This window comes from Chiloscyllium plagiosum, unplaced genomic scaffold, assembly GCF_037043375.1.
Source record: "Chiloscyllium plagiosum isolate Xiang-an unplaced genomic scaffold, Cpla_swu_hap1 HiC_scaffold_18, whole genome shotgun sequence".
Lineage (NCBI taxonomy): Eukaryota > Metazoa > Chordata > Chondrichthyes > Orectolobiformes > Hemiscylliidae > Chiloscyllium > Chiloscyllium plagiosum.
In genome coordinates, this window is record NW_028270156.1 from 25,191,752 (window position 1) to 25,313,194 (window position 121,443).

At 40.0% G+C, this 121,443-nt stretch overlaps 1 protein-coding gene and 2 long non-coding RNA genes across 4 annotated transcripts; 1 reads left to right on the forward strand and 2 right to left on the reverse strand.

Annotated features, from left to right (window-relative positions):
• Positions 1 to 3,559: 3,559 nt before the first annotated feature.
• On the reverse strand, positions 3,560 to 45,106 carry prrg4 (proline rich Gla (G-carboxyglutamic acid) 4 (transmembrane)). 2 transcript variants are annotated; one of them, XM_087996351.1, is made up of 7 exons: positions 44,832 to 45,106; positions 42,471 to 42,595; positions 27,427 to 27,590; positions 24,543 to 24,591; positions 14,156 to 14,184; positions 7,444 to 7,569; positions 3,560 to 5,906 (listed from the first exon to the last, which is right to left on the reverse strand). In XM_087996351.1, exons 2-7 carry the CDS (start codon positions 42,537 to 42,539, stop codon positions 5,870 to 5,872), a joined length of 474 nt encoding a protein of 157 aa, XP_087852477.1. In that variant the 5' UTR covers positions 42,540 to 42,595; positions 44,832 to 45,106; the 3' UTR covers positions 3,560 to 5,869. The 2 variants fall into 2 exon arrangements, with proteins under 2 accessions (XP_087852477.1, XP_087852476.1); XM_087996350.1 differs by having other exon boundaries at positions 14,156 to 14,282; positions 44,832 to 45,088.
• LOC148146865 (uncharacterized) lies at positions 36,223 to 67,861 on the forward strand. Its single transcript, XR_015760124.1, has 3 exons — positions 36,223 to 36,271; positions 61,218 to 61,338; positions 67,431 to 67,861. It is a non-coding gene; the product is annotated as an uncharacterized LOC148146865 (long non-coding RNA).
• Positions 67,862 to 82,848: 14,987 nt separating this feature from the next.
• LOC122557693 (uncharacterized) lies at positions 82,849 to 92,238 on the reverse strand. The gene is made up of 3 exons (XR_015760125.1): positions 92,185 to 92,238; positions 88,429 to 88,524; positions 82,849 to 84,568 (listed from the first exon to the last, which is right to left on the reverse strand). It is a non-coding gene; the product is annotated as an uncharacterized LOC122557693 (long non-coding RNA).
• Between the last annotated feature and the right edge of the window lie 29,205 nt (positions 92,239 to 121,443).

Here is a 121,443-nt window from a genome sequence, read left to right on the forward strand (position 1 = left end):
AGAGGAGAGTTGTTTTCTTGGAGTTTTGTGTGACTTCAGAATTGTCTCAGAGGCAGTGGAAGCATGGTCATTGACTATTTCTAAGGCTGAAATAGATTGGAATTTGTTAAGCATGGGAATCAAAGATTATTGGGAGTAGATGGAATGTGAAATTTGAAACACAAACAACCATGATTGCAGTAAATAGCACAGCAGGATCAAGGGGATGATTGGTCTACTTCTGCTCCTAATTCATATGTTTACACATTTTTCAATTTGATCATGGAATACAGTCACCATTTGGCATCACATTTATTGCCCATCATTAACTGCCCTGAAAAAGGAGATGGCAAGTTGCCTTTTTGAAACATCCCAGTCCTTTGGATCTAGACATACTCTTAATGCTGTTAGGATAATTTCCAGAATATTGACCCAGTTACAGTGAGGGAATAGCAATATGATTCCATGTCAGCATGGTGTATGGTTTGGGAAGAAACTTACAATCACACCATCCCTATAGTGCAGAAACAGGCCACACCGATTCTCTAAGGAGCATCCCACCCAGACTGACCTCCCTACTCTATCCTGGCAGCCCTGCATTTCCCATGACTAATCCACCTAACCTATACATACCTGGACACTATGGGCAATTTAGCATGAGTGTTCCACCTAACCTGCACATCTTTGGATTATGGTTAGAAATCAGAGCATGCAGAGGAACCCCACACAGACACTGGGAGAATATGCAAACTCCCCACAGTCACCTGAGGCTGGAATCAAACTTGGGTCCCAGGTGCTGTGAGGCAGCAGTGCTAACCACTGAGCCACCATACAAATGGTGGGATTTCCATGTATTTGCTGCTCTTGTTCTTCTAGATGATAAAGGTCACAGTTTGGGAAGTGCTATGGAAGGAGTCTTGGTGAGTTACGTGATGCATCTGGTGGATGGTACAAACTTCTGTCACTGGAAATTGTGATAGTGATGGTTAGGGTACCAATTGCTTATGAATGCTTTGCCCTGGATAGTTCTAAGCTTGTGTTATTGAAGCTGTATTCATCTAAGCAAGTGGTGAACATTCTACCATACTCCTCACTTGTTGCTGGCGGATGGTGGACATGCATTACAGGAACAAGTGATGGGTTGGGGTGATGCTTAGATTCTCTTGTTGAAGATAACCTTTGCCTCACATTTAAGTTACCAGTAATAGACCACATATCACCCCAAATGTGGGTGATTATCCATATCTTGCTGAAAATGGGCACAGACTGCTTCAAAATCTGATTCATTGCAAATGTGGTGCAATCATCAGTGAACATTCCCACCTCTGACTTATGACAGAGGGAAGGTCCAATGATGATGTAGCTGAAGACGTGTGCCTAGGACACTACCCTGAGGAGCTCGGTATCTTGTGGCACAACTGTGGTGTCTCTATCCCTCAGCCAAAAGGCCTGAGTCCAAGTTTCACCTGATCCAAAAGTGTGTAATAACACATCTGAACATATCAATGAGAAAATATTTATCTGCAGTGATGTCCTGGGGCTGACATATCTGAGCTCCAACGACCACAACTTTGAGATAGGTATGACTCCAACTAGCAGGATTTTATCCGAGATTCCCACTGACTCCAATTTTACCAGGACTCCTTGGTGTTAAATACTGCTACAATGTCAAGGACAGCCACATTCACAAGCTGACAAGTTCAGCTTGTGTCCATATTTGAAACAAGACTCCTTTGATGTCCAGCAGATGATTTGCCCTGGCAGAACAACAAACTGTGCCAATAAGCAAGTTATTCCTTTGCAATATAGTTTCTTAGCACTATTTTATGATCTCTTCCATCATTTTGTTGGTCAAAAATAGATCAATACATCAGTAATAGGCTGGATTAGATTTGTCCTATATTTTGTGTAAAGATGTACTCAGGTAATTTTCCACATTGTTGAGTAAATGCCAGTGTTGTAGATATACTGGAACAGCTTATGCTTCAAACTAGTCCTACACTTAGCCAAGTTTGTAGTACTATTGCCAGAATGTTGTCAGGGCTCATAGACTTTGAAGTATCTGATGTCCTTAGCCATTTCTCGATATCATGTCAAATTAATTTGAATGGTTGAAGACTGATATCTGATGCTGGGAACCTCAGGAGATTGGGAAGATGGATCATTCAATCAATTTCTTGCTGAAGATGGATACACATATTTCAACCTGATCTTTCCAAGCACTGCACTCCCTTATCACTAATGATGAGGATATTTGTGTAGCTTCCACCTCTGCCAATGAATCATTTAACTGTTGTCCATCATTCATGACTTGCTGTTGGAGGACTTGAGGTTAGATCTTATCTGTTGGTTGTAGGATTGCTTAGCCATATTAATTACCAACTACTTCTGCTGTTTGGTATGCAAGTAATTCTGTGTTATGGCTTCAACAAGTTAGCCTCTTGTTTTGGGTATGTATGGTGCTGTTTCTCACATACTCTCTAACACTCTTCATTGAATCCTTATCACCAAGTCAGGAGATTCAATGGGAGATATGCCAGGCCATGAGGTTACAAGTTTCAGTTAAATACAATTTTGCTGCTAGGCCACAATTCTGGGCATCCATGAGGCACTGAGTTACTACATCTGTTCAAAATATGATTCATTTAGCACGGTGGTTATGGCACATGATGGAGGATATTCTCATTGCGAAAACAGGACTTTATATCTACACGGATTGCTGAGTTGTTACTGCTACTGTTATGGACAGAAGCATTTGCAGCACATAGATTGGCAAAGACTAGATCAAGTAGAATTTTGCCTATTGCTCTTATCTTATTGCTTTAGTTTGCTTCAACTGTGTTTCAGTCAGTTGTATTGTTGCATCCAAGTTAGATGTAGGTGAATTAAGTCATAATGCATGAACCAGAGCACAAACCCTTGGCTGATATTTCACTCGTGGGACTGATGGAGTGCTGCATTGTTGAAGGTACCATCTTTCAGCTATCATTTTGTCATTTGCAGGACTTTGCTGTATGCTAAGCTGACGGTCATATTTTCTGCAGCACAACAAATCTTACACTTCAAAGCACTTTGAGATGTATGAACAACTCAAAAAATCCATTAGGGTGACCAAGTTAAAGAGAAATTACAGTCAGTTTAAACGATGTGATTTACAGCAAAGACAATTTGGCGAAAACTACCTTTTGCAGTCTGACACACAGCACCATCAGTGGACAACTCTGAAGTTCAATATTTTATCATAGAATCCCTACGGTGCGGAAACAGGTCATTTGGCCCAACAAATCTACACCAACCCTCCGAATAGTATACTACCCAGACCCATTCCCCTACCCTATTACTCTATATTTACTCCAACTAATGCACCTAATCTGCACATCTTTGGGCTGTGGCAGGAAACTGGAGCGCCCGGAGGAAACCCTCTCAGACATGGGGAAAATGTACAAATTCCACACAGGCAGTTGCCAGAGGCTAGAATCAAACCCAGGTCCCTGGCACTGAGAGGCAGCAGTGCTAACCACTGATGGAAACATTTATCATAGAAACTGAAATGTTCTACAAAATAGCCTATGATTAATAAGGCTGATTTTTTAAAATGAAAGTTTTATTCAGATTTTAAATGTTTAACAGGTTATTGATCTATTACAAAGATACATAATAGATGATTATAAAATGCAATAAATCTACAGGCAGAAATTATTTAACAAGAATATAGAATCTAAAATGTTGATCAATAACAACTGAAAAAAAAGAGAAATGTCAAAGAAAAGGACAAAAAGATGAAACAGCAGCTAAACCTTCTCAGGAAAAATATCCCCATAGAAATATGCATTTTTGGTGGTGGTGGCATGCCTAAGAATTGGCTGTTAAGCACAGAGATGCCAGTTTTCATAAGGAGATCAAAGTGTATCAACATTTCAAATCACTAGTGTCAATCAAACCATGACCAGACATTTCTGAATAAGCTTGGAAAATTCAGCACACAAAAAGAAGTTGCCACAGTCAACCAAAAACAGAGATTACTGGAGAAATTAGAGATCTGGCAGCATCTGTGAAAAGAAAACAGTTAATATTTTGAGGATAGTGACACTTCTTTTGAACTGTTTTGAAGAAGGGTGTCTGGACTCGAAACGTCAACTCCCTTTTCTGTCCACAAATGCTGCCAGGCTTCCTGAGTTTCTACAGCAATTTAAATTTTTGTTTGTTTCAGATCTCCATCATCTGCAGTTCTTGGTTTCATTTTTGCCTTAGTCATAGTTAGTTTGATAGCTGACAACTTATGCCACTCACATTTCACACTAATTTGAGTCTTAAAAACACAAAAGGAACAAATTTTGCTTAGTCAGTAAAGTGTGGACTTCACCATAACCTATTACCTTAAAACAAAGTAGTTCGCCACAGGTAACGAAGAACAACAGGCATCTCTCTCCATACAGGGAGAGAAGGACAAACAGACAGACAATTGGTTTAAGATAGCTTGAGGCACACCACTGTTCGAGGATTGGGCATGATGATGAAATGGAGTCGCATGAACTATCACAGCTGGTACAGGGAGGAAGTCAATATTACTGACATCATTCTGCAACACTCTCTAGCCATATTGTCAGCTGAATTAACCAACCCCCAAATCTTGTTATAATTTCACAGGAAGTGAGAACCACATCAAAAAATGACTCTAGATCAAGGTGTGCCAGTAAATCAGCCTTAAACAATTGTATGCAAGTCTAAGGAGGCCTAAGGGTTTGAATTGAAATAGTTTCCCCGATTCCTCTTTCGCTCAGGTTGAACTGCACATTTTTTGCAAAACCTTGCCTATTTCCAGGTTCCATTCTCCAGGCAACAGAACAGCCTTTTAATTTATTTTCAGTTTTTTTTAAGACATATCACCTTCAATCAGGAGGGGTAAAAGCAACTGGTGCATGCATTAAATAACTGGCATAAAATGTGCTATGACCAAACTACCCAATATTACAACTTGAACTTTTCCTAAAAGCAATATAATCCAGGACAGCAGATAGCCAAAATTGCCAGCTTCGCAAACCAACTGTGAATTGTATAGGCACTGAGTTGGCGATTGAAAAGCATCTTGGGCATAAGCAGAATTCTTCAACTTGCAATCAGAGATTGAGTAAAAGGTAATGAAAAATTTGCTCCAAAGCCAGTTCCTAAGGTTTTTATGGTTGACAACCTTCATAATGGCAACTGAAAGCATTTAGTGGCCAGTGAGGACACAAGCTGCAGTTATTTGAAATGTGTATTTGAATTTAATGATTGAGCTGAGCTAGTTGAAAGCAACATTTGATACAGATAATCTAAACGACCAGCCTTTTCACTGACTACAACTTTGAGATGTCATGTAGTGGTTGTTTGTATAAAAACAGTTTTTAAAACTATACCTCTGTCTGATTTAGATTTGATTTATTAAACTCCTAGACTTCAACAGTCTTTGAAATTGAGTTTTACATATAATTGATATCAAGCACATGTCTGATAATGCAGTGATACTTAAGCTAGGCTCAATTCTACAAATGCCTAATCTAACTGGAGTTTGAGAATTCTGCGATTTACAGCTAACCTCAGATTTGTACTCCCAAACAAGTGTGAAGGTCAATAGTTCACAACATTTATATTTGTATTATTTAAATTGTTCAAGCGTTTTGTTAGATTAAGAAAGTGTCAGATAAAGGTTAAACAATGAAAAAGACAAACATTTTGCATAATTTATGATCATTTTACATCACAAAGCTATATACAAGTATCACTTTCCAATACAAAGAATACTTAATTAAATATTATTTTATAGTGCAAATTTCATTTTTAAAAAACACCAAATTTAAATGTTTACTGTTAGTGCGAATATTTGTTAATTCATCATCGAATAAATTCATTATCAAGAGTGATGTGATTTCCAGGAACCAGAAGATGACCTGTACAAACGATACAATTGTGAGAAAATGTTTTATAAAATTGACTACAAAATGTTAAATCTCAAAATGTTTGAACAGTTTCAGAAAATTATATAGTCACAATTTTAAAAAGAAAAAAATCTCCAATTCTAACCAGCTTTTTAAAAAAATATTCTACATAAAACTTAAGTTAGGCAACTTTTAAATCAAAGAGTGATGATTTAGACCACCTGCCTACATATGCCATGACTCAGTTGCAAATATTCTCACCTTGGAGTCAGAGGATTGCAGATTCAAGTCCAACTCCACAGGCTTAAGCATAAACTTCATTCTGAAAAGCTAATACAGTTACTAAAGAGCTACTGCACTACAAAAAGGTATCATCTTTCAGATCAGGTGTTAAACAAAGGCTCCATATATGTTCTCAAGTAGATTTAAAGGATCTCATGGCACTATTACAAAGATGAGTTTGCCTTGCATCTGGACAACCCTCAATCAGTATCATTAAAACAGATCATATGGTTATTATCACATTGCTACTTGTAGTGCTTTGCAGTGTGCAAATTGGACCATTTCCTACATTATAACATTGCATAAAGTACTTAATTGATTGTACATAAAGCCCTTTTGAACATCCAAGAGTTGTGTAACACGTTACAACTAGTCAAACTTTTTCAATGTTAGTCCATGTTAACTTGATAGACAATATACTTATTACAGCCATCATTTTCAATATACATTTCACATAATTTTTAATATTCAATCGACAAAGTCAACAACTCTTTGTTAAATACTAAAGAACTGAAGATTTTAATTCAAAAACAATAATGGAAAAATAGTCGTATCAATCACTAAGTTTATTTTAACATTTAAGCTCAATATGGCAGTTATTTACAATTTCTTGGATGTTGATAACAAACAACAGATTTCTCGACAATCTCAAATGACAAAACTCACTTTTGAGTCCCGACTATTGCATGTTATAGTTTTATTTTAAGATTAGATTCTCTGTAGTGTGGAAACAGGCCCTTCGGCCCAACCAGTCCACGCTGACCCTCCAAAGAGTAACCCACCCAGACCCATTTCCCTCTGACTAATGCACCTAGCACCATGGGCAATTTAGCATGGCCAATTCACCTGACCTGTACATCTTTGGACTGTGGGAGGAAACCGGAGCACCCGGAGGAAACCCACGCAGACACAGGGAGAATGTGCAAACTCCACACTGACAGTCACCCGAGGCTGGAATCGAACCTGGGTCTCTGGTGCTATGAGGCAGCAGTGTTAACCACTGAGCCACCCACAAAACAATTTTGGGAAACAATTTTCCAAGCCCAACTTCTACCCAGAATACTGGCTTACACATCTTAGATTGAAAGATCTTTGGAAAGCAGAAGATATCATCTTTAGTCCATCTCATACATGTCTCCAAAAGAGAATGAACTTGGAATTTTTATGATACCTTTCACACTATGTCACCTATTAAGAGGAGGTTCTTGTATACAGATTACCAGGAGATGATCTAATGCAAGAGCTCATAAAATAGAGTATTACTTACCCTGGATAAGGGGGTGGAGGTGCATCATATTGTCCAGTTGCCACAAGAGCCTGTTCATAGGAAGGTAGAGCTGACTCTGGATCGGTTGTAAACGGCACAGGATTCATGCAGGTTTCCTCAATCCGCCTGATAAAACAAGGCAATTAATAAGCCCGCATAAGCAAACATAGTGGACTATTTTCTATAGGAATGGCGCAGTCACTGGATATAGAAATGTTCAATTTCAAACAAAAGCTCAGGTTGTAAAATACAGTAAAGACAAGTAGTACAGAAATGAAAATTGATTAACAGAAGGTGAAAAATAATTAAAATCTGTCCACAGTGCTTGGCTAACCAGGCACACTTAAGGAGATGTGACTCATGAAAGTCCACATTTATATTATTTCTAGCCAAGTTGCCACAGCAAGTCAGAATTTCTCTTATATACAAGAAAAAATAAACAGTAAAAAAGTGCTAAAGGTGCAATATATGTACAAGTTTCAACATTCATGAAAATAGTAAGCATTAGTGGGCTATATATACTACACCAAAGTGATACCAAATAGGTTGGTTTGACTAAGTGTTTTCATCAAAGTTTTCTATTAGCAAAGTATTGGTATTTGCTGCTGACTGTACAAGGCAAACCTAACTGGCACATACAACATTTATACAGCAGAGCCTTATGTCAGAGCAAACAGCAAGATGTCCATTGCGATGTCATTATCGATTGTAGCTTTGTCAGCAATCAGAATAATCCCCGAGGTCAGTCTTATGCTGATATTCAAACTTATACAGTTTTAGAAAAGATTTGAAATAGTTCTTTTCTTGTACATAAATAAATCCATACAAGTTGTGGCTTCTCCTCCAAAACGTTTAGATTTTAGCTCAAGTCAAATTGTTGGAACTTTGTTGTTGCTATTGTGCTGATCAATAGAAGCAAACATGTCAGCATCCACCACTATGGAGGATGGAAGTACAAGCCATTATTGCAAAATACACTGTGCATAATATACTGCACAAAATTATAGAAATTGCTCAGAGTAAATCTGATTTGATGAAAGTCACAATTGTTGAGCTGAGTTTAAGAGATATTTTTAAGAAGTGTGAAAATCAGATGTTGTTTTCAAACTGAGCAATTTGTAACATAACTTCAGGTCAACTGAGAGATGGAGCTGATAATTAGGTTCAAAGCCACTTTGATACACATAACAAGAACAAGATATCATCCCCACAAAATTTATTACCTACACAAGTTACTTAGGGGAGATTATACTCAGCCATGTTGGAAATAATCATTTATCAAGCAGGGTCAAAATATTTTACTTGCTGCTCACCATGACTAAATCAAAACTCTGCAGGCCTATAATCTGGATCTGCAATAGGAATCCCTGCAACAAGATAATTGCACCCTTTCATGATCTCTGTTTCCTGTGGTTTTCTTGTCACAGAATTCAACAATGGCAAACAATCTCACTTTAGGTTGTTTGTCAAGCTGTCTGTAACCACTTGAGGTTAAAAGTTAACATGCTCCCGATAGGTAAAAGCTAATTTCCTTAGGTTACAACTTTCAATTTCAGTGATAACTTACATCGAGCCTTATTTTCCCAGCCCCTTCTTCTATCATATGACTAAATAGCTTACTTGAAGGTTTTGATAAGGGTTGAAGGATGAACCCTATCTGAAAACTGGAAGTATAACAGACTTGAAGACCTAAGAGATTAAGGCATAGGAGCTGAAGTAGGCCATTTAGAACATTGAATGGCAGAGCAGACTCAATGAGATCCTGATTGACCTAGTGATCCTCAACTTCACTTTCCTGCCTTTTACCCATAAACCTGACAATACTGGTTAAAAGGTCGGTCTATCTCAACCTTAATTATAGTCATTTCTTCTTTAGCACGTTATTTGCATTCCTGTGCGTCCCTGCACTATACAAGAATTGCACAATACAAATAACAAAGCGTTGACGATGCAATTGCGCTAAAGCCAACATGCGTTTTAAAATTTCACACTTTAGAAACAGCATCCCTATTCGTCAATTGTGTTACAACAAATTCGCATTGATGAAACACGCATTATAGCAGAACGACCTGTACTTTATAACCTAGCCTCTACAAATCTCTGTGGTAAAGATTTGAATTTATACAGGTATTTTCACAATCAATTGATGTCACAAAGTACTTCACAGCCAATGAGGTACAAACGTAATCACTAATTTAAAAAAAAATCATCCAGAGAATGTAGACATGGGCAGGGCCAACAATTATTGTTCATCCTTACTTCTGAGGGGGATGGCTCATAGCCTTAATATTACAGCTTACAACAGTGCTGCAATGTGTAAAACAGCCTCCCTTTGTGCTGTAGCCATTCTATTAGAAAGTGCTTTTTCACACAAATAATAATGTAAATCAACCCCAGTAGGTTGCACATGCTAGTAGACAACTGTTCTTTGCCTCATTGGGATATGTTTGTCATGAGTCATGAGCTACTTTCTCAAACACCTGGCATTGTTCATAAACTGTCTTCTTTGCTGAATTCCTTTCCCAGCCAATTCTGCCTTCACCCCTTTATAATTACTCTTATAAAAGTTTAGCACAGTTGTTTCAGATTCAAGTTCCTCACACTCAAACTGAATGTTTTGGTAACTATTTCCTCGGGGATATTTTAATCTGAAACAATTTATTAAACCTGTTTCATTACACATTCCCAGATCCAAATAGTCTGATCCCTGGATCAATATACACATACTGTTCTCAGAAACTATCCCAAATACACTATGAATTCTTAATTTCCATTCCTATCAATTTATATTTCCAGTCTACAAAAATTAAAAGTTACCTATAATTAATACGTTGTCTTTCTTTTTTACCTGCCTTCTGTTCCCCGATTCTATATCTGCCCTACAATATAGCTTCTGTCAGAATCATAAAATCACAAATCCCTATAGCATGGAAACAGGCACTTCGGTCCAACAAGTCCACATCGTCCCTCTCAAGAGTAACCCACTCAGACCCATTCCCCTACCTTCTATTTACCCCTAACTAATGCACCTAATCTACACATCCCTGAACACGATGGGCAATTTAGCATGGGCAATTCACCTAACCTGCACATCTTTGGATTGTGGGAAGAAGCCAGAGAACCTGGGGGGAAGCCCACACAGACACAGGGAGAATGTCAGTGTGGGGTTTGCACAGTCGCCAGAGGTTAGAATCGAACCTGAATCCCTGGCGCTGTGAGGCAACAGTGCTAACCACTGAGCCACCTGGTCCTGTCAACTACTCCCATCAGTGTCTCTTTCCCTTTATTACTTTCATCCACATAGATTCTACATCTTCTGATCGATGATCATTTTTCTATTGCATTAATTCCATTCTATATTAAAATGCCACCCTGCCACATTTTCCTTCTCTCCGTCTTCTCGAAAAGGCACATACCGTTGTATGTTTACATCCAAGCTTTGATGTCCTTGTAATGGCTGTAAGATCATAGCCACTCACCTTTATTCATGCCATAAATTCTGTAAGTATATTAAGGGAAAAAGAGTAACTGGGGAGAGAATAGGGCTTAAAGATCAATGTGGCTGTCTATGTATTGAACCACAGGAAATGGATAGGATACTAAATGACTTTCATATCAGTATTTACTGTGGAGAAGTACAAGGAAATGAGGGAACTTGGGGAAATAAAGTGATTTCTTGAAAATAGTTCATATTACAGAAGAGGAGGTGCCAGGATCAGATCAGGTTTTCCCAGAACTTTATGGGAAGCTGGCAAGAGAATGCTGGGCCCTTTGCTGAGATATCAATGACAGCTGGGGGGAGGTGCGATAAGACTGGAGGTTGACAAGACTGGAGGTTGACTACTGTGGTGCCATTATTTAAGAAACACGACAAAGAAAGCCAGGGAACTACAGACCAGTGAGTAAGCTGTTGAATGGGATTCTGAGGGACAGGATCTATATGCATTTGGAGAGACAAGGACTGACTAGAGATAGTTAACATGGCTTTGTGCATGGGAAATCATGTCTCACTAACTTGATTGAGGTTTTTGAAGAGGTAACAAAGAAGACTGATGATGGCAATGCGGTAAGACATTGTCTATATCGACTTCAGCAAAGCATTCAACAAGGCTGCGTATGGCGGACGGGTTAGTAAGGTTATATCACAGAAGGAACTAGCCAATTAGACAAGGTAGGAGACAGAGAGTTGTTTATCAGACTGAAGGTATGTCACCAGCAGTGTGCCACAAGGATTGGTCCACTGCTTTTCATCATTTATATAATAAATGATTTGGATGTGAATATAGGAAGCATGATTAGTAAGTTTGCAGATGACAGCAAATCGGTGGTGTAGTGGACAGTGAAGATTATCATCACAGAGTACACTGGGACCTTGATCTGATGGACCAATGGACTGTGGAGCGGCAGATGGAGTTTATTTTAGATAAATGTGTGGTGTTGCATTTTGTTGTAAACCAGGGCAGGACTTACACACTTAATGGTGGGTCCCTGGGGAATGTTGTAAAACTAAGAGACATGGGGGTGGAGGTGCATAGTTCCTTGAAAGTGGAGTCCCAGATAGCTAGGGTGGTGAATAAGACATTTGGCATGCTTGCCTTCATTGGTCAGAACATTGAGTATAGCAGGAGAAAGTGAGGACTGCAGATGCTGGAGATCAGAGCTGAAAAGGTGTTGCTGGAAAAGCGCAGCAGGTCAGGCAGCATCCAGGGAACAGGAGAATCGACGTTTCGGGCATAAGCCCTTCTTCAGGAAAGAAGGGCTTATGCCCGAAATGTCGATTCTCCTGTTCCCTGGATGCTGCCTGACTTGCTGCGCTTTTCCAGCAACACATCTTCAGCATTGAGTATAGCAGTCAGGACATAATGTTGTAGTGTACAGGACATTGGTTGGGCCACTTTTAGAACACTGCTTCTAATTCTGGTCACTCTTCTTATAGGGAGGATGTTGTTAAACTTGAGAGGATGCAGAAAAGATTTATAAAGGATGTTGCTGGGACTGTAGGGTTTGAGTTATAGGGAAAGGCCAAAAAGGCTAGTTTTTGTTTTCTCCTCCTTGCATTAGAAGCTCAAGGACATGGATAGGATGAGTAGCCAAGGTCTTTTTATTAGGTTTGGGGGGTGTGAGGTGGGGGGGGAAGAGAACAGAGTCCAAATCTAGAGGGCATAGGTTTAAGGAGAGATCCTCAGATGATGCCTGACCTGCTGTGTTTTTCCAGTGACTCTCCAGCATTTGCAGTCCTCACTTTCTCCTAGTTATAGGGATATGGGCCAAATGCTGGAAAAATGGGACTAGGTCAGAATGGGATGTCTGGTCAGTGTGGACGGGTTGGACCTAAGGGTCTGTTTCATTGCTGTACTACTATATTAATTCATTTAGTTTGTTCAGAATTCTATGTACATTTAAGAAAGCTGTTAATTTTTGACCTCTTTTTAAAAAAACATTTGTACATGTTCTATCTTTTCCTGTCCTACTCTATTATCACCTAAACAGCTGCCCTGCAATGCCACCATATCCTTTTGCTTTGTAAACCTACACATTCTCTAATTAGTTTAATGCCCTTGCGAGAGTGCTAATTATTCAATTTACCAACACATTGGTCCCAGTATAGTTCAAGTGAAGCCTAATCCACCAAAACTACTCCCTTCTACCCCTGTCGTAGTACTAGTGCCCCAAAAACTGAAACCCATTCCATTCACCAACCACACGATGTATACAATCTATCCAATGCCAGTTTGCAGTTTGTTAGTGATTCATGTCCTGTTGATGTCTCACCCCCTCCCACCCCCCCCAGCAACTTCCCAAACATCCAATGTCTGTTATGATGATCTGGAACATGCTACTTCAAGGGACAGTGGAAACAAACTGAAAAGTAACTTCCTATGGCTAATCCACCTAACCTGCCCATCTTTGGGCTGTGAGAGGAAACCAGAGCACACAACTGATACCCACACAAACATGGGGAGAACATGCAAACTCCACACAGTGACCTCAGGCTGGAATTGATCCCAGTGCTTGATGCTGAGGCAGTTGTGCTAACAACTTAGCCATCATGCCACCCATACTGCATTCAGTCCTGCCTGTTAGCAAGCAAACTCCAAAACTTAAAAGTTATGAACTATGATTTTATTGCTTGAAAGGTAGATGGAGATGATGCACCACCTAATGGTCAAACGGTGGTATAGTCATGATCCTTAGTGGGTAAAGCGCAAAAAAATTTCTCCTTCCCTTTTCAGGTGCAATCCTCATAAGAACTTATAAGTTAATCTACCTTTTCTTCTTTACTGATGTGGACCATCCTGCTATGGTATTTCTAGAAATTTCTATTTAAAGCTTCAAAAGAACTTTTGAAGTTCTCTACCCGAGATAAATGCAAAGACTCATGACTTTCAGACAGAAGATCCTTCCTCTTTCTTAAATGGGTGACCTCTTATTTCTGAAATCAAACCCCCAGAACTGTGGATTAAAGACAGACTTAGCCACAATTCCTTGATCGAAGCATTAACATTTCAGATTTCACACAAATGTACGGATGGCCTCACTGACTGAAACATTTTAGTTTATTAATGCTCTTACAGTTCTCAGAAACGTACACATATCACAATAGGACAAAGCCAATATGGAATCAAAAACATTTTCATGCTAATTTTTCAAATAGACATTGCACATGTGTATACATAAAGGATAAAGTATATGTAAATGTGTCAAAACCTACCTTGCACTACTTCGATCTTTGTGTCTCCGCTGCTTGCAGTAATACCAGATAAAGAACACCAATAGAATTAAAAATAACACAGTGCCAAAGAACGCAGTCAGAATTGTAGTTATATCAGTTGTAATGCCTGAAAAAGGAGGGGTAAATAAGTAATATTAGCAATATTGAGTTTTATTTCATTTTACGTCCTCTTTTTCACAACAACTACACAAGATTGCCATTATGAGCTATAAGACCTCTCCTCTTGGTATGCTCCAGTGATTAATACAAGTTATGATCCTTTTATTCTTAGACAGAGGTGAAAATGTCAATACTTGGTCCATTAGACCAATGCAGTACTATTTGTTTGCAGATAGCTTGAGGCACTTAAATACAAAACATGAAATATGGGCATTACTGGTAAAGCTGCCAATTATGCTCCAGGTGTCATTGAGCTGTCTTCCTGAATTACTCCTGTCTGTGTGAAGACCATTCTCTTATGATGGTGTTGAATAGGCAGTTCCAAGATTTTGACCAAGAAAGGATTATTGGAGAACTGGGTAGGATAGTGTCCAAAAGCTGATGGTGTATCACATGGACTAATAGCCCTTCCATGCACCTGATGCCCTTGTCTTTCCAAATGTTGCAGGCAGTGTATTTCAGTAGGACTGCCTTATTTGGTTTATTTTTCAGAGTTCAAAAATGTTCTTGCATGTTGTTCAATTCAAATAAAACTAAAAAACGTGTGCCCTCAATCAGGAAGTAGCAAGATAATAGAATTCAAACCGATAGAATCTTACAGCATGGAAACAACTCAACCGTGCTGATCAAACATCCCAATCTGACCTGGTCTCATTTGCCAGCACTTGGCACCATGTCCCTCTAAACCATTCCTATTCATACACCCATCTGGATGCCTTTTAAATGCTGGAATTGCACCCAGCCTCCCTCACTTCCTCTGGCTGCTCATTCCAGATACACACCACCCTCTTGTGAAAAAGTTACCCTTCAGATCCTTTTTAAATTTTTCTTCTCTCACCTTAAACCTATATCCCTAGGAATAAAGACTATTCACCCTATCCATGCACCTCATGATTTAATAAACCTCTATAAGGTCAGCCCCCAGACTCAAAATGTTCCAGAAAAAATGCCCCAGCTCATTCACCCTCTCCCAATAGCTCAAACCCTCCAGTCCCAGCAACATCCTTGTACATCTTTTCTGCATCCTCTCAAGGTTAACATGGGTGACCAAAATTGTACACAGTATTCCAATAGTAGCCTCACCAATGTCCTGGACAGCTACAACATGACGTCCCAGTTATTACACACAATGTTCTAACCAATGAAAGCAAGCGTGCCAAACGCTTCTTCGTATTCAGTCTACCTGTGACTCCAATTTTAAGGAACTATGCACCTGCACCCCTTTAAGTCTCTTTGTTTGGCAACACTCCCCAGGGGCTACCATTTATTCAAGGGAAACTAAATATGGGCAACAATTGATGGCTCTATCAGCGATGCATACATCTATGAATGTTAATTTTTTTTGTTCAAATTCAAACTGTCAGAATACAGATTCAGGTTCTCCTGATGGCTCAAGATATTTAGCCATCATGTAGCAATACACCAAAGAGGCATCAGCTGTGGAACACATTGTGTTAAGTGATGTCAGTCAAGAAGATGATCAATGCCGTACAGTTAGCTTAGCCACTATCCAGTGGATCTTGCGAGAAACAAGAACATCAGGGAAGACTATGGTCAAGCTCATTGATTTTGGCTTATAACACTCACTGCTAAGTTTACCTGAAAAGCCATCAATGAGTCAATTTTTTAAAGACAGGAGGAGAAGAAAAGGATTTGGTAAGAAAGAGCAAAATCATTGCAATGTGTATCTGGCTAATCCTTGTGGTCAATTATACACCATTTTGCCTATCTATACAGTAGGACAAAGTTGAACTTACTTAGCAGAAATGCTTTATGAACATCCTCAAGTATCCCTGAAGACATTAAACATAACTGCTGACTCATGAAAGCCCTTGGACTGTGACTGACCAAATGGAAGTCAGCTCATTTAGGAAGGTACTAAACATATTGGTGGCTTTGTCAAAAATATACAAGAGGTGAAGTTGGCTATCAACCGAAGAGCACAAACCTTCAAACAATCTAGGTACCTCATCCTCGTGCACCACCTGTCCCACGTGTGGCAGAGTTTGCCGATCATATACTGGACTAATCAGCTATTTCTGAACCCATCAAGCCAGTCAAAACAAATTATCTTAATATAGAGGAACTCCCAAAAGAGGGCTTCATTTGAAGTACTTCCTATCATAAAATCACTAACTTAAGTTCAAAATTGATTCAGCTTTTGTTATTCTTTGCCATGGTTCAGCAATCTTCACAAACTTTCACTTTCACATCTCAGTAAAATGTACAACTCACTTGTTTTGATCTCACTGCCAAAGTCTCTGGTAAGTAGGAGTACACCACATGCCTTAAGGAGAGACTTGGCTATTTCTTGAGAGGGGATAGCAGTAAAGCAGAATAGAAGATGGTCAAGTTAACCTTGAGTGATGTCACATATGACTATGGTTCACTAAAATTTACATAATTAATTGCTTCACAAAAGAAAGGAGGCATTTCCCCTGAAACTTCCTGATTTGTTTCTCTGGTTCATAAGATGATAATACAGTATATAGAAATTAGGATCGTAGTAAGATGTTCAGTTCCTGAAGCCCAATCTGCCATTTAGTAAGATAATAGTTCATCTGATGGTGGCCTCAACGCCACATTTCAACCTATCCCAATGATTAACAAGTGACAGAAAGGTTAACAATCTATTAACCTTCTCTTTAAAAATATTCAAATGATGTTCCTCCAAAGACTCAACAAAGGAAAACAACTTTTCTTAATCTTCATCTTAAATGGAAGACTCTCCTATTTTTAAAATGTGTCTGCTGGTTTCCATTTGGGGGAGGTGATGGGTTAGTGATATTACTGGTCAACTATTAATCCAGGTAATGTCTTGCAAACCCAGGTTCAAATCTCGCCACAGTAGATGGGGGTATTTGAATTGCGAATCTAATGATGACCACAAAACCATTGTTGATAGTCAGAAAAACCCATCTGGTTCATTAATGCCCGTTAGGGAAGAAAGCTGCCTTCTTACCCAGTCTGGCTTATCCATAACCCCAGAGCCACAGCAGTGTTGATGACTCTTAACTGCCCTCTGGGTAACTACGGATAGATAATGAATGCTGGCACAGCCTGTGACACCCACATCCTGTGAATGAACAAGAAAAGGGAACAAACATAATTTCAGCCTTCACCCTGTCAAGTCATCTCAGGATTTGACTATCTCAAGAAATTCACGTATTCTTTTAAATGCCAATGCGTGCAGGAATGAACCTCTTCTGAACTGCTTCTAACATGTTTATTTCCTTTCTCTCCAGATGTTTTTCACCCTGTTCAACTGGAATTAAAAAAATGCTTGTGATGTTCCATTCCTCTGGCCATTTTGTTTACCTATGTAATCACTGACTGTACCTGAAGAGTAATTTTGTGATTCACGTACAAGGACATCCACTGTACATCTGAATTCTGAGATGTCTCTCCATTTAGAGAATATGCTGTTTTTCTATTCCTTCTGATGTCAATACAGTAATTGGCAACACTGGGACTACCATAGTGTTAAGGGTTTAGAGGAATTTGTTAAGTGTGTACAAGACAATTTTCTGATTCAGTATGTGGATGGACCCACTAGAGAAGGTGCAAAACCTGACCTACTCTTGGGAAATAAGGCAGGGCAGGTGACTGAAGTGTCAGTGGGGGAGCACTTTGGGGCCTGTGACCATAATTCTATTAGATTTAAAATAATGATGGAAAAGGTTAGACCAGATCTAAAAGTTGAAGTTCTAAATTGGAGAAAGGCCAATTTTGAGTATTAGGCAAGAACATTCAAAAGCTGATTGGGGGCAGATGTTCGCAGGTAAAGGGACGGCTGGAAAATGGAAGCCTTCAGAAATGAGATAACAAGAACCCAGAGAAAGTATATTCCTGTTAGGGTGAAAGGAAAGGCTGGTAGGTGTAGGGAATGCTGGATGACTAAAGAAATTGAGAGGTTGGTTAAGAAAAAGAAGGAAGCATATCAGATATAGACAGGATAGATCGAGTGAATCCTTAGAAGAGTGTAAAGGAAGTAGGAGTATACTTAAAAGGGAAATCAGGAGGGCAAAACGGGGACATGAGATAGCTTTGGCAAATAGAATTAAGGAGAATCCAAACAGTTTTTATAAATACATTAAGGACAAAAGGGTAACTAGGGAGAGAATGGGGCCCCTCATGGATCAGCAAGGCGGCCTTTGTGTGGAGACGCAGAAAATGGGGGAGATACTAAATGAGTATTTTGCATCAGTATTTACTGTGGAAAAGGATATGGAAGATATAGACTGTAGGGAAATAGACGGTGAAATCTTGCAAACTGCCCCTGTTACAGAGGAGGAAGTTCTGGATGTCTTGAAACCGGTAAAGGTGGATAAATCCCCAGGACCTGATCAGGTGTACCCGAGAACTCTTTGGGAAGCTAGAGAAGTGATGGCTGGACCTCTTGCTGAGATATTTGTATCATCGATAGTCACGGGTGAGGTGCCGGATGACTGGAGGTTGGCTAACGTGGTGCCTCTGTTCAAGAAGGGCATAAAGGACAAACCAGGGAACTATAAACCAGTGAGCCTGAGGGAAAGGATATACATGTATTTCGAAAGGCAAGGACTGATTAGGGATAGTCAGCATGGCTTTATGCGTGGGAAATCATGTCTCACAAACTTGAGTTTTCTGAGGAAGTAACAAAGAGGATTGATGAGGGCAGAGCGGTAGATGTGATCTGTATGGACTTCAGTAAGGCGTTCGACAAGGTTCCCCATGGGGGACTGATGAGCAAGGTTAGATCTCATGGAATACAGGGAGGACTAGCCATTTGGATACAGAACTGGCTCAAAGGTAGAAGACAGAGGGTGGTGGTGGTAGTCTAGTTTTTCAGACTAGAGACCTGTGACCAGTGAAGTGCCACAAGGATCGGTACTGGGTCCCCTACTTGTTGTCATTTACATAACTGATTTGGATGCGAGCATAAGAGGTACAGTTAGTAAGTTTGCAGATGACACCAAAATTGGAGGTATAGTGGACAGCGAAGAGGGTTACCTCAGATTACAACAAGATCTGGACCAGATGGGCCAATGTGGCAGATGGAGTTAAATTCAGATAAATGCGAGGTGCTGCATTTTGGGAAAGCAAATCTTAGCAGGACTTATACACTTAATGGTAAGGTCCTAGGGTGTGTTGCTGAACAAAGACACCTTGGAGTGCAGGTTCATAGCTCCTTGAAAGTGGAGTCACAGGTAGATAGGATAATGAAGAAGGCGTTTGGTATGCTTTCCTTTATTGGTCAGAGTATTGAGTACAGGAGTTGAGAGGTCATGTTGTGGCCACTGTTGGCATATTGCATGCAATTCTGGTCTCCTTCCTCTCGGAAAGATGTTGTGAAACTTGAAAGGGTTCAGAAAAGATTTACAAGGATGTTGCCAGAGTTGGAGGATTTGAGCTATAGGGAGGAGGCTGAACAGGCTGGGGCTATTTTCCCTGGAGCGTCAGAGGCTGAGGGGTGACCTTATAGAGGTTTACAAAATTATGAGAGACATGGATAGGATAAATAGACAAAGTCTTTTCCGTGGGGTCGGGGAGTCCAGAACTAGAGGGCATAGGTTTAGCGTGAGAGGGGAAAGATAGAAAAGAGACCTCAGGAGTAACTTTTTCACGCAGATGGTGGTACGTGTATGGAATGAGTTGCCAGAGGATGTGGTGGAGGCTGGTACAATTGGAACATTTAAGAGGCATTTGGATGGGTATATGAATAGGAAGGGTTTGAAGGGATATGGGCCGGGTGCTGGCAGGTGGGACTAGATTGGGTTGGGATATCTGGTCGGCATGGACAGGTTGGACCGAAGGGTCTGTTTCCATGCTGTACATCTCTATGACTCTATATAAAACTTTTCACTATCCTCATTGAGTATATGTGACAATCAAGGCTATTCTATTTACTCAGAGTGGACAATTTGACGTATTTTCAGTACAGAGCTGAAAATGTGTTGCTGGAAAAGCGCAGCAGGTCAGGCAGCATCCAAGGAACAGGAGAATTGATGTTTCGGGCATAAGAGGGCTTATGCCCGAAACGTCGATTCTCCTGTTCCTTGGATGCTGCCTGACCTGCTGCGCTTTTCCAGCAACACATTTTCAGCTCTGATCTCCAGCACCTACAGTCCTTACTTTCTCCTCGTATTTTCAGTACACCAGATTTTTGTCCGCTCACAGCCTATTTGAATCCCTTGCAGATTCCTTATGTTTTCTTTACAACTCATTTTCCTATCATTGTATGATCAACAAACTTAAAATTGAACATGTAATTGCTGTCATCCAAATCATTCATATTAATTTTAAGTAGCTGAGGTCCCAGCATTGATCTGTTGCACTCCATTTGTCACATCTTAACAACTTGAGAATGACTGATTCTTGTTTCCTGCTGGCTAACTAATCCTCTATCCACATTGTTATTGTCTCCCTACACTATAAGTTCTTATTTTCCACTGTAGCCATTGACGTAGCACCTTTTCAATGGCTTTGGAAATCTAAGTTCAGGTCATTCTGCTATAAACATGTGTTTCATCAGCATGAATGAGCTCCAACGCGACTGACAAATTGTGGATGTTGTTTGCACAACACAAACTTACTACTGAACGGGTATAGCGATTTTCAATGAGTGATCTTCTACAGCACAATTTTGTATAGAGAGGTTGGTGAGGAACGCAGTTGTCGCATTACAGCAGAACGACCTGTATAGCACATCCATATGTATTAAGATTGTATTGAGATTTGCCAAGTGTTCTCTATAACCTCCTTAAATCAAAGCTTCCAACATGTTCTCCAGAAGTTGTTCGCTGGCCTGTAATTTCCTGCTTTCTGTTCCTTCCTCCTGTTTCCCCTTCCTTCTTTAATAGAGGAGTCACATTCACTATTCTTTAACTTGATGGGACCTTTCCAGAACCTAGGGAATTTTAGAAAATTTAAACCATTCTGGTAATAACCCACGTCTCATTAACACAAATTGGCTGTAACGCGATTGATGGATTGTGGACGTTATTTGGATAACTTGGGCTTCCTACTGAACGGGTATAGCAATTTTCTATCATGATCATGTACAACATGATTTTCTACAGCTGTTTTCTATAGTGAGGAGTTGGAGAGGAATGCAACATTATCACATAATGACCTGTACCTATGTTTACAGTAGCCTCTTCTTTTAAGACCTCAAAGAGGCCCATCAGGATCTGGTGACTTCTGAACTGCTGGTCCTAGTAATTTTTACTCTGTCCTTTCCCTGATGATATTAATTGTTTTAAGTTTCTTCTTCTCTTCCAAATTTTGATTTATGACCATTTCTGGGATGTTTTGTTTCCACTGCATTGACGGCAGATGTAAAATCTCTGTTCAATACATCTGCTATTTCCTCTTTTTCACTATTAACGCTCCAGCTTCACTATCTGGAGGACCAACATTGACTACTGACTGTTTTCTTTTTAAATATCTGTAAAAACTCTTAACATTTGTTTTTACATTTTTCATGCTCGAGGCACCTCTCCCTCATGATTAATCTCTTCCTCATTCTTTATACTCTGTCTGATCTCTTAACTTGTGACTCATCTTTGCAGGATTCTTATTTTTAAATCTGAAATTATCTGCAATGTAATTAGTTAACCAAAGATGATGGATTCTTCCTTTGGAGTTACTTTTCTCTCACTGGAATTTATCTTTTCCGAATAGTGTGAAATATCTCAAGTCTGCCACTGCATCTCTACTGACCTTTCCCGAAACTTAATTTGCCAGTTTCCTTTACCAAAGTCTTGTCTTCACACCTTCACAATACTTCTATTTAAATTGAAAATGCTAGCTTTAGAGCCATTCTCCCTCAGACCGAATTTAATATTTAATTGTATAATGACCATTTCTTCCTAGATGCATCTTCACTTTGAATGAATGAATGCATGATTGAATTAATTAAGTCTCAATGCACATTATCAGATCTAGTATAACCTGCTCTCTGGTTGGCTCTAAAATGAACTGCTATAAGTAATTATCCCAAAAAAATTCCATAAACTCATTATTCAGAGTACCTTTGCCAAGGTGAACATCAACCATGATTATCACCATCCCTTTATCACATGCTCAGTTAGCTGGACAACTGGTTTGTAATGCAGAGTGATGCCAACAGCGTGGACTCAATTCACACACTGGCTGAAGTTACCATGAAGATATCTCATAAAACTACAGTAATTCAGACAAGATTCTTAAGTTGGGAAGGTGATTGAATTTCAGTCTTATAAATGGAATTTGAATAGATATTGTCTTAAGTAAAATAGTGTAAAAATATTTTGAGTAGGGACAGTAAATTTCATTTTAGAAGCCATCTCCAGTTTAAAACACCTTCAGGCAGCATGTGAATAGAAGGAACTAGAATTGCGGCTACAAGATAGAGGAACAGTGTTTGTTTAACATTCCAAGGTCAGGTGAGAAAGAAGCTGCTCGCAACTCGTTAACTAAAAAATTCTAACATTAGGTGTAACCATATAACTTTATATATAAACTAACCTGATATTAGAACTGACATTATGAATTTTATAGCAATTAGTAGGAATTAACATCTTCTTAAATCTCCTTTAATAACTACAAGAATAGGATCACAAGACCTAAGATTGACCATGAAGTTGTCCATCATTGATCGTGTATTCACAGGATTGGATGTGTATATCAGAAAGGGATATGGCAACCAGTGATATAAATATTGCATGTAATCACTGTAATGTGGTATGAATAAATAACCTGCACTTTATTGGGCTCTGATCTGAGCCATGATTAAGATGCCAACTAGGCTTTACATGAAAGCCAGATTCAGAGTTGTCTCTGGCCTTTCCCACAAAGAGGTCTGAACATATATAACTTGCACTGCTGAACACAAAACTGGATACCTCTGACGTCTCTCCCCAGTATATTTAGATTAAGAAAAACTTCAGTCCTGTCTTTTTACTAACCTCAAAAATAAGCAAACAAATTTGCATCTCATTGCTATTTTTGGAAGCTTATTGTGTGCAAATGGGTAACTATTATAGAATCCCTACAGTGTAGAAGTCAGCCTTTTTGCCTATCGAGTCCACACCAATCCTCTGAGAAACATCCCACACAGTCCCACCTCCATAACCCATCCTTGTAACTCTGCATTTCCCATGGCTAATCCACCTAGCCTTCACATCCTTGGATACTATGAGCAATTTAGCACGGTGAATCCACCTAACCTGCACATCTTTGGACTGTGGTAGGAAACCAGTGTGTCCCATACAGATACAGGAAAAACATGCAAACTCCACAGTGACAGTCACCCAAGGCTGGAATTGAAGCTGGGCCCTGGCGCTGTGAGGCAGCAGTGGTAACCATTGGCAACCACTGCGCCAAAACTACAAATGCTCTAAATTACAAGAAATGACAAAATTTCAAATTTGAATGTTTCTGACCTAGGAGGACAAAGTGGATTCATCAATGGAAGATGCTGAAATAGTTGAAAGTATTTCAAAATTTACTGAAGCGATAATGTAGTAGAGATACAGTAGTTTCACTGCAAAAATAGAAACTATTGCACATGAATAGAAAAGCATTGATTCTTTGTTAATACAAAGAAGTGTTTGAAAATCATATCGCAAGTACCTTTGTTAACATTTGTGGTTTGCATGCAAGTAATCCTCAAACAATGCCTCAAAATTCCAGCAAAGGTATTATTGTCAATGCACTTTTTTACAACTGTCCATTTGGGTAATTTGTGTGGAGAACCAAAACTACCATCTATATATAATTCAAAGGAGCCACAAATAAATACAATAAAGGAATTCAAGAGAAATGTCTTTAACCAGCAAAAGAGTTGGAATGTGAAATGCACTACCACAGACTGTAGTTGCACTCAAGGGGAAGCATGATGTGAGGGGGGTGGGGGTGGGGGGGGGGGAAAGAGAGGGGGGAAAGGGGTGTGTGTGTGTGTGTGTGTGTACGCGTGCGCAGGAGAGATGTAATTACATAACTTTGTCCATTTTATTATAATTTTAAGCAGAACAGACTTAAGGTACTCCATATCATGGGGCACATCAAGATCCAAAAAAAAAAACAGGGTCTCGAACTCTATAGAGACCAGTATGCTTATGCATGGAACAGGATGCTCAGGTTCAATATTCTAACTAAGAGAAGCTCCTGGGCTTATGATTTCTGTACCTGCCTTGGACCGTAGCAAATCACACTTGTAATAAAAAGAAAAAATAAATCATACCTGGTTTGGCGTAAGGGCCCTTTGTTGTGTAATGTTTCCAAAAGATACTCTAAAAGAAAAATCATGATTTTAGAAAGTGCTAGCTAGCTTTCTCCTTGTAACAAGATATGCAATTAAAACTTTCATCTTGCTCAGTAAACGTACAATCTTATTCAACTCTATAAACTACTGATTTCAACAAGATAAATGCAAAACTTTCAAATGATGCAAATTCCCATCTGGGCAGAAAGTAATATGTACATGAAGGACAAGGGCTTGTTTGAATTCAGATTGATATTCCCATTGTTAAAAAGAAGTATGTTGACACCACTTTCCAGACTCTTAAGAACATCTGTTTGGTACTAAAGAACTTGAGTAATGATTAAAAAAAGACATTTTATGAAGCTGTTCAGCTTGCATTCGTTCGGATATTCACAAGAATACCAATGCAAACATTTTATATTTTATGAGAGGTCAATGCTGACTGGTTGGTCAGTGGATCGAATAGGCAGAGAAACTAACATGGAAAATCAGTTAGATGATGATTGACAGTTAACTGGCAGGTTTTATTTAAAATCAGGCAGATTAATTCCAGCTGGTCAACACATTTCCCATCAGTTCTAACAATTTAAAATGTCTGTACAAACTCTTACAGCGTGGAGATTTGATAAACAAAAAATCTTTTGCTCGGATAACTTTTCCTGAACTGAAAAACTGATTATTTTGCTGGAAGGTTGTGATGGTATTGTGCATTTAAGACAGATTTGTTCAATAATGTTTCTCTTAATCTTTCTCCATGTTGCCACAGCAGTGCCAGAATGTCCATTGCAGAAGTAGTGGGTAAACAGTTATGCAATCCAAGTGTTTGTCAAATTAACAAAAGAAGCATGAGTGGGTGGAATCAGGATCTCACACACCTAGGATTTTGATTTTGCTTTCAATTGGGGTTGGAATTGGCTGTCGAAGCGGCTGGATATAGCTCGCTCTCTTTTGTAGCTAAAACTTTAATTCTCTCTCTGCTGCTAGGTTTTTTTTAAAAACAGTGTTCCTTTCTTCTGGACTGGAGGAGATAGCACGAGGAAATTCTGTTTTGCTAAATTTGCCAAGGACGTGTTTTATGTGCTGCTATATTGGAACAGTAAATGATCAGCAGTTAAATAACATTATTTTTATTAAGTATTTCAATAGCGTTAAAGTTATGCCAATTTTGTTTTTGTCTTTAACTATGGTGTAGAAATAAAGTGTGTTTTACTTAAAACCTAGTAGACCAATTGAATCACATGTGGAACACACAGTGCCTACACTTGCCTACAAATAAATTAAAAAGTTAGGGTCTAGGCTATCTTCTTAATATGTTTTGAGGGGGTTTGGTTTGGTCCATAGCAAAGGAAACCATTCGCCTAAACTGAATTTCTGAACCGTCTGAACTGGAAGTCAAAACTAAACTAGCAGCCCCTGGTCTAATGCATTCCATGAGAAACAGGTCTTTCATGGAATAACACAACCAACTAGCCTTGCATATTTGCGACATTTACTTAATTTGATGCTGTAGTTATAAGTATTTACTTAGACAACTTAATGTGCTCCATTCCGTATTCTTTTTACTTCTCGAGCAGAACAGTCAAATTATCTCCCTTTCTTTGACAATCTCATTGGGAAACTTGCCAAGGTTCACAATTCCGGTCTACTTCAAGCTGACCAATACTGGTCCATATACATATTGGGAATCCCACAGTTTCTGCATGCTTGCAAGAGCTGAGCATAGAATGGATCTATTGCAATACTACCTTTTGGGTATAAAAATGGGCTAGATGATTAAGGTTATCAACAATCTCATAAATAGGTCCCAAGCCTAATTGCACACCACGCAAGCTTGCTGCTGAAATAAGATGTATTTAAAATATCCTGTAAAATAAAGGTTACCCAAATCAAAGTTTCTTACAGATTACCCTGGAAGGATAAGCTAGCTAAAAGATTTGAACAACAGGTGAAGCCAATTGTTTCATGCTGCTACTATGCAGCATTAACACATATCCACCACTAATAAGATGCTACCTTCATGCCAAAAAGATGCTCAGTTACATAAATAGGTATTGTGTGAATGTCAATGTTGGTGCAATGCTAGGAATATAAGCTGTACTGACCACTAGATTTTGGAACATATCTAACAGCAGATTGCTTTAGTTGCTTGAAACAGGCAAGGTACTGACCATACCCAACCACCCTGCGCTTGCAAAATTCAAGATAGTGTCAAATAATAGATGTGATTCCATGACTGGACAACATTTGCTAAATAATCTTGAGTGTGGTAAGAATTATGCTGAGAAGCAATTCAAGGTGTCAGTCAGGCTTGCAGGGTACATATACACAAGGACGCTGTTCTTGACAGACAGATCCACATTGCTCCTTTTTCAACTTAAAGTAGGCATCAGCCTAATTTTGATTCGTTCCTCAAGGAAATGCCCTGACTGATATAAATTCAGACAAAACTTGCCAGTTAACTGTCAGTCATTCATCATTTAATTGGGGCATTCTCTATGGCAACACCTGTTATACCAATCACAGGCCATTTGTAGAGCAATCAGCACACTCTTCTCGTATCATAGAAAATGTTGTTCCCCTTTACACTTTCATTCTTGTAAAGTGTCATAATAAATGCAAGTCAAGAAATGTTTTTTCTTCAGTAATACTCTTAAGAGCATTTAAGCATAGTATTGGAAAACAGTCAGCAACTTAATGAAAAATACTGGCACACATTCTTTTCAGGATATAAGAAGGGAGATATAATCCACCAATTTGTAGAAGTATTCATTTACAATACCTAACCAACTAAATAATATTTATGATATGCTTTATATTATGTAAATAATTTAGATTACTGTTGTATAAGGTTGAATTACTTAACTGTCTTCCTATCATCTTCAAAAACTTCACGTGCCTCTTCAAAACTACATATTTCTTCAATACATTCTCGTTCAAGATTTCCTTGAGTAAAAATTTCAAAATCCCATCGATTGTATAGGAGACGTCGTCCCAGGAAATTTCGAGCTTCATTTCCCCTAATAAAGGCTGTCAAAGTCAAAGTAAAATCAAATCAGCATGAGCAGAAACTAAAATGTTAATACAAACACAGCAACCATGGAAGCTTATAACCAGCAAAAGTCATGTTACCCATATCTGTACTAGCACTTTGTTAAAGAGCAGTCTAAAATAAATCCAATGTTCTGCTCTCCCTGACTGCAATTTATCTTCTGCTGAACTATTTAACCAATTTCCCCTGCTCCAACCAGTCCCAATTTGAAAGCATCTTTTTTCTAACAACCCTCAGGTCAATACTAACCTCGCAGGTCATTGTTTTAAGTAAATTACCATTCATTTCTGACTCCCTAGCAATCTCTCACTATTCATCCCAAAATAGAGATTTTGTTTTCTGGGGAAGGAATGTGGAAATGATCCAATTAAATATTCAAGATCATGGAGGTGAACTGAGAAAAAGTCAACCCAAGTTCCAAACAAGTATTCAAATAGCAACTAGCACAAGTTTAGCAAGCTAGCAGTCAAAGTGAAGATAAACAAAGAAGGTTAATAAGTTATTGAAGCATTAAAGAGGCTATTCTAAAGAGATGATAAACTAAAAGATATGGTGATAGACAGGTAGGTAAGATAATACATAAATGGTGCATTGATGTTCTGAAAAATACATCCCTAACAGTACAACTGGAAACATCTGTCCAGTATCCCAAGTTATTTTATTTCTTAAATTAAAAAAAATGAAGCATCTGAATAGGCGGTGTACTGTGGTTTACACCTTTAATTCCCTAGAAGTTAAGATCCAAATTTCAACTGTTCGAGAGGAATATGCTCAGTTCCAACTGGACAACATCTTGTTTCTGCTGGCTGACCGAGTTACGATCCCAGCTGATGTTATTACCGGACAACTCAGAACCCACACTGAAATCTGGCTTGATAGATTTTTTTTTTATTTAATGAGGTGGTCTTCCACCAAAACATACACATGTACTGCTGCAGATTTGATTATAACAATAAAATAGAATTTGTTATGCAAAATAAGATAAAATAGAAGAAAACACGCTAATTATATGTAACAATTTTAAAAACTTTGAATTATACAATATTACATCTATCTGCACTCTTTTACAGTTTTCAAACACCAAATAGAATTCCCTTCTCCACCATATCCATAGAGTTTGACTTAACTGTGCTTTCCACTTCCATCCAAGAGAGTTTGACAGACTCTTCTGAGCCTTGAACTTAAGACTTTTTCAGCTTCAAATAACCCCTTCAGGGTTCTAACCAAATACTTTTGTTAAGTTTAAAACTAAACTATTCATAATGAAGTAACCTAATTAGAACTGGTAAGAAATAGCTTCTTTCTTTGGGTAAAACAGTTTTACACATCTAATGTCCACCAGGTCTTCTGTGAACTGAAACCAAAAGACTTTTCCATCCAAGCCAAAGATTCCTTTAAGCCAAAAGAAATCAGGCTTCTTATCACTAGAAGTAGGCTAATGCTCTTCAATACTTATTCTGTCCACTTGTAAAAACTCTCTCAATTGAAATTTCAATGAGAACTCCAGAAACACACTTTCATATTTTTTCTGGGGAAAAAAAATCATTGATCTAGAAAGCCTAACAAGTTAATTATTAATCTGCTGTATACACACGGACCAAAAGCCACATGGCACTAGCTCAAAATCTAAATTAAAAACATATACTTAACACACCTTATATCACAATTGGAACACCAAGGAATTTTCCAACACTCTTGCCCAACCAGTTAAATAGCTAGGATTTTGGTAGTGCAGCTGGCAGTATTTTTTATTGTCAAAATGCAGGCAGATCTTACAAGTTTCAGTATCCCCTTTTTCCATATCTGTGAACTTAAAGATTCTTGGAAGCAAAATTTGAGGAAACATTTTCAACTAGTATTCACTTTATGTTTACAACATATTAGAATTATGCTCCACATCATGTCAAGAAAACATGATGCAATGTCATCCTTGTGTGGCAGTCACTCACATTTTCTACAGTGATCATTCTGTACAGACACCAAATTAAGTATATTTGTGTGGAACTGCTTACCGCATTTATCATGTCAGGCATAACTCAGCAGTGGAGTCCCTGAAGGGTTTAAGATTTCTCCCCAGTGTTTTGGGTCAAATTCATCATCCAAGCAAAAAAAAAATCACAAAACAAAACAGATAAATCTGGTCAATTTTTCAATACTGTTTGACACCTTGCTGTTCACATTAGCTGTCCCATTTCCCTACAACAATGACTATACTTCAATATCGCTATTGCTTGTATAGCATTTTAGGATGCCGTGAGGTATTGAAAGTTATAGTGTAGATGACTGGTTTTTTAAAAAAGCATGACAGCAAAATGTTTTACCCAACACCTTGACCAGGAAATATTGGACCAAAAATCTTGATTTACTTTTAGATATTATTTGTTCAGTAAATGAAAATAATCATGTAAGAGCCTGCCACATCAGTTACTGACACTATTCAGTACTTTGATAACATATTTTTATGACTGTTACATCACATATGTTTGAACTGGAAATTACTGGTGTCTTATTGTTCTGTTAAAAAAAATTACAAAAATAGCTGTTGTCTTAACACAAACCTTTAGGAGCAAACTTCAACACTTGTAAAACATGTTAGGATTCCCCATAAACACACTTGTACATTGGCACAGTAAGCATACTATGCATTCTTTTCCTGGCAAGCAACTTCAGTTTTTAAACTGTATCCGCTGCACAATGAATTGAGAGTGCAGAATTCACACCAAAATACTTTCCACACATTAGGAATGGAATTTGACTCCTTTTACTCTGTCTTCTGGCCTGTTGTTCCATTAACAATACACAAAAGCTGCTCACACAACTTAGGGTAGCAACTACATACACCATATTTTATATGAAAACATACATATACATATGGTGAGACCCCAAACAGAGTCCTGAAAGCAATTCCATTTTATGCTTAAGTACAGACCCCTTAACTTTCAGAAGGAGGCAGAGATTCTTTGCTGTTCTTTGAAAAGCCATTTCCTCCCACACATCGCCATGGAATTCTGTTCTACCAATGGAAATTTGGCAAGATCAGACATTTCATCAATTAATATTTCTATGCAATTATATAAAACAGCATCATAATCTATCAAAACTGAAAATTTTATGACTTACAGTTAAAAAAGTGTCATACAGCACAGAAACAGAACCTTTAATCCAACCAGTCCATGCTGACTATCATCCCAAACTAAATGAGACGCCCCCCCCGTCTCTGCTTCGTCCATCTCCATCCAAACCTTCTCCTATTCATGTACTTATCCAAACGTCTTTTAAACATTGTAACTGTAATCACATTCTCAAAGTTTATTCCATACACTAACTGTGTAAAAAAAACGGCATGTTTTTTCAAATTTTTTTTCTCCTCTCACCTTAAAGATACGTCCCCTAGTCTGAGAGTCATCAAGTTGTACAGCATGAAAACAGACCCTTCGGTCCAACTCGTCCATGCTGACCAGATAGCCTAAATTAATCTATTCCCATTTGCCAGTACTTGGCCCATATCCTTCTAAAGCTTTCCTTTTCATATACCCTTCCAGATGCCTTTTAAATGTTGGAAATGTACCTACCTCCATCACTTCCTGGCAACTCATTCCAGACACACACCAACTTTTGCATGAAAACATTGCCCCTTAGATCCCTTTTAAATCTTTCCCCTCTCACCCAAAACCTATGCCTTCTAGTTCTGTGCTCCCCCAACCTAGGGAAAAAAATCTTGTCTATTTACCCATCAATGCCCCACATGATTTTATAAATCTCTATAACGTAGCCCCTCAGCCTCCGATGCTCCAGGGAAAACAGCCTCTTCCTGTAGCTCCAACATTCCAACCCTGGCAAAATCCCTGTAAATCTTTTCTAAACTCAAGTTTCACAACATCCTTGCTACAGGAAGGAGACCAGAATTGCACACAATTTTCAAAAATTGGTCTAACCAATGTCCTGTACAGCCGCAACATGACCTTCCAACTCCTATACTCAATGCTCTGACCAATAAACAAAAGCATACCAAATGCCTTCTTCACTATCCTATCTACCCAAAGCTCCACTTTCAAGGAACTATGAACCTGCAAGCCCAGGTATCTCTGTTCAGCAACACTCTCCAGGACTTTATCATTAAGTGCCCAAGTCTTGCCTTTCTAAAATGCAGCATCTCACATTTACCTAAATTAAACGCCACCTGCCACTCTTCGACCCATTGGCCCATCTGATCAAGATCCTGTTGTACTCTGTGGTAATCTTTGTTGCTGTCCACTATACATCCAATTTTGGTGTCATCTGCAAACTTATCTTCTATGTTCACATCAAAATCATTTATATAAAATGAAGAAAAGTAGTGGACCTAGCATCGATTCTTGTGGCACACTAATGGTAATAGGCCCCAAGTCTGAAAGGCAACCCTGTGACTTCTACCTTCAAGCTAGTTCTGTATCCATATGGCTAGTGCTCCCTGCATTCTATGTGATCCAACTTTGCTCCAGTCTACCATGAGGAACCCTGCTGAACACCTAACTAAAGTCTAAATATATCACTTCCACTGCTCTGCCCTCATCAATCTTTTGTTACTTATTCAAAAACCTCAATCAAGTGTGTGAAACATGATTTCCCATGCACAAAGCCATGTTAGCTATCCCTGATCAATCCTTGCCTATCCAAATACACGTATATCCTGTCCCTCAGGATTCCCTCCAACAACTTGCCCACCGTTGATGTCAGGCTCACTGGTCTATAGTTCCATGGTTTTTCCTTACCACCTTTCTTAAATTATTGGCACCACATTAGCCCAACCTCCAGTCTTCAGCACCTCACTTGTGACAATCGATGATACAAATATCTCAGCAAGGGGCCCAGCAATCACTTCCCTAGCTTCCCACAGAAGTCTAGGGTACACATGATGAGGTCCTGTGGATTTATCCACCTTTGCGCATTTTAAAAGATCCAGCACCTCCCCTCTGTAATAGACATTTTTCTAAGACGTCACCATCTATTTACCCACATTCTGTTCTTTCATGTCCTTCTCCACCATAAACACTGATGCCAAATATTTGTTTAGTATCTCTCCCATCTCTTGGGGTTCCACAGATAGGCTGTCTTGCTGATATTGAGGGGTCTATTGTCTGGGAAAAGTGAGGACTGCAGATGCAGAAGGTCAAAATCAAAAAGTGTGGCACTGGAAAAGCACAGCAGGTCAGGCAGCATCCAAGGAGTAGGAGAGTCATCATTTCGGGCATAAGTCCTTCATTCTGAAGGAGGGATTATGCCTGAAAACTCGATTCTCCTGCTCCTCGGATGCTGCCTGACCCGCTGTGTTTTTCCAGCACTACAATTTTTAACTCTAAGTCCTATTCTCTCCCGAGTAACCCATTTGTTCTTAATGTATTTAAGAAAATCCCTTTTGCCCTCCTGATTTCCCTCTGAAGTATACCCCTACTGCCTTTATACTTTAAAGATTCACTTGATCTCGGCTGTCTTTACCTGAAAAATGCTTCCTTCTTTTTCTTGATCATACCCTCACTTTCTCTAGTCATCCAGCAATCCCTACACTTACCACCCTTGCCTTTCATTCTAACAAGAATATATTGTCTCTGGACCCTCCATACCTCCTACAGCATGTCTCAATGACTACTGCCCAGTGGCCCTAACTTCAGTGGTCATGAAGTGCTTTGAAAGGCTAGTCATGGCATTAATCAACTCCAGCCTCCCCACTACTCTCGACCCACTCCAATTTGCCTATCGGACCAACAGATCCACATCAGATGCCATATCACTTGCCCTTCACTCCTCCCTAGAACATCTTGACACCAAGAACAGCTACATAAGAATCCTACTCATTGACTACAGTTCAACCTTCAACACTATTATCCCCTTGAGACTGATTACTAAACTTCGTGGTCTCTGATTAAGCCCCATTCTCTGCAACTGGATCCTCAGTTTCCTGACCCACAGCCCATAATCAGTGAAGATTGGGGACAATACTTCATCCTCACTAGCACTCAACACTGAAGACCCACCAGGGGTGCGTACTCAGCTGCCCATTGTACTTACTGTCTACCCATGACTGCATCGCCAAATACCAAACTAATGCCACTTACAAGTTCACTGATGACACCACCATAGTCTGTTGAATCTCAGATGGCGATGAAGCAGACTAAAGACGGGAGGTGGAAAACCTGGAAAAATGGTACACTGAGAAGAACCTAGCTCTCAATGCCGGCAAAACCAAAGAACTCATTATTAACTTTCGGCAGGATGTTATTCATGCCCCCCCTACACATTAACTGCACAGAGGTGGAACGTGTGGAGAGTGTCATGTTCCTGGGAGCGGTCATCCATTATAAGCTTTCTTGCACTCTTCATGTGGATGCACTGGTTACAAAGGCCCAACAATGTCTCTTCTTCCTCAGGCAGCTGAGGAAATTTGGCATCACGGTGAATACCCTTGCTAACTTTTATAGGCGCGCTATCGAGAGCATTCTGTCTGGACGTATAGTATGGCAACCATACTATTCAAAATTGGAGACGGTTACAGAGAGTGGTGAACTCGGCCCGGAAAATCACAAAGGCCAACCTCCCATCTATAGAATCCATCTACCAGACCTGCTGTTAAGGAAAGGCTACTAGCATTAAAAGATCCATCCAACTCTGGCAATGTTTTTCTACAACCTCTGCCATTGGGGAGAAGGTAGAGAAGCCTGAAACAAATGCATCAGCCAGTTTCGAAACAGCTTCCACTCTACTGTTGTTAGAATACTGAATGGACTCTCAAACTCTTAACATTCCCCCGTACCTGTGTTTTTGTTTTTGCCACTGTTTATCTATTATTTACTTATCTATGTGATCTGCCTGTATTGCTCATAAGACAAAGCTTTTCACTGTGCCTTGATACACGTGACAATAGATTCAATTCAATTTTTGAAGGCTTCCCATTTTCCAGCTGTCCCTTTAATTGCACCCAATCAACTTTTGAAAGTTCTTGCCTAATACCATCAAAATTAGACTTCCTCCAATTCAGAAATTCAATTGTTAGATCCTGTCTATCCTTTTCCAGCACTATTTCAAAACTAATAGAATTGTGGTCACTGGCCCCCAAAGTGCTCCCCCATTGACACCTCAGTCACCTGCCCTGCCTTAGTTCCCAAGAGTAGGTCAAGTTTTGCACCTTCTCTAGTAGGTACATCAACATAGTGAATCAGAAAATTTTCTTGTACACACTTAAATTCCTCTCCATCTAAACCCTTAACACTATGGCAGCCCCAATCGTCGTCTGGGGAGTTAAAATCTCCTACCATTACCACCCTATTATTCTCACAAATAACAGGTCTCCTTACAAATTTGTTTCTCAATTTCCCACTGAACATTGTGTGTAATCCCAATAAGGTAAGCATCCCTTTCTTATTTCTCACTTCTACCCAAATAACCTTCCTGGCCATATTCCCAGGAATACCCACGGTGGCACAATGGTTAGCACTGCTGCCTCACAGCGCCAGAGACCCGGGTTCAATTCCCGCCTCAGGCGACTGACTGTTTGGAGTTTGTATGTTCTCCCCGTGTTTGCGTAGGTTTCCTCCGGGTGCTCCGGTTTCCTCCCACAGTCCAAAGATGTGCAGGTCAGGTGAAGTGGCCATGCTAAAATTGCCCGTAGTGTTAGGTAAGGAGTAAATGTAGGGGTATGAGTGGGTTGCGCTTTGGAGGGGCGGTGTGGACTTGTTGGGCCGAAGGGCCTGTTTCCACACTGTAAGTAATCTAATCTAATCTAATCTACCCTCCCTAAGTTGAACCATGATGTTATCCCTCATCAAAAACACTCCCCTTCCTCTCGTGCCTGTCTTTCTATATCATTTGTATCCTAAAATGGACAGTCCTGTCCATTCCTGAGCTACATCTGTGTTGCTCAGGGATGGATATCATTGCTATGATATCACAGTCCCATGTTCCTAACCATGCCATGAGTTCATCTGCCTTCCCTGTTAGGCCTCTTGCATTGAATTAAATTCAGTTTAAATTTACCTCTGCTTTGTTCCTGCTTGCCCTAACTGTTTGACTTGCTCCTTTTCCCAACTATACCAGTCTCTGACTGATGATCACTTTCCTCTCCTGACATCCCCAACGAGGAAAGAGACACTTGCCACTCCCCTGATCTATCCCCTTCTTAAAATTTTATAAACTTCTGTAAGGTTACCCTACAACCTCCTACACTCCAGTGAATAACACCCCAACTTATCCAGCTTCCCCTTATAACTCAAACCCTCCAGCCCTGGCAATACCCTGGTAAATCTCTTCTGAACCCTCTCCAGTTTAATAATAACCTTCCTAGAAGAGGGCGACCTGAACTGGACACAGTACTTCTAAACAGACCTCACCAATATCCTGTACAACCTCAACATAACATTCCAACTCTATACTCGGAGGAGCGAGTGATGAGAGCGAGCATGCTAAATGCCTTCTTAACCACCTTGAGTCAAAAGCAATGTCTCTAGTGTAGAATTGCACTCAGCCCACGAGCAACTACATAGCTTGAGATTTTACAAAAATAACTTTTGTAAAATCTCCGTAAGTGTTTGTTATTTAAGAACTTACCTCGACGCCAATGGTCTTTTTGCAGCAGAGAACGGCAGGAGCTGGGCGGAAGTGAAGTCGGAGCGCAAAGCCGGTTGGGAAGGTAAGTGATTGTTATTTGAGTGGAGAAGGAACCCGAGACACTACACGTGTAGTGTCTCCCACCCTCCCTCCTCCTCTAACCTAAAAAAAAGGTAAGCTACTTAGTGTTCTTGTTTTGGAGACTAAGTGTAGAGTTATGGCAGCGCAGGCAGTGGAATGTTCCTCCTACAGGATGTTTGAGGTAGGGGTGACCACTGATGCTCCTGCTGACTTCACCTGCAGGAAGTGCAGCCAGCTCCAGCTCCTCACAGACCACGTTAGGGAACTGGAGCTGGAGTTGGATGAACTGAGAATTATTCGAGAGGCTGAGAGGGACATAGTTACGCCAGAGAACAGAGGTAGCTGGGTAACAGTTAGAGGTGGGAAGGGGAGAAAGCAGGCAGTGCAGGGATCCCCTGTGGTCGTTCCCCTCAACAATAAGTATACCGCTTTGGATACTGTTGGGGGGGGGGACAGCCTAGCAGGGGTAAGCTGCAGTGACCGGGTCTCTGGCACGAGGTCCGGCTCTGAGGCTCAGAAGGGAAAGGGGGAGAGAAGGAGAGCGCTAGTTATAGGAGACTCTATAGTTAGAGGGACAGACAGGTGGTTCTGTGTACATGGGAGAGACTCTCGGTTGGTTTGTTGCCTCCCGGTTGCCAGGGTCCGAGACGTCTCGGACCGTGTCTTCAGAATCCTTAAGGGGGAGGGTGTGCAGCCAGAAGTCGTGGTGCACACTGGCACCAACGACATAGGAAGGAAGAGGGGTGGGGAGGTCATTCAGGAGCTCAGGGAGTTAGGCTGGAAGCTAAAAGCTAGGACGGACAGAATCGTCATCTCTGGGTTGTTGCCGGTGCCACGTGACAGTGAGGCAAGGAATAGGGAGAGAGTGCAGTTGAACACGTGGCTGCAAGGATGGTGTAGGAGGGAGGGCTTCAGGTATTTGGACAATTGGGCTGCATTCTGGGGAAGGTGGGACCTGTACAAGCGGGACGGGTTGCACCTGAACCAGAAGGGCACCAATATCCTGGGAGGTAGGTTTGCTAGCACTCTTCGGGGAGGTTTAAACTAATTTGGCAGGGGGATGGGATCCGGACTTGTAGTCCAGCAAGTAGGTTAGCTGTTTTTCAGGATGTTCAAGAATGTAGGGAGGCTGTGGAGAAGGTAGCACTGACAGGGAATACTTGCGGACAGAGAGATGGGTTCAAGTGTGTATACTTCAACGCAAGGAGCATCAGAAATAAGGTAGGAGAATTTAAGGCGTGGATTGGGACTTGGGACTACGAGGTTGTGGCCATCACGGAAACATGGATAGAAGAGGGACAGGAATGGTTGTTGTAGGTTCCTGGTTACAGATGTTTCAGTAAGATTAGGGAGGGTGGTAAAAAAGGAGGGGGTGTGGCGTTGCTAATTAGAAATGGTATAACGGCTGCAGAAAGGCAGTTCGAAGGGGATCTGCCTTTGGCGGTAGTATGGGCTGAAGTCAGAAATAGGAAAGGAACAGTCACCTTGTTGGGTGTTTAATGGGCAGCGTTTATGCAGTGTGTCCAAGAAGCTTTTCTAACTCAGTATGTAGATTGTCCGACCAGAGGGGAGGCCATATTGGATTTGGTACTCGGTAACGAACCAGGACAAGTGATGGGCTTGTTAGTGGGTGAGCATTTTGGTTATGGTGACCACAATTGTGACTTTCACCTTGATTATGGAGAGAGATAGGTGCATGCAACAGGGTAGGTTTTACAATTGGGGGAAGGGTAAATACGATGCTGCAAGACAGGATCTGAGGAGCATAAGTTGGGAGCATAGGCTGTCAGGGAAGGATGTCATTGAAATGTAGAACTTTTTCAAGGAACAGATACAACGTGTCCTTGATATGTACGTACCTGTCAGGCAGGAAAGAGATGGTCGTGTGAGGGACCCTTGGTTGACGAGGGAGGTTGAATGTCTTGTAAAGAGGAAGAAGGAGGTTTACATAAGGCTGAAGAAACAAGGTTCAGACAGAGCGTTGGAGGGATACAGGATAGCCAGGAGGGAGCAGAAGAAAGGGATTAGGAGAGCTAAGAGAGGGCATGAAAAATCTTTGGCGGGTAGGATCAAGGATGACCCCAAGGCCTTTTATGCGTATGTGAGAAACATGAGAATGATGAGAACGAGGGTAGGTCCGATCAAGGACAGTAGTGGAAGACGGTGTATTGAGTCGGAAAAGATAGGAGAGGTCTTGAATGAGTACTTTTCTTCAGTATTTACAAATGAGAGGGACCGTATTGTTGAAGAGCAGACTATGAAACGGACTGGTAAGCTAGAGGAGATATTTGTTAGGAAGGAAGATGTGTTGGGCATTTTGAAAAACTTGAGGATAGACAAGTCCCCCGGGCCTGATGGGATATATCCTAGGATTATGTGGGAAGCAAGAGAGGAAATTGCAGAGCCGTTGGGAATGATCTTTTCGTCTTCACTGTCAACGGGGGTGGTACCAGGGGACTGGAGAGTGGCGAATGTTGTGCCCCTGTTCAAAAAAGGGAATAGGGATAACCCTGGGAATTACAGGCCAGTTAGTCTTACTTCAGTGGTAGGCAAAGTAATGGAAAGGGTACTGCGGGATAGGATTTATGAGTATCTGGAAAGACACTGCTTGATTAGGGACAGCCAGTACGGATTTGTGAGGGGTAGGTCTTGCCTTACAAGTCTTATTGAATTCTTTGAGGAGGTGACCAAGCATGTGGATGAGGGTAGAGCAGTGGATGTAGTGCACATGGATTTTAGTAAGGCATTTGATAAGGTTCCCCATGGTAAGCTTATGCGGAAAGTCAGGAGGCATGGAATAGTGGGAAATTTGGCCAGTTGGATAGAGAACTGGCTAACCGGTCGAAGTCAGAGAGTGGTGGTAGATGGTAAATATTCAGCCTGGAGCCCAGTTACAAGTGGAGTTCCGCAGGGATCAGTTCTGGGTCCTCTGCTGTTTGTAATTTTGATTAATGACTTGGAAGAGGGAGTCGAAGGGTGGGTCAGTAAATTTGCAGACGATACGAAGATTGGTGGAGTTGTGGATAGTGAGGAGGGCTGTTGTCGGCTGCCTAGGGATTTAGGTATGATGCAGAGCTGGGCTGAGGAGTGGCAGATGGAATTCAACCTTGTCAAGTGTGAGGTTGTCCATTTTGGAAGGACAAATAAGAATGTGGAATACAGCGTTAACGGTAGGGTTCTTAGTAAGGTGGAGGAGCAGAGGGATCTTGGGGTATGTTCCTAGATGTTTGAAAGTTGCCACTCAGGTGGATAGAGCTTGTAAGGAGGCCTATGGTGTATTAGCGTTCATTAGCAGAGGGATTGAATTCAAGAGTCGTGAGGTGATGTTGCAACTGTACAGGACCTTGGAAAGGCCAGATTTGGAGTACTGTGTGCAGTTCTGGTCGCCTCACTTTAGGAAAGATGTGGAAGCTTTGGAAAGGGTGTAAAGGAGATTTACCAGGATGTTGCCTGGAATGGAGAATAGGTCGTACGAGGATAGGTTGAAAGTGCTAGCCTTTTCTCATTGGAACGGCGAAGGATGAGGGGTGACTTGATAGAGGTTTATAAGATGATCAGGGGAAGAGATAGAGTAGACAGTCAGAGACTTTTTCCCCGGGTACAACAGAGTGTTACAAGGGGACATAAATTTAAGGTGAAGGGTGGAAGGTACGGGGTGGGTGTCAGGGGTAGGTTCTTTACCCAGAGAGTGGTGAGGACATGGAATGCGCTGCCTGTGGGAGTGGCAAAGTCAGAATCATTGGTGACCTTTAAGCGGCAATTGGATAGGTACATGAATAGGTGCTTAAGCTAGGACAAATGTTCGGCACAACATCATGGGCTGAAGGGCCTGTTCTGTGCTGTATTGTTCTATGTTCTATCTCTGTTCTAACTTGCACTAATATAGTGCCCTTCATGACCTTAGTATTTCCTGAAGTTTTAAAAGCTAATTGAATATTGTCACAACTGTATATTGGACATGTGGTAGACATTTTTGCACATCAAGCTTCCACAGACAATAAGGTGATGGTGATCAGATTTAAAACAAATACTGGCTGAGGGATAAATACTGCCAGCAATGTCAGGGAGAGCACTCCAGGTTTTTTTTTCCAAAATAGTGGCAACGCAATTTTTTACATCTGCCCAAGATAGAGACAGAGGCTAAAGTTTAATAACTCTTCCTCAGTGTTGCTCTGGGACAGTAAGCCTGAACTTGTTGAACAGCGAAATCAAAATTCTGTAGATGTTGGAAATCTGAAGTAAAGATATTGGAAATGTCCAGCAAGTTTGATAACATCTGTTGTTATCTTTCTGAATCCCACAGAGTCTACGTTTCAGGTCAATGATTTTTTATCAGAACTTGAAATAATTCGAATTGTAACAGACTTTGTGTAAGTACAAATGCAGCAAAAGGGATAGGGGAAGAAACACCGTCTGTGACACGGTGGAAGACAAGAGAGATTAAATGTTGAAAGAAATAATGGCATAGACAAAGGGTAAAAGTAAATTTTTAAAAAGTGATAACTCTTATGATGTAAAATTATTAAACTCAGCTTTGAGCTGAGGGCTGTAAAAAGACTAAATGAAAAAGCAGTTGCTGTTTCTTCAGCTACCCTCCCCTTTCAGAATTCTAAAAGGGACCATTCCCTCAACAGCATCCTCATCCATCCCCCTATCATCCCAAAAAACACCTTTCCTTTATCACATTAGCACAACTCTGACCTTTTATCTCCTTTCCTACCATTCATGATCCCAAACACCTCTTCCACATGAAATAACAATTCATCTAATTTATTTCACTTCAATAATATATTGCTCACAACACAGTCTTCACTTTACTGGGGAGACCAAATAGATCACATGTCCACTATGTAGAACGCCACTGTTTAGTCCACAAGCAAACCTCCTAACCTTTTGGTTGCCAGTCATTTTAATTTTTCCAAATCATTCTGACCTAAGCCACCAACTATATACTTATGAAGCAGAATCCAAGCTCAAGGAACAGCACTGTTCTTTTTAGTTAGGAACTTTATGGCCTTCCAAATACTACATTCACTTCAACTATTGCATATTATAACCACTATGGCCATTTTCTCAGATAGCAGCAATTGGTGGTTCTGCTCTCTCCTCCTGCCTGCCCCACATACCAATATCCAATGACTTAGATGTGGTGGTGTACCCATCCATCGACTGCCCTTTTTCCCTCGTATATGATAGCCAACCAGTGATTGGAAGGTGCTGTCAAAGCATGCCTGGTGAGTTATTTCAACTTATCTTGTAAATGGTACAGATTTCTTCTACTGTATACTGATGGTGAAGAAAGTGAATACTGTATACAAGATGACAGATGGGGGAAGGTTGTGTTGCGGATGATGTTGACTTTTTATTTAAATATTGGAGCTGCAGTAATCCAACCCAGTGAGAATTATTCCATCACACTTATGATTTGTGCATTATAGATGTTGGACAAGCTTTGGGAAAATCAAGAAGTGAGTTATTTGCTGTGCAATTCCCAGCCTCTTGACCTGCTCATGCAGTCATAACATTTACATAACTGTTCCAATTACATTTCTGATTAACGACAACCCCAGAATGTGGACCAGTTAACATATCCTTTTTTTCCCTTGCATTATCATGCCTGTTGTCAATTAAACACATCTCTTTGTTCTCCCATCAAATTTTCCTGCCTCTGTATGAATTTATTCTGTTTTGGGAAAAAAAATCTATTTGATTGGAAATGTTTACTCTCTCCGCATATGCTGCTTGAAGTGCTGAACATATCCTGAATATTCTTTTGTCTTCAAGTTCCTGGTGTGGCAGCTATTAATAAAAAATGCCAGAAATGCACAAATGTGCAAAGATGAGAAAAGTCAAATTACCTTTCATGCTTTAACAAAATCTATTTCAAAACAGGGCAAAAAATATTAATTTTGATAATTGTTTCATGATCAACTTATGAAAGAAAAAAGGAAAAGCAAATAAAGAACTGTATTTACATGGTAATTTCTATGATCTCAGGTCATGTCAGTACACTTAGCCAATTAAGGATTTTAGAAATCTGGTCTCTATTGTAATGTATGGCACACTACAATGTATAAATGACCAGTTGATCAGTTTTATGTGATGTTGAGAGATATCCAATGCATCAAGGATAACTCCCTTGCTCTTCCTCAAAAGAGGGTGAATGGTCACCATAATCACATTAGTAATACAAACATTACCTTTTCTTTGTGTCTTTGGAGTATGACTGGATTGTGCTTCTGACATGTCAGGAAACTGTGCCATTCCATTAGAAAAAATAGACAGCTGAGTGATAAGCATGAGCAAATGAATCATGATTGTACTCCTGCAAACAGAAGGAACTGCATTAACAGTAAAACTTGATTGACAATGTTAAAAAAAATTCCTCTGATATATTTCAATGTCACATTTCCATTGTACTCAGGACAAGAGTAACCAGATAGAAATGTTAAAACTTTACAGGAATAAGAGTAAGCTATTCTGCTTGTGATTACTTGATCATTCAATTACATTTTATAATATTCATTCAGAGGATGAGGGCATCACTGTCTAGGCTAGCAGTTATTGCCCATCCTTAATTAAGAAGGAAGTTGAGAGTCAACCACATTGCTGTTGGTCTGCAGTTATATGTAGGCCAGACCAGATAAGGTTGGTAAGTTTCCTTCCCAAAAGGATTGTCAGCATGATAAAAGGATTTGACATAATAAGTTCAGAGGAACTATTTTCTCTCCTCAGAAAAGTACATTGCGATAGCTAAATGTTTAAAACAAAATGTAGTTCTAGACCAATTAGGAGTAAAATCAGAAAATTGTCCTTGGTTCCCAGCAACAAATCATGGGACATTTTAATAAATGAAAAGGCAATGTGTTATCAAATCATAATCATTGCACAGATCGAGGTCATTCATTGTGTTGTGTTTGCAGCAACTTTTTGAAAGAGTTATTCAAGTAATTCCACTCCTTTGCGCTCTCAGCATGTCTTTACATTTATTTTTTTCCCTTTTCAATGTATATTCAATTCCCTCCCAGCAAAATCAAAGGATTTTTAAAAGGACATGTGTAACTTCTAACAATGAAAATAAATTTTAAAGCTGTGATAAAGTAAACACACATATTGTGCAGTATGAAATTATGGCACTATCCATCTACATAAGTTCACAGCAAAGCTTTTACATCAAGCTGCTCCTGACACTGATGGCTCCTTATTACAGTGGTAGCATTCTTTGGGTGAACACCAATTTATTATGCATGTCATTCTATTTACACAATTTGCACTGTCTTGCAGTTTCAATTCTTCAATGGATCTACATGTTAATTACATATTGGTGTGTTTTCCTCCATGGTCTAATCAATCCTTAATGTGGTGAACACTTACTTCATGGCTGTTTGAGAGCCAACCGTGCACTGAGTTTTTCAACATTACAACAATAATTAGGTTTCAAAAAAAATTTATCAGTAAAGCTCTTTGGGCCTCCTGAGCTGGGGAAAACCCCCAAATGTAAGATGTGTTTTTTAATTTAAATATATCCATGATGACATCCAGAGAAAGTGGTATTGTGCGAACAAGTAATAAAGGCGGGTTCAGTCTTAATTCCCCTTCTCACTTCATTGCTTTGCCTTATTTATGGGGGTGGATAGGTGAAAAAGTTAGCAGCTTTCTTTTTTTTTGCTGAAGACTTCAATGTAGTTAGGTTTGCAACAATTGAAGGAAAGAGCTACAATGTCTAACAACTAAACAATGATCTTGGCTCTTCACTGAACATTAATTTTGCAGGTCTAAACAACAGAACTGAATGTTAAGGACCCTTTTTTCCCCCAGATCGGATTGTGGTAACGGTAAGGTTGAGAAGGGTGCGTACAGCTAATGGGGGAAAAATTCTAGCCTACAGGAAACCTTTGGCGATAAAATCATGGATTAGGACAAAAGAAAGCTTATTCTTGTGTATGCAAATAATGCTTACAACTATGAGAACGAGTAGTGTAAATGCAGTCTGAACCCAGAATCAGAATGTGACCTTACTGAGGAACAAAGCAGAAATAGACCCTCCAGTGCAATAAAATCTCCGTCCACTTAATTTGAAAAGTCACTTCGTGCGTTAATGTCGGCTCGACATTCCAGGGTATAAAAGTGAAACCGAAATCAGTTTTCTAGACTGCAAGTGCATTCTCAAATTCCCTTTCAGACTTTTCACTAAATCATTCCTACCATTTCTCGAGAGTATCGGCACGCTCTAAAATTACCATCTTTCACTTCCATCGAAATTTGAGTCATTAAGGAATCCAGGAAAACTACAGCATGGATGTACGCCATTTCCATTCTACATTGCGTAGCGGAGGGAAAGGGGCACCTCATTGACGGAGATAGCAGTAATTTTCGGGCCTCTCAGAAGCAACTGTTTGCAATGCCTAGACACAACACGTTTCAAAATAAAAACTGGTCAGAAAACGCGCGATGGGCATTTCCCGAGTTCCTGTCTCTCTTCGCTCTCTTGAATGAGGCGTTGGAAAATGCGACACACACTTTCCCACTCTCATCCCACCCAGGCAAATCTCCACACTCACCTGATCAATGAAGCCCAAGGTAAAGAGGGAGTGAGAGAAGTTCAAAGCTGACAGACAGCAGCTGATTAATTAGAGTATCGTTCCGTGATAATTTGCAATCGGGTAGCTCCGGTTTGTTTGGGAGACAGAACCAAAGCGTAGAGCCTTCAAACTAAGCGCGTCGAACACATTCGGTGAAGACTGATGGACTGACACATCTTCGACCACTGACCAGTAAGCGGCGCTGGTTCTCTGTCCCCTGTTGAGATATAATGTAGCCAGCACCGATTGGTTTGTTTTTGTTCCAATATAAGGTATCCAACACTCGTCCACGCACTGCGCATGTGCGATGCATCATAGGTTATAGCGTTTGGACGAAAGTAGTATCTGCTGACAAAAATACATTTTAGAAAAGGTGGATTAACTTCAAGTTTAAAACGCTATTTCCACCTCTAGCTATCACCATTGTTAACAGCTAACCCGAGAATGCAACTTTTAAAAAAAGGGTTTTGTGATTTACACATGAAAGAAGTGAAACTATCACTGTATTATAACAGATGAAAGGCTTAACAATCAATTTTTCAATGTATAATTTCAGTTACATCACACTGCAAATTTTTGCTATAAATTCTGTGTTACGATCGAGCCCTCCACAATCACCTGATGAAGGAGCATCGCTCCGAAAGCTAGTGTGCTTCCAATTAAACCTGTTGGACTATAACCTGGTGTTGTGATTTTTAACAAAGCTTTGTAGCTCGGGTGCCAGTTGCCGTGGTTGTGGGTATGTTTGCTGAGCTGTGAAGTTCATTTGCAGACATTTCATCTCTTGTCTAGGTGACATCTTCAGTGTTTAGGAGCCTCCCATGAAGCGCTGCTGTACTGTGTCTTCTGGAATTTATTTGGTTACATTCCAGCTGCTTCTGGTTGCCAGTTCTGGTAGTACGTTGTAGTGGCTGATATATTGGGTCAAGGTCTATGTGTTTGTTGATAGAGTGTGTGGATGAGTTCCATGCTTCTAAAAATTCTTTGGCTGTCCTCTGTTTAGCTTTTCCTATGATTATTGTGTTGTCCCAGTCGAATTTGTGGTCCTTGTCATCTGTGTGTATGGCTACTAGGGAGGCAGGTGATTGTGATGTTTAGTGGCTAGCTGGTGTTCATAGATGCAGGTTGCAAATTGTCTGTCTATTTGTCCCATATAGTGTTTTGTGCAGTTTTTGCATGGAATCTTGTAAATGACATTAGACTTGCACATGATGGGTATCGGGTCTTTTGTCCTGGTGAGTTGTTGTCTGAGCATGGCTGTTGGTTTATAGGCTGTCATGAATCTGAATGGTCAGAGAAGTCTGGCTGTTAGCTCCAAGTTTTTTTTATATAAGATAGCATGGCTAGTGTGTTGGGTCGTGGTATGTCCTCCTCATGTTGTTTGTCCACTAGGCATCTGCAGATGAAGTTGCGGGGATATCATTCTTGGTGAAGACTCCGTAGAGGTCTTCTTCTCTACTGGAACCGGCAACCGGAAGCAGCAGGAACAGAACCAAAATAAATTCTAGAAGATGCAGTTCAGCAGCACTTCACAGGAGACTCCAAAGCACTGAAGACGTCAACTAGACAAGGGACAAAATGTCTGTAAATCAACTTCCCAGTTCGGCAAACATCCCCAAAACCACGGCAAGTTTCTGTTCTGAACCTACTTTAAAACGTATCTCTTACTTTATATTTCCTGTTCTCATGCTTCCTACTAAGATGAATTACTTTACAGTCACTGCAACAAATTTCATCTTCCAAATTTCTTGCCCTTTTCACCAAACTGTCTGTGACACCCTGAAGTCTGTAATTATCCCCAGTTAACTAATTTTCCAACTCTTGCATCATCTGCAAACTTTGAAATTATAGCTTATAAAGCCAAGTTCAAGTCAAGTCAAGGAGTATCATGAATATAAATATATTTTAAATAATTTTATATAGAGAGAGAACAAAGAAATTTTACAGCCCAGGACTAGGGCCTTTGGCCCTCCAAGCCTGAGCTGATCCAAATCCACTGTCTAAATCTGTCGCCCAATTCCTAAGCAACTGTACCCCTCTGTCTCCACCTACTCATGCATCTATCCAGACACATCTTAAATGAATCTACCATGCCTGCCTCTAATATCTCTGCTGGAAATGCGTTCCAGGCATCTACCACCCTCAGTGTAAAGTACTTGCCGCGTGTATCCCCCTTAAACTTTTCATCTCTCATCTTGAAAGCATGACCTCTCGTTATTGAATCCTTCACCCTAGGGGGAAAAAAAGCTTATCTCTATTCACCCTGTCTATACCCTTCATGATTTTGTAGACCTCAGTCAGGTCCCCCCTCAATCTCCTTTTTTTTTAATGAAAACAATCCCAACCTACTCAACCTCTCTTCATAGCTAGCACCTTCCATATCAGGCAACATCCTTGTAAATCTTCCCTGCACCATCTCCAAAGCATCCACATTCTTTTGGTAATGTGGCGACATATATATATATATATATATAAATATATATATATATATATATATATAAGAACTGTGAATGCTGGAGATCTGAAACTAAAATGGCATGCTGGAAAAATTCAGCAAGTCTAGTAGAATCAGTGGTGATAAAAAATAGAGTAAATGTTTCAACAGAATTGAAAGGAACTGGGAAATGATGGTATTTATGCTGATGACAGCTGGTGGGGAAAGGAGTGAGTCAAATTGTTGGAGATCATACCCAAAGGGATATAATAAAAAGGAGAAGCAAAGGGATTGCTGATGAAAAACTGGAGAAGATAAATGCAGAATGGGTGCTAATGGGAAGTGTGATTTCTGTGTGGGAGAACAGAACCTGAGGCTGTTGGGGTGGGTTACAAATATGAAGGAAGGTGTCTATACTCAATTGTTAAATTCAATGTTGAGTTCTGAGGACTGTTAGGTACCTTGGCAAAGATAACATTTTGTTTCTCCAGCTTGCATTGAGATTTGCTGCAGCACTGCAATAGATCTGAGACAGAAATATTGGCATGTGAACACAGTGGTGTGTTGAAGTGGCAGGCAATTGGAAGCTTGGGTCAGTTTTACAGACAGAGCAAAAGTGTTTGGCAAAGTGGTGACCTAGTTTGCTTTTCATCTCCCCACATTGTTAACAGCAAGTACAGTACACCAAACTGAATGAAGTGCAGGTAAATCACTGCTACGTCTGGAAGGTACACTTCTCCATGCTTAAAAGTCAACAAATCCAACATTACACTGTCTTTTCTGTAGCCATTCCTGCATCTGCACTTCATTTGCCCATATAATCCAATTGATTTTAATTTGGAGAAAAAGTTGATGATTTATTACAGAATTATGCTTTATTAAATGCCTTTTGAAAATCTATATAAAATCAACTACACCACACTCTTCATTACTTCATTAAGGAGTCCACTCAAGCTAATCAAACCTGATTTGCCTTTTAACAAAATCATGTTGACTTTAATGTATTAGGCATTTATTTTACAAGAGTGTCCCAGGTTGTTGTCCCTGAAATTTTCCCCAACAACTACTTTAGGCTAACTGATTATTTTTTTTAAAAGGTTATAACATTTGCAATCTTCTCAGTACACAGCAGTATGGTTAGGAAGTTCCAGGATATTGACTTTTCTGTTTTGAATATTGCCAAGTTGATACATAAGTTCTTTAACATATGATTTGGAAATATTAAAAAAAACTTTGGTTTTTACATAATATCTTTGTCATTTAAATTCATCATCCACTATTAGATTCCCCTTTTTAGGCTCAAGTGGTTATCCTTTATCCTAAACATTTAAAAAAAATTCCCAATAAATTTTTGTAAAACCTTTAAAAACATTTACTATACTTAATCTTTCTGGAATGTTTTATTTATTCATAATAACTTTCTTTTGCATTATTAGCTTCAGATTAGTCATGTTATTTCTTTATAAGTTTCTGTATTATTTTGATATCCCTATTTATCCACCGGGAATTTATCCTTTGACAAGAATATGAGAAAAATATATTTATTTTGCATCTTATCTATCCCATTGCTTTTTGATTCCTGGAGGCATTTTATTTACTAACAGTTTTATGTTGTATTAACTTGAACACAATTTCTTTTTATCCCACCAAACTTTGCCTTTTTTACGTTTTATACATTTTCCTTTGACTGTTCAGTACACTATACTGGATTAAACTGTTGATATTAGTATTTCTCTGTTAATGATAAAGACAACAAATTACATTTGGGACAGAGTAATCAGGAAGAAATGAGAATCTAGAGGCAAACGGGTGGGGAACTTAACACAGTTGCTGCCACGAGGGAAAGTGCTGGACAAACAATTAGAACTGGAGACTGACATGTTCCCAGGAGTAGATGGCCTACATCCTGGGTCTTAAAAGAAATGGCTGCAGAAATAGTGTTCTGAATTTTACCAAATGTTTTCTGTGTCAATCTTGGTGAGTGCATGAAAGTTGTCTCTCCATGATTCTGAACAAGTTTTCTCACACTGTTCTCTGCAACTTTTCTCATGAACTATGCACCACACCTTTTGGGGCCAAGCTTGCGTTATTTCCCTTTCACTGGCAGCAGAAGAAGTTGCCACCGCCAGACCTCCCAGGAATCCTGGAGCCAGTGCCATTTTTAAAGTCCAGCTTTGCACTTGTCAAGAGTTACTAATCAGGGGCTGCCCTTCACAGCCCACACATTGGGAGAGGAACCAAAAGGAAATATTTCTGACAGCACATAGATGGCAATACTGACACTTCACTGCAAATACAAGTGACATTTGTAAATGTATACATATTTAAGAACCAGACTAAACAGGTAACCCTCCTTTAGTCCCGAAACGTCGATTTTGCTGCTCGTCGGATGCTGCCTGAATTGCTGTGCTCTGCCAGCACCACTGATCCAGACTCTGGTTTCCAGCATCTGCAGTCATTGTTTTTACCTCCTTTAGTACCATCCCATCTTAAATCCTGCATAAGAAATTGCAACTCTTTTTCCAAAGCCAGTGTAGCCTAACATCTTCTCTTGTTCAATGTGGGACCATCACATACCAGAAAGCCTTCAAACAGATGAAAACGTTCACACAGCAGCAAAATTGAAGGAAAAAATACACAAGAAAAGCTGCATTTGCTTCTGGAGACGGACAGGGACCACTTTTAGAGCACCAAATATTTACATGTAATTAATTACCATTTCACCCTGCGCATATCTATTGGAACCAGGTGTCAATTAAATTCTGAAAATGTGTTGCTGGAAAAGCGCAGCAGGTCAGGCAGCATCCAAGGAACAGGAGAATTGATGTTTCAGGCACGAGCCATTCCTGAAGAAGGGCTCATGCCCGAAACGTCGATTCTCCTGCTCCTTGGATGCTGCCTGGCCTGCTGCGCTTTTCCAGCAACACATTTTCAGCTCTGATCTCCAGCATCTGCAGTCCTCACTTTCTCCTAGTCAATTAAATTCTATCTGGTTTGTTGAACCACATTATCATGCTGAAGGGTGGTGTTCCTCATGCTCAATGTCCTCATCTTCCTCTTTGGAAAACTATGGCAGCTTTTCCAACTCTTCAAAGTTCATTAGACCCCCCCCACCCCCTCTTTACCTGTCCCGTTGTGTGGAGTATAGTATGCTAAAATTATGCAGCACATTCTGCCTGGGATGCACTGCAAGGTTCCATCAGACTGATCCAAGGTAGGGACCTCACCTTCCGTAGGCATATCATCAGTTTCACACTACCCCTGGTTAAAGAACGAGTAGATTTCTATGGCATAGCCACTCTCAGCCTCATTCAGGGGTTTGCATAATAGGATCTTTAGCCATGGTTGCATGAAGGTTTTTTCCCAATAATCATCCTTTTGAGACAAACAACCATTGAAATGAAACTGGAACATAAAAATTCTCAAGGGTGTAAGGCAGCTCCCACGGAACCTCTAAGATGTGGTACCAATAATCACAGGTGACTTGTAGATTGGAATACTTTTCATGAAGTCAGCTGTATTCTGATATCATGCTCTTAACGTGAAGTGGGTGCAATCTATAACACCCTGTACTTTGGGGAAGCCAGCTATGTTGACAAAGCCTACTACACTGATCTCAGCATAGAGATAAAACAGTATGGATATAGATTTACTCGCTGAGCTGGAAGGTTCAGTTTCTAATGTTTCATCACCATACTAGATAACATTATCAGTGAGCCTCTGGATTTTTATTTATGTGTTTATGTGTTTAGGTTTCCTTGAGTTGGTTACATAATTTCCTGTGGTGACATCATTTCATGTTGTGATGTCATTTTCTGTTCTTCTTCGCCAAGCCATAAAAGGCGGGCCATACCACCAGTGCTACATCCAGAGGCTCACTGATGATGTTACCTAGTTTTGTTGTCGAAATGTCTGAAACCGAACTTTCCAGTTCAGCGAGCAAACCTACATCCAGACCCTCAACCTGAGCTACAAATCTTTTCAAAACTTGATAAAACAGTATGATTTGGCACAAACAGCTTTGGTATCAGCCTTCGTAGTTCTAGGGGTCAAGGATTGTGAAGTCCCATATGATGTCCCCACTGGATTCTTGGAAGAAACCAGTCAGTCATGAGATTAACTCATAATGTGAATTAATCCACATTTCTTGGCAGATTCTGAAAATGTTTCATTTGCATACGATGGTCTGTTATCAGATACTACTATTTCAGGAATATTGTGAATTGATTAGTTTTGCTTCAATAATTTTGTATTGCTGGCTATTGCAATACTGGGGAAATTATTTAACTCAATTAATCTTGAGTAATCATCAATAATAGATATAAACTTCCCTTAAAACTCGAAAAAGTCCAATTCTAGTATTTCCTAAGGTCTTGACAGAAATGCAGATTACAATAAAGGTTCTCGCAGTTCTTGACTTTTGCAAGTTCTGCAGTTTGATATCATTTCTTTAATTGACCAACTAATTCCTGACCATTAAAGTGCCTATTGGGAGTTTGCTTGGCTTTTTAATGATCCTGATGCAATATTTGGAGAATATCACTTTAGGTAATGTTTTAATTGTATTAAAGATTAACAAATCATCTATAATAAGGAGATGTTTCAGTTGCTGGAAGTATTGTCTCAATATCTCAAATTCTCACTTAGAGTATCATGTACAGTTCCGTGTGCCACATTATAGGAAAGATGTGAAGCATTGGAGAGAGTGCAGAAACCATTTGCAAGAAAGTTTCCAAGCATGGAAGGGTTGCACAATGACTCAGCGATTAGCACTACTGCCTCACAATGCCATGGCCCTGGGTTCAATTCCAGACTTGGTGACTGCCTTTATGGAGTTTGCACATTCTCCCTGTGTCTGCATGGATTTCCGTTAGGTACTCTAATTTCCTCCCATAGTCCAAAGATGTGCAAGTTAGATGAATTGGCCATGCTAAATTGTCCATAATGACTAGGAATGTGCAGGTTAGGTAGATTAGCCATGTTAAATGTGGGGTTGCAGGGATAGAGAAGTGGCTGGGTCAGGATTGGATTCTCTTCAAAGGGTCAGTGCAGACTCAATGGGCCAAATGTTCTCTTTCCACACTGCAGGGATTCTATGATGAGAAACGTCAGTTATGACGATAGATTGAAGAAATTGGGACTGTGTGCCTTGGAACGAGGAAGGCTAAAAGGAGATCTGGCAATGGTTTTCAACCTCACAATGGAGTTTTGATAGAGTAGATTAAATAAAACTGCTCCCACTCATAAAGGATCAAGAGCCAGTGATCACAGAGAAGTGATTTGCAAACAAAGCAAATGCAAGGTTAGAAAAATAAAATTCACATGAGTAGTTGTGTTTGCATTGACTGCCTGGTAGGGTGGTAGAGGCAGGTTCAACTGAGGCACAAGAGTGCATTGTATGGAATTTGGATCAAAATAATGTACAAGCTGTAGGGAAAAAAAACAGAAGATTGACAGGAGATAACAGTGATAAAATCATTTGAAGAGCCAGTGCAGACCCAATGGATTGAATTATCTCTTTCTGTGCAGTAAACACCTTCGTGTGCTGTAACCGGATGGTTCTAGAGATATATACCGGTCATCCTTCCTGACAATATCATCTGATCTGTGGACAACTTTTATTTCTGCTTTGAATTTCTCAGATTTTATGCACTTCATCTCTAATGTCAGGAAGTTTATATCACTGAGGATGTATTGATTTTAAATGTTGTTTCTTAGCCTCTTTACTTGGTACCTTGAGAGAAGTATCAGCTGTTGCCCTTTGGAGGATCGGTGTGGATTTGATGACCAAAATGGCCCACTGTAGGGATTCTATAATTCCAAGATTCTAATTTTAGAGTTTCAGTTACTTAAAGTAATACATAGGGGTTGATTACTTTTCTGACAGTTTAAAAAATAACTAGTCTTTCCAGAAACGTGATCTAATTCAGTACGTGTCAGACATCAGGTACCCCCCAGTGTTAAAGAAAATTGTTTTATTCTGGTAGTTTACAATAACAGAAGCAAACCATTAGCTTGTTTCTGGTTCAGGATGATCAAATATTTATCTTAGTTTAGGAAACCCAGAGACTAAAAGTTCTGATGTAATTTGGAGGAGATAACAATTTCTTTCCAAGAATGGTATATTGAACAATTCAGGGACAATTTACCGCAGTTGAAACATTTAGTTTGTGTAACATCCAGACAAGGAGTATTTAATCAAAAATCTGAAGTTTATTAAGGTTGAGAAAGTTGAGACTTCGAATTTTGTAAGTATTCATGCAAATGGGCCTCTGTTTACAAAAAAGTATTTATTTATATTGTACTTCTTAGAAAGAAAAGAAAAAAAGAGCGGCACAGTGACCCACTGGTTAGCACTGCTGCCTCACAGCACCATGGACCCGGATTCAATTTCTGCCTCGGGTGACTGTCTGTGTATAGCTTGCACATTCTCCCCGTGTCTGTGTGGGTTTCCTCCGGGTGCTCCAGTTTCCTCCTACTGTCCAAAGATGTGCAGGTTAGATGAATTGGCCATGCTGAATTGCCCATAGTGTTCAGGGATGTGTAGGTTAGATGTATTAGTCAGGGGTAAATGCAGGGAAATGGCTCTGGGTGGGTTACTCTTTAGAGGGTCAGTGTGGACTTGTTAGGCCAAATGGCCTGTTTCCACACTGTAGGGAATCTAATCTAATCAGGAAAGATTTTGATATAAACAAGTAAATTCTCTGGATTTGAGCCTGCAAAGATTGTGTTCAGAAATGAGATGAGACTTTCTTTTGCTGAATTAAGATATTTTTAAAACTATGTTTTATATCTGGATGGATTTTTTTGTTTTTGTTTTTGGTATAATAAACCTCTGTTGTTAAAGAAACTCAGCAATCTTAGAGTCCTGGAGTCAGAGAGTCCTACAGCACGGAAACGGGCCTTTTGGGCCTTATATGACACTGTTTCAGTGAATGATCACCACAGGACTAAAATCAGATAAAAGTTCTATAAAGCTAGGCATCATTCTGGGATTTGACTTGTCCAGTAATGCCATCTGCTAGGATCATAATAATGGTTAGTGATTGAACATATCTCATTAAATGCTGTCTGATGCATTACCTATGAGGAGGCTTCTTTGCGATCTCTTGTACTGAGAAAAAAAAGATACACCACAATTCCTTATCTTCTAGTATGTTAAATATGGTCCTCTGGAATATTTCCAGTGCTGATGTTATTCCAAATAGCAGTCAATTACAACAGTAGCTTCCCAAAGGGGTTACAAAAGTAGCAACATCATGGATTGCATTATGTCGAAGGAACAGGAATGAAGATTGAAACAAATCACAAACCACTAGTTTTTCTTTTCAATGCAAAAGAGATTGAAAAGGAACCTACATTGCTTGAATCAATTTTAAAAACTGTTGCTCAGTTGTGCCAGGTCTTGGCTTAATGACCTTATCTGTGATTTGTGAAACCATCCTTTTTGCCTTACCCTTCAGTTATGAAACATGTATCGATGGCTTTTAGGACTTTGTCGGTAGCAGGTGAAGATTCAGCCACTGTTTGTCTGGTCAACGCGTCATCTACAATGGAACTAATGACATACAATGGCATGCTGACCTGACAGCATTGGCTCTTTTTGTGCTAACCTTAGGTTGTTCAATGCCAGGCAAAATGTCTTCTTCTGTTGTTCCACATATACGCCTTCTACCATTAGGAACAGCTTTAGAAATAGCAGGGATGTTTCTATTTTTTGATTGATGGCTGTCTGGGGCTTTGCTGTTACTTTGGGACACTTAACATGGTCCCAGGTCACATTGCCTGCTCATTGATGAGTCAAGACATTTTTGTTTCTTTTTCCAACCTACCTTACATCAGAATAGTTAGTTAATCTTTTTCATACTTTCTCTCAGGCATCTATTTCATTTTTATTATATGGAGGCCAAATAATGCACAATATTTCAAATTTGGTCCAATTAAGTTTTACATAGGTTCTCCACTTTTCAGTTCTGTTTTTTCTATTATAGATTTGAGTGACACTGGCTAGGTCAGCATTTATTTCCCATCGCTAATTGTCCTCAAGAAGGTAGTGATAAGCTGGCTTCTTGAACCACTACAGTCCACATAATGAACAGTGCTGTTAGAAAGAGGATTTCAGTATTTTGACCCAGTGATAGTGAAGGAATGGCAATATATTTCCAAGTCAGAAAGTTGCATGGCTTGGAGGAATTTTGCAGGTGGTCATACTCCGATACATTTGCTACCCTTATCCTTTGAGGTCACAGGTTTATTGAAGAATCTAGGTAAGATCATATCCCTCCAGAAATGAAACCCATGTGTTTTTCTTTTTTTTTCTAAATAACTTTGTAATGAGCTATGTGCAAACTATTTGCCACATTTTCTATAATAGTGATCACACTTCAAAAGATTTTAATTAGATGTAAGCCACTTTGGATATCCTGGGTTTGTGAAAGATGTTCAATAAATGCAAGTTTGTTCTTTCTCTCAGTGTAGTCATTGCATTGTGCAATTGCAATTATAGAGTCATAGAGATGTACAGCGTGGAAACAGACCTTTCGGTCCAACCTGTTCATGCCGACCAGATACCCCAACCCAATTTAGCCCCACTTGCCAGTACTTGGCCCATATCCCTCCAAACCCTTCCTATTCAAATACCCATCCAAATGCCTTTTAAATGTTGCAATTGTACCAGCCTCCACCACTTCCTCTGGCAGCCCATTCCATACATGTACCACCCTCTGTGTGAAAAAGTTGCCACTTAGGTCTCTTTTATATCTTTCCCCTCTCACCCTAAACCTATGCCCTCTAGTTCTGGACTCCCCGACCGCAGGGAAAAGACTTTGTCTATTTATCCTATCCATGCCCCTCATAATTTTGTAAACCTCTATAAAGTCACCCCTCAGCCTCTAACACTCCAGGGAAAACAGCCCCAGCCTGTTCAGCCTCTCTCTATAGCTCAAATCCTCCAACCCTGGCAACATCCTTGTAAATCTTCTCTGAACCCTTTCAAGTTTCACAACATCTTTCTGATAAGAAGGAGACCAGAATTGCACACAATATTCCAACAGTGGCCTAACCAATGCCCTGTTCAGCCGGAACATGACCTCCCAATTTCTTTACTCAATACTCTGACCAATAAAGGAAAGCATACCAAACACCTTCTTCATTATCCTATATACCTGCGACTCCACTTTCAAGGAGCTATGAACCTGCACTCCAAGGCCTCTTTGTTCAGCAACACTCCCTAGGACCTTACCATTAAGTGTATAAATCCTGCTAAGATTTGTCTTCCAAAAATTCAGCACCTTGCATTTTTCTGAATTAAACTCCATCTGCCACTTCTCAGTCCATTGGCTCATCTGATCAAGATCCTGTTGTAATCTGAGGTAACCTTCTTCACTGTCCACTACATCCCCAATTTTGATGTCATCTGCAAAGTTACTAACTGTACCTCTTATGCTCACATCCAAATCATTTATATAAATGACAAAAAGTAGAGGACCCAGCACCGATCCTTGTGGCTCTCCACTGGTCACAGGCCTGCAGTCTGAAAAACAACCCTCCACCACCACCCTCTGTCTTCTACCTTTGAGCGAATTCTGTATGCAAATGGCTAGTTCTCCCTGTATTCTGTGAGATCTAACCTTGCTAACCAGTCTCCCATGGAGAACCTTGTCGAAAACCTTACTGAAGTCCATATAGACCACATCTACCGCTCTGCCCTCATCAATCCTGTTTGTTACTTCTTCAAAAAATTCAATCAAATTTGTGAGACATGATTTCCCACGCACAAAGCCATGTTGAATCTCCTAATAAGTCCTTGCCTTTCCAAATACATGTACATCCTGTCCCTCAGGATTCCCTCCAACAATGTGCCCACCACTGGCCTCAGGCTCACTGGTGTATAGTTACCTGGCTTGTCTTTACTACCCTTCTTAAACAGTGGCAACACCTTACCCAACCTCCAGTCTTCTGCACCTCACCTGTGACTATCGATGATACAAATATCTTAGCAAGAGGCCCAGCAATCGCTTCTCTAGCTTCTCACATTTTGATAAGAAAGATATTAGAAGGTTATATTGAGTCATTGACAGAGTTCTAAACAGTGTGCAAGAATAGAAGGGCTTGATGCACATTGATCTATGGAGGTGGCAGAATTTATTGAGATTGTGGTGTGTAAAGCCCATGGAGTACTGGGCTTCAGGTAGTGAATACAAAAGTAGGAAAGTAATGCTGAAACTTCATAATGCTTTGTTTAGGTCACAGCTAGAATCTTACATCCAGTTCTGGTCGCTGCAATTCATGAAGAATGTGAGGGTCCTGAAGGAGAAGCAGAGGAGATTTCCTAGAATATTTCCAAGTATGAGGAATTATGGATAGCTACAATATTGGTTTGGAGAAAATGAAGTTGGAGAAAAGCAGATTGAGAGGTTATTCAGCAGAGGTATACGAAATTATGACAGACTTGGACAAGGTAGACATAGAAAGCAACATGGATTCTGGATTAGTGGTGCTGGAAGAGCACAGCAATTCAGGCAGCATCCGAGGATAGGCAAAATCGACGTTTCGGGCAAAAGCCCTTCATCAGGAATAAAGGCAGAGAGCCTGAAGCATGGAGAGATAAGCTAGAGGAGGGTGGGGGTGGGGAGAGAGTAGCATAGAGTACAATAGGTCAGTGGGGAAGGAGATGAAGGTGATAGGTCAGGGAAGAGAGGGTGGAGTGGATAGGTGGAAAAGGAGCTGGGCAGGTCGGACAAGTCCGGACAAGTCGAGTTGCTGGAGGTTAGAAACTAGGATGAGGTGGGGGAAGGGGAAATGAGGAAACTGTTGAAATCCACATTGATGCCCTGGGGTAGAAGTGTTCCGAGGCGGAAGATGAGGCGTTCTTCCTCCAGGCGTCTGGTGGTGAGGGAGCGGCGGTGGAGGAGGCCCAGCACCTCCATATCCTCGGCAGAGTGGGAGGGGGAGTTGAAATGTTGAGCCACTGGGCGATTTGGTTGATTGATGCGGGTGTCTCTGAGATGTTCCCCAACATGCCCATTAGCTGGTGTTTTAAGGCCGAGAAGGAATACACATTTAAGGTTTTGGGGAAGAGCTGCAAGATGGTGTCAAGAAGATTATTTTGTTTTGCTACAGTGAGTGGCAATGCCCTAGAATTTGAAAGTAACGGAAGCAGATATGATCACTGATTTGAAAATGCGATTGGATGAGCATTTGAAAGAAATAAACGTACAGGAATAGCATGGCACAATGGACTGACTGGATTGCTCTGAGGGGCACAGACTTGGTCTATAGCATAAATAACTCTGGTTCTATTTATAGTTGTTGCTGGATGAAAACCAATCTGTCACTATGTTCCTCAGTAATATCCTTCAAAATTTCGAAGATTATCAAGATTCATCAGATCACCTCCTAATTTCCTTACTTCTTTTGGGAAAAAACCCTCCAATTTTGAAATGTTTAAAATGCATGGAGTTACTTTTTTACATTTTCATGGGAATTCAGGGTTTGTATCAGATCAATTTACGGAGGATTCAAATGAAAATGCACCCAGTCCATGCTGAACATAATCCCAAACTGGACTAGTCCCACCTGCCTGCTCCTGGGCAGATCTCTCCAAACCTTTCCTATTCATGTATCCATCTAAACGTCTTTTAAACATTGGAATTATACCCACATCCACTATTTCCTCAGGAAGTTCATTCCACATGTAAACCACCTGCTGTGTAAAAAAAAATGCCTCATGTCTTTTTTAAATCTCCCTCCTCTCACCTTAAAATTGTGCACTCAAGTCTTGAAATTCCCCATCTTAGGGAAAAAAAACTACCATCAACTCTATCTGTACTTTTCATTATTTTATAAACTTCTATCAGGTTGTTGCTCAACCTCCTATGCTCCAGTGAAAACAATGAAAACAATGAAAACAAAATATGATCCAACAAACCAGATTTCACTCTAATTGTCCAGTAATAATATTAATTTGAATTATAACTGTCACATCCACTTCCTTGCCCTTGTGTATCCTTCACTTTTTCTGTTCTTTCTTTAATGAAATTCATATGACTGGTAAACTGTAGTTTCCTTTAGAAATTATATTTCCATCTCTGATTTTGTTATCCTGATTAAGACATATTTTGGCACAATCTTAATATATTAAAAACCATCACGATGCGTTAGTTACTCAGCATGTCCAATTATACTTGAAAAACTGTGCTCTTTGGGCCACTTACAGCTCATGAGTCTCGGCAATGCATTCCACAAAACCCAAGAGGCTCAGTTCTACGTGTTCTTCTGTCTCCTATTCACTAGTTTGTCCTGTTTGACATTTAGAGAGAGATGTAATGAAACATATTCAAAAAATGTTTATCATCTGCAAGTTCTCAATCAACCACATCCAATCTGGAAATATATCGTTCCTTCATCATAGATGTCTTTACTCAGTGAGTCGTGAGTTCATGGAATGCCCTGCCAGTAGCAGTGGTGGACTCTCCCTCATTATGGGCATTTAAGCGGACATTGGATAGGCATATGGAGGATAGTGGGCTAGTGTAGGTTAGGTGGGCTTGGATCGGCACAACATCGAGGGCCGAAGGGCCTGTACTGCGCTGTATTCTTCTATGTTCTATGTTCTATGTATAAAAAACACTAGAACTCCTTCTCAACAGCAATATGCGTGTACCAATACATTCTCAAAACAAATGAGATAGACAACAAATGCAAATGATACTCACATTCCATGTATAGATATTAAAATAAAATAAACTCCATAAAGATGCTGCACAGCAGATATATAAAGACTAGTTTTATTTCAGTTCGAGTGAGCTATCAAGGGGATATACTTGCATTACCCAATAGGTTCATTGCATGGGTGTGTTTTTCAGTACCAGCCTCAAAAGCATTGTATCCATGTTTGAAGGATAACTACCATTAATTGGATGTTTGTGTTTCCATTACCAGTACTTGCAATATGTTCTACATGACATGCTATAATACTATAAAACAATGGGCAGAATTTTCACATGTGTGGACATTAGTGAGAAAATTGGACTAATTGCATGATATAGCCATCGATGAGCTTTTCGAATATCAAGAGCAAAAGGTCCCATTTCTCAACCCTTCCTCAGAATCCTCCTCAGTTCTGAGGAAAGGTCACCGGACCTGAAACAAAAACAGAAGTTGTTGGAAAAGCTCAGCAAGTCTGGCAGCATCTGTGAAGATGTCCGGTGACCTTTCCTCAGAACTGAGGAGAATTCTGAGGAAGGGTCACTGGATCTGAAACATTAACTGAGATTTCTTTTCACAGATGCTGCTAGAAATGCTGAGTTTTTCCAGCAACTTCTGTTTTTGTTTCTGATTTAGAGCATTCGCAGTTCTTTCGGAATTTGTTAAATAATGAAGTAAGATTCCCACTCATGAGTAGTGAGAGATCTATTTACATGCATTTACATCCTCATTATTACATCACCTCATCTCATTAACATATAAGTTCCTCTTCTCCCACATGCTGGAACAAAAATAAGATAGTCACAATTCCTAACGTGAAAGTCAAAGCAGTAACCTGGCAACTCCAGCTCACTGCTTGGTCATTTAAATAGAGGTGGACCAGAACAGGTAGGCCAGATTGGTTTACTGCTGTGCTGCAAATTCTATGTAAAAGCAAAGACATTTTTCTTGTTAATTGTTAACTTTGACTACAACCGGCTCTGATATTATGCGACAGTTCAATTCTTGTGCAATCTCACATTATAAGAAAATTGCGCAATAGATGCGCCATTTAAACGAATGAGACTGGAATCATGTTATAGTCAATACAGATGAGAAAAGTTTGCGTTTTGCAAATAATGGTCTATATTCTTCAATCGCGTTAAATTAAACTTGCACTGAAGAAACACTTGCTATAACAGAACCAATAGTATTTGAAACAATTTGCCTTATTTTTCCACTAGATGGCAGCTGAGTATTTGAAAGACTTTCAAGGCATGATGCGCTTGTCGTCAGCTACACAGAAATGGAAGTTGCACTGGAGGACTGCACTCAATTTGGTGATGATAACAGAAGATAAGCAAAGTTAGTAAATGAAATGGCTCTTGGTGTGATATTGTCAAAATTTGGGGGGTATTTTTTAATTAGTCGAGAGAAAGTGAGGGCTGCAGATGCTGGAGATCAGAGCTGAAAATGTGTTGCTGGAAAAGCGCAGCAGGTCAAGCAGCATCCAAGGAACAGGAGAATCGACGTTTCGGACATAAGCCCTTCGCTTATGCCCGAAACGCCGATTCTCCTGTTCCTTGGATGCTGCCTGACCTGCTGCGCTTTTCCAGCAACACATTTTCAGCTCAGGTATTTTTTAATTGTCTATTTAATATTTTACATTGATAAACATTTATAATCCCACCCATTGGGCACTCTGTTTTTCGCTCGGGGTTTCTGTAGCTTTCTGGAGTCAATATTGAGTTCACCAACTTTAGGGCTTCAGACACCTTCTCCTATGTCTTTACTCCAACTCTCACACACCAGGCCTTGTTATCACATGGTCTGCTATTACACACAACCCATTGTTAGCCAGAAATAGTTCCCGTTATTAGCTATTCATTCTCCTAGTCTGATTGTTATCCACTTCTTTGTCTGTCCAATTGTTCTTCTCTCTCATTCAGCTCTCTCTCCACCTATCATTTATTCCTTACCCTCTCCCCTCACCCTAACTTCTGCAAGAAAACCAACTTTTTACGAGCTATCCCGTCAGTTCTGAGAAAGGTCACTGGATCAGAGACATTAATTCTGATTTCTCTCCACAGATGATGCCAGATCTGCTGAGCTTTTCCAGTAATTTCTGTTTTTGTTTCTGATTTTCAGTATCTGCACTTCTTTCAGCTTTTATATTTAAAAGGCATTTGAACATCTATCCACTTCCTGCAAAACTGAAGCATCAGTCTGGCTCTCTGAGCAAGATTGACATTTTAATCAGATTTTTTAGACCTTCGTTCAGCCATCACCTGGAGATATCTCAGAGCAGATGAGTGCCCCTTCGAATGCAGCCTCCCTCGGAGAGGTCACACTAATGCCTATTGCCTGTTGCCACCTGATAACAAACATGGCCTGTTGGGATCAACATTCCCCAGAGAGGAAAAGGCAGTGGATACTCATTTCTAACTTCAACAAGTGCACTAGCGTACTAATGTGCAGGCCACTTACATGAAGTCACGAATTCAAGTAAAAACTGCAAGAAATGCAGATGCTCTAAATCAGAACAAAATCAGAAGTTGCTGGAAAAGTTCAGCAGGTCTGGCAGCATCTGTGAAGAGCAATTAGAGTTAACGCTTCAGAACTGATGGTAGCTAGGGAAATGTTGGTTTATATGGAGAAGATGGGATTGGGAGGAGGGATTAAGGAGTAAATGATAGGTGGGGATAGAGCCCAGAGAGAGACAAGACAGTTGGACAGATAAAGGCGTGGATAACAATCTGGCTTGAGGAGTGAGTAGCTGTTAAAGGAGAATGTTAATGACTAACAACAGATATGATTTGGAGGTGCCGGTGTTGGACTGGGGTGTAGAAAGTTAAAAATCACACACCAGGTTATAATTGAACAGGTTTATTTGGAAGCAGTAGCTTTCGGAGCACTGCTTTATCAGGTGGTTGTGGAGTTTAAGATCGTAAGACATGGAATTTATAGCAAAAGTTGACAATGTGATGTAACTGAAATTATAGATTGAAAAAGACCTGGATTGTTTGTTAAGTCTCTCATCTTTTAGAATGACCATGTTGGTTTTAGTTCTTTTATATGCAAATCCTGGAACTTTTTTTTATATAGATATTTTTATTAGAAATTTAACATTTTTACAAGTTTACAAAAATAAACAAAACTCTCAGATATAAACATTGATATATAATTAGCTCAAATATACAATAGCCAAAATTTAACAAAAAAAAACAAAAAAAACCGAAAAAGGAAAAAAAACAAACAAAACTCAACTATCTACTAATCTAACCTACAACTAACCAGAGTGTATATTTAAGTCTCTTACATGCTCGGAATGTGTTAACATCAGATGTAATAAAACCCATATTCGTGCGGGATTCCTCCCCCGAGGGGCCCCGGACCAGCTAGGTTTGTAATCTCAATTAAATAAAAGCCCTTGTTAGGATAGCCGAAATATCTGTATTTATGTAATTCAAGAAGGGCTGCCATATTTTATAAAATAATTCGGTCTTTCGGTGCACCATATTTGTAAGGAAGTCAAGGGGAATACATTCCATAATTAATCTGTGCCAATTTGAAAGTCCAGGGGGGCCCTCAGCCGCCCAGTTCACCAAAATATTTTTCCTTGCACAGAAAGAAAGAATAGAAAATAGTCTCTTCCTAGAACTTTTTTAAAGTTTCATTCTCAAGTGAACTTTAACAATAGGTGTCACGTCAGCCCAGATAATGCATTGAAGGTGCCCTGTGTGAAGCTGTCTATACCCCAATGTTGAGACTGATTCTATTTCTAAACAAGGGATTTACAGAATCTTATATGGATTCATGCAGTTTTGAGCATAATAAAATGTAATTCACCCCTAAAAGATTAGATTACCTACAGTGTGGAAATAGGCCATTTGGCCCAACAAGTCCACAACGACCTTCCGAAGAGTAACCCACCCAGACCAATTCCCCTACCCTATATTTACACCTGACTAATGCACCTATCACTGTGGACAATTTAGCATGGCAAATTGACCTAACCTGCACATTTTTGGATTGTGGAAAGAAACCAGAGCACCTGGACACGGGTAGAATGTGCAGACTCCACACAGACAGTCGCCCAGAGCTGGAATCGAACCTGGGTCCCCGGCGCTGTGAGGCAGCAGTGCTAACCACTGAGCCACCATGCCCTTATATGTGTGTTTGTGCATGTGTCCGTGTCCGTGTCTGTGCAGGGTGGGGGGGGGGGGGGGGGGCGGTATGAGTGTCTGTGAGAGAGTGTTTGTATGTGTGTGAGTGTAAAGGGATATAAGTCTGTGAGAGGGTGCATGTGTGGGTGTGAGTGTGGGAGTGTATGTGTGAACGTATGAGAGAGAGTTTGTGTGTGTGTGTAGTGCAGTGGGATCACCTGTCGTGTGACATGAACCCAAGGTCCCGGTTGAGGCCACCCTCATGGGTACTAACTTGGCTATCAGCCTTTGCTCAGCTACTTTTCGTTGTTGCCTGTCCTGAAGTCCGCCTTGGAGGATGGTCACCCAAAGGTCCAAGGGAAAATGTCCTGGACCGCTGAAGTGTTCTCCGACTGGGAGACTTAACAAACAATCCAGGTCTTTTTCAATATATAATTTCAGTTATATCACAATGTAAAATTTTGCTATAAATTCTGTGTCTTACAATGTTATACTTCACAATCACCTGATGAAGGAGCAGCACTCTGAAAGCTAGTGCTTCCAAATAAACCTGTTGGAGTATAACCTGGTGTTGTGTGATTTTTAACAATAGATAGTGTGTAATGGCAAACTGTGTGATAACAAGGCCTGGTGTGTGGGGTTGGGGGTTAGGGCATGGGAGAGTTCAGGCCCTAAAATTATTGAACTCAATATTGACTTGGGAGGGCTGCAGGGTCCCCAAGTGGAAAATGAGATGTTGTTCTTCCAGCTTGCACTGAGCTTCACTGGAACACTGCAGCAAGCCTGAGACAGAGATGTTGGCCAGGGGACAGGATGGTGTTACAGTGGCAGGCAACTGGAAGCTCAGGGTCTTTTTTGCAGACAGAATGTAAATGTTTTGCAATTCAATCACCCAATCTACACTTCATTTCCCCAGTGTAGCAAAGACCACATTTTGAGCAGCAAATACAGTAGACTAGATTGTGTGAGATGCAGATAAAGTGCTGCTTCATCTGGAAGGTATGTTTGGGATCTTGGATACTGAGGAGGGAAGAGGTAAATAGACAGGTGTTACACCTTCTGTAGTCACAGGGAAAGGTACCATGGGGTTGTGAAAAGTTGTTGGGAGTGAAAGAAGAATGGACCAATGTGTCCCGGAGGGAATGGTCCTTGTAGAAAGCGGACAAGGGTGGGAAGGCGAATATGTGTCTAGTGGTGGCAAGTCGCTGGAGATGGTGGAAATGCTGCTTGATGATCTCCTGGAGGTAAGGACAAGGGGAACCCTATTGCTGTTGTAGGAGGGAAGAGATGGGGTGAGGGGGGCAAGTGTGGATATGGTTGAAGGCCCTGTTAACAATGGTGCTGGTGAACCCTTGATTTAGGAAGAAGGGGGACATTTTGGAGGCTCCCTTGTATAAGTTGATCTTGTCACAACATATGTAACAGAGATGGAGGAACTGGGAGAATGGAAGCAGGGTGCAAGGATGTATTGTCCAGATAGCTGTGAGAGTTTGTGGGTTTATAATAGATATTAGTGGCCAGTTTATCTTCAGAAATGGGAAATACAGAGTAGAGGAAGGGAGGAGTCAGAGATAGACCAGTTGAACTTGAGGGTGGGGTGGCAATTGGAAATGATCTTTTCTAATTCTGGATGAGGGAGGGAATTTATATCATCAATATATGAGAGAAAGAGTTGTAGGTATAGGGTGGAATAGAACTGGAATAAGGAATGTTCCATGTACCTCACAAAGAGATAGGCATAACTAGAGCCCATGTGGGTACCCATGGCCACCCCTCTGACCTCAAGAAAATGAGAGGAGTTAAAAGAGAAGTTGTTCAAGGTGAGGATGAGCTCGCCCAAGCAGAGGAGAGTGGTGGTGGTGGATGGGGATAGTTCAGACCTTTGCTCCAGGAAGAAGCGGAGAGCCCTAAGACCATCCTGGTGGGGGATGGAGGTGTAAAGGGATTGCATGTCCATGGTAAACAGGAGGATGCTGGAGCCTGCAAACTGGAAATTCTGAAACTGGCGTAAAGTGAGAGAGGAATTACGAATGTAAGTTGTCAGGGACTGGACTGGGGAGAAAAGACCGAGTCAAGTTAGGATACTTTATCAAATAATCTGTCATTACACACACCATTGTTAGCCACTAACAATCTTTCATTAACAACTATTCACACTTTCAGCCAGATCATGATCAATCCTTTGTCTGTCCAACTGTCTTCTCTCTTTGGGCTCTGTCCTTACCTATCTTAACTCTGATTGCTCTCCATAAATGCTGCCGGACCAATTGAAATCATGTATTCCTCTCTCACAAAGAAGTTAATTGGAAAGCTGTGCCTAATTCTGGTGGGATTGCCTTTTAATGACCATGCATGATATACAGTTACAGACAAAAATACTTCTTCACACTTGCCATTGGCGAGTTTGACTTGCCGTGAATTATCCAACAACTTAAAACTGTTCCACGGCATAAACAAACACATAGATCTAGATGCCATCTATCAACCCCTCAGAAAACAAACAGGAAATGACATCACTACAAACCCCAGGAACCCCATCCAGGAGAAAGATATAAATAGAAAGCAGGAGACAACAGCTTTGCTTCACTTGGAGGTCACCACTGATGATGTTACCTAGCCAGGTAATGAAACATCTGGATATCAAACCTATAGCTCAGCGAGCAAACCTATACCCTAAACTGTTCCACCCTGGCACCGGGAACTTGATTTTTGCAATCCAGATAAGTAACCGCACCACCTGCCAAACACTTCACTTCCAAGAGCCGAACATGGTTCCACCCAGGAAGCACTTTCACATGGTTGATGAAAATATGGAAAACTTGCCTCCATAAGATTGTGCAAGTTGCAAAAATTGGATGCTTCAAAATTGAGATTGAGAAGTTTCTTTTAGGCTTGAATATCGAGTGATATTTAGAAAGGACACATTGTCAGAACAGACTTGAGGAGGTGAATAGCCTATTTGTGTGTTTATGTTCCTCGTGGTTTTAATTCTCAGTTTAACGACAATAAAAGGAAATAGTTTTCACTAACATGCTTTGTTTTTAAGAAGGCTTAAAGTCATATTTTTATTAATAGTATCTGATAGTTTAAAAGCAGAGATCTGATTCGTTATTGTGATATTTAAATTTTATTTTATATTTTGGACTAGTTTAATTCCTAAAATAGCTCATTAATATTTAATTGAAATAATATGTAGCGAAGCATTTCCACAACATTTTCTCCAATTATCATGTTGTCAAAAATGTAATTTCAGCTCAGTTGGCAATATAAGGTTTTTGGTTTAAATCTCAGTCAGAACCAGGAATACAAAGAACAATGCTGAATGAAGATGTTCAGTATGGTTGGAGATGCTGTCTCAGGTGAGATGTAAAATTAAGTCTCTAACTTCTTGTTCAGGTGAATGCAAAAGATCCCAAGTTGCTGTTTCAAAGAAGAACAGGGAATATCTTTGGTGTCCAGGCCAATATGTACACCTCAATCAATATTACTCAAAAAACAGATTATTATCATTATCACATTGCTGCTTGCGGGAGTTTGCTGTTTGAAAACTGACTACAGCCATTCCAATATTGTAATAATGATTACACTTCAAAAATACTAAATTGGCTTTAAATCACTTTGAGACATCCAGTCATTGTGAAAATTGTTATATAAATGCAAGTCTTTCTTTTTATATGAAACACTTCCTTTTATAAAACCCAAGTATAAATGTATAATGGAAATTGCCTTGTGAAATTTGTACTCATGTAAATGTTCATTGATATACAGGCAAAACTGCCACAGTTGTTTCTTCTTTAAGTACTACATATCTTGATGATTAGATTAGATTAGGTTCTCTACAGTGTGGAAACAGGCCCTTTGGCCCAACCAGTTCTCCAAAGAGTAACCCACCAGACCCATTTCCCTCTGACTAATGCATCTAACACTATGGGCAATTTAGCATCACCAATTCACCTGACTTGCACATCTTTGGACTGTGGGAGGAAACCAGAGCAAACCCACACAGACACAGGGAGAATGTGCAAACAACACACAGTCACCCAAGGCTGGAATTGAACCTCGGACCCTCGTGCTGTGAGGCAGCAGTGCTAACCATTGAGCCACCATGATGACTATGATTGCAGTTACAACATCGAACAAATTAATTTCATTTGTTTCTCACAATGTGATTGCAGCAACTACAATTTGCAAGTACCTAATATATTTATAATACAATATCTGTAGACACTTTTGCCAGTTTGGAAAGCACAAAGTGGAGGCAAGTAGGGCTGAAGAAATTTATAGCTTACCGATTAGAAAGTAACACGTTTGGAGAAGCAAAGGATGTGCCAGAACATAAAAGAATTGCATTACAACTCGAGTGGTGAATCTTTGTAAGTTTCTGACCTAGAGACTGTGAAGGCTAACCCAAGAAAATCTGGGATTAAAAGCCCAATGCTGACTATTGTCAATTGTCATAAAATCCATTTGAGTCACTAATATCCTTTAGGGAAGGAAATCTTCCATCTTTATTTAGTCTGGCCTACCTGTGATAGCAATGTGGTTGACTCTTAATGGCCCTCTGGCCTAGCAAACCAATCAATTTTTAAAATTATTAAAAAGTCTCCAAAAAATAATTAAATTAGATGGACCAGATCACACTGACCTAGGGCAGTGGAAAAGACAATAATACACACAGTCCTGCAGAATCGTCCTTGCTATTCATCTGGAGGCTAGTTTCCAAAATCTTGAGACAGACAAATCAAGCAGCAACCTTATACAGCCATACTCACAAAATCATACCTTATTGAACATGTCCCAAATAACATCATCACCATCTCTGCATATGCCCTGTCTACTAGCAGCAAAGATCCATCAGTGACTGCATCATGTTAAACAGTCAGGAGGGAGTCCTGAATACTATCTTCAATGTCCACTATCAAGAATGGCTCAGCAGCACCACTACAGACTGAGCAAAATCCTAAAGCTCATAGTTGCCATGCTGGGTCTGTGGCAAGTGATGAAGAAACCATCAAGATGGAAAACATAGCTGACCTCATCCTCACTAATCTACGTGCTGCAGATACATCTGTCCATGATAGTATTGTAGAAGTGACCACTACACAGTCCTTGTGAAGACAAAGTCCCATCTTCACATTGAGGATACTTTTCACCATGCTCTGTGGCACTAGATAATGTCATCATAGTCTAGAGGACCAAAAAGGTGCTCTCTCACTAGAGATGGAGAGGTGAATTTAACTGAAGGTCACCATGGCTCAGGTCAGGGGCAAGGTTGAGAAGGTGGGACCTTCATGGTCACCTCAGCCAGTACAGAAATTGAACCCATACTGTCGGTTTCAATATGGATCGCAAACCAGCCATCCAACCAACTAAGCGAACCGACTTCGATCATGGTGTGACATTGGTTTTTGAACCGATGTAGCAACTCAAGACTGGGCATTGATGAGGTTAGTGGGTCATTAGCTGCAGCAGAATTGTACACCAGCACAATCTGCAACCCCTCATGGCCCACCGTATCCCCATTCTACCATTCCTGTCAAAACAGGAGATCAACACTGGTTCAATGAAGAGTGAAAAAGATGTACGCACACCTAAAAATGAGGCATCAATCTGAAAAGCCAGAAAGAAAGGATTACTTGTGTACAAAACAGCAAAAGCAGCCAGGGCAATGGGTAAAGTACAACAAAATGGCGGGGACAATTACTTGATACAATTTATAACTTTAAAGCTACCTTTTGTGCTAAAAATTAAAGTTCACTAGATTTTAATGAAAATGTTTTAGAGAAACTGCTGTGAATTTTAAAAAATGCTGTTTTTATACACAGAAAGCATTATAATCTATGCCTCCCAGGGTTGCCATACTGTCTAACTGAACGAGCAAGCTACAGTACAAATTTAAATTCAAGGAAGGTACCATTAGAATGTTGCTATGAAACTTTAATCCTGACCAAAGATTTTGTCATGGACTATGATTTGGCAGTAAAGAAGTTGCTTTCTTCAAATTTAGCTGCTAAAATGATAACAGGCTTTTCTTTCTCAAACTGAGGAGGAAGAGGGATGGTGATGTGAGTGAGTGTGTGTTGAGCTGGCTCAGTTGGCTGGATGTCTATGTGTGGTTCAGAATAATGCCAACAATGCAAGTTTGATTCCATTTCTGGTAAAGATAAACTTCAAACCTAACATGTTTTGCTTTTCAAAGGGAAGGCAATGGCAAACAAGTGCAAACAAGAACTGACACAAAAAAAACCTAAGGATGATGCATCAGCAGAAAATGAGCCCCTAACTTGCCTTTAGGCAGAGCAAACAACACAATGATTCCTTAAATAATAATTAACATGTCAGTTATAAAGCTGCTTTTTCAAATCAGGAGAAAACAGCTTCTAATTAGATGTTTCATTTGTAGAACTATTAAGGAATCCAGCCACGTGACACAGTTTGCATGTATATTCTGAGTCCCGCCTTTACAAATGGATAGCTTTATGGAAAGGAGTGTTTTGATTCTGTAAAATTGTTTGATGAAAGAATAAATATAAACCCTGTAATTAAATAAGTATTGTTGTAATATACTCATTTGACCACAAATATTTTGCAAGTCTTTCCTAATTTTCAAGTATTTCTGAAGATCTTTATGACTGCAATGCAGAGTTTTGTGTAGGCTGAAGCAATTAGCACAAAATCTTCGCATTCTCTTGTCACTTGCCTTTAGCACCTCAACTGCTTTCCTGTGGCCTGCAGCAAACATTCCCGCTGCCATTATGCATTCATACCTTCTGTTAGGAGCATAGGGTACAGGAGTGTGCCTTTTGGCTCCTTGAGCCTGTTTTGCCTGCAATATAATCGTGGCTAATGTGTGACCTAACTCTATATACCTGCTTTTGTACATATACATATATTTATCCTAAAATTCGATGTAGAAATTCCTTACACAGCACCTTCCAAAGCCATGACCACTACTATTTAGAAGATCAAAGAACACAGATGCATGGGAACATCACCACTTTTAAGTTCTTTTCCAAATCACTCACCTGACTCAGATATCCAATTATAGAACTCCACTGACTTCTTCAGTGTCACTGGGTCTAATTCCTGGAACTCCATTCCTAATGGCATTGTGGGTCTACCTACCCAAAATGTGTTGCAGTGGTTCAAGTTTAAGTTTGATTTATTAGTGTCACATGTACTGAGATACAGTAAGTGCACCAGGATAGTAGAACAGAGTGCAGAAGACAGAGAAGATGGCAGGGAATGTGCAGAGAGAAATCAGAATTAGCATTTGTGAGGTCCATTCACAAGCCTGATAACAGCAGGGAAGAAGCTGTTCGAGAATCTCTTTGTATGTGCATTCCAACTTTTACATTCTCTGCCCAACAGAACAAGATGGAGAGATTTAGGGTGTAGGTTTGCTCACTGAGCTGTAGGTTTGATATCCAGACGTTTCATTACCTGGCTAGGGGGTAACATCATCAGTGGCGACCTCCAAGTGAAGTGAAGCTGTTGTCTCCTGCTTTCTATTTATATGTTTGTCCTGGATGGGGTTCCTGGGGTTTGTGGTGATGTCATTTCCTGTTCGTTTTCTGAGGGTTGATAGATGGTATCTCGATCTGTGTGTTTGTTTATGGTGTTGTGGTTGGAGTGCCAGGCCTCTAGGAATTCTCTGGTATGTATTTGCTTAGCCTGTCCCAGGATAGATGTGTTGCCCCAGTCGACTGTTGTCCCAGTTGTGCCTTCTTGACTGTCATGTCAATGTGGATGGACCACAAAAGGAACCTGACATAACCACAAACCATCGACCATCTCCACCTCAGCACCATGCAGACTCCACTCCTGAATACATTGACCAGCTCCTTTGATTTGCTGATGTTGATGTAGAGATTGTTATCTTAAACCATGCAACTAAGCAGTCAATCTCTTTCCTGTATTCTGTCTCATCGTTATTTAAGATCCAACTTATGCTGATGTGGTCAACAAACTTGTAAGTGGAGTTGGGGCGGAATTTGGCCACACAGTTCTTAATGTATAAGGGCTGAGTTACACAGCCATGTGGGGCTGGTTCAAGATGGCAGCTCACTACCACCTTCTCAAAGGCAAGTAAGGATGGGCAGTAAATGCTGGCCCAGCCACTGACACTCCTATTCCATGAATGAAAAGAACATTTTCAATAAACAAAGATCTATCAATCACAGCTTTAAAATGATCAGTTGCCATTTGCAGAAGCGTTTTTCAAGATTCTATCTTTTAAGAAATGTTTTTTAATTTCATTCTTGAAAGGTTTGGCTCTAATGTTTAAGCCATCTGTTCCCTTACCCCAGACTATTTAACCAGTGGAAATAATTTCTCTTATCTGTTCTCCCAGATACCTTGAAAAATTTATAATCATCACTTAATTTTCCAGAGTCCAGCTTATGTTCCGTTATGGATTTAAAGGTTGTATTAATCATGACTGTAATAATCAATATTGACCAACAAAGTGAAATCAGCTTTCATGCAAATTGAAAAAAAATCTACAAACAGACTGATTTTTAAAAAAATTGGTAATTTGATAAGATGATAATGTTGAACATAGTTTATTTTTCCGTCATTAGCTTAAGACATTAGTGCAGGATTTGATCGTGTTATTTCTGATGGCGGGGTAGGCAGCGATGGAGTGGTAATGTCACCGGACTGGCATTCCAGAACTCCAGGCTAATATTCTGTGACATGGTTTAGATTTCCACCATAACAGATGTTGAAATTTGAATTCAATAAAATCTGGGATAGAGGTCTGGCCTCATGGCAACCACTTAACCACTGTGAATTGTCGTAAAAATGCATCTGGCTCACTAATGTCTTTTAGGAAAGGATATCTGCTGTCCTTACCTGGTCAGGCCTACATGTGACTCCAGACTCACAGCAATGTTATTAACTCTGAAGTGCCCTAAGGGCAATTAGTAGCGGGAAGGGGCAATAAATGCTGGCCTAGCCAGCGATGCTGCCATCCTGTGAATGAATGAAAAGAAACTGTGATATATAGCAGGGTATGAAAAATAATTATAGGAGATTGTATGTGGACCCTTCCTTTTAGTCAGGGTGGTTACTTTGCCATTTAAAACTCTGAAAATTATTCTTGTCCTTTCAAAATGAAGTGTTTGCTGGTGAAATGTTGGGTTGTTATGGCTAAGAAACACCCTCCACTTTCAAGTAAGGCAAATATTTGGTAAGGTATTTCCTGCAGACGTCTGCACTTCTTTTCTGAAGCAATTCTACAAAACATTCTTGTGTTAGTGTTTGATAGTATATATCTTCCACATCAGTACACCCCCTATTTCCACCTCATTAACAATGTCCAACTCTGCCCCTCCTTCAGCTGATTTGCTGCTGAAACCCTCACCTATGCTTTTATCTCTAGAATTGACTATCCAAATGGATTCCTGGTAAGCCTCCCACCTTCCACTCCATTAACTTGGGATCATCCAAAACTCTGCTGCTCATATGCTAATGCATATCAAATCCCATTCAATTCAATCCTCTAGTCATTGATTTACAACTTGTTGTGCAATAACAACTGTTTCCTTCCAAGTTGCATTTATACACCCCTTTAACAGAATAAAACATCCCGAAACACTTCATACAAAGAGTTTCTTGAATAAAATGTGGCATTTAATAAAATTAAATAGAAATATCGGGTCAGATGGCCAAAAGAGGTAATTTTTAAGAAGCATCTTAAATAGGAACTAAATGATATTGAAAAACAGAATTTCAGAGTTCAGAGTCCAGGTAACTGAAGGCACAGCTGCCAGTGATGGAGCAAACAAAATCAGGGATGCATGCACTTACTCATTGACCATACAAAGATGTTTTAAACTTCAAAACGTAATTGTCAAAACTCGCCATCCTTCTCCGACTGATGCACTACCACTCATAGTCAAGATGCCTCTATTTTACAATATGCGTTTATTTGGCACCTTTAGAAGTTTGAGAGTTATCAAACAAGATTTTTTATATGTAGTGTGGAACCATAGTATTTAAAGGACTATAAGCTTATCTCCATTTGGAGAGAGGGATAGTTAGTCATAGAGATGTCCAGCATGGAAACAGACCCTTCAGTTCAACCCCATCCATGCCGACCAGATATCCTAACCCAATCTAGTCCCACCTGCCAGCACCCAGCCCATATCCCTCCAAACCCTTCCTAATCATATACCCATCCAAATGCCTCTTAAATGTTGCAAATGTACCACTTTCTCTGGAAGCTTATCCATATATGTACCACCCTCTGTGTGAAAAAGTTGCCCCGTAGGTCTCTTTTACATCTTTCCACTCTCACCCTAAACCTATGCCCTCTAGTTCTGGACTCCCCAACCCCAGGGAAAATACTTTGCCTATTTATCCTATCCATGCTCCTCATAATTTTGTAAACCTCTATAAAGTCACACCTCAGCCTCCGACGCTCCAGGGAAAACAGCCCAGCCTGTTCAGCCTCTCCCTATAGCTCAAATCCTCCAACCCTGGCAACATCCTTGTAAATCTTTTCTGAACCCTTTCAAGTTTCACAACATCTTTCCGATAGGAAGGAGACCAGAATTGCACGCAATATTCCAACAAGCGTTACTTTTAGCTAGAGGGTAGGCACTCCCCAAGCGTGGGGTGAGATGAGAAGACAGCCATGAACTAACAAGAATGTTGTATTTGTTTCCTATGGCTAGTGAACTGAAGAGTGGGGGTTGAACCTGTATTTTTGGCTTTAATCTGCATCACAATCAAATCAGAGTCTAGATTACAATGGTGCTGGAAAAGCACAGCAGGTCAAGCAGCACCCAAGGAGCAGGGAGGGCTTTTGCCCGGAATGGCGATTTTCCTGCTCCTTGGGTGCTGCCTGACATACTGTGCTTTTCCAGCACCACTCTAATCTAGACTCTGTCCAGCATCTGCAGTCCTCACTTTCGCCTATCACAATCAAATCATCCAGCTGACTGAAATAACTCAACCCAATGATATATAATGGTAAGTGACCAAAAGCTGGGTGAAAGGAGTCAATTTTAAGGAATGCCTTAATGGAGGAGACAGAAGCTAGAAAGATAACCTATCTACTTTTTCCAAGGTGGGATGTCCAGAATATTGCTGGAAAGTGTTATGACTATGCCCAAATAGAACATATGTGGAGTCACAGAGAAAGACGCACTAACATGAATGAAAGAACGAAGAGAGGCAGGTTTATTTTCTGACCAACCAATGTGGCATTTCTATACTTGTAAATCTTAGGAACAGGTCAATTAATTCTTTCTTTCTTAAACCTCCTGCAATAATCAATATGCTTCACTTGAGGCTTTAGTTGTACCTATTCCTTTCATAAGTATTTGTGCTGATGTATTTTAAAGATTCTGAAGTGGCTGGACTGTTTTTCAGTTGGCACTGTTACAACAAGGGATAACTCCACCCGGCTAATTTAAAACTGCAACATAGAAATGATTTAACCCGTGCTGTAATCTGTTAAAATTCAAGAGGCAAAGAACTATCCCAAAAGTCACTATTTAAAGTAAAAAGAATTAAGAACTTTATTCTTTAAGTCTAACATAAAATATTAACAACTATTTACAACTCCTTTCCCTAACCTATCTTTTACTTATCCTTCTACAATATTGGTCAGATAAAATCCCTGATTCAGATTTACCAAAAAATTCAAATTTCAGAACTAGCAAGCTGTTGAATCTTCTCTTTGTGTCTTCCTTGGTCTTCTTTTCTTCTTCTTAGGGATATCTGTTTCATAGGTCATTGATACATAAAGGTACCTTTAAGAGAGCTATTCTCCAGGCAGTCTGCATATGTTGATGGCTTGGCAGTTCTCTCCCAACTGTTAAATTTTTTTCCGGTCTTATACCCCAAGGCATCAGATTGTTTCATTAGTTTTAATATTGTCAAAATACTAAATTCAAACTTGATTGGAGATTAGTATCTTGGGGCATAATTTAAAACTGATTGGCTGAACTTAAATTTGTTTTTTTGTCTCCTAGCAACCCAGGTACTGCGAGCTGCTGAACCAAATGTTACATAGTAAATTCTAAAGTACTCTGTGTTTTTACTAACTCCTTCGACTCTCTTATAGGTACAGTACCCCTTACACCTTCATAACATGTCCTGCCGAAAAAAGAAATTAACCATTATTATGAAAAGATGGCTTCATTTTTTTCTATTCTTTTTACACATGACCATAAGATACGGATAACTTTAATCAAAGTTTATCTTAACTTCTTCCCATACAAATCTCACCTAAACTTTATCAGTTATATCCACGATTACACATCTCCGATTACATTCTTATGACTCGCAACATGTACAATTTTTAAATTACAAGTTTTTAACAAAAGACTCCAATGAAGTAGTCTCATCTTCTTGTCTTTAAAGTGTTCTAAGAATGTAAGAGGATTGTGGTCCATGTACACAACCGTCTCTGACACATTGTTCATGACATACACATGAAAATGCTGTAAGGCCAGTACCAAACTCAGTAGTTCTTTTTTGACCGTGGAGTATTTCCTCTGGTGGATGTTGAGTTGATTTGAAAAGTAACCAACTGGCAGTTCAATCCCATCCTCATCTTCCTGTAGAAGTACAGCTGCAACTCCTATGTCATTAGCATTGATGGCAACTTTAAAAGGTTTTAAGACCATAAAACCATAAGACATAGGAGTGGAAGAAGGCCATTCGGCCCATCGAGTCCACTCCACCATTTAATCATGGCTGATGGGCATTTCAACTCCACTTAGCTGCACTCTCCCCGTAGCCCTTAATTCTTTGTGAGATCAAGAATTTGTCAACCTCTACCTTGAAGATATTTAACATCCCGACCTCCACTGTGCTCTGTGGCAATGATTTCCACCAGGCCCACCATTCACTGGCTGAAGAAATGTCTCCTCATTTCCATTCTAAATTGACCCCATCTAATTCTAAGGCTGTGCCCATGGGTCCAAGTCTCCCCACCTAACGGAAGCAACTTCCCAGTGTCCACCCTTTCTAAGCCATGCATTATCTTGTAAGTTTTTAATAGATCTCCCCTCACCCTTTAAGCTCTAATAACTACAATCCCAGGATCCTCAGCTGTTCATCATATGTTAGGCCTACCATTCCAGGGATTATCTGTGTGAATCTCTGCTGGACATGCTCCAATGCCAGTATGTCCTTCCTGAGGTGTTGGGCCCAAAATTGGACACAGTATTCCAAATGGGGTCTAACTAGAGTTTTATAAAGTCTCAGAAGCACATCGCTGCTTTTATATTCCAACCCTCTTGAGATAAATGACAACTTTACATTTGCTTTCTGAATACGGACTCAACCTGCAACTAGTTCAAATCCCAGACAAGACCCCGAAATGTTACAACATGGGGTAAACCCAATGCTAATTTAAACCTACTTCACAAAAATTATTCAACCTGTGCCGAAATGTGTTAAAATTCGAGGGGCAGAGAACTATCCCAAAAGTCACTGTTTAAAGTACAAAAAATTTACGAACTTTATTCTTTAAGTCTAACATAAAATATTAACAACTATTTACAATTCCTTTCTCTCACCTATCTTTTACTTTCCCTTTTACAATACTTGTCCAATAAAATCCCCCAATTAAGATTTACCAAAAAATTCAAATTTCAAAACCAGCCAGCTGTCAAATCTTCTCTTTGTATCTTTCTCGGTCTTCTTTTCTCCTTGGGGATTTCTGTTTCACAGGTCATTGATAGATAAAGGTACCTTTAAGAGAGCTATTCTTCGGGCAGTCTGCCTATGTTGGTGGCTTGGCAGTTTTCCTCTAGCTGTTTAATTTCCTGGTCTTATACCCCACAGCATCAGATCATTTCAGTGCTTTTAATATTGTCAAAATACTAAATTCAACATTGATTGGAGGCTAGTATCTTGGGGCATAATTTAAACTGATTGGCCGAATTTGAATTTGTTTTTTTGTCTCATAGCAACCCAGGTACTGCTAGCTGCTGGACCAAATGTTACATATAATTTCTAAAGTACCCTGTGTTCTTGCTAAGTTCTTCAACTCTCTTAAAGGTACAGTACCCCTTACACCTTCATAAAGTGCTCAGGCAAATGATCCAAGCAGAACAAACCTATGTACCTAAATAAAAACTAAATTAACTAAATAAAATCTCAAGTACCATTTCCCACCTTTTAAAGGAAGAATCACATTTTTCATTGTAATTTTTATTTCACACAATAGTGTAATTTTAAAATAATTTTTCAAATAATCAGAATATTTTGAACTTAATTTTTGTCAATTGTCAAAGTACCTATTCCCACAAGTAATAATAATTCAGTTGCTCCCATATCCTCCTGAAATTGCAAGACAAAGGGGAATAATGAAATTGTTATCAGCAGTTAAGACAGTCAAAATAAAATCTGAAATATGCACACAAGGACAATCGAAGGTTTTGTTGTCACTATTCAGTCGCTAACAGTTGACTATTATAAAGTACTGACCTGATAAATATTCTGAGGGCTCTTGTGGCACAGTTGTAATGTTCCTACCAATAAGCCAGTAGCCCTGGATTCAGATCACACCTCAGAGTCACAGAAATATACAGCATGGAAACAGACCCTTCGGTCCAATTGGTCCATGCCGACCAGATATCCCAACCCAATCCTGTCCCACCTGCCAGCACCTGGCCCACATCACTCCAAACTCCTATTCATTTACCCATTCAGATGCTTTTTAAATGTTGCAATTGTAACAGCCTCCAGCACTTCTCTGGCAGCTCATTCCATACATGTACCATCCCTCTGCGTGAAAAAGTTGCCCCTTAGGTCTCTTTTATATCTTTCCCCTCTCACCCCAAAACCTCTGCCCTCTAGTTCTGGACTCCCCCATCCCAGGGAAAAGACTTTGTCTATTTATTCTAACCATGCCCCTCATGCTTTTATAAACCTCTATCAGGTCACCCCTCAGCCTCCGACGCTCCATGGAAAACAGCCCTAGCCTATTCAACCTCTCCCTATAACTCAAATCCTTCAACCCTGGCAACATCCTTGTAAATCTTTGCTGAATCCTTTCAAGTTTCACAACATCTTTCCGATAGGAAGGAGACCAGAATTGCACACAATATTCCAACAGTGGCCTAACCAATGTCCTGCACAGCCACAACATGACCTCCGAACTCCTGTACTCAATAAAGGAAAGCATACCAAAAGCCTTCTTCACTATCCTATCTACCTGCGACTCTACTTTCAAGGAACTATGAACCTGCACTTCAAGTCTCTTTGTTCAGCAATACTCCCTAGCACCTTACCATTAAGTGTACAAGTCCTGCTAAGATTTGCTTTCCCAAAATGCAGCACCTCACATTTATCGGAATTAAACTCCATCTGCCACTTCTCAGCTCATTGGCCCATCTAATCAAGATCCCATTGTAATCTGAGGTAACCTTCTTCGCTTGGTCTGTAATTACATCTCTGAACAGATTGATCAAACTTACCCTCTTCCTTTTTACTTTGAAAATATGCTTTATTCATAAAAATCATCTACAAAAGTTTTAGATCATACTTAAATAGACTTTGCAAAAAAGAAACAAAGCATTAAAATTTTGACATTTCTCAGAGCTTCTTTACAGTTACAAAAACCAAGGCATTTTCCACTAAAGCAGAAAACTATTTATGTTCATTTTGAGGCACCAAGAGGGTCTGACAACGGATCCCCTCATACAGAAACTCAGCCTGCTTCTGTGAAGAAATGAGGTCAGGCTGCCTCCACTTATGAAGGAAAGATGATTTCAAGATGCTGGTGTTGGACTGGAGTGTACAAAGTTAAAAATCACACAACACTAGGTTGTAGTCCAACAGGTTTATTTGGAAGCACTAGCTTTCGGACCTAAAGGAACAGCACTCTGAAAGCTAGTGCTTCCAAATCAACCTGTTGGAATATAATCTGGTGTTGTGTGATTTTTAACTTTGAAGGAAAGCTGTTACTGTCTTTGGGTCCTCCTTTTGCCTGCTCTTCTACATAGTTGTGACTAACTCCCTTTGCCCACTTGGTATAAGTGATTGGGTGGATTTCTCTGAGGACGGTGCAGAGAGTAACCAAAAAGATTGGTGAGGACAGGGCGATAGACACTGTTTACGTGAACTTTAGTAAAGCCTTTGACGAAGTTCTGCATGGTAGACTAATTAGGTAAAAACAATGACTGCAGATGCTGGAAACCAGATTCTGGATTAATGGTGCTGGAAGAGCACAGCAGTTCAGGCAGCATCCGAAGAGCAGTAAAATCGACGTTTCGGGCAAAAGCCCTTCATCAGGAATAAAGGCAGAGAGCCTGAAGGGTGGAGAGATAAGCTAGAGGAGGGTGGGGTTGGGGAGAAAGTAGCATAGAGTACAATAGGTGAGTGGGGGAGGGGATGAAGGTGATAGGTCAAGGAGGAAGGTGGAGTGGATAGGTGGAAAAGAAGATAGGCAGGTAGGACAAGTCGTGGGGACAGTGCTGAGCTGGAAGTTTGGAACTAGGGTGAGGTGGGGGAAGGGGAAATGAGGAAACTGTTGAAGTCCACATTGATGCCCTGGGGTTGAAGTGTTCTGAGGCGGAAGATGAGGCGTTCTTCCTCCGGGCGTCTGGTGGTGAGGGAGCGGCGGTGAAGGAGGCCCAGGACCTCCATGTCCTCGGCAGAGTGGGAGGGGGAGTTGAAATGTTGGGCCACAGGGCGGGGTGTGGTTGATTGGTGCGGGTGTCCCAGAGATGTTCCCTAAAGCGCTCTGCTCGGAGGTGTCCAATCTCCCCAATATAGAGGAGACCGCATCGGGAGCAATGGATACAATAAATGATATTGGCGGATGAGTAGGTAAAACTTTGATGGATGTGGGAGGTTCCTTTAGGGCCTTGGATGGAGGTGAGGGAGGTGATATGGGCGCAGGGGGAGGGGGGTGCGTGGACCTGACCAGGTAGTCACGGAGGGAACGGTCTTTGCGGAAGGCGGAAAGGGGTGGGGAGGAAAATATATCCCTGGTGGTGAGGTATTTTTGGAGGTGGCGGAAATGTCGCTGGATGATTTGGTTTATGCGAAGGTTGGTAAGGTGGAAGGTGAGCACCAGGGGCGTTCTGTCCTTGTTGACTAATTAGTAAAGTTATGTCAAATGGGATTCAGGTGAGCTTGCCAATTGGATACATAATTGGCTTAAAACAGGAGACAGAGTATGGAGGTAGAAGCAAATTACTGCGGATGCTGGAATCTGAAACCAAAAGAGAAAATGCTGGAAAATCTCAGCAAGTCTGGTAGCATCTGTAAGGAGAGCTGATGTTTCGAGTCTAACTGACCCTTTGGAGATAGAAGGTTGCTTTTCAGACTGGAATGCAATGGTGTTCAAAACGCATTGATTCTGGGTCCTCTTTTGTTTGCCATTTACTTAATTGATTTGGATGAGAATATAGAAAGCATGGTTAGTAAGTTTGCGGAAACACCAAAATTGGTGGCATAGACAGTGAAGAACATGTTCTAAGATTTCAAATGAGTCAGTGGGCTGAAAAATGGCAGATGGAGTTCAATTTAGGATAAATGCATTTTGGTCCAACAAACAAGGACCTTGGGTAGTATTGCGGAAGAGTGACCTCGGGGCTCAGGTACATAATTCTGTGAATTTCCAGTCACATATAGACTGGGTGGTTAAAAAGACATTTAGTACGCTTGTCTTCATTGCTCAGTCCTTTGAGTATATGAGTTGGAAAGTCATGTTGAGGTTGTACAGGACATTGGTCATGCCTATTCTGGATAGGAAGGATATTATTAAATTAGAGAGGATTCAGAAGAGATTTAACAGGATATTGCTGGGAATGGAGGGTTTGAATGAGTAAAATAGGCCAGGACTTTTTTCATTAGAGTGTAGGGAGTTGAGGGGTGGCCTGAAAGAGGTTTATAAAACACTGAGGAGCATAGATAAGATGAATAGCAAATGTCTTTTCCTGAACGTGGGAGAGTTCAAAACTAAGGGGGCATATTTTTAAGGTGAGAGGAAAAAGTTTTAATAAGGACCTGAGGGAAAATCCTTTTACACAAAGAGTGGTTTGTGTGTCCAAGTAAACAATGTCTACTGCTCTCCCCACTTCAACCTTTTTGATAACTTCCTTAAAAACATTTTGTGAAACACGACTTTTCTCGCACAAAACCATGCTAAGTATCCCTGACGAAATTTTGCCTCACTAAATATTTAGAAATCCACTCTCTTGTGCAGTGATTTTGCTTAAAACTTTATGTTGTGACTATTTTAGTTTAAAACCTGAAATTGACATTTCTTTGCAAAAATTAATAGTCTCCACTATGATCATACCACTTTGAAATATACATAGAACCTACCAGTACCATACAATAAGAAATTATCTTTTTTTTGAAATAGGTCTGGTCAGTTAAGTAAGTGATGGTACTGACTGGCAAAAGAATCTCTGAATTTTTTTGGGTTTCTTAGGACATAGTCTGATGAAAAAGCATATTCTTTGAGCTAATGTGTGCATATACAATTAACACCAACTGGCAGTGAGACATCAGACATTTTAAGAGTGAAATTTCTTTGCTTAAGATTTTTTAGTTTTTGTGGGAGGTGGAGAAAGGAGAAGACAAATTCTATGGTAATATAAATCAACTGACTTGTATGCAGAAATGCTTTTCTTCCATTGATCTTGATTACAAAACTATAAGTTAACATTATTTGTTAGAATGCATAAGTAAGATGCTTAGAAGTCTCAGACAAGTGCACTCTTGCCCTGTTGCAAAGTTGAACCTGTTTAATTCTTAATTTACAGAACACAGCTTTAACATGACAATAAAAATTGTGAAGTTTTAATCCCAATGGTATCAAGAAGCACTTTTTGGAATTACTCGCATAGAAAACAGCTCTGCAGCAATACTTAAAAAGACTAAGGTACATTAATACATTTCACTAAAGTGTTTTTATGTCCCTTCAATGGAACTGAAGAGAAGCATTTACAAAATTGGAGCACAGAATGCCATCATTGGCACTGAAGGGCAGTGAAAAGGTTAATTGTAGGCAATACAGAGAATGTTATTCTTATGAAAGAACATCTTGCTGTTTCTCTGTCCATACATCCTGCCATTTTCTATTTTAATTAGAGAATATCCTGATGTATAAGCAAAAAAAAATTAAACTTTATCCACTAAGGCAGACATGTTTACCAAATTGATCAAAGTCATCACAATATTATCCATGCATGCAATGCTTCAACAAGATTAAAAAAAACTTTAATACATTTCTGGCATTATTCTAAAGTTCACTGTTTAACATAATCCCTGGTTCATAAGTGAGAAAAATAAACAGCATGCATGATATTATTTCATGAGATAACATACAAACTGCTTTTCATACATAATTGAAAGCACTTTTCAAGCAAAGCGTGCAGAATAGTTAAAATATTAAAATTCTTGTTATTCATATACTGAAATTATTTTCCATGACCTCTACAAAAGCTGTTAAGGATTGCAGAAAGATCCAGGTATATTTATTGGAGCACAGACCCTTTGAAAACATAGCAGAACCTTTTATTGTAACATCACAAGATATAAAATTAAAAAAAACAAATGTCTCAAGGTGATTACATCCGATACACCTGTGATGGCCATTTTTTTTCTCTACAAGATCAGAAACAGTCAGTCACACTCAGTAAATCAAAACCAATTATTTGACCTCAATATAAAAATGATACACTATGGTGCAATCCTCAGTTTTGAAAATCTGCAAGCAGCAAAAGAAATGCTGTTTAATTTGACTAAAAACCTCATACGTTGCAGCTGGCAAGTACAGTGTAACAGTGCAAATCTTTTGGAGATTCTTAAGGTTATAGTTGTTTACAACTCCTTTTAAGGCTTAAAGTATCAGTACAGAATATCCACAATGTTCTTCTTTGGTGAAGGTTTGATCCCAACATAGTGTTAGATCACAATTTTAAAATATAAGCATTAAGCACCATTAACTGAAATCCAAATATTATTCCAAAAATGGCTCCTCCAACTTGATATTGATACATCATGCAATTTACTATCTGGAAGATTCCAATAACTGCTCCTAGGATAATTCCTGGCATCAGATTCTTCCATTTTTTGATCCATCCTAAAAGATTTTCTGCATTATTTGCTTCCTGTTTCTCCAAACCCTTAATTATTGAAGAACTGAACTTCAATTTTAATGGGCATGAGCATAGATTTCTGGATGCTTTTAAGATTAAACAGCAGAGTTTTCGACCCAGAAAACTGAAGATGAAACTGATAGGAACAGAAATAATGAAGAATCCAGCCCACCAACACACCCACCAGCCATACCAAAAACCCAGCCAGTGGCAACAATTCTCTTCCACAGATGGTTCTTCTTCAACAACAGGTGTTGGAGATGTCTTCTGGTTAGGAATCGTCAAAAAAACAGGCTCAGTTTTTGCGGCCATTATTTCTGCAAGCTGTGTTTAAGGCTTCATCTGCATAAAAATTACAGTAAAAATCTCAATACATCTTTCTGCTAGATGCTGAATACTCCTCACAAACATGGATTCTCTGCAAATGGTTAAGGATAAAAGAAGCTGCTGATTTAGACGAAATGCTCCTGAGAAATTATTTACCATTATATCTAGTATCAACAAATCACAAGACATATTAGACACTGGCTGAGTTAGCTCTGAATTTTATCACTTCTGGGACAGAATAAGCATAGGTGACTTGCCTGTCAAGTTTCACATATTACTCTCATTTGTGTGTTATGACACAGGGTAAACCCCTCTGCTAATTTAAAGCCGACACACAGACAAGATTCACCCCGTGCTGTAATTTGTGAAAACTCGAGAGGCAAAGAACTATCCCAAAAGTCATTAGTAAAATTTTTGAAGTCTAACAGAGGATAATTAACTAACAACTATTTACAACTCATTTATCTAAATCTATCTTTTACCTTCCCCACTACAATACTGGTCCAATAAAACCCCCCGAAACCCCCGATTAAGATTTAAAGAAAAATTCAAATTTCAAAACCAGCCAGCTGTTGAATCTTCTCTTGGTGTCTTCCTCTGTGGATTTGCTCTCCAGTCAGTGGTGATCTTTTTCCTGTGCAAACTCCTTCTCTAGACAGGTACACCTCAGAGAGTTCTTACTAGCAGCCTACATTTGTTGATCTTTTCTCCTCCAATTGTTCAATTTCTTTTCAGTTTCATACCCCAAAGCATCGGATCATTTCATTGGTGTTAAATAGTGTCAAAATACTAAATTCAAACTTGATTGGAGTTTGGTATCTTAGAGCATAATTTAAACTGATTGGTTGAATTTGAATGTGTTTTTGTCTCCAGGCAACCCAGTTACTCTAGCTGTTCAATCAAATGCTACAATGTTACCATGTTCAGAACACTTGGTGCTGTATCAGATAGTTCTGCTAGCTTTTAACTCTCTTAAAGGTATTGTCCCCTTACACATTCATAACATATGCTTCAGTAACCCATTCAGAAAAATTTTAGTGATTCCTGTGAGAGGTTGGCTATCCTTAGGATTAGAAACATAGGAATAACAGTAGGTCATTTAGCCTCTTGAGCTGTTACAGATATTCAAAGATATCACGACTGATCTGTGACCCAAATCCATATTCCCACCATTGTTCAATATTTCTTAATAGCTTTGCTTCACAAAAAATCTGTCAAATAATAGATTCAAAATTAACATCTGATCAATTAAGGAAGGGAGCTTTAAATTCTACTTTTAGTGGAGTGGGAATTTCCCTACCTCTAAGGCCAGATTCAAGACCCACCAGCTCCAGAAGTGTGTCATAATATCTCTGAACAGATTGATTAGGAAAATATTAAATTCCACTAGTCTTTGTGTGCAAAAGAGTTTCCTGTCTGCAATACTGCTCTCTGTCTCTTCCTGGAAAAGAGGCCTGAACTGTAACCATTTACCACCATACTACTCTGCCTGGCTGAGCTCATTCTTACTTTGAACAATTTCTCATTTAACTCTTCTCACTTTCTTCAGAACAAAGGTGTGGCCATGGATACCTGCATGGGCTCCAGTTATGCATGTCTCTTTGTAGGGTGACATTCCTTGTTCCAATCCTACTCAAGTCCCTCCGCATAACTCTTTATTCTGTTACATCGATGACATCATTGGTGCTACCTTCCTCTCTCATTCTCCCTCCCCACCTGGAATTGGTCAAATTTATCAATTTTGCTTTGAAGTTCCACTCTGCTCTAACTTTCAGCTGGACCATCTCTGACTCTTCCCTTCCTTTCCTCGACACCTGTTTTGATTTCTGGGGGTAGGCTGGCCACCGACATCACTACAAACCCAGTCTCCCACAGTTATCTGGACTATACATCCTCACATCCTGCTTCCTCTAAGGACTCCATTCTGTTCTCCTAGTTTCTCTGTGTCCATTGCATCTATTCTGATGCTGCTACCTTCCACAGGGGGTCTCAGAAATGTCCATCTTTCTCAGAGGATTCCCAACATCATTTATATAATCCTTAACTGCATTAGACCCTTTTTCTGGAGTTCCACACTCATAACCTCTCTTTCCTCCCACGACACCGATAGGCCCTCCCTTCTCCTCATTTTCCACTCCACCAGCATAATTTCGGCCACTTCCACTGGGATGCCACCACAAGAACCATATTCCTCTCCCTTGTCAGAATTCCATAGGGACCATTGTCTCTGGGGAACCTTGGTTCACTCCTCTTCCATTCCCAACAACTCCTCACAACAACTTCCCATGCAATTGCAGAAGGTGTACCATTTACATCCTTCCTCTTCACTATTCAAGGCTCCTGACACACCTTCTCGGTAAAGTAGTAATTTACCTGCACTTCACTCAATCTCCTGTAATAGCTGCTCACAATATGGTTTCCTCTGCACTGGGAAGACAAAACGCAAACTGGGTAACTACATTGCGTTACTAGAATGACCCTTAGCTTCTGGTTGCCACCATGTTCCCTGGCCAACATTTCTGAATTGTGCCTGGTGCAGTACTCCAGCAAGGCACAACGCAAGCTGGAAGAACAGTATCTCATTTTCCACGAGGGGATGCTGCAGCCTTCAGGGGTCTATTAAGTTCAATAATTTTAGGGCCTGAACACCTTCTTCCAAGCCTCCATACACCAGGTCTTCTTATAACATGGGCTGCTTTCAGCACTGCCAATCCATTTTCACCTACTAATGGTGGCTATTATCAGCTTTTCTTTCTCCAGTGTTTACCATTATACATCCCTTTGCCTGCCCAACAGTTTTTCTCTCCTGCTAAGCTCCACTCCCGTGCTCCGTTCAATATCTCCAAGCCCTACCTTCAGCGGATATAATACTTCTTCTGAGGTTCCATTAACTCTGCTTGCTCTCCACAAATGCTGCCAGACCAGCTTAGTTTCTCCAGCAATTTCTGTTTTTGCTTCAGATTTCCAGCATCCACAGTTCTTTGTTTTACAACAATATTGCAATCACTGGCTCTAACTTTAATACAAGTTCTCTAGTTCCAGACTCTCCAACCAACAAAAATCATTTCCCTTTACCTGTTCCATTAATTCCATTAGTTCCTTTAATTATCTTGAAAACTTTGACCAAATATTGTTAAACCTACTAAATTCCAAAACAACCCTAGTTTGTGTAATCTCATCACTTAACGTGTCCAAGTATCACTGTGGTATATCTTCACTGCACTCCCTTCAAGACTAATATTTGCTATCCACCCAAGAAAAGGTGACAACTGCTCAGTATTGTCTAACCCGGATTTTGTACACCCATACTTTGACTTCTAGAGGATGAGAATACAAAGGCCAGCATTCTATTATCTTTTTCATTACATTTTGTACACTCTTGTGACATTTGAATGATCCAACTATCTGAAACCCGAAGTATTTTTATTGTTTCTAGCTTTTCCCCATTTAGAAAGTAGCCTGTTCTATCCTTTCCAAGGCCTAAGAGCTCACATTTGACTACACTGAAATCCATTTACCATTGTTTTTCCCTATTCACTTAAGCTATAAATATCAATTTTGTGTTTTGCTACGCTGCTTACAGTTTTCCTATTATTGTGTAATTAGAATACATGGTCATGTAGCAGCAGGGTGGAATGAATTGGATCACTCTTTCAGACAGCCATGAAGGTTTGAATGGCCTGTTTTGATGCTGAAAATTCTAAAATAGCACACTAATGAAATCAATGTGACTTCTTGAGGCAAATGGGAAAGGAAATGGAATAAGTTTACCTCACTCTGTAATAATAAACAACTCCCTCATTTCCAAAATTTAGGTCGTTTGTTACACTGATTACAAAATCCTCTTACAAAAGTAAAGATTAAAAATGCATTACCCTGCATATATTTACTTGGGCTCTCCAGGTGTTCACTTACAGCTTCAGTTTCCTCCCTTTCTCTTGAAGACAGTCACTTGGTTCTGATATACGATTCTACAGATGATGACAACCCAGATATCTCACAGAGTATCCATTTTTAAATACACAACTGTGGTAAATGCAGACAGGCCAACTCACCAAAAAGGGCATTACAACCAAACTCAATCTCAGACAGAGAAAGTAGACCAGTGTACCCACCTACCTACTGTTGGAGATTAATTTAGCACTGACCATGAATTGAGACTGACTTTCTGGTATGTCTGTCTGATTCAGTGTCTTTATACAAACATGTAGTGTATGAAAACAAACAATGAATTGCAAGTGTAAATTCAACTTCTATGGTATGACATGGCAACTATTACTGAGACACAGGCTACAAATTGATCAAGAATAAGTCTAAACTTTACTGAGGTCTCAGATTTATAGAAAGTTAAGAACAATGGTTCAGATGAAGGGGTAACAATTAAGGATGAATCAATGAGAAGTATGCATGTAAGGAGAATGTTGTGGGTAGAATTGCGAAATATAACAGATTAGAACATTTCAAAAAGATGGTGAATTTCTTGACTATGCTTGGAATAGCTCTCTGGAACAACATCTTAGAACCTGCAAGGCAACTTCAGATTTTGTGATGAACAATAAACTAGATTGAATTACTAGCTTAACATTTCAAGAACATTTATTTAATAATGATAATATGACTGATTTCAGCATTCTCTTTTGGAGCTGTTTTAAACTTTACAGTCATAGAGTCATACAGCATGGAAACAGACCCTTCAACCCAAATCATTCATGCTGAGCAGGTTTCCTCAATTGCACTTGTTCCATTTGGCAATAACCCTCTGAACTTTTCCTATCCGTCCAAATGTCTTTTAAATGTTGTAACTGTACCCATCTCTATGTCTTCCTCCGGCTGCATATACACACCACCCTTAGTGTGAAACAAAGAGCTCTTTAGGCCCCTTTTTAAATTTTTCACCTCACCCTAAATCCATGACCTCTAGTTTTGGACTCCCCCCACCCTGGAAAAAATCTTGGCTATCAACTTTGTCTAGGCCCCTCATTATTTTATAAACCTCTATATGGTCACTCCTCAACCACCTACGCTCCAGGGAAAACAGTCCCAGCCTATCCAACCTCTCCTTGCGAGTCAAACTTTCCAGTCTCAGTAACATCCTTGTAAATCTTCTTTGCACCCTTTCCAGTTTAATAGCATCATTCCTCTCACAGGGTGACCACAATTGTATGCAGTACTCCAAATGTGACTTTACCAACGTCTTGTACAGCTTTATCATGATATCCCAATTCCTGTACTCAATACTCTGACTGATGAAGGCAGTGTGGTAAATGCCTTCTTCACCACCCTGAGGTTAGTTAGGCCACATTTGGAGTATTGTTTGCAATTCTGGTCTCCACACTATAGGAACAATGTGGGGGCTTTGGAGATAGTACAGAAGAGGTTTGCTAGAATGTTGCTTGCATTGAAGTGTATTACCTACAAGGAGAGGTTGAATTACTTTCACTACAGCATCAAAGGCTGAGGGGTGATCTTATAGAAGTATGTAAACTTATGAGAGGAACACAGTGTGAATAGTGGCAGTCCTTTTCCCGGAGAGAAATATCAAAGACTAAGGGGAGTAAGTTTAAGGTGAGAGGGAAAAAACTAAAGGAGTTATGCAAGGCAAGTGTTTTTTTATACAAAGGTTGGTAGAGGGTGGAACGCACCACCAGGGAGGTGATAGAAGTAGATATGATAGCCATGTTTAAGAGGCATGTAGGCATACATGAACAGGCAGGGAATAGAGGGATATGGAACACGTGCAGGCAGATGGGATGATAGAGTCTTAGAGAGATATATCATGGTTCAACTTGTCCATGCCAACAGATATCCTAAATAAATCTAGTCCCATTTGCCAGCATTTGGCTCATATTCCTCTGAACTCTTCCTATTCACATACCCATCCAGGTGCCTTTTAATGTTGTAATTGTATCAGCCTCCTCTACTTCGTCTGGCAGGTCATTCCATACACACATCACCCTCTGCCTGAAAAAGTTGCCCCTTATGTCCCTTTTAAATCTATCCCCTGTCACCCTAAACCTATACCCTCTAGTTTTGGATTTCTCCACCTTGGGAAAAATACCATGTCTATTTATCCTATCCATGCTCCTCAAGACTTTATAAACCCCTATAAGTTCAGCCCTCAGCCTCCGATGCTCCAGGGAAAATAGCCCCAGTCTATTCAACCTCTCCCTTAGCTCTATTCCTCCAACCCTGGCAACATCCTTGCAAATCTTTTCTGAATCCTTTTCAAATTTCACAACTTCCTTCTGATAGGAAAGAGACCATAATTCCAATACTAGCCTAAGTTTAGAATGGCATCATGGTCAGCGCAGACACGGTGGACCAATGGGCCTATTTCAGTACTTTACTGTTCTGCATTCTCCTATCCTGCAGATTTCTAACCAAACTCTCCTGGTATGCAAGTTTCACAAACTAAACTCTTTTGCTGAGATGATGTCAAAAATCAGACAACACTGGGTTATAGTCCAATAGTTCAAATAAACCTGTTGGACTATAACCCAGTGTCGTGTGATTTTTGTCTTCTAAGAGAGAAACTAAACTTGTTGACATCAGGTAGATACCACAACCGTCCACAACCACAAAAAAGTCATATTTGGAGAGAATGGTATTTGTCCCCCTAACTATTCTGTTAGTTGTTAGTTCTACATTCCTTTTTACTACTATCATCTGAATGGTCTCCTGTATCACACTTGCTGTCATTCAGCCTGCAGGCACAAAGTTACTCCCCACTGCTCTACTCTTACCTCTCACCTTTTCCCAATCACCAATTCCTCACCATAACACTTTCTGATACAAAATCTTGTCCAATTTCTGCTTCAGCATAGGTAGGGTTTTATTAATATGTACCAATCATCCATGGGTACCTGCTGTGTCTGTATAGTTTCCTGCATCTATATAAAGCAACTCTGAAGTGCTGCATTGTCAGAAATGTAATCTTTTGGAAGAGATCTCAAAAGGAAGTTCATGATAAGGAGTCAATGGTTTAGAGGATATTTGAGAAAAAAAATTCAAGAGGGTGGTAAAAACATGGAACATGCTGCCTGAGAGGGTGGTGGAGGTAGGTACTCTGACAACATTTAAGAAGCATCTAGAGAAGCACTTAAAATGCCCAGGCACAGTTGGCTATGGACCAAGAACAAGTAAATGGGATTAGCGTAGTTGGTAGCTGCTGGTCGGCACAGACATGGTGGGCCGAAGGGCCTGTTTCTATACTGTATGACACTACAACTTCCGAGAGAAGGCGCTCCAAAAATGTAAGTTCATTTCCTTTTCAGTTGGAACGTACTTTCTGTTTTCTCTCGCTAGAGGGCTCGCTAACAACTAAAAACATCAGTAAAAGCGGTTTCAGAGGCAATGACCAGCACTTCTATCTCCTGACCAATACTAGACACCCACCCCAGGAACATCCGGGCTTTCAAGACTGGCCGTTCAACCGGCTAACATCCGGGCCTTGCATTGTCATAGCAGCAATGCTCAAGGTCATTTTGTCTGCCCGATCCAACCGATCAACAGCCGTCGGCAGTCGGCAAACAGTTGGTGAAACATGTTGGATTTTGATATCCCTCTTTAATCCGTCCACCACTTCTGTTTAAAATCTCGCCGGCCCTGCTTTCCTGCCCCGATATACTCACCGTCGGCTCCGCGCCCTCTCTGTTGTTTTTCGGTGGATGCGCGGGCACGTCTAGGCAGCTGCGCAGACGCAGCAAGCGACTTGCCGCCGAATTGCGAAATATTGATGGAATGAATTTTAAATTTACATAACCATATAAACATAAGAAACTACACAACTAACGAACCATACATCGGCAATCGTACAACAAAATAATTATAAACATTTGTACAACTATACAACTAAATAATCATGTAAACAGAGGCAAAAATAAACATTTTGACGTGTAATCCCCAACTCTAAACCAGGAGACCCAGGTTCAGGTCCTACCTGCTTCGGAGGTGTGTAGTAACAGCTGATCAAAAAATATCATGGAAATATAGACGATATGAGCAGGATGAGGCCATTTGGCCCTTCGAGTCTGCTCTGCCATTCATCATGAACATGGCTGATGATCCAACTCAATAGTCAAATCCTGCCTTCTCCCTTTGATCTCATTCACCCCAAGTGCTATATCTAGCCACCTGTTGAATACATTCAATGTTTTGGCATCAAATATTTCCTGTGATAATGAATTCCACAGGCTCATCACTCTTTGGGTGCATAAATGTCTTCCCATGTCCTAAATGGTCTACCCCAAATCCTCAGACTTGACCTCTGGGTCTGGACACACCCACCATCAGGAACATCCTCCCTGCATCCATCCTGTCTCGTCCTGTTAGATTTTATAAGTGTCTATGTGATCCCCCCTCATTCATCTGAACGCCAGTGAATACAATTCTAACCTAGTCAATCTCTCCTCATATATCAGTCCTGCGATCCCCAGAATTAGCCTGGTAAACTTTCGCTGCACTCTGTCAAAGTTTAGAGGCAGTGGCTGGAGACACTGTGGTATATCTGCAAGGCCGAGACTCATGTGGATAGCATGTCTAGAGAGGTGGTTACACCACAGGCTGAAGGTACTGGAGGGAAAATGTGAATGGGTTACTAATAGGTAGTCAAAGAGGTGCAGGCAGGTAGTGCAGGAGTACCTGGTGTCCTGTTCATCAATCAGATTGCTGCTTTGGAAGCTGTGGAGGATTGTGGTACCTCAAGGGAGTGCAGTCTGGCACCACAAACAGCCTGATTGTACAGGAGGGGTGGAAGAAGAAAGGAAGAGCAATTAGTAATAAGTGATTCAATAATTAGGGTAACAGACAGATGTTTCTGCCGCTACAGATGACTCCAGGTTGGTGTGTTGCTTGCCTGATGGCAGGTTCATGAATGCCACTGAGCAACTGCAGGGCCTCATAAAGAGAGAGGATAATACAGAGGTTGTGGTACACATTAGTACCAATGACATAGATAGAAAGAGGGATGAGATCTTCCATCAAGAGTTCAGGGTGCTAGGCAGTAGATTCAGAAGGGCCCTGAAGGTTGTCATCTCAGGATTACATCTGATGCCACGTGCTAGTGAGAACAGAAATATGAACTAGAACAGATGATGCATGCCTCAACAGCGAGTACAAAAGGGAGAGTTTTAGATTAACTAGGATTATTTCTGGGGAAGTTGAAACCTCTATAGGCTCTCCAGGTGTACACCTTAACCAGAATGGGATTAACATCATTGTGGAGGGTTTTCTGGCACTGCAAGGAAAAGTTTAAACTAGTTCAGTAGGGGTCACTGCATTACTGACACAGCATAAATTTAAAAAGGAACAAAGGCAGAGTGAGTTCTGCCATGTGTGTCTCAAGGGAGTAAGGCAAGGCTGTATGGCTTCTACTTAATGCAGGTATATGAGAGTCAGACAGACTAGTTAAGAGTGTGGATTGACATGTGGAATTATGATGTTATTGCCATCACATTGATGTGGTTGAAGGAGGGACAACCCTGGCAATTCAATATTCTGGAGTAAAGGATCTTCAGCCAGGGCAGGAGAAGGTGCAAAAGTGGAGGTGGTGTTGCAGTATCAGTTAGGGAGTGAGTTACTGCAGTAAGGAGGGATGATGTCTTGGAAAGGTTGTCAAATGAGGCTTTGTGGGTAGTTTAGGAATAAATGGGGCCAGTTACACTGTTAGGAGTGTATTATAGACCCTGAAACAGTCAGCGGGCAATTGTGGAGCAGGCATGTAGTCAATTCACTAATGTGTGTAAAAATAATAACAGGCTAGTTATATTAGGAGATTTCAACTATCCCAATATTAATTGGGATAATCATATTATAAAGGGGTTAGAGGAGGCAAATTTCTTCACCTGTATTCAGGAAAGCTCTTTATTTCAAAATGTAGGTGATCTACACAGGATGGTGCAGAGTTGGATCTAATTCTAACAAAGCTGGACAGGTATTTGAGTTGACAATGAAGGAGCATTTTAGTGATAGCAAACAGAACACCATACATTGTAAGTTTATTCTGCGAAAGGAGACAGATGGTACGCAAAAAAGGGTTTTGGATTGAGGTAAGGTAAATTTAATTAAAATAAGGCAAGATCTGGCCAAAAAGATGGAACAGCTATGGAAGTGTAAATTATAGAACAGTGAGAGGTGTTCAAAAAAGGTACTGGGAAGAGTACAGGCCCAACATGTTCCCTTTAAGATGAAATGTAGGAGTAACAAGCCCAAAGAACCCTTGCTATCTTGGAATTTTCATGCCTGAATAAAATGGAAAAGAAATGTATAATGGGTACAAAGGGAGCAAAATAATTGAGGCACCAGAGGAACGTAGAAAGTGCAGGGAATTCTCAAGAAAGCAAGAAGAAGAACAAAAGGAGGCATGAGGAAACACTGATGGGCAAGATTAAGGAGAATTTCAAAATATTCTGCAAATATATCAAAGCCAAGAGAATAACCAGGGAAAGAGTGGGGCCATTCAAGACTGAGGGGGAAATCTGTACATGATATATTGTTATGGGGTCTTGGGTGCACACGAAGAAGTTTGGGGATGGAAGATTGCATAGTAGGGCATGAGAGAGAGAGTCCAGTTATGCAGCAGTAGTGATAGGAGATTCAGTTTATTACTGAATGGTAGAAATGCCTAAAAACATTTGAGAAACCCCATGAATACTTGGGTCTAGCACCAGAGAGGGTGTAGGAATATTTTTGGTGGAGTGGGATTGAGGTGCAAGAGTCAGTGTTTGACAACTGTATATATAGAAGCATTAAATACCAGTGTTCGTTTTGTAGAAACTTATAATTAAATAAAAATGGTGTAATTGCCTAGCCTGCATGAACCAGATTCTTAAGGGACTTGACAGGATAGATGCTGAAAGGTTATTTCCCCGATGGGAAAGTCCAGGACCAGAGATCATTATCTCAGCCCAAGGGATTGTGCATTTAAGAAAGGGGTGAGGAAACATTTCTTCTCTTGGAGGGTAGTAAATCTGTGGAACTCCTGTGGGATTTCCTGTTAGAACTCCTGATGCACACCCACTTCTTCAGCTTCATCACTATCCGGACACAACCTGCTTTTTCTTTTAGCACGGGTGGTGGAGGCCCCCATTGGAGAAGCTCTCAGTGTGGGAGTCCTTCTGTTTTCCATTGTGGGTCTGGTGTGGAGGGTGTTGCATTCTGCAATCCCATACAATTGTCGACTGAGCTGCATCACTGGCTCCCATTGCTGATCATGTTCCATATCTACATTGGTTCTGGGAGGTTGTACAACCTCTTCAGTTTCTCAGGAATCTATTTTTAGATATTTGGTCACATCAGCCCCATGCTGTTGATCTTTTGGCATTCTGTGTAGTGGGGCTGTGGAGCATGTCAGATGAGTAATTTGGAAGCTTTCCTTGTTAGTCTGTTCCTGGGCCTAGCCAATATGGCTAATAATAGGTCCAGATCAAAATTGCTAACAGCTTTCCACCCTTTCGTGGCTATGTCCAAACCCAGGTGCCTTAGCCAGGAAGTTGTCTGATCACAGACCCGAGCCTGTTTAGAAACTTTAGGCACCAGTGAAGTTTGATAGTATTCTCTCCCCCTCAAATGAAAATCTTGATTTAGTAAGTGCTTTTGAAATAAGGTTTCAATATCCCTAAAAGGGCTGCTTTGTTTCTCTTTCATTTTTGATTAACTAATTCATATATTTAAGAGAGAGAACTGGAATCTTTCCCAATGGGAAGCTGGCTTCTGAATAGGGAAAGGGCTTGGAAGAGAAAGGTAGAAACTCTTGTTTATTTTAAACTTTAGATACAAAATAAAGCTCTTGTAAATCTCAGAAACTATTTTGCAACCAAATTTATCTTATGGATGTTGATCTGTTAAACAAGTGAGAATTCACTTGGCATATTGTGTATACTTTTTGTCAAATTTCCTAAGGAAGGATTACAAAGACCCCGTCTTTTGTGTGTTTTGAAATTGTGGACTGAAATGAGAAAAAAATTACTTTCAAACTGAGGAATGAAAGGTTGCTGTGTGGTTTGAAAACAAGTAACTTGATACTCTTTAGGAACACTATTTGCAGTGCTGGTTGCTGATAACGTGGAACAGATAGTATGTTGATTCTAAAACAAGAGGACAAAAATCTTGGAAAAAGAGTTGTGCCATTTAAGAGGGGATGAGGAGGAATTTATTCAAAGGGTGATGAATGTTTAGAACTAGACGAAAGTGAGGACTGCAGATGCTGAGAATAAAGTCGAGAGTGTGGTGATGGAAAAGCACAGCAGATCAGGCAGCATCCGAGGAACAGGAGATTCGACGTTTTGGGCAAAAGCCCCTCATCTGGGATCGTTGGAATTCTCTTCCTCAGAGGTTAAGGAAATTCAATCGTTAATCAGGTTCAAGGGTGTCTGGAGAATAATGAGTCGAAGAGATATGAAGATAGTGTAGTAAAGTTGCATTGAGATGATCAACCATGATCTAAAGTGGTGGGACAGAATTGATCAGCTAAACGGTAGAAGGTTGTGTACAAATGGAGATTTAGTTGGCAATAAGAAGCAGATTGTTTTGTGGACTAATTACCATCTACCAATGATAAAAGTCTTCTGCCTGCCAGCAATTGTGTAATTGTTTCTCAGGTAGTTGAACAGCTTTGTGCTGTGAACAAGATACACAGAAGCCCTCGAGTCACCACCAGTTTAGGAGCTCTCTCCATATTCTCTGCAGTGAAAGCCACTTGTATCTGAAGAAAACCAGTTTATCTTTCCTTAAGCAGTTGTAAGGTATGACCTTTATTTGATAAATCAGAGACTTTTTTGTAAGTGAATCGGCTACAGTATGGCTCCTGCAAACCAGTGAAAGCATCCAGAGAAGGATGACTGAGAGGCAGCGTTTTGACTAGCACAAGAGTCTTAAGTGCTGTCTCAGCAACCCTTATGAACAGGAATTGTTGAACTGTTTTCCCAGTTTTCCCTTCTATTCATAACTTAGGTTTTTTTTCCTGTCTGTCTCTGTTTATGTGAGTTTATAAGGGGATTAGAGTTATATTTATAAGAGTTATATGCTGTTGATTCATAATTGTATACTTATAATTAGAGACCAATTACTTGTAAGTAACAGTGTTTTGGGTAGATAAGGGATATCTTCTCCATCAGTGGGGAGATATAGGGAGGCAAATGAGGGATATCAAGCCTGCCTGTGGGGGAATTGGTGCTGCCAGGTCCTGGAGTGGAGAGTGGTGTCAGGTTTGCCAGGAATGTCAGTTCCAGGCAGTGGGCTCGAGGGAGGGTGGTTTCTTGATAGGGGGTGGGCGGCAGGTCCTTGGAGGGCATGAGGTGTCACTCTTGGGGGCGTGAGGTGTCATATCACGGGCTTTGTCAGGTCTGGCAGTGGGGGAGGAACAGGATATCCAGTTAAGTTCCGGGGGGGGGGGGGGGGGGGGGGGGGTGCAGAAAGAGATCTGCTGAAGGTATAATTGGGGGTGATTAGAGAGTTGGTGGGTCAGTTCACCACTTGCCCAGGAATTAGACTAGTTTTTTTTACTCTTGTAATGTTTCCTTGGTAATTATTAACTTAATTGCAGCAGCATCCTCAGTCTAATTCAAATGACTAATTTTGGAGGGTTCCATGTGCAAGGACATCTTCAGTTTCCTGGGCAATTCCCTCAGAGCTTGCAACAGAAGTGATTTTGCATGGTCCAAATGCACAATTCCATTATTCCTTGTAGAAACAAATGTCTATCCATAGGAAAATCTGGCACATTAATTAAGGGATCATTGGTCAAGAACTTGGTGCATACATATGGAGACAAGTGGTAGTTTGTGGGGTATGAACTAGAAATAAAATGCTGATTCGAGAAATATATGACTGGACTGTGTTAACCAGCATTTTACCTTCTGCTATTTAACAACAGATGGAATCATAGAATCCCCTATAGTGTGGAAGTAGACCATTCGGCCCATCGAGTCCCCAGCTGTCCCACTCAGACCCAGTCCCCTTCCCTGACCCTGTATTTCCCAGGGTCAATCCACTAACTTGCACATCCCTGGACACTATGGACAATTTAGCATAGCCATTCCACTAAACCTGTACATGCACTGTGGGAGGAAACTGGAGCACCCGGAGGAAACCCATGCAGGGAGAATGTGCAAACTCACACAGACAATTGCCCAAGGGTGGAATTGAACCCGGGTCTCTAGTGCTGTGAGGCAACAGTGCTTACCACTGAGCCACCATGCCGTCCTAAGGCAATACGTTAAGTAAATGGGCAAAAACTTGGCAGATGGAGTATAGTATTAGAAATGTGAATTTATTCACTTTGGAAAGAATAGAGGAGCAATATATCACTTAAATAGAGAGAGACTGCTTCTGATGACCCAAATAACATTCCTCCCTCAATAACATTACAAAGACAGATTAACTGGACATTCTGTGCAAATGCCATGTTTACTTGCAAAACAGAGGTGCATTAATATTTGGATTGTTCTGAAACTTCTGAGTATTGTGATAAAATATTATGGCGCTCTTCCTAGATTACAACATTAACAAAAACATAGCTTGACTATCTGGTTATTCTCATTCAGGCCTATAAACCTGAGATAACTGAATTTCCCCAAATCTTCATTTAATCATTCCAGCATGGGTGACTGTGCCTTCAGTTACCTGTGCCCAAAGCTCTGGAATTCTCTCTGTAAACCTCTTCATCTCTGTGCTCCTTAAAACCTAACTCTTTGACAATCTTTTGGTCATCTTGTATCCTCATGTATCTCAGTGTAAAAAATATGTCATAATTATCCTTTATTTTTCTGATATTACTAGGCATTGAATACAAGTTGTTCTTATAGCTTATAGTGCTTATCTAACTCAAGATGACATTATCTCCTGAAATCATGTTTAAAAGTCTTCGTGATTTTTTTATTTTCATTTTATTCCATTTTCATGTTTTGTTGCAAACAAGTGTTATGCTGCAAACAAAAATTAAATGCTGGGGAAACTCAGCAGGTCTGGCAGCACCTGTGGAGAGAAAACAGAGTTAATATTTTGAGTCCAGTGACTCTTCTTCATAAATATTACTGTATACACAGAGTCTCAAGATACCCACATGTTGATATTTAATGATATCAATCACATGCTGTCAGCTGTGGCTCAGTGGTTTGCACCTTCATCCTTCAGGCAGAAGATGGTACGTTCATAGTCTAACTTCAGAGACATTAGCACAAAAATCTATGCTGATAGTGCATGCAAAGGTTACAATACCTTTCACATGGGATTTTAAGTAAGGCCTTATCTGCCTTATTAACTTGATGTAAAAGATATCACATTTTTAAGGACAAACAGAAGAATTTATCTTAGCATTCTGGGCCACGATTTATCTTGAAACCAAAACTCAAAACTAAATAATCTGATTAACGTCAGGTTGAAATTTTGTATTAGAACTCTGTAAATTGCATCTTTCTGACATTAGAACTGTACCTTTATTTATAAAGTACTTATTTGCTGCAAAACACTGAGATATTCTGAGGTTGTGAAAGGCATTAATAAATAGAGGTCTTATTGACATTGACCAATTAATGACTATGGTCTATTTATTATATTTTGTCATAATTCAGTGCACTACCGGAAAACATTATGATCTGTATATATGGCATTCAGTAAAGCTGTACATGATGATGTTTTGTAGTCACATGATAGTATTTGAAGGAAACATATTTTCTATGACAATAATGGTGTTGCTGTTCTCTCTACTGGCCATGCAGGAAATTGAATGACATTTACTGGTGAAAACATAAAACAAAAAATGGCAGCTAGCAATGGGCAGCAAATCTGAAAATGTAGCTGTTTATAATGTATGTCTGCTCGACATGAAAGATTTTGAAATTATTTATGCACAATTAAAATCAAACATTTTTTAAACTGATTAATGTTTTTGCTGTAAAAACTTGCATAAGTAATGACCATCAAACTATTACTCATTAATGATGCAGAAAATAAGTGTCTTTTCTAATCCACGCTATTGTCATACAGTAAACAACAAATAAAATTAAATATAGGTTCCAATCATTAAATCAGTTGAATGAAAATTTGAAGTATCACTGAAAATATTTATAAATGTTTAGGAATGTAAGTGTATATAATACATGCTATATACTTTTCTTGATACATAGCATGACCCAGGTTTGGTATGTAGGACACAACTTCAAATGGCACAAAACTTGGAAGTACTGGAAGACATACACAGATTGGTGGAATGGCTGAACCAACAGTAAATGATATTTTATGCAAGGAAGCACGTTTTGTTAGAAGAAAAAAGTGATAGAAAATATGAAATTCAAAAGGAGATGTAAAACCAGAGTTTTGGCAAACCATAGACATTGAGAAACCTCAGTGAAGACACTTCTTTCAGAGAAGTGCTTTACTGCTTGATAGGTCATTGCAAACTTCTTATGCAACTTTACCTTCTGACTCCGTCAAGGTGAACAGCAGGAACTGCAACACTAACAATTGCTCTCAGAACAGGACTATCAAAATAAACTGTTTTCACAGTCCCATGTTTCTCCATTGTGCTGAGGAAATGCTCGCCAAGGTCCAGTAGAAAGGATATGAGACCCTGCCATTAGGATCTGCATGAAGGGGATTAGTTCTCTAGACTTGTCTGAGAACAAGTTGCTCAAATTCTTTCAGCAGATTCATGGTCACACCTGCAATCTTCTGGAATAAGACTTCTTCCAAATTAGTCAGGTAGGCACACATTGTCAAGGATTGACAAGACATATTATAATGGAGGGCAATGTCTCAACACTTCCCTGTGCCTTTTGCCAATTTGCAGGCTCTCTACAAGGAGAAGCAGTAGAGAAAAGAAAATATTGGTATTGGCTTATGTGGTGAAGAAGAAATGTAAGAAGGATGCAAGTTTCAGAGAAGCATTATCAAATTTTATATAAGCTATTAGATTTCTCAAAATAACTGAAAATGCTAAAAGCTGCTTTTTCATGGACAAGCAAGTGCCATTGGACTGTGATTAAAAAAAACACTACAGACTGTGAGGCCTTGTGCAAAGCTGTTAATTCTTTCAGTTACATTGGGCCTAATTATCTAGGGGCCTGAACAATGTGGGCTATGGTGAGAAATGTGGCAGAATTGTGTGAGAAATACAGCAATGCTTATTTAGATGCTGGAAGCAATTTGCTGCATTTTTTAATTGAATTCTGAGAGTTGAGGTGACATTCTCACGAGGGAACAGTCAGGTGCCTATTAAGGTGCCTAGATTGTTGCTTGTTATTGACCCTATTAACTGTATATCTCACCTCAATAATATGTAGTTTCCTTTCCTAATACCTGCTGTGAGCAGACTAGAAGCCAGGAATTCTCAACTCAGAGTGGGTACCTGGCAGTTCAACTCACGTCTTGCTCCAAAGGACCTCCATGTTTTGACACCAGCACAAACATGTTAGGGAATACTCTGTGGGCCCCCAACTTCATGGACATTGGAATACAACATGTGCCAACCCCCAAGAATCTCATGTCACATCTCTGATCCACTTATAGTACACTTCTGAACATCAATGCTGCACCTCTGGTGCAAAAACAACTACCATTTGTCATGCTGCTGCAATGAGTCTTTGTGCTCAGGGACATGCACCCAGCTCATGGACCAGAATAGACTGCATTGCTAGCCGTTTACTTGCTCTCTTAGCACTTACTCACTTGCAGCCTACGTGGATGCTCACAACATCCCTCCCTTGCCTTGCTTTTTATGTTCCTTGCCCCTCAACCAAAGATACCAGTCACACAGTATCCCTGTATTTTATTGCCATTTAGCACAGACAAAAGCCAGAATTTTTTTTTGATTGTCAGCAGTTCTCAGCAAGTGAAGGAACATAGCCTTTAATCAGGGAGTCCTGGCACAGTAAGTCAATGGTAGCCTCCAATACCAGATGCCTGTTTGGCAACCAGGTATTGCAGCTTCACTGAGTTGGGAGTTAATTTTTATGGTCCTGGGACTGCTCCTGCCATGCTGCTAAGACTCTCCTTTGAATCTGAGATAATACCACCTATCTGCTGACTTCCTCCACTCCCCGCTTCCCCCACAACCTAGTCTTCAGACATAAATATCAATCTTTCCTAGCTGCTATCAGTCCTGATGAAAAATCACCAGATTGGAAACATTAATTTTGCTTCTTTTTTAAAATAAGATGCTGCCAGACCTGCTTAGTATCACCAGCAATTTCTGTTTTTGTCTTAACTGCTTCTTTTCAGTTCTGGTCCTGTGAACTATGAAGACCTTTTCTTTTGACACTCTCAAATGAGGTTGTAGACATTTTCAGCTTTGAATAACCAATGCAGATTTCTTCCCAAACATTCCTGGTCTTTAATCCTTCACAAATTGAAACCCTCACATTGAGGTAACTTATTTCCTTAACTGCACCAAATAAACTCCTTTTTTCTCGTATAAACTATTCCAACAGTTGTTTGGTAACACAAAACTTGAGGATTGATGAAAAAATATAAATTTGGTCAAAACTTTTCATCTTGCTGTTATTAGGATATTTTACAAGAATAGAAATTTAAGCAGAACCCCCAACCCCCCACCAAGTTTATTTTTTTAATTAAACCCCCACACTACCGCCTAACTGCGGTAGTGCTTATTTTTTTCCCCAGCACCCATGGTGTGTGTGTGTGTGTGTAGGTGTGAGACACAGTGAAAGACACAAGGTGCACGAATCTTTATTCAGTTTCCACCACCAGGAAGAAAGGAAACACCCAAGTGACCAGTGACAAGCAGTGCCCTTCACATCAAACACCCCCACCAAGTTTATTTTTGTTTTTCTTTTTATGCTATGTGATACACTGCTGTTTATTTTTTGTTCTGTTTTCTTTTTTTGTGCCCTCACCCTTCTGTTTTTTTTTCTCCCCCCACATTACCACCTAACTGCGGGAGTGTTTTTTTTCCCCAGCATCCATGGTGTGTATGTGTAGGTGTGAGACACAGTGAAAGACACAAGGTGCATGAATCTTTATTCAGTTTCCACCACCAGGAAGAAAGGAAACACCCAAGTGACCAGTGACAAGCAGTGCCCTTCACATCAAACGCCCCCACCAAGTTTATTTTGTTTTTTTTCTTTTGTTTTTTAAATTTTTTTTCTTTTTGTGACAAGCAGTGCCCTTATCTCCTGTTTAATGTTTTTATTTTTTTTCTTCTTTTTTTTTAAACCTCCTACACTACCACCTAAGTGCGGTAGTGCTTATTTTTTCCCCAGCACCCATGGTGTGTGTGTGCAGGTGTGAGACACAGTGAGAGACACAAGGTGCACAAATCTTTATTCAATTTCCACCACCAGGAAGATAGGAAAACACCCGGGTCCCACCAAGTTTATTCTTTTATTTATTTATTTTTTGGTCTAGGGATAGTCGCCTTCAAGGAGAGTCCTTACACATACACTCACAATAGGCAAACACCCGGGTGGCTAGTGACAAACACTGCCCTTTACATCAAAAGGCAGTGCTGTGTGAATCCCTATTTATGTTCTTTTAACCCCCACACTACCACCTAAGTGCGGTAGTGCTTATTTTTTTCCCCCAGCACCCATGGTGTGTGTGTGCAGGTGTGAGACACAGTAAAAGACAAAATCTCCTGTTTTTATTTATTTTTTTTTTTCATCCTTTTTTTCTTTTCTTTTTCTTTTTTCAGTGAAAGACACAAAGTGCTCCCTCCTGTGTATTTTTTTTTCTTTAAATTTAACCTCCTACACTACCACCTAAGTGCGGTAGTGCTTATTTTTTCCCCCAGCACCCATGGTGTGTGTGTGCAGGTGTGAGACACAGTGAGAGACACAAGGTGCACAAATCTTTATTCAATTTCCACCACCAGGAAGATAGGAAAACACCCGGGTCCCACCAAGTTTTTTTTTTTTTTGTTCATGTGATGTGTAGGCACAGCTAGGATTTGAACCCCAAATTTCACTGTTTACCGAGCTAGTACTTTAACCAACTAAGCCAGAACATCATGTTGACACTCCTGTTTATTTATTTTTTTTTTTGAAGACTCTGAATCTCCTGTTTATACTTTTTTTTTTTTCCTCTTTACCCCCACACTACCGCCTAAGTGCGGTAGTGCTTATTTTATCCCCAGCACCCATGGTGTGTGTGTGCAGGTGTGAGACACAGTGAAAGACACAAAGTGCACCAATCTTTATTCAATTTCCACCACCAGGAAGATAGGAAAACACCCGGGTCCCACCAAGTTTATTTTTTTTTTCTCTTTTTTTTTCTTCTCTTTTTTTTTATTTTAACCCCCACACTACCACCTAAGTGCAGTAGTGCTTATTTTTTCCCCCAGCACCCATGGTGTGTGTGTGCAGGTGTGAGACACAGTGAAAGACACAAAGTGCACCAATCTTTTATTCAATTTCCACCACCAGGAAGATAGGAAAACACCCGGGTCCCACCAAGTTTATATTGTACCAGAGGAAAGTGCTGATTGGTTGACAAATGGACTCTGATTAGTAGAGAGTTTGGCACAGGGAATGCACCTATTAATGCTAATTGACAGTTATCACACCTAGGGCTTTTTAAAAAGTATTAAACTCGGCAAGTTGAATCTGACTGGTCAAGGGATTGCACTGAGAAATTGACCAGTGAGTAGTTGTCACCTCTTTTATTGAGTTGAAAAGCATAGTACTTGTCTATGACGGCACTTTTATAATATATATCAATTAGTCTTATTTGTATACTCTTATGTTAGTATCTCCACCAATCATTGTCCACTTGCCAACCAAACAGTGAATGGCTTCAAGTTATTTCCTCTCCTATCATAAATCCACAACATCAACTTCCATTTACACTCGAGGAACACTTCAATAATCTGTTCTCTGATTATACTGGTTTGAAAACATGATTCCAAGAAGCCTGAATTAAGTAATTAACTAATTATTAAAGCCTTTCAGACAAATAGACCAGCATTCATTCCTGCTGCCCATCTCTGTGTTTTGGAGGAGAAGAGGTTTCTTTTTCTTCCCCCCGCCTTCCTTTTTCTAGAGGAGAGATATTTCTTCTTTTTGGTTTTCTTTATTGTTTTTTGTGTGTGTTTGTTAAAAAAAAGAAAAAAAATAGATCAGCACTTATAGAAGGGCATTGCTTGTCACTGGCCACCCTGGTGTTTCCTTTCTTCCTGGTGGTGGAAATTGAATAAAGATTTGTACACCTGTTGTCTTTCACTGTGTCTCACACCTGCACATAAACAACATGGGTGCTGGGGAAAATATAAGCATTACCTCAGTTAGGCAGTAGTGTGGGGGTTTTAAAAAATATATAACCAGGAGATTTCTAGTCTCCTCAGTTTAGGGCACTGACAAAAAAAACATAGACCAGCACTCATTCCTGCTGCTCATCTCTGTGTTTTGGAGGAGGAGAGGTTTCTTTTTCTTCCCCCACCTTTTTCCAGAGGAGTTAGTTGCATTTTCAGCAGGTAGATTAATGAGAACAAGATCATGTAGGTCATTCTGTCTTCTGGCTTTTTCATCACTTGCCACAGATCCCAGCCTAGCAGCCATGTCACTTTAGATGGTCATGGGCATTGAAGTTCCCTTCTTAATATATATTTAGTGTCTTTTTAAAATTCATTTTGTGGGATGTGGTTGCTACTGGCTGGTCAGCATTTCTTGCCCATCCTAGTTGCCCTTGAGAAGGTGGTGGTGACCTGCCTTCTTGAACTGCTCCAGTCCACCTGTTGTAGGTAGCCCACAATGCAATTATGGAGGAAATTCTAGGATTTTGACACAGCAACAGTGAAAGAACTGCAATATGTTTCCAAGTCAGGAATGGTGAGTGGCTTGGAGGGGAACTTACAGGTGGTGGTGTTCCCATGTATCTGCTGCCCTTGTCCTTCTAGATGGAAGTGGACATGGGTTTGGAAGATGCTGGCTAGGGATCTTGGATGAATTTCTGCAGTGCATCTTGTAATTAGTACACACTGCTGCTATTGAGCATTAGTGGTGGGAAGACTGATGCAGTGCAAATCAAGAAGACTGCTCTTTGCTAGATGGTGTCAAGCTTCTTCAGTGTTGCTGGAGCTGCACCCATCCATGCAACTGAGGAGTACTCCTGAATTGTGCCTTGTAGATAATGGACAGGCTTTGGGGAAACAGGAGGTGAATTACTCGCTACAGTATTCCTAGCTTCTGACCTGTTCTTGTAGTGACTGTGTTTATGTGGCAAGACCAGTTACATTTCTGGTCAACAATAACCTCCAGGATGTTGATAATGGAAGATTCAATGATGTTAACACCTTTGAATGTCAAGCAGTGGTAGCTAGAGTGTCTCTTAATGTTGATAATCATAGCTTGGCATTTGTGTGGCATGAATGTTACTTGCCACTTGTCAGCTCAAGCCTGGTTATTGCCGAGTTCTTGTTGCATTTAAACATGAACTGCTTTAGTATCTGAGCAGTCGCAAGTGGTGCTGAACATCGTGCAATCATCAGGGAAGATCCCACTTCTGACCTTATGATAGAGGGAAGATCATTGATGAAGCAACCGAAGCTGAGTGGATCTAGGACACTATCCTGATGAACACCTGCAGAGATGTCCTGGAGCTGAGAAGACTAACCTCCAACAACAATGACCACCTTCCTACCAGTGGAGAGTTTGCCCCCTGTTATCCATTGATTCCAGTTTTGCTAGGGCTCCTTGATGCCACACTAAGTCAAGTGCAGGCTGATGTCAAGTGCTATCACTCTCACCTCACCTCTGGGATTCAGCTCTTTCGTCCATGTTTGAACCAAGTCTGGATAAACTGAGTAGGTCTGGGCAGCACCTGTGGAGAGATAAACAGAATTACCATTTTGAGTGTGTTATGTGTCTTCTTTAGATTGAAAGGTATTGGAAAATAGTTTTTTTTTTAAAAAAAGCTTTTAGTATAGGCAGAGGAGAAGCAAGAGGGCAGATGATGTATTGGCACAGTGCAAAAGACAAAGAGGTTGTTAATTATTGAAAAAGAGGAAAAAAAAGAGTTGTAAAATGGATATAAATTAAGCTCAACACAAACTCAAGGAACAGCATATAATCTTTTGATTAAGCAAATTCATATCATAACTGCAGGTTCTATTTTTTTTCCAGACAACAGCTATTGGTGATTCTACTTTTTCCAATTTGTCCTCACATTGACCTATCATTTACTTCTTTACTTGATCTATTATTATCTTTTGTCATGCACCATCATAATATTGTCATTAATGTTACCTGCCTTCCATTACCTCACATACATTCTCTTTTGTTTTCTCCTATTTTTTCCTGTCTCAGTAATTACTTTAAACCTATTACAGCTCTTAGATTGTTCAGTTTTGATGAAATATTGATGTTCTGAAACATTAAGGATGTTACTTTCTCCAAAGATGCTACCAGACCTGTTAAGCATTTCCAGTAATTTCTTCACATTTCTTTTCCTCAGATTTTCAGCAAAGTGCCCATTTTTCTTTGGTGTTAATTTATTGTCAATGTTTATATTATAGTAATTTGTACACATATATTCATTTCCTGCCTGTCACATAACACATATATATTCTATGTTGTACTCCTCTATTATTCTTAATTACAGGCAAAGTCATTCTCGGAGATTAGCTCATATCAGTTCTTCCACTAATCTCTTAAGAGAAGAAAACCTGCTTTTATGGAAACTACAGGGCCCTATCAATTTGGAAAGCAGATTTCTGCCATGTAACATAAAATAATATCTTTAACAGTCATTTTTTTCATTCCTCGGGGGTCTTTCCATTAACTTTTGGCTAAACAATACTTCAATTTTTCTTCAAATTCTCACAATCTGGATTATACAGTTCAAGCATGGGTTTCCATAACTCTCACTTCAACATTCGGAAAGCACCCTTGGTTTTCAAGAATCTGCTGCTGTGGTTTCAAAGTGGAACCAAGCTGATTTTTTCCAGAACTTGCACTGCAACAAGGTTCGCTGTCTAATTGCTGAAGATTTCTTGCTTTGGTTTCCAGCCAAACAAACTTCTCGTGGCTTGTCCCCTAACCAACATTGTCTTCAACTGAATACCAGCTTCAACTTGCATGCTGCATCAAGGAACAATAAAACTAGCATTTATTCTAGGTGCACACCTATCATCTATTCGAGGTGCATATCTGGCATTGTGTCTCCTGAATCTCAAAGAGTTACCAACTACAGAAGGCCCAAACCTGACAGTCTCTCAGCCACTTTCCAAATATCAATCAATCTTGCCTTTTGGCACGAACACAATTCAGAGTTAAATTCAAAACAATGAATCTCATTAAGCTCTATCCATCTCCATAGCATTGAGATTCACATGGCCTGTTCCCAGGAAGAAATACAAATCAACTATACTCTAATTGCAAATCTTTCCTTAATTCTGTGAAACCACATGAATAACTGATAACATTTACTGGAATAGCCGCAGCCATCATGGTTACAGTTCTTCATCCAAATAAACTCATCAGCCATTTTATGACTCTCCTCTTTTTATTCTGTCCTTATCCAGTAAAAGCAAGTTATCTCTTGAATTGCAATTATGTAATATATAAGTGTATGTGCTTTGCTTGCCTAATATTTATCAGGAATTTTCCCCACTGAACTGAAAATCTCTACACATCTAAAACATAAAAAGTATGGCATTAGGCAGATGTAACAACTTCCTAACCCATACAAATTACATCTTGTTGCAGAAAATGATCCAGCTTGTTGCATTGAAATACTTCAGAACATATAACTTTTAATTACAACCAGAGCCTTCCACATATGATTTTGCTATCCAATACAAGATTTACTGCAGCAGCTAACTAGATTTACTTTAATTGAACCTTCCAGTTCTGGACCTTGAAGGAAAAGGGAAGGAAATGCATGGAAACACGACCACCATCAAATTTCCTTTCAAGTCACATACCATCCTTGCTTGGAACTATATTGCCATGACTTCATTATCAGTTGATCAAAATTCTGATGCACTCTGTAATAGCACTTTGGGTGTCCCTGTAATACGGGGACTGCAATGACAAAAGAAGCGAGCTCACCAGAGCTTTCCCTTAAGCAACAATGAATGGACAACAAATGCAGTAGTTACCACAAAGCTGAACATAACAAAAAAATGAAAGTGTTCTAAAGATGTTTAGATTCACAATTACTGCACAAAAAAAACCTAGATTTACCGTTTGCTTAACAAAATTAACAATTCAAAGAAACAACTAATTAATAAATTTAGATATTATGCTCAATCTCATATTTGTCCTCTTCTAAATACATGCTGCAGATCAATATATCAGAAGAGACCTGAATAAATTGAATAATTTCAACATCATGTTTGTTTTATCTCAAGCCAGATCCTTGGTTATAGAATCATAGAGTCATAGAGATGTACAGCATTGAAACAGACCCTTCAGTCCAACTCTTCCCAACATCCACAAGCCTGACCACCCCGGCCGACCCATTGTCTCAGCCTGCTCTGGCCCCACTGAACTCATCCCCACCTACCTCGATACTGTCCTATCCGCCCTTGTCCAGGAACAACTCTATTCCTGATGAAGGGCTTTTGCCTGAAACATCGATTTTCCTGCTCCTCGGATGTTGCCTGACCTGCTGTGCTTTTCCAGTATCATTCTGATCTAAATTCTGGTTTCCAGCATCTGCAGTCCTCACTTTTGCCTTCACTCCAACTCAGCCATGCCAACCAGGTATCCCAACCCAATCTAGTCCCACCTGCCAGCACCTGGCCCATATCCCTCCAAACCCCTCCTACTCATATACCCATCCAAATGCCTTTTAAATGTTGCAATTGTACTAGCCTCCACCACTTTCTCTGGCAGCTCATTCCATACACGTATCACACTCTGCATGAAAAAGTTGCCCCTTTGGTCTCTTTTATATCTTTCCCCTCTCACCCTAAATCTATGCCCTCTAGTTCTGGACTCCCCAAACCCAGGGAAAAGACTTTGTCTATTTATCCTATCCATACTCCTCATGATTTTGTAAATCTCGATAAGGTCATTCCTCAGCCTCTGACGCTCCAGGGAAAACAGCCCTAGCCTATTCAACATCTCCCTGCAGCTTAGATCCTCCAACCCTGGCAACATCCTTGTAAATCTTTTCTGAACCCTTTAAAGTTTCACAACATCTTTCCAATAGGAAGGAGACCAGAATTGCATGTAATATTCCAAAGGTGACCTAACTAATGTCCTGTACAGCCGCAACATGACCTCCCAACCCCTGTACTCAATACTCTGACCAATAAAGAAAAGCATACTAAACACCTTTTTCACCTACCTGCGACTCCACTTTCAAGGATCTATGAACCTGCCCTCCAAGGTCTCTTTGTTCAGCAACACTCCCAAGGACCTCACCATTAAGTATATAAGTCCTGCTAAGATTTGCTTTCCCAAAATGCAGCACCTCACATTTATCGAAATTAAACTCCATCTGCTACTTCTCAACCCATTGGCCCATCTGATCAAGATCCCGTTGTAATCTGAGGGGATCTTCTTCGCTGTCCACTACACCTCCAATTTTGCATTATCTGGAAACTTACTAACTGTATCTCTTATGCTCACATCCAAATCATTTATATAAATGATGAAAAGTAGTGGACCCAGCACCAATCCTTGTGGCACTCCCCTGGTCACAGGCCTCCAGTCTGAAAAGCAACCCTCCACCACCACCCTCTGTCTTTTACCTTTGAGCCAGTTCTGTATCCAAATGGCTAGTTCTCCCTGTATTCCATGAGATCTAACCTTGCTAACCAGTCTCCTATGGGGAACCTTGTTGAATGCCTGACTGAAGTCCATATAGATCACTTCCACCATTCTGCCCTCATCAATCCTCTTTGTTAATTCTTCAAAAAACTCAATCAAGTTTGTGAGACATGATTTCCCACGCACAAAGCCATGCTGACTATCCCTACACATATATCCTGTCCCTCAAGATTCCCTCCAACAACTTGCCCACCATCGATGTCAGGCTCACTGGTCTATAGTTCCCTGGCTTGTCCTTACCACCCTTCTGAAACAATGGCACCACGTTAGTCAACCTCTAGTCTTCTGGCACCTCTCCTGTGACTATCCATGATACAAATATCTCAGCTAGAGGCCCAACAATCACTTGCCTAGCTTCTCACAGAGTTCTAGAGTACACCTGATCAGGTCCTGGGGATTTATCTACTTTTATGTGTTTCAAGACATCCAGCAATTCCTCCTCTGTAATATTGACATTTTTCAAGATGTCACTATTTTCCTACATTGTATATCTTCCATGTCCTTTTCCACAGTAAATACTGATGCAAAATACTCATTTAGTATCTCCTCCATCTCCTGTGGCTTCACACAAAAGCCGCCTTGCTGATCTTTGAGGGGCCCTATTCTCTCCCTAATGACTCTTTTGTCCTTAATGTATTTGCAAAAACCCTTTGTATTCCCCTTAACTCTATTTGCCAAAGCTATCTCACGTCCCCTTTTGCTGGACATTGGAGTGCGTCTGGGAAAATGAAAATACAGAGAAATTCACAACAGATCTTGGAAGAACCTGTTGGGAGAGGTTACGGCTCAGAAACAGATAAGTGGATGTTTTAAGCGTGACCTTAAAATAAGTCTGCAGTAGTGAGTAGAGTGGATTATTTTTTGGTTGTATGTTTTATTGAATTATGTCTCTTGATTAAACTTAAAATATCAGCCATAATGTTAATTTAACCTGAAGCAGAGGTTTGTAGAGGAATAAGACAGTGCTATTTTCTGGGTCTGTAGATTGAAAGAAGCAAAAATGGCCCTTCGTAAAGTGATATGCTCTTCTTGTCGGATGTGAGAGTTTAGGGAGAGTTAAGATCTGCAGTAAATGCCGTATCAGATCAAATGGATTGGTTGGAGAGGCAGTTAGAGGCAATGAGGAATTTACAAGAGCAAGAGAATGTGATGGATGGCAGTAATAGGAAGGGGGGAAAGTCTCGGATACAGTCACATAGATGGGTTAACTCCAGGAAAGGTAAGAGAGGTGGGCAGGTAGTCTTCTGTGGCTATCCCCATTTCAAATAAGTATACTGTTTTGGAAAATGTAGGCGGTGATGGATTCTCAGGGGAACGTAGCATGAACAGCCAAGTTTCTGGTATTGTGACTGACTCTAAGGTAATGAGAGGTACGTCAAGTTCTAAGCGATCAATTGTCTTAGGTGCCTCTCGAGGCCGAGGTACAGACAGACAGACAGACAGACGTTTCTGAAAGTTCCCTAGACGCCGCGCTGTCGCAGAGGCTGACGGGATGTAGTACCTTCCCGCCGTTGGACATGGACTGTCGATGACGACGACCGAGTGATTGAGGCAAGTGTGGAGAACAGTGCTTGAAACAGTTGTAGATGATCCATCAATTATATCCGTTCGCCGTCTTGGCTTCTCTTCAGTCCACCATCTATTTGTAGTCCTCCGGTCATATATTTTGTACACTTGGCCATAAGATGGGATGTTATTAATTCTCCCGGACTGGCCTGGCTCCTTCGGAAGATGACTCACCTGTGCCTGTTACTGTAAGTTAATTCCCAGAAAAAAAATCTAGAAATAATTGAATGTATTCATACATTTCGGTCATTTAAAAAAAAAATGGAGAATCATGTGAAAAAGGTTGTTAGAATAGCTGAGGGTGGCAGGAGGTCATATGCAGAAATCTCCAGGATTACATGGAATCGGAGTTGGTAACTCGATGCAAGCTCCTCCGCCTCAACTGTTTGGTCTCTCCAAAAGATGAAGGCAGTGGGAGCCGATACAGATCGAGAAGCTGGCAGTCCCATTTTTGTTCCTTTTCAAATGTCTGTACCTTGTCCCTGATATTCTATGATTGAAATCAAATTTTAAATAATATTTTGTTTTTGCAATTCTATATGTTGGCATCTTTCTAATATTTCTGCCAATATTTTTCTTACTCGGAAATTGTAGCATTGAAGTGAGCCATTTGAAACTAACTGGTTTGTATTGGTTTTAATGTTTCACTTAAAATATCTGTGAAACTACTTTACTTTATTTCACTGCATCAGTTTTTCCTTCAACTCCTTTCTACTGCATAGTTATCTAACTTTCTCTTAATAAGTGCATTTGTGATATTTATCTCAACTACTTCATTGAGTATCAGACTGTCAACAGTACTCAATCTGAGTTCCCTGCCACAATGGACTCAAGTTTTATCATCTTATTTCCAGAGTCTTTAGCTTTTTCCCAGAAGCATCTTAGTTTTGAGTTAATTTGAAAGACTGCTTTTAATATAATAATCTGTGGTCATAAAAGGTGCTATCTAATTACAATTTTTTTATTTCCAGACTTTGAGCAGTGGGAGGATAAGTGAAGGTATGATCTTAAAAATACTCTTGTGAGTTAATTCTTAATGTCAACAAAGTGACATAGCTTCAAGGAAATTCTAGAATGTTGATCAATGTCTGAAAACACACTACTAATGGAACAAAGATAGGAAGAAAGGGGACACTTTAAAAACGTACATAGCGAGTAGTGTAGTGCAGGGCAGGAAGAGGTTGGCTGGGATGAGGCCATATGGGGATTTATCAGAGGACAATGATTTTAACTTCATAGAGTTGGCAGAGGATTCAAATAACAAGGAAGTGTGCTGGATAAAATGTGGATAGCAAAAATCTGTGTGTGAAGGGTGTAGCGATAGTGTGCTGTAGTATGTTAGTCTTTATTGAAAACGATTTGACTAAAGATGTCTTGCTTCACTTGGGGAAAAACAAAACTGGCAAAACTACAGCTGGAGTGTTATGTGCAGGTTTGACCCTGTTACCTTAGAATATAAACTCCATAGAGGAAATGCAGGGAATGTTCTCCAGACTAATTCCAGACTGTCTTATGATATCTTTAGGCTTATATTCTCTAAGAGTTTAGAAGACTGAGATGATCTCATTTAAATCTACAAAATTCTTAAAGGGCTAGACAGTGTGGATGCAGGATGCTTCTGACGGTGAGTGAGTACATTATCACCGGGGACACGGGTCAGCATAAGGGGCAAGACATTTGGGACTGAGATGAAGAATTTCTTCAGCCTGAGAGTAGTGAATTTATAGAATTCTCTGTCCTGGAGGATTGTGTTACTCAGTTATTGAGTAGGGTCAAGACAGATCGATAGATTTCTAGGTACTAATGGCATCAAGGGACATGGAGATGTGGATATATGGTGTTGAGGTAGATGATCAGCCAAGATCTAGAATGGCAAAGCATACTTCAGGGGACTGAATGGCATGTTCCGTTCCTATGTTTCTGGGGTACAGAATTAGCCACACAGAAATTGTAAGTGCAAAGTAAATTTAGTAAACTAGTTTTTCTTTAATTCTAGAGATCTGTGTATTACCAGTTCAGTAACATTACCACTGTTACCGAATTGCGAAGTGAAGAAGACACACCTGGTGGACTGTAGTCCAAATTTTTACAAAGGGGACTATATCTCCATTTCCTAAACAATACATATGTCTATATCTTTTAAAATATTTTCAGCAGGAAGATCTTGCCTGTGTCCTGATCAAATGTGAAAAGAGAGTTGGACTTCAGAAGAGAGCATCGGAAATGATAGTGGATACATATATCAGAAGTGGGGTTTATAAATGAGTATAATTCCAATTTCGTAGGAAATGCAATCAGTGCCTGATTTTTGGAAGTTTTTTTTTGAAGCTTCAAAGGTCAACTTATTTGTAGTTATCTACCCGTAATGCTGTGGGGTGTATGAGATTGAAGGGAAGTTCTGTTCTCTTGTCTCTGGTTGGGAAAAGACAGCCTCAGATAAAACAAAGCAGGCATGACTCGAGATTGCAGGGGAGGTCAGCAGCATGAGTATAGTGTTTTACTCTGGACACAATGCTGCATGTGATTCAATGATCTGGCCAGGCTAGGAAAGGTGAGTGCAGTGGCACACTCATGTACACACCCCCTCAATCTACCTTGCCCTGCCTCCTTCTGTGCATTATTTCTCAGGCCAGTATGCCTTTCAGGTACATTCATGTCTCTGAAGGCATTTTCATACATTCTCATTGAAGTGGATGAATGTGATCCTCCAGCCATTTCAACTTTGACTGGTGCAGAAATAGAGACAATAGAAGTAGGCCAGGTTTAATCATACCTGGCTATTACCAATGTAACAGGGGTCTCCCAGCAACATGGTAGTCATGTTGTCAGTTTAAATCATTTTCTTGATCCACCCGAGGTCCTAAAATCGTCTCTCAAGACATGGTTTTGGAGAGAGGGACAAAGATTTCATCGAGGAAGTCAATGTCACAAAACCCTCATCCACATTCATCAGATAAGATATGGCTACCTTGCTGGGGCTACTGTACATTGCTGATGAGGTTTTATATGACCCTAAAAATGCTATCTCCTATTTCTCTGGCTTGGAAAATATCATAAAATGCTGTAAGGTCCTCAAAGAATATATCTTATACTTTGCTTTTATGAATACTTAATTTACATTTGGTGAAGCACATATTACCTGTATATAGCAACAGATGATGGCAGCAGGAACATCAGTGAAGAATCCCACGAAAATCATAACTCCAATCTTTGCTCAACTGGATGGAGAGATTAAGACTCCTGGACTGTCAATGAAGACAAGTATCCTGTGGCTTTCTGTCGGCTGTTCCAGAGACACTGGATATGATTGGAAAGAGATTGTAGTAGTCCAGCTCTAAGATGAGTGCCATATTTTGGATCTTTGTGTTGATGTCTGCTTCAGTCCCTCCCTAATGCTTAAATTGCTATCTTAAAGCAGTATTGAGACAAACATTGCTTTTGCTGTTCAGCGCCTCAGTGAAGTATTCCTGGCTAAGAAGGAAGTGTGAGTTGGTCTTACAAGTGAAAATGGAAAAAGTGCATAAAAGAAGAGGCGAAGTGTTTACATTTCTGACTCCTATCAATCACCCCCTCATTCCAGCCCCTCACCCCCAAAAAACCCATGTCCAGCAGCCCATAGGAGCAGGTGGGAAGTCTTTGCTGACTGATTAAACATTTCCAACCACTAAATTATATGAAACATGGCTAAAATAATTGGCCATTTACCACACATGCTATTATTTCAGTCCACTGGGTGGCAATGCAGCTTATGTAATGTGTTAGTTAAAATACAGCTTCAGTTTCAGTAAATAGTCATACAGGAAGAACAAACATTAAACTGCTTTTGATGCAAATTGTATTTATATCAAATCTTCCTTGAAAAACATTGTCAGTTAATACAACTTGCTTGTAATGCATTTATTAAAAGCAAAACATAGTGTTCTTTACTATTAAAGGCTGCTATGTTATGTCATGGTTGGAACTTGCCTCAAAATTAGTGGATAAATCCTATTTCATTCAGGCAGTTATCCTAATTTTAGAAGACTATCCTCAATTTTATTATGTTATCAATGCTGGGAAAAGTGAGGAGATTATCTTTTTTTTAGGGTCATTCTAATCTTCATCAGCAATTTACGTTCAGCATTCTGTTCAACAGATGAGGGTTCTCCCACCTGACTGCATTGCTTGCTACGCCACACACTTCTATTTTGTGTAGGATTTGAATATAGTAAAAGACTCCAAGGCACTTCATAGGAGTTTTATCAAATAAATCTGACACCAAGCCATCAACGGAGATATTGGGACAGGTGACCTCCAAGAGAAGGTTTTAAGGAGCATTTCAATATAGGAAAGAGTGGTTTAAGGAGTGAATTTCAGAGCATAAAAGCTAGCTAGTGGAAGACCCAACTGCCAATGGTGGGGAAATAGGAATGCAGAAGAAGCCAAAATTGGTGGAACATAGACATCTTTGAGGAGCACGGGCTGGAGTAAAATAGAGTTGTTACTGAAAGATTAGAAGAAGTTTCCACTTCTCAAATTTGCCTTTTGAATGACTTGTCATAATTTTAAATATTTTCCTTTTTTTTTACCAGTTTTAAGAAACAAAATGGATTGACATAATTTTTTATGATAGTATTGGTAACCTTTTGTAATTTTATTGATTCCATTTGATGAGTGAAAATATGAAGCCCCAGAATTTTTTAAAAATAATGTATTGAGATCAGAGAATCCATTCACTGCATGCCAGTGACCTTGGTCTGTTAATTGAATTGTGACTGAGCTTTCCTTCTTATTTGCAGTTTCATTTTGTTCTCACATGGAATCTGCCCTTCAAGACCAGATAACTTAGGCTAACTAGAGTCATACAAAGAATATTTGGATGTAAGAAATATAATTGTAAATGCTAAAAATGTGTAATAAGTTTGTTACTATCTGAATAGGGATTACTGATGTATCATGTATAGAGCCCTTCATCAGACTCTGTTTGTTTTGAGGATTACTGTTTGGTGCAACATTCATTATACAAAGTACTTCAAACATAGATGGCTATAAAAATATTTTCATTATTCTGTTTTACACCTGTATGTGCATTTATTTCTGAACTTAAGATCTTTCTCATTTCTCTTGCATCATATTTTTCTGAGGCTGGTTATCCTTTAAACCAAAATCATTCTCTTCGCTTGATTTCTAACATTGGATCAGTAGCAGAATTGGGAAAGGTACAAGTCTATAGTTGTGTTTCTCATTAAGACCCATTAGCAAATCAAATTTATAAAGGAAGGTAGTTATGTACATTTAGTACTTTTCCTGTTTTAGTATAAATAGTGTTAGAACTATTTCTTTTTGCAATTAAAGGTTGCATGAAATGCTTCCCCCTCAATCTGCTAATGTGCAGAATTTTAAAATGGCCTTCCAAAAGTTAGAGTTTGAAGTTACATACATCCTGAATAAATCTCAGTTCCAAAGGTCTTGGCATCGCCTAAGTATTTTTGAAGACTAATCATTATGGAAATTAGAGTGGTTATTCTAAGGACTTGTTTTGGCCTCTCATCTCTATGTCAGCTACCCGTTAGAGAAACTAAGGTGCTCTCACTCGCCCACCTTTTCATTGTAGCTATTCAGTTTGTTCTTCTGTAGTTGACTATCTAATTATCTCTTGATTCTCAGGCAGCACATTCCAGATCCTAAGTACAGTAATAAAGTGACATTTGATTCTTTTACAACTTTTGGTTCTTTTGTTAAATGCCCTAAATCACTGATTCCTGGTGCAGAATTTTTATTTTGAAATGGGAGGTAGGAGTGAATGGCTAATCAGCACAGTCCTAATGCATTCTAACTTTGGAACCAAAGTTGGAAAGCAGATCTTGGTTTTATGTAATGCAGGTCCTGGTAACTCACCCAAATATTACGAAAACTCAGTTGATATTAATGAGCTAGTTTGCTCAATAATGGCCATTCTGCAATTTTTAAAAAGAAGCATGGGAATCATGCTGTAATGAATCACATCTATGATGTCGTGGACATAATACTTGGACAAAGTTTAAAAAAAAATTACACAACACCAGATTATAATCCAACAGGTTGATTTGAAAGCACTAGCTTTCGGAGGGCTGCTCCTTCAGGTCCGAAAGCTAGTGCTTCCAAATAAACCTGTTGGACTATAACCTGGCGTTGTGTGATTTCTAACTTTGTCCACCCCAGTCCAACACTGGTTCCTCCACATCATAATACATAGAGGCAGTAATGGTCACACCACTTAATGAATGGGACTCAAATAGACGGAAGACTTAGTAGCCCACATCCATTGGCACACTGATGCTATCGTATCAGCACAGTGATGTGAAGGATATGTGTCATTTTGAAAGTGATTATGGACCCATAAGAGAGGGTTGAAAACATTACAGGTCCAACTGGTAGTAAGCAAAGCACTTGGAGATAGGCTAAACAGTAGTTGGAAAGCCAAGAGTATGAGAGCAGCAGAGGAGAGGAGGGAGGGTCAGAAAAGCAGCAAAATATGTACCCTTAGCTTAGAGTGTAAAACTAAAGATGCTACCTTGATATGTCAGAGAATTTATGCTGTCGGAGACTTCACATGTTTTCTAAATATGTCCCTTTGTTGAAGAAGACCTCAGAACTTGCAGGACTAGTGGGCATGCTCTGCAAATAGCCACAACAAATTGTGGCTTTTAACTTGTTTGCCTCAGGCCAGAGGCACTTAGAACATGTGTGGCATCTCTCAATCAGCTGCATATCACTGCATCAAGTAAATGACAGATGTCTTCTTCAAAATTACCAGTCAGTGCATACAACACTGAATGGATGTGGAAGGATAAGTCAACAGAACCAGAACATTAGTATCCATTGCTAGACTTTCCCAGATGCAATGTCTTTACAACTGCACATATAGCCGTCAAGGCTCCTGCAGGCTAGCCAGTAGCCTTCACAGTGCAACGGCATTCTGTTTCCTCAAAATAAAACTTACATGTGACTACTGTCAGTGGATTCTACAGGTATGTGCTAGATTTTCTGGGACCAGTGTCATGGCTCACTGGTAGCACACTGGTAATCAACCTTTAGAATTCCCTGAGTCACAAAAGTTAAAAGGTTATATCAAAGTATGCTAACTTACACAATTTGTCTGTCTTTTTAGACCCAGATTGACAAAGCATGGACAAGCTTTCTGCTCATAACAATAATTCTTGTTCATTATAAATAGTTGTTTATCTGTGTTAGAATCCACAAACTGTCACCTTTACTTTGAGTTAAAACTCTAACTCCCTCGTAAGACACATGTTTATATACAGATACAGAAATAAAATAAAATTAGATTTTACAGATTGAGGAACAAGCTGAGGAGACAGTTCAGTGGTCCCTGTGTACTGTTCATTGAATGGAACCTTTTGGCTTGCTAGGACTTAATGCTTGGTGATCTCTGTCATTCTCTATTGCTCTCATTATCTTTTTTTCTTTTTTTTGCTCTGTTTCGTTTTCTTTCTCTCCATGTAACTCCATTTTCACTTGCAGGAGGGACAGAGTGACTGATTCATGACAGTCTCATTGGTTAATAACAATAGCAATTGATGAGGGGAAAATAAAATTACCTTCTTCAGGTGTTTTGTAATTGCGGTGACAAAATAAGCACTTTCCTTTCCAAAGCTTTGAAGGCCTCTGCTGTACACCACTCCATTGGAGTCAGTCACAACTATGGCAAGTAGAAGGCCTTTGCCACCAGCAACTGCTCATCACTCCGAAGACCAATCAATTACTTGTTGCCAAACGAACCTCATTTCTGTACACTCCCTGGTGTCGGTTTGCATGCAACTAATCTTCCTCCTCTGGTTCAACCAAAAATGTGAACAACAGTTGGACCTAAGGGGCAACTTTTTACGCAGAAGGTGGTGCATGTACGGAATGAGCTGCCAGAGGAAGTGGTGGAGGCTGGTACAATTGCAACATTTAAAAGGCATCTGGATGGGTATATGAATAGGAAGGGTTTCGAGGGATATGGGCCAATTGCTGGCAGTGGGACTATATTAGGTTGGTCAGCATGGACAAGTTGGATCGAAGGGTCTGTTTCAAACATTTCTATGATTGTGACTATAATCTAAATACCTTAAGGTCATAAGAAATAGGACTGGAAGTGCCTGCACTGTCATTTGACTCTGTCTGTGACTCTATAATTTACACTGTGCTTTGTAAGCTTAACTTTCTCCATTTTTTTTATAATTTGGTAATTTCTAATCAAACACAGTAGTCAGGAAGTTGCACAAATTAACTTAGGCCCTGAACTGTTCTATATTCCTTTCTAGGAGAGAAAATACACTGTGCTTCTCGTCTTAGTCAAGTCTCCTCCGAAACTACTCAGAAAATTTCCAGTCTTTGGATTTCTTAACTAAAGTCAATTCCTGAATATCCTGAACCAAAAACAAGCCAATGGCTCTCAATATTTTAATATGGTGTCATGAACCTGGCATACACTGACAACCTTCCATTAACACTCGAGGAGACTCTGCTGTCTAGCACGTACTAGGTTAGTTCAAGTTTCTGGAAGGACTGACTGACCTAATTTTTAAAATACACATTCAAAGTAACCAATAGATAAATGCCAATATTTTG

What these genes read in the sequence shown, in the direction of transcription:
- prrg4 (XM_087996350.1), bottom strand. Translation starts at nt 42,585, where the DNA reads ATGATTCATTTGCTCATGCTTATCACTCAGCTGTCTATTTTTTCTAAT. An exon ending in TTGAAGATGATAGGAAGACA is followed by an intron (nt 24,592 to 27,426) that starts GTTAAGTAATTC and finishes TTTTTCTTTTAG; the next exon opens with AGTATCTTTTGGAAACATTA. An exon ending in GGGCCCTTACGCCAAACCAG is followed by an intron (nt 14,283 to 24,542) that starts GTATGATTTATT and finishes CTCCTTTTTCAG; the next exon opens with GCATTACAACTGATATAACT.